We start from the raw sequence: 144,179 nt of genomic DNA, 5'->3' as shown, positions 1-144,179 counted from the left end.
CAGAAGCAGACTTCTAAATGAGCTTTGTGTGCCATATATTATCTTTCCTTTAAGCTACTGTGCCTACCAGTACTTTTCCATGTGCGGTGATCTCATGTAACGCAATGAAAGTATATATGCCATGTATTGAGTGTGGATTGGCAGTCTTCTCCACGCACTGGCTGGGTGACCTCGGAGGGGCTCCTCTATTGAGTATTGGTTGTCTAATAAACGATTGACTTTTCTTCACTGCCAACTCATTGATTATTTGATAAGACGATACGTGGGGGCTATTGGTAGGTATAGCTCCATAGATTATTTTTTGGAATACGTCATAAGGCCAGCACCCTTGTGAGCAATGGTGTACTCATGTTACCTGAGCCGGGTGCATAGGTGTCAAGTGATGTCGGGAATCTTTGACGTTTTTAATGGCGTAATGCTGAAAAGTGCTACTGCTGTGAAGAGGAAAAGTGTCCGGTGGAATCCAAGCCTGGATTCGAGGTGAGAAGAACATGAAAGGAGAGGGGACAGAGTCTGGGTCAATTCAGGGTGACCAGGGGCTCGGTAGACTAATGCCCACCGATGTCAGGTGCTTCAGGTGAGTTGACGTGATGCTTGACTCTGTAGCCACGGGGACCGGGAGATGTTGATGATGACCAAAGTCTGGAGGTGAGCTGTCCCACAAAGGATATTGAGTGTAGGGGGGTCAGCGTTTGGATGGAACACCAACAAGCCTTGGCAACTGCAACCCATGGGGTCAGAGGAAATCAGATTTGGTGCAGACCAGGAAGGTCCTGGGGACTCTCCACACAATGGAGAGTCAGGACATGTCAGGAGCAACTAGAAAAGCCCAGAGAAAGTTAAAGTTATCTTCACAGGGCCCCACATGTCTATGGACCAGGGATCGCAAAGGGACCTCAAGAGGAAACACTAAATACCATCCCACGGAACACTTGTGGAGTATAGGCTGGAAATCTTGTGTGAAAATACTGCTCTGGGTCAGGACTACAAGTAGCCCAAAGCACAGCCTCAAGGGTTGGCAAAAAGCATATCCTGCTGCAAAACTACACAGTTCACAGGGGTTTGGGTTGCACGGTACCCACAAGGCATATGGGCTTCAGAATTGCTGAGATCGCACATCAACCTCAGAGACTTCAGGAACCCACCTCCTGTGTTGCAGAAATCTTCGGAGTGCTCAGGAGCTTCCAAGATACACACTGGTCAGATGCATTTTAGGTGCCTGCCTTGCAGGGGAGTAACTTCTTCACTCCAAGGGAGATTCTTCAGTCGTCCAGCGTCGTGCAGATCATCTAAGTACTTGAGTTCTGTAGCAGAGTTTAGTCCAGGAAAAATCTAAAGTCCTGTAGTCAAGGGTTCCTACTTTATGCCCAAAGAAGGGGTGGGACAAACTCTGGGGACTCACCTATGGCAGGGTCAGGACAGAGGGGTGGCTGCACCCATGTCCTTTGTCCAGTTTCGCACTGGAGCAGGAGCAAATGGCTCCTACAAACAGTTTGAGCTGGACTATGCCCAGGGATACCAAATGTGCCCCCAGGGCAGACATCAAAGCACTCTCAGAGTGCACCCACTCAGGCCCAATACACTAAAGCCTGTCTGGAAGGTGGTTACACCTCCCTGTGGCAGGAAGCCATTGTCAAGCCTTCCTCTGCTTGAGCTTGGCTCAGCAACAGGAGGGCAGACTCGTGTCTGTGGCTGGCAGCATCCATTTTGTTATGCCCAGGTCGAGAAAGCTGGTACCGGGTGTACCTGTGTGTCGCATATGTCCCTTTAGGAGGGTGGAATCTTACCTCCCCCGCCAGTTGCTGGCGGGGAGGTATGATTCCAAGGGGTTTGACACCAAACACAACATGTTTTCATGCAGCCGTTTTAAAGTTAGCATTTACCGTGAGGTTATAATGCACTTAAGAGTATATGGTTGGCTCCATCACAAACAACCCCGGAGAATAGGTTCTGAAGGATGCAGAAGGGCTCTGCTCATGCATGGGCACCCTCTCACATAAAACGCAGCACCCTGCCTTCAGGATTGAGAAGGCCTGCCATAGGGTTTATATGAGTAGTGATATAAGGTAGATATAGTGAACCTATATCTAAGTAAGGGGCGCATGCACCACCTTACACAGACTGCAGTAGCAGATCTGTTGTGTCATTTTGAATGGTTTCTCAGGGGTGGCATAATGGATGTACGTTGTTATACCGCATGCTTTTACAATTCATGCCTTTACGACACAACTTTTACAATGCAAGTCGTTACAACGACTTGCGTTGGGGGGCGCTGGATAGTGAATAGTTTAATTTACTATTCCAACTCTAGTCCCAGTGGATAGTAGGGAAGGTGTTAGATAGTAAATTAAGACTATTCCCTATCCTAGAGCGCCCCCCAGCGCAAGTCGTTGTAATGACTTGCATTGTAATGGTTGCGTCGTAAAGGTACTTTGTTGTAAAAGTTGAATTCTAAATGCTGTTCCCCGGCATAATACATGCTGCAGCCCCTGGGAGGCCTCTGGGGTACCAAGGCCCTGGGTACATAGTATACCATATACTAGGTACTTGTAAGGGTACCCCAGGATCCAATCTGGAGTGTACCTAAAGTACATGCAATCAATTTAGGGAGAAAGCAGATAAACTGGGGTTATGATTAGCAGGTTCCCAGTCAGACTAGTTGAAAACCAGCAAAACACAGGGAAAAAAGTGGGGGTAACCACGTAGTCAGATTCCACCTTCTTACAGTCCCGCCTTCTCTTCTTTGTCCGCTTCCTCCTAGAAGTGCGCAGCCATTTCCTCTACCTGCCGACCACCTTTAATCATTCTGCCATGCTCTACCCCAACGAGCATGGGCCACCTTTCGCTCGGTGGTTGGGGCCGCTCCTCTTTACCACCGTGGTCCCGCTTCCTGATTATGCTGATGTGCGAGTCCCGCTAAGTATCGCAGCTGTGCACTCTCAGCCCTGCTCGGGATTGGGCTTTTTAATCGCAGCTTGTGGGCCTGCCTTCTATTGCCGTGTAGCTGCCTCGATTGCCAGGGGTGGGGGGGGGCACCCATACCTGCTTCGGGTGATCCTTGTGTGAGGTTGCGGCCCTGCAGAGTTCCCTGCCCTGCTCAGGGAAGCGCAGTTGCCGCTGATGCAGACCCTCACTTCTTGCCACATCCTTGGGTATGGGGGTCTGCAATGCCTTAGTCCGCCTTCCTAAATTGTGTCCCCTGGTAATTTGCTGTCACTGCGCCTGCCCAGCTGTCCATGATCCTCACCGCAGCGAGGTCAGATCTCCTGCTGGTGTAGTCCATGATCACAGTGAAGGTCAGGATACCGAGGCGATGGTAAGATACTTTGTGGTCATAAAGGGGCCCGCTGCCACATTTTGACCTCTTGACCCACTCCACCCTCCTTTTTTTGTTGGCAGTTTCAGAGGGCGCACCAAATCCTAGCAAGTCCTTTTCGCGAGCTTTCTTTGTTTTCCTTGGGTGCTCCCACCGCTGTTAGGCGTTCCCTACGGGCCCTTATTAATCTGGCTTTGCCTTACCGGCCCACGCCATAAGGGGATGTACTCCCAATTACAGGATTTTGGCTTCCCGTGAAACACCACTGGTCCTCAATGTTGCTGTGGACCTTGCAATCCTGTGATTTGCTGAATTGGGATTACCAGCGCACTCAGAATGCAGCCCCTTATTGTTTCAATGGGAGAGAAAATCATTTAGTCAGCTGTGAAGATTTCTCAGAATATCAGTCAGTGGCGGGATCTAATTAATTTAATTTATTAGGTTTTTGTTAGAATTAGCATTGAGCCTCTAACATTACCTTGTGAATATACATTTCAATACAAAAATACTGAATACCATAAAAAGTGTTTGAAAGTTATAAATATTGTGCCAAAGATTTCCCAAATATTAGACTTTTGCAAATAACTGGCATGATAAGGAATTAGCTTCATTCTGGGGGACGTGGGAGGGATATTCCTGATGTTTGAGCTCACTTCTATGGGCCATATGTATCAACATTCCCTTTTGCGATTCCTAAATAGCGATTTTTAAGGAATCGCTATTTAGAAATCGCAAAATGGTATGTATATAGAAATTCGCTTTTTTTTTGTGATTTCTTAAAATTCCTTAATGACGATTAGCAAATTGCTAATCGCAATTAAGGAATAATTTCCCATTCATTTCTATGGGCCAGGAGGCCCATAGGAATGAATGTGAAATGATTCTCAATTTGCGATTCGCAATTTGTGAATCGCAAATTGAGAATAATTACAAGGGTGCAGGGGTGTCTCAAAAACACCCTGCTGCACCCCTGAAAATGACATGTGTGTGCATATGGGGCACATACATGCCGTAAGGGCATGTATGAGCGTCACATGGCACCTTTACAAATTGCATAAAGTGCATTTGTAGTAGAAATCGCTAATTACCACCAACTACAAGTTGGTGGTAATTTGCCATTCCTTAAGGGCATTTTGGATTTTTTTTTCTTCATACATTGCATTTAAGGAATCGCAAAATTTGTGATTCCTTAAATGCAATTGCAAAATAAGGAATGGCAAATTTTGCGATTCCTTATTTTGCACCCAAATTCTTCCATACATACCATTTCGCGAGAATGGGTTCCCAAAGTTTGCAAACCCATTTGGCCTTGATACATATGGCCCTATCTGCCAGATTCATGAAAAACATATTCTGCGAATTCTAAATTGCGATTAATACCAATCGCAATTTAGAATTCGCATAATGGGATTCATGTAAATCTGCAATAAAATTTAGCGATTCGCATTTGGCCGCAAAAGCCGATAGCGATTAAATCGTTTGTGCTGGTGGGCAGGCCTGCACCTGTTGCTAATTAGGAAATGTTTTTTTCAAAAAAAAAAAAAAATTCCTTACTGGTTACCACCTGGTTTGGGTTCTCCTTAAATTGCGCGTTGCAAAATGTGATTTTCGGGTTTTTCGCAATTTGCGATTTTTTATGAATTGCGATTGCGATTTCTTTGCGATTTTGCAGTTTTATTCACAGAATCCATGGGTTCTCGCAATTTCAGTATCGCTAATGGGCTTCTTCCAGGATTCTGCGAATTTAATTGGGATATCTCAAAAAAAAATTGCGAATTCGCAATTTTTGGTTTTCCGCTGTCTTGAATTCCTTTTCATCAAATTGCGATTGCAATTGCTTTTTCGCAGCTATTGCGATCGCAACTTGGCTTCATGAATCTAGCAGATACGTCCCCAAAGTTTAATTAGCGAAGATGGATGCTACAAATGTCCATTCTCGGAACACAGCTCATCTGCAGAAAAATATCTGGAGGGTGTGACATGAGCAGCAGTCGATGTCTACTGTTACAACATTTCTATTCTTAAGTTTCCTATGATAGTCATCATAAATGTATGCTGCAGCTCTAAGGAATGCAAAGTGGTAAACGATGCGCTGATGAGAAACACGAGACACGAAGTCTCGACAGAGGGTTTCTTGCATCAACCTATTTCCATTATGCACAAAGAGGGCACGTGTTGGCCTATTTCCTCCACAAAAAAATGCAATTATTGATGTGCACAACTCGGTCTTCCTTTAGTATATTAGGGAGAAGCAAGGCCTCAAAATAAAGGCTAATACATTTTCCACTTATTTTATTGACGCTGCAATTTACTAATATGAAATGTATCGCCTTTTCAACTAAAAACTCTTTTCCAGGTCTCATGCTGATTGCTTGGATGGTGAAAAGGGATTAGTACCTAATTTGAGCTTGTAGTTACAGGCAGAGGGACCTCGCTGGCATCATTTTTGGGGACCACCCCTTACTTTTCCTCAACAAACTATATAGGTAAAACACTTAAGGAGCTATTCACAAAGGTAATTTACACTTTTGAGAAATTTACACATGTAATTTACTCTTACACATTTGAGTAACTGTACTACTTTGGCTATCCACAAATATCGAGAGCAATGTTACTGAAATGTGTACGAGTAAATTACACGTGTAAATTACTTATAAATGTTAGTTACCTTTCAGAATAGACCCTGAAGTCTGTGAATAGCCTCCATAAGGAGGAAAGAAGAAGGAAGAGAAGGATGGCAAAAAGTTTGCCACATGGAAAAAGGAGGCATGAAAAAAGACCATGCATGAATTAGATAAAGGGCAGGGAGCGTCAGGTGGTGGAAAAATGAGGCATAAAGTGGAATCAAGACGGTGCAGCCCGCTTATTATTTTACAAAATAAGCACTGGCCTTAGTTATGTCCTGTGTAGATGACACCTATGATCAGGCATAGTGCAGCTGACAGACAGGCAATCTTTGGAATACTAAGTAAGGGCGAAGGACTCAGGGCCAGACTGGCCATACCGGGCATCTGGCGTTTCCCCGGGAGGCTGGAAGATTCAGGGACGATTTTGCAGTGGTGACCACCATCCCAGTAGAATTAGGGAATATGATTTGCCGTTGCGGCCCGAGCTACCGATTTTGGAGCTGGGGAACATAATGAGGACACAACCTACCCCCATTTACTTATGTCTCCTCTGGTTGATCACTTATTTCTTTTTATACTAAACCTATATTGCTTTATGCCTTTATTTCTGCCTATAAACCATGTATTTCAGTGATCTAAAATATTCTTTTAAACATAAAATTTAGGACAGATGAAAGAGTCTCGTTTAGAAGTGAAAGTTAAAGGAATGAGGCTGTGTCTTCGAGTGCCAACATCAACTCAAGTCTGACAGAGGCGGTGTTGTCTCTTCTTACAGGCCTTTCTTCAATTGAATACTTGTATTCGTTTGGAAGAAAATGAAACTCAGCTTTTTGACATAGAGTAAACTTCAAATGTACTTCACTGGTTTAAAAAAAGAGGTGCCTGCGGAAAAATTGCAGGAGCAAACGGGGCACTTCAATCTTGATAAAAAACGACTCCATTTAATAAACCTTCATCGCTCTAAAAATGATGTAGGCGGTGGCTAGGTTTTAAGGCAATTTAAACGCACTTGAATTCAGAAGAAATTAGCATAGAGTTATGTGATTATGCAGATGTAACAGCTAAATATGTGTATACATTGACTGATATCAATAAATCACTAAATAGTGTCTAAGATATATCAAATGTATGCAAACGTACTTTTCAGAATATCATTAGGATTTCTGAAACTACGGGGCATATTACCAAGCAATAGCGATAATTATCGCTATTGCTTGGTTAGAGACAAAAATTTACCGCTGAGCTGCGGCGATTTTTACCGCAAATAAACCTTGGTATTACCAAGGTTTATCGCAAATGCGATAAAAATCGCCGCAAAGCATGAATATCGCTGAAAAGTCAGCGATATTCATGCATTACCGAGCTAATGCTCTTAGCCATGTTATCCACCTCCCATTGGATAACATGGCTAAGAACTGCTCAGGGCAGGTGTTAGCTTTTGGAGATATTCGCGCTTAGCGCGAATATCTCCAAAAGTTGGTAATAGGAGATAGCGATGTTAGCGTCTGTTTTCAGTCGCTAACATCTTGGCACGCCCACTTTGCATGTCATTAGTGATAAATATCACTGACATGCAAAGTGGGGCCCAAGATGGTCGCTATCTCCTACTAGCTGTCGCTAACTGGTGTTAGCGACAGCTAGGTAATAGGGAGATAATTGTATCTCCGCTTTCTTGGCTTTTAAAGCCAAAAAAGCGGAGATAAACCCCCTGAATAATATGCCCCTACATTTGTAAGGTACTTGTATATGGCAGTCACATACATGAGTAAAACACAGACAATATTTCATGCCCACAGAAATGACAGGTCAGAGAGAGTTCACAGGGGCTCACCTAATGATTTCATTGTTCAACAACTGTGCATCTGGCAAGCAGAGTGTTCCTTCCATGAGATAGTTCTGTTAGCCAAAATGGCTCACTGATATGACTGCAATAATTTTTTAGGGTAACTTTTGACTTCTAACACACCATACAATCTTTTCTGCGGGGAGGATGACCATTTGGGTAGCAAGGTTGCAAATTGCCACTTCATTTATTCTTTGCAAATTGTTTTTATTTAAGCATCACCAGCTTCAAGAACAGGTAAGAGGGCACAGTTTAAACAAGCATTTGCAATGAAATAGGACTCACACTTACGAGAGACCTATTGCATTGAAAATAGGCGGGTAGGGCATGGGGGCGCGAAGGCATGAACAACGAGAGTGCTGGGGGGCGAGAAGGCATGGACTGCGGGGGGGGGGGAGAAAATAGTACTGGAAGTAAAGAGGCCAGTAGCCATGAAAGGATACAAATGACGACATGGCCATCATAGTCAGGGACTAACAGGCCTATAAACCAATGGAAGGCAGCATTTAGCCAATGAAAAAGATGGGTGGGGGAGTGGGCGTGGCTTCTCTCCCATACTCAACTACCCCAGATCAACCCCAGAGCAGTGGGTCAGGACTCGACCTAAAAACTGGGTGCAGAAGATGGGTATGCACCTTGGCAGGAACGTTGGCACTGAGACTCAGGGTCATGAAGACCTTTTGAGCTCATGTTTTACATCTACCTCTGTTTGAAGGGTGTACATCCTGTTCTTTACTTGCTTCCAAAAGTTACAGGACGGTATTTGCAGCAGTAGGTGAAGAGAGATATGCCGCTCCTGAGTGACAGCTATTCGGGTCTGGAACTGCCTTTAATGACACTGAAGGAACACATTTCCCAGGGCTTGATGCCCCATCTGTCTTGGGAAAGACATCTGACAGCAGCCAGTGGGTGAGGTGAAGAAAACGTTGCCTGAAGCGAAGTCAGGAAGCCTCAAAATTACACTACAAAGGACGACATTTGCTGATTTCTTTGACAGAGGCTCTCACTTCCTTCACCTTTGCAGGCTTCTCTAACGAGTAGATTATGCGCTACTGGTAGCTCTCCAGCTATCTTCGAGTAGCTCTCTTGTGTGCATACCAGCCTACTAAATTGGAAGCGTTTGCTTGGCTGAATTAATATATTTATACCAAAATTTAAAAATGCTCATTCGAAACGAAAATGTGTGTATTTTTGGAGCTCATAAGATGATGTTTGGAGAAAATATGGTTCAATTTCAAAATACCTTTAAAAGCAGAATGATAAATCATCTATGTGTGGGGAGACCGAGCAGCGCAGCTACGTTTGCTATGCATTTACCTATGCTAAGGGTTCTAAATAGACAAAGGCTTTTTTAAGTTACTGTTTGAAACGGAGGTGATCATTGCTAGTTCTCTTGTATAGTTTGACCACTAATATAATATTGTCTGATTTAGACACTATTACAAAGCTAATGATATTGGTAACTCAGAATAGTTTCCATTGAACATAAAGGAGCTCATGTTATGGAAAAGGTTAGAGACCCCTAACTTATAGTAATAACGTGAAACAATGATGATTCTAAATTTCACTAATACTGTCCTGTACAAAATAAGATATTTTTGACTTGGTGCACATTTTTTTGATGTAGAAAAGCAAATGGAGATTTGCAATCTCACCTAATGTTGGACTGCTAGTGTGTAAGGCAGAAGTAAGACCTTTAACATAATGGCCAACTTATTAATTCTAAATATTGTGATAGCTCTTCAAATTAAATGCGTTCTTAAAGAAAATATATATACATTATTAATACTATAGAAGTCACCTCTTTTTTCATCGATTCCCCCCACTCCTTCCGAACATCTGGATTGGTTACTATTGTAATTGCTTTTGCCATTAGGTCTTTCAGTCACTAGGCATGACACTTATTTTCTCTGACTGAATAGTAAACATGCTACTAATGCACAGTTCATACTTTCTTTTCTTTTCTTTGATGCAGCAGATTTCTGTTAGATTTTTGATGGGTTATTTTTTATTATTACAATTCATTTTCTGCTGTTAGACAATTAAATATATTTTTGAAATGGTGAATTAGTTTAGTTACATAGGTTGTAAAATAATATATTTAAGTTAGAGTTAATTAAAAATCAGATTTTCAGATTAATTAAAAGGTTGCGACTTCTAAATATAGGGTTAGCTTGACAAGGGATAGATGGGATTATGCACAGAGGGTGGATCCTGAAAACATTTCATTGTTTCTATTTTGTTCATGGAGCAAACTGCATTACAAACAGTGACTCTGTGAGATGCACTGGCCATTCAATGTGGCAGATTGCAAGAACGTATTACGATCACTGTGTGTCAAGCACGGGGTGTTCATAGGGCTCAGAGCGAATCTTTTCCTCTGAGGTAAGCCAGGCCAGTTCACAGATGCTCCTGAGTGGGCCCACAGGATGTCTGGATGTCTGTGCGCATGCACCCCCTGTTCCTGCACGGCATAGACTTCAAAGTCCATGCCGTGCAGGTCTGGACTTTAGCTCTCCCATGGCGCTGCCTTGCTAAGGCTCACATTTGAACCTGAGCATGGCACCGCCATGGGATCACCAAAGGACCTCCTGCCAGACCAGGAGAAAATTCCTAATCTGGCCGGCGGTCGAGTTTGGTGGTGTGGGAGCGATGTGGTGGAGTGGCGGCCCGCTCCCACGCTGTCAAACTCGTAATCAGGCTCTTAAATTTTGGCGGACAGTTTACTTCATCACAACAGTGACAGATATCACATCCACCAAAAAGAAAATGCCATTATTTCCTATTAGATTTAGATTTCAGCAGATGGGATACCCGTCACCTCTGTGATGGAGTAAACCGTCTGCCGAAATCTAAATCATGACCTTAGTCAGGGAAAGTGTAATGTATCTAAAGTGTTTTCTGAAAAATAGATATTAATATTATAAAATGTTGTTGAAGTAATAAAAAGAATCCTTGAAGTATTTTTTTATGGCTCCTAACAAACCACATTTATCATTATAAGGTATTATAATGCAATCCAGTGTTTCCCTATGACAGCTGCCAGATACGCTACAGTGAAAATAGATTTTATATTCATTGGTATGTAACGACATTTGGACTACTCTTACATGGACTATTTTTCCATATGTAATACTTTTATTCCCCTATCGCCATTAAGTCCTACCTAAGGGGTGACTTATTATTACCTAAAATTATGTTTTGTGCATGTTATAAGAGTTTATTTGGAAATGGCAGATGAAAAAAATGCACAACTTGGCTACAATGCTAGGCCTTGGTGTCACTGCAGTGGGTGGCACAATGGGTACTGTAGGCCACTAGAGACATTTCAGTTACACGTCATGGGTACACTTAGTACCCGGTATTACATGTAATTTATATATGCCGATCAGGTTTATCCAATTTCAACATGTTGACAAGGAGAGAACAGGAACTTACTACTGATTAGCAGGAATAAACTACACAGAGTTCAAAGGCCAATAAAATCAGTCAAGGTAACAATCTGGTGGAATATTGCTCAAAAGATGGATAGTTCATAAAAATATCATTATATCAGTCAAATGATTCTAAAAAAGCACACCAAGTGAGAATTTATGTCTTTAAGGATCCCCAACAACTTAAAAAATGTCAACATTATACTTGAAAAAAGAAAATAGATAAACACATAGAACATACATGTTGTTGTTTAGGATGGGTTTGTTTACGTTTTCCCAAACATAAACAATATCATAAACTTTTAAATAATAACATAAGCAACACTGATTATGATTGTCAAGTCTCATTGTTAAAAATGATAAATACACAACACATTGCTCTGTTGTACTTTACCTTGCTTCAGGTAGGTGTTAAATGTCTGATGAATGGATATTTCCATACAAACCACCATTGTGGTTCCTTAAAAACCATATTATTATTATTATTATTATTATTTTTAATTATATTAAGCATTTGGTGGTATTTACCAGTAGCGGTCGGCAGTAGGTGTTTCTATAGGGCGGTGACGTGGGCAGGAGGAGGGGCAGGGTGGGGGGAAATAATGTATGGATTACGGAGTTTTACAGGTAAGTAAACATTTAAATACATAAAACGAATTTCGTTGCGCACACTGCATCACCAAATGTGATGCAGTGCGCGCAACGAAATTCGTTTTATGTATTTAAATGTTTACTTACCTGTAAAACTCCGTAATCCATACATTATTTCCCCCCACCCTGCCCCTCCTCCTGCCCACGTCACCGCCCTATAGAAACACCTACTGCCGACCGCTACTGGTATTTACATTGTTTGTCTTAGCCTGAGCTAAATACTGCTATATATTGTTTACATGTTGTTATTTAAAATATTTACTTGTTGCCACATTCTCCAAAACATATACATTAATAATGAAGCCTGAAAGTGTATTTGCTGGGCAGTAAAGCACTCCTTCATGAACTATTCTGACCTTAACACTGAGAACCTTGCTATCAATCAATCAATCAATCAATCAATCAATCAATCATTTGTAAAGCGCACTACATACCCGCGAGGGTCTTAAGGCACTATCGAGGGTGGGGGGGTAGGGGGGTGAAGGCGCTACTGATCGAACAGCCAGGTTTTGAGTATCCTCCAGAAGGTCAGCAGGTGGTGGGTCTGTCGTAGGCTCAGTGGGAGGGTGTTCCATGTCTTGGCGGTGAGGTGGGAGAAGAATCTCCCACCGGTGGTTGTTCTTTGGATGCGCTGGACGGTGGCGAGTGAGATATTGTCCGTATTGTCACTATGCTGCAAAAAGTGTGCCAGCGCATGGAGAGAGCATAACTATAATATTTATTTTAAGATGTGCTACACTCATTATTAATCTGGATAAAATCATCCTTGTCAGCTGATTTACTTTCTGTACTGCAGTGCACAACATGCAGTTAAATCATGGACTAAATTAAGTTGTGCTACACTTATTGGTAATCTGGATAAAATCTTCCTTGTCAGCTGATTTACTTTCTGTACTGCAATGCACAACATGCAGTTAAATCATGGACTACATTTTAATCACAAAACAATCCAGAATGGGAGAACATTCACATTGTTTTTGTTCTAAATACAACAGGAACATAATTTATTGAATTTGTATCCACCACAATGTGGATAGTTGGACAAATGTAAAACGTAACATATTCCATACTTAGGCCAATGTATGCGTGTGAAAAATTGGGTTGTTGGTTGACTGGGATGGGAGCACAGGTCAAGCAACAGTCACAATCCCTTGCAGGGTGAATCACAAAAGGTTACTAAATTAAGCTGTGCTTAACTCTGGGTAGCTTGGCACAAGAAGCAGTCAGGCTCAACTTAGAGGAAATGCGTTAATATTTATGCAGCACTGTTGGACCTTTTTGCAGGGTTATCCCCAAACTGTTAGCTTCTTCCTCCTATTTTTTTCCTGACCTGTGTTTGTTGGCTATAGGACTCTGGGCACTTTGCCTCTGCTATTCAGTGCTAAAGTGCATATGCTGTGCAAATTGTTATCATGATTGGTCATCCATGATTGGCATATTTGATTTACTAGTAAGCCCCTATTAAAGTGCCCTGAGTGTGCCAGGGCCTGTAAATCAAATGCTACTAGTGGGCCTGCAGCACTATTTGTGCCACCCACATGAGTAGCCCTGAAAAGGTGTCTCAGGATTGCCACTGCAGTGCCTGTGCGCAGTTTATCAACTGCAATGCCAACCTGACAAGTGCACCCACTTACCAGGCCCTAACCTTCTCTTTTTTTACATGTTAGTCAGCCCTAAGGCAGGCCCAAGTTATCCCTGTAGGAAGGGTGCAGTGTATGTGAAAGGTAGGACATGCCCTGATGTGTTTGGCATGTCCTAATACTGAAATACTGCCAATTTTGTTTTTCACTATTGTAAGGCTATCTGTTCCCATAGGATAGAATGGGGAGTTTGCTTATAACATCTTTCTAAGCATTACTGCCCCTGGGGTAGTAAAATAAAGTTTAGTATGCCTAAACGCAGAATTTTAAAATGCATCTTTTAGTGAGGGTGTTTTTTACATTCAGTGTTTGTAAATGGCACTTTTAGAAAATAGGTATTTTCTTGCTTAGCCATCCTGTGTGCCTCTGCTAGGATGCGTATTGACCGTCTGGCTTTGGAGTGACAGGGGCTGGGGATGTGGAGTGGCTCCAGGGAGTCTGAATGAGTGAGCGTTAGGCTGAATCGACCTGGTCTGCATTTGGTGTGGTGGGAGGAGTAGCACCTGCACCTGAATTGGGCTGTGCCCGCCTTCCACAATGATGACTCCACCCCCCTGTGGTGTGTGTGGAGCCAAGGCTCACACTGACAATGGAGGTTGTTGTGCACTTGCAAAGTGCCCCAGAACTGATTTGGACTGGGCTCAGAGTACTGGACCAGGAGAGAATAAAGAGACTTACTGTATAAAAAAGGGGGCTCAGACCCCAGACTTTTAGATCATCCCTGGCATTCAAGAGGACCCTTTGCCAAGGAGATGAGCTGGAGAGACTGAGGAAAAGTACTGCCCCTTTGCTGTGTGCTGTGTGGGGTTGGCCTGCAGTTGCTGTTTCTGCCAAGAAAAGGAGAAAGACTTTGCTGTGTGCTGTGTCCCCTGCTTGAAGGAGATCTCCAAGGGCATGTGGGTGCTGGCCTCCTGTTCTGAAGTCTCAAGGACACAAAGACTTCACCCCCAGCTCCCCTGAATTCTGCTGCTACGAGTCTGACCTGTCAGGAAGTGCCTTTGCCAGTATTGGACCTCTGGAGGTTATTGCTGCTGTTTAAGAGCTGGAAGAGAGAAGGAACTTGAAGAAATATCGCTCTTCTTGCTGCTGTTTTTCTGATGCATCTCCATTGCGTGAGAAGAATTTCCATGCATTGCTGTGCCGCAACCAAAACCAACGCAGCACCTGTCAACGCTGCAAGAATCGATGCATCAAAGGGTCGCTGAGCCACTTGCCGTATCGATTACCGACGCATCCCGATTTTCACGCATCGCACCTGTGTGGCAAGTTTTCCCGACACATCACCTGTGGACCTGAACTGTCATGAAGAATCGACGCATCACTTCCCCCTACAGACCGGATTTGACACATCACTTATCCTTCGTGCAGTAGAACTCTCTCATCGCCTCCCCAACGTCTCAGAAGCTGAAACATCTCTTTGTTTTCAATACTTCTTCACTCTGCGGCTGTTTGGCCTTGTGAATTTTGATGCAAGTACAGGTACTTTGTGAAAAAGTCATCCATCCTTAGTTTTCTATTGACTAGTTCCTGAAATCTTTTGAAAGTCATATTTTTAACTGTGTATGTTGGATTTTTGTCGTTTTGGTCTTGTAAGTTTAGATCAAGATATTTTATTTTTCTAAACTGGTGTGGTGTCCATTTGTGAAGTTTTCACTATATTACTGTGAGTGTTGGTACAAATACTTTACAGATTGCCTTTGGAATAAGCCTGCCTGCTCGTTCCAAGCTACCAAGGGGGTGAGCAGGGGTTATCTAAAGTGTGTATCCCTCGTACCCTGACTAGAAGCAGGGGTCCCTAGATGGACAAAAGTACTTATCTCTGCCAACTAGAGACCCCCATTTCTAACAAGCACAAAAAGGTAATACATTGACAATACAACACAAGAAAAATCACCTAAAAATTTAGATAGAGTAAATTGTAATACATTATTTGACACCAAAATGACAAAAAATCCAATCAGTGGAACCGAAGTCAGGAAATGTAAAGGTTTTTGTAAAAACAAGTGCCTAAAAGATTAAAGCTCCAACCGCAGATCTCTTGTTGTACAAGACTGGGTCAAATTAAAAAAATATGGCCGACCATTATAGTGTATGATTGGAATACAAGAAGTGAATTTGGTCTGGTCAGCGCTTACCTTCGGACTTATACGAATTTCTGAGAAACATGTTCTGAGAAAATAAAGTTCAGTGTGGCAATCCTGCAGGAGGCGTCAGAGGAGGGAGGGTCTTCGTCCCATAGCCTTGGGTCTAAGCTGTGGTGAATATTTCTATGTTTGGACTTAGTCTCTGAAATCAAAAATCTCCAGCGGGATGAAGCAGAGGGCTGTAGCCGGAGATAGTTTCACTAGGCCGGATACCCCTTTCGTGAAGGACCATTAAATAGGATTTGCTGCTGCTGAGAAGAACGTAACGGGAGAAATCATGAAGTCAATGTGACCGGTGGTGTATCTTGGGCGGCTAGGTGAGCAGGTTGGTCCCTGTTACCTCCTGGTTGTCAGAGCAGTTTTTGGCCAATTATTCTTTAAGTCCTCAGTTTTAGAATTTGGCCATCTCAGCACCTTTAGCTCCACAACCAATGGCCCAGGGTTGGTGAAACAGGAGACATAGTTTACATTGAATGCGCTACAAAGCATTCAATTACAATGCAGTCGTTACATCTACCACGTTGTTACAATGCGAACCATTACATCACAAGTCGTTTCACCGACTTGCTGTAGGGGGCGTGCTTGTGTTGAATTTCCAATACAACACCTTCCCTGCTGTTGCACAAACTGGAGTAGGAATAGTAATTTATACTATTCCTAAGTCCAGCACGCCTCCTACAGCAATTCGTTGTAATGACTTGCGATGTAATGGTTCACGTTGTAACAACGCGGCTATTGTAGCGACCGGGTTGTAATAGAATGCATTGTAGCGCATTCGTTGTAAAGAGATATATTCGGTAGAACACCTCTTGGGGGTTCAAGACTCACGCAGGCTAGGTCTAGGTGCGGGTTAACAATGGGGGAGCCTTTTGCCCTGTTACTGAGAACAGGAACCAGCAAACAAGCCCTTGCAGTCACTCTGATAGTCTTGGGTCAAGGTGAAGATTCAGGGCTCAACAGCAGGGCTGTCCTCTGAAGGTTCAAGGCAGGCTCCAGGCAGCAAAGCAGTCCTTCCAGGTACAGCGAGGCAGTCTTGAAGAGTGAACAGCAGATCACAGCAGCAGGCAGTCCTCTGAGAGTCCTTCGACTGGTCCAGGAGCGAACCGAAGAGTGGGTCTGAAGGTTCTATTTTTATACAATAATGCCCATCCTCTGGAAGGTGAGAGAAGCTTCTAGAAGGGTTATTTAAAGTATATGGAATTTCCTGACTCTCCTGCCTTGGCTCCTAGCTGCCAGCAATGACAATGTGGAGGTTATAGGTCTTTTTTGTTAAGGCAGCGCACACCCTATTCAGTTGCTAGTGGGGCTGTGCTCAGCCCCACCCCATCCTGCCAGCATTAAGGCACACCTAATCCATCTACTCAGTGACTGTCTGGGAGGAATTAAAAAAGTCTGTCAGCTACACTGAGTCATGTGACCCAATACAGGCTGCAACCACAAAAGGGCTAAGGGCAGGAAAATGCCAACTTTCTAAAATTGGCAGTTTCCAAATTGTAATTAAAAATCTGATTTTACAATTAAAGCAGAGTTTTCATTAAAAGTTTACAGATACCAAACATGAACTGGCTACCTGGTCTTAATAAAAAGGTAGCACTTATTATATATAATAAGGCAATCCTTTATTATCTCACAGTTTTGAAAAATGAATTTAGGAGTGTTTCACCACCAGGACATGTAAACCTTAAAAATGCATGTTCAACCTTCCAATTACAATAAACCCTGTTCTATGAGGGGCCTAGGGCCTACTTTAGGGGAGACATCTGCAAGAAAAGGGGAGTTTATAGCCTGACTAGGGGTTTTTATTGCTGAAGTCCAATTGGCAGTTTACATCTGCATTCATGCTGATATGGCAGGCCTGGGACATGTTTTAAAGTGCTATGTGAGTTGGTGGCACAAGTGCTGCAGACTGCTGGTAGCATTTAATTTAGATGCCTTAGGTATATATCAATGTACAAGGAACTTATAAGTAAATTAAATCTACCAATCAGGTGAAAGCCAATCAAACTATGTTTAGGGCAGTGAGCACAGGCACTTTAGCACTGGTTAGCAGTGGTAAAGTGCCCAGAGTTCTACGGCCAACAAAAACTAATTTCAGTACAAAAATGGAGGTAAGTTGGCAATAAGTTTGGGGGAAGACCACCCTAAGGCCAAAAGGTCTAACAGTGTGTAATGTCTATAAGTGTAAACAATAGTACCACTTATAATAAGGAAGAAAACAGTTAATCTATTTTTCGGGAATGCCAAACCAAGACTTTCAATGGAATGTATAGAAAGGGAAATCTTTTTATACTCAAAATGTACATTATGTACATCACATTCAACGAGTAAATCTTAAAAAGAGTTAATATCAGGTGATAATTGATACAAAACAAATGCTAAAAGAGAAAGATAACTGTAAGATAAAAATTATTCTTCTGTGTTTAATTTTATGTTTAATATAGTAGTTACACATATATTAAAAACTTCTCTTTAAGGATATGTGTCATACAACATACATACATGTCAGACTGAGGTTAATAATACAAAGTTCTTTATAAATATTTAGTCCTACATATCTCAGAGATATGCCTTCCAAAATTTGATACAAATCAAAGGGGGAACCATCTCTGGTTCCACCAAGCTGCACAGCCCATCTGCAGTATGAATCCAATGAATTAAATTCAACATTATTTTAAACTTGCTTATCTCCATATTTTTCTCCCAATGTTTCTCATCCTTTTTAACTGTAATCTTCAATTCGTTTTATCCATACCATAGCTTCTACGAAGATATTAAACCAAACTCCAAGGCACAGGAAGGTTCCACATGTCATAATGTTTATTCAAAGAAACCAATGCATTTCGGGATATCAGATCCCTTCGTCAGGGGCATCTAAAACATAATACATACAACATGATTTTCAATCCATCATAATTTGTATTATATGTATTGCCAATCACCATACGTTTTAATATTACTCTAAAAATGCTTAGAAAAGTAAACATTACAAACAACTATACATGTTCCCATGACTAGTTATCGGAGAATACCCGATTGTGCTCCCATATCCACTTCCGCATTTAGACTGTTGTTCAGTATGCAGTATCGCCTGTTTTCCTCTTATATATCTTTCCCCTCTATTCAATTAAGCAGTGTTACTTATTTCTGAGGTTAACAGTGACCCTCATTACATTCACGCTCACCGTGACATGTGTTTTTGTCTCATTTCAAAAGTGCAGATTCCATTAAAAAGTGATCCAACAGTTGTGACATGCTCCTATTTTTCATAGCGTGCTGCAGCGCACGTAGTGCATATAAATATAAGCTACATCTTTCAGTCAGAGCCTATTTTCTCGTCTTCACCACCCTTTCTTAATTACCATCAGGTGATTCACTAACGTCTACCACAAACTGAACAGCGGGATAATCCATTGGTGCTATCCTTCTCCTTTGTGTGTACCTAAACAACTACATATCCCAGCATCCATTAAGCTGCATCTCAAACATGTGGTTAACAGAAACTTGCATTCCCGCTAAAGTGCATCATTAGAACCAATAAACACAACAACGGTGTCACCTAATTCTCCAATTCCTGGCATAAATGAATGCAATCTAATCATGTTAAAAAAAACAATAAATCTCCACAGCAGTTTTCAATAGATGTTCCTTGTTTTTTCTTTCTGTCTTATATTTCTTGACTGTCTGTAAACTCCTTATGCCCGTGATATTGTCAGAACAGGGAACGCACATCCTATACCAATCACCATCAGATGCTCTGTTTTTATCTCCAGTTCATTTCATTCTTTCATGTTTTAATGACTTTAAATCATGTTCATCATGCTTGTTACTCGTGGGTGCAATTTCAACAAATTGAGATGAAAAATTAATAAAATGACCTTAGGGGTGTTGAGATGCACACCTTCCTTCTTTCCTATTTTTTGTCCAATCTGAACTGATTTCCCTTTATCTGCGTGCAAACTTGTTTTGCGCTTTGCCTCTTGCGCTGCATTCAAAACAAAACAAAGGGGGAACCATCTCTGGTTCCATCAAGCTGCACAGTTCATCTGCAGTATGAATCCAATGAATTAAATTCAACCTTATTTTAAACTCACTTATCTCCATATTTTTCTCCCAATGTTTCTCATCCGTTTTAACTGTAATCTTCAATTTGTTTTATCCATACCATAGTTCTACGAAGATATTAAACCAAACTCTAAGGCACAGGAAGGTTCCACATGTCATGATGTTTATTCAAAGAACCCAATGCAATTCGGGATATCAGATCCCTTCATCTGGGGCATCTAAAACATAATACATACAACATGATTTTTAATCCATCATTATTTGCTTTATATCTATTGCAATCACCATACGTTTTAATATTACTCCAAAAAAGCGTAGAAAAGTAAACATTGCAAATAACTATACATGTTCCCATGACTAGTTATCGGAGAATACCCAAGTGTGCTCCCATATCCACTTCTGTATTTAGACTGTTGTTCAGTATGCAGTATCGCCTGTTTTCCTCTTATATATCTTTCCCCTCGATTCAATTAAGCAGTGTTACTTATTTCTGAGTGTAACAGTGACCCTAATTACATTCACACTTACCGTGACATGTGCTTTTGTCCCATTTCGAAAGTGCCGATTCCATTAAAAAGTGATCCAACAGTTGTGACATGCTCCTATTTTTCAAAGCGTGCCGCAGCGCGAGTAGTGCGTTTAAATATAAGCCACATCTTTCAGTGAGAGCCTATTTTCTCATCTTCCCCGCGCTTTCTTGATTACCATCAGGTGATTCACTAACGTCAGCCACAAACTGAACAGCGGGCTAATCTGGCGATATCCTTCTCCTTTGTGTGTACCTAAACAACTACATATCCCAGCATTCATTAAGCCGCATCTCAAACGTGTGGTTAACAGAACCTTGCATTCTCGCTAAAGTGCATCACCAGAACCAATAAACACAACAACGGTGTCACCCAATTCTCCAATTCCCAGCATAAATTAATGCAATCTAACCATGTTAAATAAAAACAATAAATCTCCACAGCACTTTTCAATAGATGTTCCTCGCTTTTTCTTTCTGTCTTATGTTTCTTGACTGTCTGTGAACTCCTTATGCCCGTGATATTGTCAGAACAGGGAACGCACATCCTATGCCAATTAGCATCAGATGCTCTGTTTTATCTCCAGTTCGTTTCATTCTTTCATGTTTTAATGACTTTAAACCATGTTCATCATGCTCGTAACTCGTGGGTGCAATCTCAACAAATTGAGACGAAAAATTCATGAAATGACCTCAGGGGTGGTGAGATGCACACCTTCCTTCTTTCTAATTTTTATCCAATTTGAACTGATTCCACGTTATCGGCGTGCAAACTTTTTTTGCGCTTCGCCTCTTGCGCTGCATTCAAAACAAATTAAAAGGGGGGACCATCTCTGGTTCCACGAATCTGCACACCCCATCTGCAGTATGAATCCAATTAATTAAATTCAACCTTATTTAAAACTCGCTTATCTCCATATTTTTCTCCCAATGTTTCTCATCCTTTTTAACTGTAATCTTCAATTCGTTTTATCCATACCATAGCTTCTACGAAGATATTAAACCAAACTCTAAGGCACAGGAAGGTTCCACATGTCATGATGTTTATTCAAAGAACCAAATGCATTTCGGGATATCAGATCCCTTCTTCAGGGGCATCTAAAACATAATACATACAACATGATTTTTAATCCATCATCATTCGCATTATATGTATTGCCAATCACATACGTTTTAATATTACTCCAAAAAAGCGTAGAAAAGTTAACATTGCAAACAACTATACATGTTCCCATGACTAGTTATCGGACAATACCCAATTGTGCTCCCATATCCACTTCCACATTTAGACTGTTTTTCAGTATGCAGTATCGCCTCTTTTCCTCTTATATATCTTTCCCCTTTATTCAATTAAGCAGTGTTACTTATTTCTGAGGTTAACAGTGACCCTCATTACATTCACGCTTACTGTGACTTGTGTTTTTGTCTCATTTCGAAAGTGCTTATTCCATTAAAAAGTGATCCAACAGTTGTGACATGTTCCTATTTTTCAAAGCGTGCCGCAGCGCGAGTAGTGCATTTAAATATAAGCTACACCTTTCAGTGAGAGCCTATTTTCTCGCCTTCTCCGCCCTTTCTTAATTACCATCAGGTGATTCACTAACGTCTGCCACAAACTGAACAGCGGCTAATCCTCTGGCGATATCCTTCTCCTTTGTGTGTACCTAAACAACTACATATCCCAGCATTCATTAAGCCGCATCTCAAATGTGTGGTTAACAGAACCTTGCATTCTCGCTAAAGTGCATCATTAGAACCAATAAACACAACAACGGTGTCACCCAATTCTCCAATTCCCCGCATGATTGAATGCACTCTAATCATGTTAAATAAAAACAATAAATCTCCACAGCAGTTTTCAATAGATGTTCCTTGTTTTTTCTTTCTGTCTTATGTTTCTTGACTGTCTGTGAGCTCCTTATGCTTGTGATATTGTCAGAACAGGGAACGCACATCCTATGCCAATCATCATCAGTTGCTCTGTTTTATCTCCAGTTTGTTTCATTCTTTCATGTTTTAATGACTTTAAACCAAGTTCCACTTTATCGGCGTGCAAACAAGTTTGCACGCCGATAAAGTGGAATCAGTTCAAATTGGACAAAAAATAGGAAAGAACGAAGGTGTGCATCTCACCACCCCTGAGGTCATTTAATTAATTTTTTGCCTCAATTTGTTGAGATTGCACCCACGAGTAATGAGCATGATGATGGATGGATAAACAAATTGAAGATTACAGTTAAAAAGGATGTGAAACATGGGAGAAAAATATGGAGATAAGTGAGTTTAAAATAAGGTTGAATTTATTTCATTGGATTCATACTGCAGATGTGCTGTGCAGCTTGGTGGAACCAGAGATGGTTCCCCCTTTGATTTGTTTTGAATGCAGCGCAAGAGGCGAAGCACAAACCAAGTTTGCACGCCGATAAAGTGGAATCAGTTCAAATTGGACAAAAAATAGGAAAGAACGAAGGTGTGCATCTCACCACCCCTGAGGTCATTTAATTAATTTTTTGCCTCAATTTGTTGAGATTGCACCCACGAGTAATGAGCATGATGATGGATGGATAAACAAATTGAAGATTACAGTTAAAAAGGATGTGAAACATGGGAGAAAAATATGGAGATAAGTGAGTTTAAAATAAGGTTGAATTTATTTCATTGGATTCATACTGCAGATGTGCTGTGCAGCTTGGTGGAACCAGAGATGGTTCCCCCTTTGATTTGTTTTGAATGCAGCGCAAGAGGCGAAGCACAAACCAAGTTTGCACGCCAATAAAGTGGAATCAATTCAAATTGGACAAAAAATAGGAAAGAAGGAAGGTGTGCATCTCACCACCCCTAAGGTCATTTAAAAAATGTTATAACATTTTACTGTATGATGTATTGTTTTTCTTTAATAAAATATTTCATTAACAGACAATAATACTATGGCTAAATCAGAGATAGGATGTATATGGAATAATTTCTTTTTATACTTTGATATAATGTAAACAGACTTTTTAAGTACCGACAATGAAAAAAACGAATATAAATGTTAAACATGTCTCCCACTATATCATAGGAAAGAAATGCAGTATTTTTATGAATTGTGATTTAATAGGATAAAATCTATATTAATATGTTTCCTAAGTTAGTTTTTAGACCTTTTAGTATTTGAATATATTGCAATTTCACATTGCAGTTTCATATTTAACACATTACATATACATATCTGCTAATAGAAATTATATAATTAGCTGTATCTTCATGTAATATAAGGAACTGACAAGATCCATGAACATCATTTCATCATAAACAAACAGACTAAATTATTGTGAATCCAATATTTATATCACATTAAACCATGAATGTGATGAAAAATACACTTTTTAAAGAAATGTATAATACATAAGGTGAAAACAGTTAAGGATGACTGAAAATATTTGTGACAAAGAGATTCCTATGTGTCCGTTCTGCTGAGTAATCAATGACTTCTTCAAGATCATAGTCATTTGTATAATCACTTTTCTGGACCTCAGTTTCCTCTTCACATTCAAGGTTTGATTTGAGACAGTTGTTGTGCAGAACAGCACACACCACTACCATCTTACACACAATATGTGGACTGTAAAGACCACTCCCTTCGTATTGATCCAGACATCTGAAGTGTGATTTAAGCATACCAAATGCCATCTCTATAATTTTCTAAAAAATAATCTAAAAACAATTCTGGCCATTGCTCTGGGGTTGGGAAAATAGTCTCATCAACCTGATCTGAAGGTCATATCCTTGAAGACCTAATGAATACATGTATTACTACAGAAACTTTGTTTAGAACAAAGCATATACATAATATTGTTGAAAATTAATCTCATTCATGCAGCAAACATGAACATGTAAGAATGTAGAAAATTTATAACACACTGAAAGCGAGGGTGGCATCACAAATTACAGTGCTTCAAATCTTTGCAACCAAATTACAAAGCACCTCATGGCAGCCACTGGTAACAGCAATACAAGCTCATTTCTGCCTTCGTTGACATACAGCTAAGAAACTTTCATCTGGTTTTTTAGCTCACCACAAGCACCTCACCGGCACAGATCAGACTTGAATTTGGCCTACGAGAACAGGAAGTTGCCCAAGAGTGGTTCCAACTCAAATACACCTCTTTATTAGGGCAGGATAAAGCTAACACATTAGGAGGGCTATTATGGCAAGAAATTGCGCTAAACATTAATCAGAGCGCAAATAGCTGGTCAGCAAAAATAGCTACTTCAATAAACCAGATAGAAGCAGAACAGCTTTGGAATACTAATCTGCCACACCAGCTATGCATGCGTGTCCTGAATATACAACTAAGACACATCTCCTGGTGGGAAGGTAAAGTAAAATTCAGATTGCGTAAACATGCATGATGACAATTGACACCTATAAGGCTCCAATTGTGCAATCCTACAACAATACTATCCTGTGACACCACTTGAAAATGAAAGTGCTTCAAGCCAGATGTGGAATTTTGCCATCAATAGACGACTTACCAAAATAGCACCAACCAAGGGAGAACAAGGCCTGAAGGCTATGTCATTACCCGCAGGAATACTTTTGCACATATTATGCATCTATCCAGGCTTACTGCCGTAGTGCAGACGGTATCTTCGACATATTTTCAATTCAAATGGCATCAGGATCTGCTGACAAGCAGCACTGTTCGGTTTGAAAGGGTCTTCACTTTAATCAATAGCCTGCTTCACCAAATGTTTTCCTTTTCAGTGGATCTGTTATGGAAACAGAACAACATGGATCTTGCAGAATATGCTCAGTCTGGGTATCAAGATTAAAGCCTTCCTAAAAAGCCCTGACCGTTGGGAAAGTCCCATCATCAAAATTGCCTAATATAGCGATATAGCTGTTTTATACAGTTAGGGGGGTGCAAGGAGTAAATTGAGTGAACAGGCCCACCGAACAAACTGTAGGCAAATTCGCACAATCTAGATAACCACTACTGATTGCCTCGGCTACAAGAAAAGATCACCCAGCCTTCTGTGCTGATAAGTACTCTCTCGCCGCTACATATTTTGCATAGTTTTAGTTGCCAGGATTTATGAGTGGGTCTAAAAAGAAGAGATTGTCTAACCCTTATGCACTGATAAGCCATTATTCCCTTTTATAAATGTTGCCTTGCACCTTCATCCGCAGCAGCTCTGAGTCTCTGGGGGCCAGATGTAGGTGGCCAAATACCAAGCGGTAACGCAGAAACTCGCAGAATTTCTGCGTTACCGAACGGTATTTGGCTGAGAGCAATGTAGGTGAGTTTAAACCTACCTGCAAAATGAGGAATCACAAAATTGCGATTCCTTATTTTGCTCTTGCATTTAAGGAAACGGAAATTGCGATTCCCTAAATGCAATGTAAGTAGCACAAAAAAAAAGTGCACTTCAGCCTTAAGGAATCGCTAATTACCACAAACTTTAAGTTGGTGATAATTAGAGATTTCCTTTAAAAAAGCACTTTTTTGCATTTTTAAAAGTCCAATGTGGCGCACATCCATGCCCTTAGGGCATGTATGTGCACCACATGTGCACACATGCACATTTCTGGGGTGCAACAGGGTGTCCTTTTGACCCACTGGCACCCTTGAATTAGCTCCGGCTATTTGCGATTCTTTAATACCGAATTGCAAAAAGTGAATATCTTCCTATTCATTCCTATGGCCTCCTAGCCTATAGGAATGACTGGCTAGGTATTCCTTATTAACGAATCTCAATTACCGATTCGTTGTTAAGGAATATTTAGGAATCGCTAATATTTTAGCGATTCCTACCTACATTCAATTTAGCGAGTCCTTAATAGCGATTCAGTAATAATCGCTATTAAGGACTCGCTAAATTGAATTTACCTACATCTAGCCCTAAGTCTCATAAAACTTATCTCAAACACCATGACCACTTCAGCTGCCTGTGCTTAGAAACATCAAAAGAGAAAAGTAAGAGAAAGAACATGACAAACAATAGGTGAATGACAGCAGAGAAACAAATTTAAAACGTATCTAATACATAGCATTTGGCAATTTACAATTCAAGTTTGTTCGGAGTAGAAAAGCTCAAAAGGGTATAAGTATTTTAGAATTCGTTTGAGAAAAGCCCTTGTAAAAATATCAGGTGAATTATACATATTGGCTTGTAAAATGCGGTTTATTTTGTGAAGCAATAGAACGATACTTACACATATATTAGGCAGTACAGAAGAAACAAAACTCACTTTAAAGACCACAGAGTCAATCCAGGTGCCTAGATCAGAAAACTACAAAGAGTTTGAAGACATGTATTAGAGTTGAACAAAGTAAACTCTTAAGAATGAATTTGCACTGAATAATTACTGGATGATTGAGGTGCACTGAAATGATTTCTGTGTATTTTAGAAGACAAGAGTAGACCAGTAGGCCTCAATAAATCCAGTGTTCATACACACAAGAAAAGATGGTGGGAAGGGCAGGGGAAGAATGTGAGGCACTGTTTTCATTTCTCTTTTGTGTCAGGTCTGTGAGGGGTGAATGTTATCCTCAGGCATTAAACTTTTAGACGAATATTTCAAGGAGGAGGAGCTGGTTCTTCAGTTGCAAAGGAGGTGGCTTTAGGCCCCACCAATGGAAAGGCATACTGCTGTGATACCACGGATTTTCCTTCTTCATGGCTATGAGGATCTCTATTGTCAGACTCCTCCTGGCATGTGGTGTTCAGCTCAACCACCCTCTTGGTGGTCTCCACATCTTCTGTCTGACTATTTTCAATTATGATTCAGGCACCAAGGTTAGACTGATCTATAGGGAAATCAGGCAGTGCCCAAACGGCTTGTCTGACAGTCAGTGTGGGGTTGGTTTTTTGCTTGTTTGTGGGCCTGTTATATGGGCTTCTGGGTGGGTTTTTACTGTTGACATCCCTGACATCAAATAAAAACATTGCCTGTAACAAGCACAAATACATGAGGCCTTTCATACCTTGCAAAACACTTTCACAGAGTGTCTTTACAAGTTCAAAACTGCCCCAATTTGCAAATGAAGGCCTATTTTTAGCTATCTAGTCCACTAAAGGGTGGGGGGCAACTATATTTTGGTGCCTGATCCTATTTTCTTTCCCAGTCCGACCCTGCTACTCACTCTCCAGTTGGACGCACTTTCCTGTACATGGGATCTCTCCAATTCTCTGCTGATGTGAAGTCCTTTTGCGTTCTTCCTGCTGCTGAGGTCCTTGATATCCTTCAACCTTGATCTTTTGATTCTCCCTTTCAACTCGACTGCCCACGGAAAAGAAAAGTTTTCAAAAGAATAGACTAGGGAGTACATATGATTTCTACTTTATGGACATACATATACATATTTCTCCATTACTATGTATATTCTCTTCTAATTACCTTGTTACATGGTCCACTCCACTGCCAAAAACAAGATTATTAACTTCACATGCGACTTTTAACAGTAGGTGACTAGGGTCAACAAAAGTGCATCTGAAGCACGTAATATTTCCCCCTCAAACATGAACACTTGTCAGTGATATAGATACAGTAATTGCCACCTTACATATGGGATGCTTTGGCTTACTCAAGCAATATTACCCTCCCTCACATTCCCTAATGATGGCAAACAGGAATGTAGACATGATTCAGAAGGCAACAGGTGATGACTACTATGTGCGGCGTGCATGCTTGATGCTTGGAGCCAGATGCTCCCAACTTCACAATGTAAGAACAAGACTGTACAATTATAATTCTATGTGCATTACTATTTCTGAATACAAAGAACTTGTCCATCATACTGTTTTTTTCAGTGTCTGACATAACAGAATTAAACACGATTATAGTTGTAATTTGGATTTGTCAATAGAAAACTGATCAAGAGAATCTGCATTAACTAACGTTTGGCTATTGAGGTGCACAAAGAGAAAGCATTATGCATATAAATACTTCAAGTAGTAGCCTGCAACCATGAATACTATACTAATGTTCTACCAAACTGACAAATGTGCAACCAACAGGACTGATAAGAAATTTGATAAACTCTGAGAGAAATGAGAAGTATATTTCTAAACTTTTTATCTGATATCCTAAATGTACTCTGACACTTCATTTGCAAGGTTTGGTTATATATATGTTCTTTCTCTGAGCACAACTCCTCTGTGGAATCACAACTGCAGGGTGTGAAGGTTGGTGGCAATATATTTCAACTGTTACTGCATTCCAGTGCCAGAACTTGTTCATGCTCGAATAGTAAAATTTGGCATCAAGCATGACACATGAAGCATTCCAGTATGTGACAAGATGAAGTTTATATCAACCTGTTTCCATCATGCATAATAATACATATTGCAATGATTTGGTTCATAAAGGAAATACATATGTTGTGCAAATCGTGATCCTCCTCTACTATGTAAGGGAGAAATAAGGCCTCCAAAAATTAGTTTAGTACTGTTGTACTAAATAGTGTGTCATCCCCTGAAATTAAAAGATTGCCCAGGAACAAACATCATCATTAAATGGAGGGCTTCTCTTTTTCAGCTAGCAAACTGTTATACCTGCTGCTCTGCCAGTGTGACTGGTGGTGGAATGTTGGTGTGTGAGGATGCTGTGGAATGTTGGTGAGTGAGAGAGTCAGTCAGTCAGTTGGAGGACAGGCTGAGCAGCAGGAAGGCTGCTCCTGGTAGGGATCTTCATAATGTCTTACTCAATAAACCTACTTATCTAATCTACCCTGGAACTGGACGTGCTTTCTCTACAACATATTTTGGCAACAATATAAAGAGAAATAAAGAGGAGCATGCGTGTGTACTACTGAAAGAAGAAATACAATTGAAAGAGGAAGTTTAAAGAATACTTAATCAGAGTACTACAGTATCCCCTTTAGCCTCACCAGTTTCCTTTTCTACCGGACAGCCCAAACGCCAGGGCATGCTGGAACTTAATACAAAGATAGCTGCAGTTATTATGCTCAAATGACATCTACATGCATCTCCTGGCTACCGGTGTGTGAGGATGTATGCTGCTAGTTCGTTACCAATGTACTGGCAGTGACAGTGGTTTGGGAAACACTGATCATCAAACATGAGGAAATGCGAGGGACTGTACCTGCTGCACACTTCTGAATATTCGGACTAATGTTGAGGAGAGGATTAGAAGCGGTCATCCACTCAAGTTATGTTTTGTGTGGCACATTCTTAAGTTTTAGTGCTCCCCCGCTGAATTTGTTCGTTCTTTAAATATGGTTTGAATTTGATCACTCACCAGACTTCAACTGTCATTGCTCGTGCTCCTGGTCTCCTTGGTTGCCAGCGCGAGCCCAGACATCGGGACCTCGAGTAATGGCGATGAGCTCCGATGAGGTGCAGCATTTACGTGCCGGGAGTCACCCTGGACAGCGCCCGGCGTACGCATGCTGTCTTCTTGTCTATTGGTTGTGATCTCGGAGGGTCTTGCTCCTCCGAAGTGTGTTGCACTCCCAAGTGCGTTTCTGCCTGAGTGAAGCTCTCCTCAAGCATAGCGTCTGAAGTTATAGAAGTTTCTCAGCTGGTACCAGCTCAGCATGATTATGGAGACATTAACACGGATTATATGGTCATTTGGTATATTTATCGACGTGAAGGAAGATTCTAAAGCAACGTGTCCTTGTGTGGAAAATGTTTGTGCTTGGCTCTTATGTTGACATGAGGGGGCTAAAACGTTTACGCACCTGGTGAAATAAGGGAATGGAAGTCTGGTACGCGACATCCGTCATTGTTTTTTCTCTACTGCTTCACTCTGCTTTGGTTGTGTACTTCATCTGTGCTCAAGTTTGTGGTTTCCTCAGCGTTATACTTTAGTAATCTTCTTGGGTGCTCTGCATGAGCTGACTTTGGGGAAAGTTGGGAAAATGACTGTGTTTTGTTTGGTTAGAAAGGGAGAAGATGAGGGTGAGTGTATTCTGGAGGGTGAGTGTATTCTTATTCTTATTATTCTTATTTGCTAGTATTATGTTATGACATGTTTTGCTAATTACATTCAATGTTTTCCATCCGTCTTTGTATGCATATTTGCAATTAGGGTGTTACGACATGTCGTGTAGAAATGCGTTCCATCTTTTATTTTCATGCATTCACATTAGTACTCACTGTAACATTGTAAACATGCACACAAGCGTTCTAATGTTATTCTGTGTAAAGAAAGGAGATGTCTTATACCTACTGCTCAGCCAGTGTGACTGTGGTGGTGGAATGTTGGTGTGTGAGGATGCTGTGGAATGTTGGTGAGTGAGAGAGTCAGTAGGAGGATGAGCTGAGCAGCAGGAAGGCTGCTCCTAGTGGGGCTCTTCATACCATCTTACTCAATAAACCTACTTATCTAATCTACCCTGGAACTGGATGTGCTTTCTCTACAACACAAACCTGTTTCTGCAACCATCTGCACCGATGGATGGCTCGCAAAACGTATATCTTGGATGAGCGTAGTAGACACAAAGCCCTCACAAAGATCATCAGTATATATGTCACCCTTGAGGTGCTTAGAATGAGAAAAGGCAGCAGCACCCCTCCTGACAGTTAAATGTCTCAATTTGCCTATGACGTGTTAAACCCAGCGCCCAGAGCCCAGAGCTGGTACACTCACACCAGTAGGTTTTCTACTTAGTTCTCTAAAACATATTTTGGTAATGCAGTATTTGTCATTGCAGTTAGGTATTTTCATGACTGGGTGAGGCACTGTTTTTCCGATAAGAGAGGTAAAACATTGGTGATACAACCTTCACATGTTAATTGTTTTTTCCTCTTATTGATACACCAGTGTTCTGACGTTCACTGGTAGTTAAAACATTTTTACACAGTAACTTCACACCTTGGAAAACAATGACAAATTGTATTTTTCCCACTGTTTCTTGCTACTGCAAAAAAATAACTTTTATCAAACCATTTTTCAGGCAAGAAAGTGTGCACACACAGATGTTCATTTATAGTATGGTGGTTGGCTCGTCCTACCACCAGATCAACAGACTCCTTTACATCTGCTAATCTTGGTGGAGGAACACCTGCTGCATCTGAAGACCCCGCCTCCTTGTGGATATCTCTGTGCCCGCAGTTCATCCACCAATGAGGTAAATCCAACATAGGCAGCTCTGAATATTTGGCCCCAGGTGCCGGCTGAGGTCGAGTCCAAAATCCACAGCTAAATGCATTGCGAAAAAAAGGATCTGTTTTCACTGGAAAAATGTGATGTGCCCACGTTGGGTTTTTGGCCATTTCCTGTCGCGGGCAACAGGCCTACCCACACAGGTGAGGTACCATTTGTATTGAGAGACTTGACGGAATGATGGGTGGGTGGAAGTTTGTGACTCCCTGCAGATTCCAGAATGCTCCATCATTTTAATACATAAATATACCACACACAGCTATTCTTTCATACTGTAAAACATGAAAATACAGTAAAAACAAGAGAAACAAAATATTTAAAAAATGATTTTAATTCAGACTACATTTGCTAAAAGACATTTCACATCAAGTTGCGATATCCAGGACATATATCAAATATAAATTGACTTTTAGGGAATAAAACACTTATACGTTCACAACCCTGCCAAATCAGTGTGTTTAGTGACGGAACCCATAGTTATTGCACCTCGTGTCATATTCCATCCCATGTTCAGATTTCTCTTCACTAACACCCCCCACCCTCCAGACCTATGCATGCTCAGATATGCAATAGATACATCATATCTAAGCATTTTGAGGCTCTTGATAAAGCTATGCACTTAAAAAAAAACACATCTCGGTACGTGGCGTTCGGGAAATGATCCTCTCATTGTACGGTCTATTGTGTAAAGTTAAGGGTATTATACTGATTTATGTCCACTGCTTTGAGAGCCTCTAACATAACATCCCATTCCAATGCTATTGGGATTTTACGTAAGCCTCTAAGCTCTTCTCGACACAAGGCAGCGCTCTCTGCACTGCCCCAACGGAGCAGTTCACTATGCAAGGTGTGTTCCGTAGGTGGCTTCCTCAACTTCCAGCTCATAGTGATGGCACGTACCACTAAAATAAGCGCCAAGTCAACAAAACGGTATTGTACCTTATACTTGGGCACATGTGTGTGCAAGCCTAATAAACATTCCTCCATGGTGTTTTGTAACTCGCGGTGTGCGGCCATACAAATAATGTGCCTAACAGTATCCCAAAACCCTCACACTTTTGGACATGCCCATACCATGTGTAGGAGGCCAGCCCCCTCCAATAGGCATCTTGGGCAGTAGTGCTGCGTCTGTGGAAACAATTTGTCTAATTTATGGCGGTAAGATAAGCCCTATGAAGAATCATGGTTTGAATAAATTTTAAATTTTGTATTCCTTGATACCTTTTTGAGGTGTTCTAAAATAACCCCCCATTCTTTATCCAGCCAAGGCTCTTACTATATCCTCTGCCCATGCTGCGCACAGTGGATCTAGACCAACCTCAGTTTGGGAGCGAATCCCTGTGTATAGCCACTTAATAAGATGTATACTTCTGCCCATATAATAAAGCATTTTGACCAGTTCATGTGTGGGGGGTTCTTGTCCCTGCGGGGCCCAGTGATTTTTATATATTGGAACAGTGCGGCATGCAATAAATATAATTGCGCCGGTGCTCCCATTTCATTAACAAAAGTATCGTGGTCTAACAGCGTCCCATCTCCAAAAAGGTCAGCCACCGTTCCGATCCCTACGTCCAGCCACTGTGTTATTCTTCGTTTAGTGATTCTGAGGTAATTGAAATTTTTATGGTCAGGTATGTCCCCTAACGAGTACCCCATCGTCTCCATGTACGAGTTAAAGTGCATGTAACTTCCCTCCGCAACCGAATTTGAAGACGCAAATACATTTGCGTCCAACGTCAATATGTCCTCTATCAGATCCACCATGAATGGATTGATAATTCAGTTCCTAAGTATGCCGTGCCACCGTCTTTACATGGTGCCCTTTCTCGTTTTCCTGGCTCTGCCGAGTTAGGCCCTGATTCCTGCCATTGAACCACTTTCTGTCTCTGTCTCCGACAGCTGCAACGTGGAAATGAAATGCATCCCTGACCTCTGCCTTACTTCCTGCCAAGCGAGCGGTGCCCGGCATGGCCTGGTCTGCCTGCCAAAAACGGTATTTCGCCTTCAAGTTATCAGCGTAGCCGACTGCAGAGTAAAGGGCCAAGCCTTCCTGTCCTCCTCATGTAATTCATTGCTCCCGTTACCCTGGTAGGCCCTGGCTCCGTGCATTTACACCTAGACACGATTTGCACCTAGACACGCATACATTCAGTATAGAATAGCCTCTGCCCGAAAGACCTTTTACTCCAGATTAAACATCCTCCAGACACAAGATATCAGATATGTTTTAGGAACAGGTTGATCTGACATGCCAGACTTATGTCTCTTCTACTAGTGTTAAAAGTCAGACCCTTAGCGTCCTTCAGATGCACGTCAATCACACGTCATATTAGCTGCGCGCGCATTCAGGCCACAGGTTTCAGCTGACTCTGCAAGAATTCTCTAAGCATCCACCCACTTATGACACTTTTCTGTGACGTTTCTAGTTCACGCCTCTGTACACACCCATGTTCACGCCTTTTTGCTACGCACATGTGTTCTTATCATATACATTTCACTTGTCACGCCTACTGTATTCACTGCCATTGTGTCATTTTACTATATATGTCATGTACTGTTAATAAATTGTTGACATCTTTCCTGACATCTTCCCTTGCATATCCAAACCCTTGTATTGATGGAATAGATCTCCATTGACTCGAGTCATTTCTGAATTAAAGCCCTTTAAGACTCAGACACCCCGGACTCTGCCTTTCATTTTATTGAGCTATTCTTTTACTTGAAATTATATGGAAAACTTGTACGGTAAAATATTTACCACAATTCAGCCGTCCGTCAACGGTTCCAGTAATGGGATATTGCCTGCATAAGCAGGGGATGCACATGTATATTGCAGCACTGCTCTCCAGCACTGCCCTATAATGTAGTGTTATATACTACTCAGGACAGTGGTGCTGTGGAGAGGGCCAACCATCTTCTTAAGGATGGGAATCAAACAGTTTTGACATGTGGTGCAAATGTAGAGAAATGTATTCAGAACAAGTTGTGAGCTTATCATAATACTCCTCACAGTGTCACTGGTGGATCATATTTTACTTTATTAAGATGAAGGCAATCTCGCACAGGCTTGTGTCTTAGTTGGGTGAAGCAGAAGTTGTTGTGTGCCTTGGAATAAAAGGCGTATTTGAAAGAAATCGAGTCTAAAGTGAAAGGAAGAAATGCCATGATACCAGCAAGAAAGTGAATGAGTGTGTAATTTGGGTGGAAGAATGAGCGATGTTGAAGGACATGAAGCCTAAGAAATCCAAAGTGGATTTTCACTTTAATGTACCATTTAAGGTATCCAAAGTGGCACGTTCCTCTGTCAGAAGAGATGATGGCCATTTGTGGGCAATAAGGAATTTCATTCTCTTAGATGATTTCCAAAGTGATGTTATAATGAGTAAACTGCATAAACCTGGAGAATTATTGTTACCTCCCATTGATTCTGTTTTTGAAGGGGATGGCATTCAACACTCGCAGCCTATTGTTGAAGTGGTGAGTCTTTGGACAATACTTGTGTTCTGGATTTAGTAAGTTCCGAGTCGAATATCAATGACCTTGAGTCAGGAAATAAAGGTAACAATTTTTTGCGTTGATGTGACTGATTATAAGGGATGTATTACCACCAGATGTGGTAGGATCTCTAGAAAAGCAAGTCACTTGCAAGATTTCTTTAAGTTTTCTTAGTTTCATTTTCCTTTAAATTATAATATTTTGTTGTTCGTTATTATGGAGGCAGACGAGTTGTATTTAACAGTTGTATTTAAAATGTATTTCATTTAACTTGTGTTTCATGGGTGCCTTCATACTTGATGTCATTGAACGTCCCAACTGAAATGTACGAATATTTTCAAAATTCAAAGTAAACCCAAGGCATGCACGCACTATACTACTACTTGGGGAGTGAACAACATTGTCCGAACGGCACTTGCTCTCGGTTTTCGCAGTGCGACCCCATTTTATTGCTTTTAGTTTACACTGGCTGATGCAGTCACTACTCTGTAAGGGCTTGAACTCTTTAGCCTCGCCTCCATATTGGGGGGCATATTATCAAGGAGGTTTATCTCCACTTTTTTGGCTTTAAAAGCCAAGAAAGCGGAGATAAAATTAACATCAGTTAGCGACAGCTAGTAGAAGATAGCAACCATCTTGGGCCCCACTTTGCATGTCAGTGATATTTATCACTAATGACATGCAAAGTGGGCGTGCCAAGATGTTAACGACTGGAAACAGTCACTAACATCGCGATCTCCTATTACCAACTTTTGGAGATATTCGCGCTAAGCGCGAATATCTCCAAAAGCTAACACCTGCCCTGAGCAGTTCTTAGCCATGTTATCCAATGAGAGGTGGATAACATGGCTAAGAGCATTAGCTCAGTAATGCATGAACATCGCTGATTTTTCAGCGATATTCATGCATTGCGGCCGAATTTTATCGCATTTGCGATAAACCTTGGTAATACCAAGGTTTATTTGTGATAAAAATCGCCGCAGCTTAGCGGTAAATTTTTGTCTCTAACCAAGCAATAGCGATAATTATCGCTATTGCTTGGTAATATGCCCCATAGTGCTCTCAGTGCGGCTTCTCCTACACTGTAAATGCACTGAGGTCAGTGGCATTTGCACATCGGGCCCAGTGCTGCCACCCTATACTAGTATCGCAAACCTTCCAGATAACCTAGGGGCATATTATCAAGCAGGGTGTTAAAAATTATCGCCATTTTAGCGGCAGAAAACTGCCGCTAAAGCGGCGATAAGGGGCTTGAAAATATGGCCTTGTGAATTCCAATAGACACCCATGTTCTGGTGTGAACATGGGCTTCTATTGGAATTCTCCAGGGCATATTATCAAGCCCATTATCGCCGTAAAACGGCGATAACTTTAACGTCCTGCTTGATAATATGACCCCTGGTGACCGGCCAGCTGGCCTACACGTTCCGTGCAGACGGAAAGAAGTAGGGGCCATATTATCAAGAAAGGGCGCTACATTATCAGCGCTTTTATCGGCAGGAAACTGCCGCTAAAGTGGCGATAATGGGCTTGATAATGTGCCCTTGTGAATTCCCATAGAAGCCCAGGTTAACACCAGAACCTGGGCTTCTATGGGAATTCACAAGGGCATATTATCAAGCCCATTATCGGCACGTTAGCGGCAGTTTCCTGCCGATAAAAGCGGTGATAATGCAGCGCCCTTTCTTGATAATATGGCCCTAGATTCCCTCTTCCACCTTCTCCAGACGCCAGGCGCACTGTCCTCTGCTGCTCTGTAGCTCTGTATCCAGAACTCCGGCGCTGTCTTACAATCATCAGCTGGGGAAGGACCACTGCCACCCCTGTGACCTGCCCCCTTATCCCCAGTGCTGCACGGGAACACTTGTACATCACGTGGTAATAGATGACTTGATATATTGATTAAAGTAACTTCCGCGTCAAACCTCCACTGAAACAAGGAGTCTAGTCCGACTTTGTACAGGGAATGGTTTCTCTTCAGAAGAGTTGAGGGAGGTAGGAGCCGGCACACGTGTAAATACTGCCGAAGAGTAAGTGAACAAGAAAGGCTTGTGGCGTTTTTCGAAAGGTTTCATTAGCAGATGGCATCAATTTGAAGCTTCTGTGTTTCAAGGTCTGAAGAACTCCCAGACCGTGGCCTGGCAGTAGCCCGAGAGCTGTTGTCATGGAGATAGGCGCATGCTGGAATACTGGCAGGAACAGGGGTTGTTTCTTCTAAATGAGAAACAGAAATAGAAAGTAAAACAAAACTAGCACTAGCAAAGCTAATAGGTCTCGGCCCTGAAACCTACATGGCCAGGCCAACGCTTTTTTATACTTCTATAACCCCAACAAATCTCGATAAAAAAAGATAGAGTGCCAATATGATTTGGCGTGGGAAACATCACTTACAACGCATTTATTACAATGCACTACCTTTACAACGCAACCATTACAACGCAAACCATTACAACGCATTGCGCTGGGGGGCGCTCTAGGATAGGGAATATATTTAATTTACTATCCAACACCTTCCCTACTATCCACGGGGACTGGAGTTGGAATAGTAAATTAAATAAATCACTATCCAGCGCTTAAAAGCACTATGCGTTGTAGTGGTATGCGATGTAAAAACCGCGTTGTAACAGCAGGCGTTGTAATAGCCTGCGTTGTAACAACGCCAATCCGATTTGGCGTACTTCAATATTCGGCGTACTTCAATATTCGGAAGTAATTGAAAGTTGAAAACATAGGTTCTGCACTCTTATCGGGAGAAGAGTTTTATAGTATAGGCTGGCCTTTGTCCTGACAACTAGAACAGAAGTAATTGGGATCGCAAAAGTCTACATAACGCCTTTACTGCATGGAAGGATTTCACATCAGAAGCCGAAGTCCACCAGTATATTAAACAACTACAGGCTGCTGACATAAAAACGCCTTGCCTTATTCCCATCACCCACTTTGTAGTTATAGACTGTTCTGATGAGGATCGTTACATTACATCAGGCTGGAGTAGGAAAGTGTAGGCTCTTATGCCCATTTTAGAATGACATGCTCTTTATTTGCTCTGCATGTACTATGTGTTTGCACAAAGCTGAGTGTCTGCCATATATTGCAGTATTATACCTCTACTGGTGCTTTGTACGCTTTTGTAACCAGCACACATGTCACTTTTTCCTCCTGTAATGCACCGTTTGCTACCTCTTGTATTTTGTTTGCTCACAATTGTCACTTTTGCCTCATGTTACTTAACGTTTGCTTTTGTAATTTGTTCACTTGTAATGTTCTCCTCATGTATCAGTTCTGTTCCTAATGTGAAGCGCTCTGACACCTTCGGGTAAAGTCCCCGCTATATAAAAACGCATAAAATAAATAAAAAAAACAGAGAGATATAACAAAGAACTAGAGACAGAACTTATCTCAGAGAATGCTTCAGTAAAAGGCCCACGCTGCTGGACAAATCAGCCTTAAAATCATCTACTCTCTTACCCAGATGTGGAACCCATCCGCATGTTCCCTGTGTAAATGCCGCATGCAGCACGACACAGATAAATAAGTACAACAATTGATCAACCTTCTATGACCAAAATTCTAAATGCAACCGGAGCAGGACTAGCACCACAATCCTGGCCGTGCCCTTATATCATACCAATTTTTAAGAAGGGATCAAGACAGGACCTGAAGTGTTATCGACCATTCGCTCTACTCTACTCGATTCCTCTGCCAAACTTTTGGGGAGGGCTCTTTTATAGAGACTTGAAGACTGGGCTGACGCAAATGCCATTTTAACAAACACTGATATGGCTTTAGGAAAAGGCTGGGGACAGTTGAGCTTTCGCTCAACTTAAATCTGCTGATGGGAAAATATGCTCAAGCGAAAGAGGGTTCCTTCTAGCTATGCTTTATTGACTTAAGTTGTGCATTTGATTTGGTAAATCATAATAAACCCTGGGCCTGTATGCAACGACTGGGGGCGCCTAGGGAAATTATTTATATCCTCCCATTTTTGTATAGTAACCTAACTTCTAAAGTCTGCTTTAGGACCGAGGGCGAACTGACCGCACCTTTTAATATAGGGAGAGGGGGTCAGCAGGGGTGTGTGCTGGCGCCCTTCCTCTTCTCTGTATATTTAAATCGGGTGGATGAAAAATTTCAGCAAGAAGGAGCAGATACCCCTAGAATTGGAAGGCAGCCAACACCACAGCTTTTGTATGCAGACAAAACAGCAATGTTGGTGCTTACACCCATAAGACTGCAAAAACGTATTAACTCCTTAACAGACTACATGGAAGAGCGAGACTTAAAAATAAATGTAGCGAAAACTTTCACCATGAGTTGTGGTCAAGAAACGGAAAAGGGTAACACCTTTTTGTATCAAGGTGAGCAAAATGCAAAATACAAAAACATTTACCCACCTAGGAAGCCGGTAGTTCTCTTTAAAGGGATCTGGAGGCCTCATAGAGAAGCTGCACATAGAATATTGCAAGAAATGTAAAAGCCTTTTTAGTTTGACTCTAAATTGGGTTTCAAACCTATTAGAGAGCTTATTTTATACAATTCCAAATCAATCTAAGCAGCAGTATATTGAGCAATAGTCTGGGGGATGAAGGACAATGGAAGGGTATAGAACAAGAAAATTAGTTTTTAAGAACACTTCTAGCACTACTCCAATCCACATCAGAATCTATCCTTCATTGCAAACTGGGTGTTAGGTTTGTTTTAGACTAATTAAAAACAAAACCGCTACTATTATGGCAATATCTTTGGTCTAAAGCAGAGACACATTTCACTAGATCCATCATTAAAGATTGTATGGGTCTTGATCAGGCAAATCAGATCCCCTGGCTGAAGCATATAAAGCACATCCTGGGAAGGCTTGGTCAGACAGTTGGGGACTTTTAAGGCCAACTAGAGGATATTAATGGCTATCCCCCAAAAATGTCTCAAAGAGCCCATCCTTACAATTTGCCACAAGTAACTATTTCAATGCCTCTGTGGGAAGATATTTGGCTATGAATGTTCAGTCTAGCTGCAAAAAGTATCTTACGCTAGTCCATAACAATCACCACAGGTTTTTTTTAACCCAATTTCGATTTCTGATCTTTCATCGAATGGTCTCTTTTCCAGGGAATAATGGGTGGGGTCCCCTTAACCAAAAATCCCCATGTGATTATAGATCAGACCAATTGACCCTGCACATTGCACTTTTTTGTACATTTTTGCAGTTATATAGAGGACTAGAGGCCACATGTATCAAGCATCTTTGCGTTCGCAAATGGGCCAGTTGTCAGAATTGTCCCGTTTACATGTATAAAACCCTATTTTGCGATTTGGTTTTTGGAAGGGGCATGTTTAGAGAGTCCCTTCCAAATACCGAATAGTAGCAAAATGTGTGAATGTTTTGTGACTGTGAATGTTATGTTATGTTATGTTAGATTATTTTTGCAAAGCGCACAGCTACACACATAGGGTTTCCCAGCGCCCGTGGTGAAAAGGGTGGAAAGAAGAAATTGATGTTATTGGTTAAACAGCCATGTCTTTAAATTTTGTGAAAGTTTGCGAAGCTTGTTTCATGCGAAGGGATGCAGGAAGAGTGTTCCTCTGAGTAGGGCTGAGAAAGGCAAAGGAGCGGCCTCCCATCCGTGAAAGTCTAACCCTGGGTATCATAAATTTTCCCTGGGTAGTGGAACGCAGTAATCGTGAGGGTTTGTAAGGTTGGGCAAAGGCTTGCAGATATTGGGGAGCAGTGCCAAACTTGATCTTAAATAGAAAGCTCAAAGCTTTGAACTTAACGCGGCTTTCCACTTTCAGCCAGAGACGATCGAGTAGATAGCTGTAGATGGAAGTGGCTTTGGGCATAGTAGTCTAGCTGCAGCATTCTGCACCACCTGCAGCTTCCGTTGAATGCAGGCGCCTGCTCTTAAAAATGAAAAGAAAACATGTCTTTGTTTTTTTTTAAATGCAACCTTTTTTCTTGGAGGAAAATGGGATGCGTTTTATTAAAAATATTGCTTTATTTAAAAGCAATCACGGACATGGTGGTCTGCTGACCCCAGCAAGCCGCCATGCCCATGATTTTAGCAATTCCTAGGGGGTCGCAAATTGTGATCTACCCCACGAATTTCCATATGAAACTCTTGGAGTTTCATACATTTGAAATTGCGATGACCTAATTGTGATTCCCAGAAAATCGCAATTATGTAATCGCTATTACAAACTTTCATACATGTGTCCCCAAATCTTAAACTTTTTTTTTTACTGAAGGAATTTTTTATTATCAGGAGACCATTCAATTTCTGTATGAGCTTGATGATGGTTTAGTCTGCTATAGGGTAGCCATGTTTCTCTCTAAGGTGCTGCGTAATAGGGACACACTAGTTAATATAGAATTCCACATTTCTTAATTTATTAGACTACGGTCCCACATAGAGGATGATTTTTGATTGTGCAATATGTAATATGATCTTATCCTGAATTGTTTTATGTGTGTAGATTTTAGCAGTTTAGTGCTATCATCCTGATTATGGCAGGTTCCATTTATAAAGGGCTGCGGTTCTTTCTTCTTAATATGAATATTTACTGTATATTTTGTAATTCTGTTAAAATATTATTTTCATGGAATTTTTTATGTTTTTATATTTTTATTTTAACATTGTACAACTGTTATGATGCTTTCATGGTTTTAACATGGTGTAAACCGAATAAGGTTTATTGAATTGAATCGATTAACCCTCTAAATGCTTGCCTTGGCTGCTTAATAGAAAGGGCAATTCTAGTTTAAAAACAATGTTAAAATATCTTACACTTCATAACTCATAATTTTACTTTGTCGTGCAGTTTCCACTGATCAGTAGGAATTGCACGTTTGTGTACAACATAAAGTTAGGATGGTGCCAGACTGATTCCTTGGACCAAGCACAGTATGTTGTCCCTTGGACCAGCTAGCTGACAGTGCCACTGTTACCCCCCTCTAAACGTAGACAGGGAGCAAACAATTCTGGTAACTACTGAACATGAAAACCCTTTTCCCCTAGGAGCCGTGGTGACAGACCTAGAACCTTTTGTCCAGTCACTCGTGCTCTCTTTCGCTCAGAGGAATATCATAGAATATACAAAGGGACGTTTTTCAACATTTAGTGAACCAAAGTGATTCTTGTATAGAAAATATGTAATGCAATGATCAATATACAGAAGCAGCGAAAAGTTGTAATCAGTGTAAAGACAGTTAATAAAACAAGTTCGACCATCTTGCTGAGGCAACTCATTTAGGCATTCATCTACAGTATTATAACAGTCTAGTGTACTCCTATGGTCTGCCAAGAAACCCACTTCTGCATGATCTATATCCTTTACCTGGTGGGTAAGAATGTAGGCCTCGTCTTGGTCACAAACTGGACACCCCTCGCAGAGATGTCAGTCAGCTGCTTTGCTGAAGGCTTCAGCATGTAGGGACCCCCTGAAGTCAGCAGAAGTGTCTCCTTGGATTATACTTGGGGAACAAACGGTTATATATAGAAAAAGGCATCCTTGGGCTGAGATTGTGATCAGGCTGCAATTACGTGTATTTCAAAGACAGGTGTCGCCATAAGGACGTATTAACAAACACATTTGTATAACAAACATGAGGGGGTTGTACACAATGCCAATGCAATGTGATAGTGTTCTCACGAAGTTCAGAGTGTCAGCAAGGTTGGAGTTTCCAAGAAACCAAGCTAAGTGTCACAAATAAAAATGTGTTTCAAAAGTCAATGTGACAAAGTGAAGGCAACTTTAGGAAAGAACTGCGTACATGTAAAATGGCTCTATATCCTACCAGGCCGAACTCGGGCACATGACAGCTTATCATCATAGTGAGAGTTTGTAACAAGTTCAAATAAGTAGATGGATTGATTACTTAACAAACAAGCAGTAAATAAACAATATTTAGCTTTAGGTGTTTATCATAGGGCAGCATTTGAAGTGCACATTTTAATAAGCTGGTAATTATTTTAGACCACAATGTCAATGTATGTAAATTGATTTTTTTTAAAGAGACAACTTGTCCTATACTGAGAAATATTTTAAATATTTGTCTAACCTATGTATACAGAACACATTTTAGGCCTTCCTGTAACCATACAATGGGGCAACTGAGAGTAATTTTCTTCCATAAATTCAACAGACTTGACATACATCATTCCCCTCAGTGCTCATATGTTCTGTGAGTATAGTTACCGCTTTAGTCCTGCATTAGAATTTATTGGTTTACATACTATTGTTTGACTGTGTAAACTGCCCATTGTGCATGTGCATTTTAGACTTGGAGAACTCACCAGGTTAGCCCCAAGAGCAAGTAAAAGGTATGGCATCATTTGTTCCTTGCAGCAGGGAGAAACCAGATCAAAAGGGACTCAGTATAAGGCCCAAAGGGTTATACCAGTATATACATGAAAGTCAGGGTACATATACAAGTTTGCATATAATCGGTTGTAAATCTACAATATATCATTCAGGCATATCCGGCTTTAAATATCCTTGTACTTGTCATGGCTTGGAATCTATCGAGTTTTTAACCCTGGCTGACACTGAAGAAGGAAAAATTAATCTAGGCTTGTTTTTATTCTGTATGTATATAGGTTATTGCAGAGGAGTTTGGTTGGACTTCTCCTAATATGGGGTCAAGCTGATTTGCATATGATTAACCTGCCTATAAAGGCACAGAAGGTCACTAAAGAAATGCAATTTTTCAAAATCCAGTGAGCCATATACAAAGCTACATAATTCTTGTCCCTAGAGGAGGTACAGAAATGTGGGGATGCCTTAGGAATACCATGGCGCATGCTGGGTCTGATACATTCTGGAATTCCATGGGCAGCCACATGTTCCCTAAGGTGCCCCTGTACTGCTGTGACAGGTCTCCTCTGGGCTTGTTAGCAAATAAAGCCCTATAACTGTACCATGAGTAACCTCCACGTTCATTATTCTTTAATCTGGCGATGACCGAGCCGTCCCGAACCTCCTATTCAACTGTGTTGGTGAATACTGTTATATTTCATGGTAATCGGCGCTCAAATTTGAACAGAAGAGACTTTCTCCCCAATGATGTCACTCTTTTAAGGCGTTTAAGTATCATACACACAAGCATGTCCCCACTAAAGATACAAGGCAGATTCAAGGCTGTGACGTATGCATCATTCTCCTGGTTGCTATAAGATCGATAATTGGGAGCCACTGCTTTGGCCCAGCATTCATTGTGATGCTGACAGGTGTCTTCAGGGGATTTTCATAACCAGTTGCCTGTCTTTTGGCTCAGTAGCAAGAAGTGCGGACCAGCAGCGGTAATGATTGGCTACTTCAAGGCTTTGATGTTGCTGTTAGCAGATGGAGTGATGCTAAGGACATGTGGCAATTGTAGTACTTGGCCCTTTTTGGCTAAATTTCCCTAAACTTTTTAGTTTCCCCCTAGAACGTTTTTCTGACGTGGTGTTGCCAACTTAGATGCTTTGGACAGTTTGTCACTGCTAAACAGTGTCAAAGTGTAAGTGCTCCCTGTATAAATTATAATGGTAATTGGTTGTCCATGATTAGTATGTTTACCTTACTAGTAAAGTCTCTAGTAAAGTGCACTATGTGTGCCAGGGCTGGTAATACAAATGCTACTAGGGGGCCTGCCGCACTAATTGTGCCACCCACACAAGCAGTCTTAAAAAGGAAACTCAAGCCTGCCATTGCAGTGCCTGCGCACAGTTTGTTTAACTGCCATGTTGTTCTGACAAGTGCACCCACTTGCCAGACCTTACTCTTCCCTTTTTATGCACATCAGACACTCCTACGGTAGGTCCAGGGTACCCCCTGGGCTGGGTGCAGTGCATGTGAAAGGTACGACATGTACCAAGGTGTGTACCATGCCCTGACAGTGAAATAATCTCCATTTCGATTTCACTGTTGAATGGCCATTTTGCCCATAGAATAGAATGGGAAGGTTGTGTAATGTGTTTTCCAGCCTATCTCCCCAAAGGCTTAAGATGGAGAGGTGAAGTTTAGTGTGCCTGAACTCACAATGTAATAACACAACTTTTTATGAAGGTTGGTTTTTGCATGGTGTATTTAGAAGTCAATCTTTTCGAAGTGGCTGGGATTTTGTGCTTTAACATTTCTGTGTGTCTCTGCCTGGTTGTGAATTGACTTGCCTTGTTAATGTGCAACCGTAGTTAAGGTGAGTCTCAGCGACGCTATGCGCGTGTTCTTCGTGCAGCCTGAAACCTTCGTGTGGAGTGCTCGGTAATCGTGCACCCAAAGCTCAATGGAGTCTCAGCGACGCTGTGTGTGTGTGCCCTGTGGCAGCCTGAGATCTTCGTAGCAGTAGCGGCTCAGGCCGGCAGCCCCGGAGCTGCCGGCCTGTATCTCATTGAATAAAATGGAGGAGTGATTATTTTGGGCCAGGAATGTTAATGTCTTGATGTCTCCTTCTAGATGTTCCATAAACCAATCAGGGTCAGTTATTTCTTCTACTACTATACATTCCCAGCATCATGCGGTCTTATGTCATACATACACACTAAAGAAATTTGATTACATCACTTTCCCCTTCACCCCGCACAATTGTATGCCCTGGCTCTCTTTGTTGGCATGCACCATGTCCAAAACCAGCTCCATCATCGACTGAACCAAAATCACTGCCTACCTAGCGGACAAGCTCACCATCTCCGGGAGGCCTCATGACCCGCAGACGGGAACCATTGGATTGGAGACCAAGAAATGAGAAAAAAGGCAACAGGCCTTCTCCATCAAACATCTAGAGCAAAATCCTTTTATCCATCAGGAATGCCCCAACCCTGCTCCAATTTAGGGATGTGCTGAACACTCGCATCTTTGAAGAACACTACAGCATTAGCAGTTCTTAAACCAGCTATCCTCCCTATCACGCTTGACTATCGTTGACATTGTACAGCTCCCTATTGCCTTTTGTCGAGGTTCTTGTTTGATAAATATCAGGTGCATAAATAAGTAAAGAATTTTGACCTCACGATCTAGATTGCTCCTGCGCCTTTAGAACAGAATCTCCCAGAGTAAGTGTCCACCCCTTGAAACAGCAAAGGGGCTGATTATGACTTTGGCGTAAGGGCACCAGGGCTGTCCGGCTGCCTCACCACCAAAGTAATGGTCAGGTTTTTATCAGAGCCTCTAAAAATGGGCAACGCAAAGGGAACGCCAAAACAGGTCCTCCACGGCATGAACTAAAAAGTCCATGCCCTGCAGTAACTGGGTTGCATGCTCACAAGGGGATCACATGTTGTGCCACCCCCTGGATGTATCACCATGCACAGTAGGCACAGGGGGACCTGCAGGGCTCCCTTTGTTTCCTCTCCACCACAGTGTTTATGGAAGACCAACCTCCAAGACACAGCCGGTGGAGAGGAAACTCGTAATATCCTCCCAGGACTGCAGCAGTTCCGCTAAGCATATTACTGCCTCCTGACCACTGCAACGCCTACACAGAATGGCGGTTCCCTGGCGGCTGCGGTGGGACTGTGGTGGTCGAGAGCCCTCATAATTCTGTCTGTCCGCGGACAGCCAGAATCACAATCGGGCCATAGATCGAGATGGGCCAGAAGACAGGGTTCCTCGTCAAAATGAATCAACCTAATAGGGCTCACTGAAAACAGAGCAAGCCAGAACAATTGTGTTAGGTTGTGTTTATGCTGCTTAGACAAAGGAGGCATGTGCTGCCAAGCCAAACGACACATATAATCTTAGGTTCCCAATCTTGCAGCTATTTCCAGGAATTGAATTGCATGTCTTTTTAAATCAACTCAGACATTTTTTCAACCTGTGTTCTGTTGCATGTCACTGTAGCTGTCTGTCTACCATCGTGTGAATTTCCCCTAAAGACCAGAAATGTACGCTTTATTTACATGTTCTCTGTCTTGACATGCACTTCTGTGAAACTCACATGGTTCCATTTTCTAAAACATTTAGGCTTTTGTTTGATAAAGAAAAAAGACATGGCTTAGATTACCACATCAAGAGACGCTGAGTAGGATCAGTGGTGCTAAATCTATTTGTTTGTGTCACTGAGATGTCCTTTCAGCTGAGATTTATAGCTCAATGAGGTATATAAATTACTAGCTGACATCTGAAAGGATGCAATGCTCACTGTAGCTGCCAAGTGTTTTATAACAGTTCCACCTATACCTACCTCTTTGCTGTCGATGTTTGAAGCTGCGTGTGATAAAGGGTTGGGCAGACCTTTGATCTTCAAGCATTTATTGCGGAGCGGGTGTTCCTTCATTAAAATTATCTTCTGTGTAGTTACTGCCACAAAATTCAATATTTTATTTTGCTTTTATATGCTGGGATAACATCAAGTTATTACAGAACATGTTTAAACCTTCTGTACTAAGTCTTTATTACTATGCTCAGTTAGAAAAACAGTGGGGTGCTAATAGTTTTGCTCAAAAGCCCGCTCATTCGCTACGAATGTTCTGGAGATACCAAGTCTGTGCGATCTGATTCCATCGCTTGCCTCCTTCATCCACCACCAGACACCCCTCAAACTTAATCTCACTCTTGGAGGTTCTTTTTCATTCCTGCTTTCTCGCTTCGCCACTGATTTTCCATGTCTCTTCCTCTTTCTTTTCACTTTTTGTATTTTTGTCTCTTTCACTCTGGGCGAAAGTTTGATGAGGAAAAAGAAGTGCCAATCCCCAAAATGTAGTGCTGGTGGGCCCCACTGGCTCAAATTAAGCACTGCAGTTTATTGCCTTCTCTTCTGTTTTACTTAGTTTTGAGAGTCAGTCCTCATCCCGGAGATAACCAACTCAGTCAATTATGTCTTCCAATTTCTTTAACTTTTCATCCGCTACCTACAAACAGTCCTTGGTCCTGCCTATTTTTTCATTCTGTTTATGTACGGTAGCCAGGTTGATAAGGCTTATTTTCTAGGCATGGATTTCTGATTCTGCCAGTAGCAGGAATTGCCAGCTGACTCCAGAGCAGTGTCAAAGCAAGGGGGGGGGGGTGTCCGCCCCAGGCAGAACAAGGTTTGGGGGCGTCGGCCTCCAACCCCCCCCCCCCCACCCCCCCCCCACCCTTTTTCATGCGGCTGCTGGGCGGCAAAAGCAGTGACCGACACAGGTGGCACAAGGGCTAGCTATGCCACTGCTCCTGAGTATGATTCCCATGGTAAAACAGCATGGCCTGTGTTTTCAACCCCCTCGACGTTTCACTAGGGAAAACCTGGAAAAACAATGGGTTAAAAATTTGAAATTACCACAGGAAATGGATGCATTAATGCTGATTCCAGTGGTAAGTTCCAATCAGTAAAAGCCTGTTTCTTTATTCCATACAACTCTATTCTCCATGACTATGGAAGTGCCTTCCCATTGTGTTCTTGTGGTTGGAGTGTATGCCATTTATTGCAGTATTATCCTTGTACCTGTGTTTGGTTCTCTTTTGTAACATGCACACGCCACTTTTCTCTTGTAACACTCTGTTTGCTACCTCTCACATTTTGTTTGCCTATGATACTTGAACAAGTGCCACCATTGCCTACGAAACGTTTGCTCCTGTGCCTGAGTGTCTAGCATATATCGCAGTATATTACCTCTAATTGTACTTTGTTTTCTCTTGTAACCTGCACACTTGTCACTCTTTCCTCCTGTAATGCACTGTTTGCTACCTCATGTATTTTGTTTGCTCACAATTGTCACTTTTACCTCATTTAACTTATTGTTTGCTTTTGTAATTTGTTCACTTGTAATTTTCTGTTCCTATTGTGAAGCGCTCTGACGCCTTCGGGTAAAGTCCGAGCTATATAAAAACGCATAAATAAATAAATTAAATAAAAGTAAGTCTGCATTTGTCAGAGACTGCTTTAGTGCCAAACTCAGAAAACCAAAGTATTGGTAATTTTGGAAACAAACGCCACATGTGAATTCCCTATCCTCTTATAATGTGAGAAATATGTATTTATCAAATGTTTGCTAATCAACTGTATCACACTGTGATCTGTAGAGGTCTTCAATACACTGTTGTGGTGCTTGCCCTGCTGATTGGCTGTTCTGGACAGCTTATGGGCTAGAGAGTGGCCTGCTGTAGTGGATTCTGGATTGAGGCCGCACGCTCACCCTCCTCCTGGCAGCTTCCATGTAGGGAGCTTCAATACATTCTGTTCTTTCCCTGTTGTGATAATTCTGTCATGATAGTGATGTTTAACAGTTATGGTGGACCAGAATATGGGCTGCTGAGGGTCTCTATATGTGTCTAGCCAGTAACTCAGCATAAAGTACATTTTTTTGAGTCTGGTTGAGGGCACATTTAGGGGCCTTTTGACTAATTGCATAAAAGGCCCCGCAATGGGAGCGCCAAAGCCTGTTCCTACAAGGCATGTACTGTGCAGTGCAAGCTATGCAGGAAAGGGGGTGTATGCAGACAGGGGGTGCACCATGTGCCCCCTGCATGCATCCCATGTCTCTGAGGCAACATGGGGCCCTGTACGGCCCCTTTGTCTCCTCACCACCAAACCTTTTATGGTGGGATCACCGCCATGAAAAAAGGGGTAGTCAGGAAACTTGTAATATATCTGGCCGTGCAGCAGAGCACCGCTAAGCATATTGTAGCATCAGACAGCCATGCCACTGATAGGGATCGAGGATCCCTGGTGGTTGTGGCGGTGCTATAGTGGTCCGGCCACCGTAATTGTAATATGGTGGTCAGACAGCCAGTCTGGCAGTTCCCCGATCACCACCGCACTTCCACCGCGAGTTTGGCTGTCCAAACTCGTAATCAGGCCCTAAGTCTTTAAAAAGGAAGTTGACATCTTCCAACAAGGCACGGTTTCAGGCTGTATCCGAAAAGAGTTCTACAAGGCGTTGGGCCTTTGGACAATTTCCCGCTGGAGCTGTTGATTTGGTCGGGAAATGTTTTAAGCAGGACATTTAAATTTCATGCCCAGAGAAGTTCTCTTGTTGGCCGGATACCTTTGCGCCTTCACCCAGTTAAGATTTCTACATTCAAACTAAGTTTCTTTTTCGGAGCTCGAATCCTCCAGTGAGACAAGGTTGGAGGCTGTACCTCTAGATGAGTTCCATGAGTCTGGATACCTACTTACCAGGGTCCAGATGAAAAGGATTTACTACTGCAGAGAAGTTCCAATCAGTAAAAGCCTGTTTCTTTATTCCATACAAGCTGAACCTTGTGTGGATTGGCTTGGGTGGTCGGTTCAGGTCCTCAGGAGGTCTAGAATTCAAAGCATATTCAAAGTCTCAACTTTTCGGAGATGTTAGGAATAGTCCAGTTACATACAACTAAAGTTCCCAGTATCACAGAGACAGCTCTTGGGGGTCAAGACTCAATCTAACAGAAGTGTTCATCAGAGCACAGTCCAGGTCTAGTTGTTAGTAGTCAGCTGAGAACTTCAGAGAAAACGCCTTTTGCAGCTTCTTGTGTCCCTGTAGCTACACATGAGGTCAGACAACTGTCCCTTGGAGTTCACTTCTTTGTCTTCTGACTTCCTCACGGGTCTCAAACACCAGGTGGAGTCTTTCTGTTCTTCCACAGGTTGAGGAGTGTTCTGAGGAGGGTTTGTTGAAGTGCCACATTTATGCTTGGCACTGGCTACCGGTGGGGGTGACTCCTTGATCCTCCCTGACCAAAGGGTAAAAGGTCTCAGGGGCAACTCTACCCACATTTGCAGCAGTTCTTGAACCTCACTCAGGAAATCAAGGAAGGGGAAACCGTTCTTCTATTGTGCACAGACTGTGTGCCCACCCCAAAGGGCAGGATATTGAGCAGATTCCACCTCTGTGGTCCCTCCAGACCGGTACTGGGGTACTTCTCCTTCCACTGTATTTGGTGTCAGCCTGACTAGGGGGGACAAAGGATGGTCCTCTCCAGATATCACTTGACATTTATTTGTACAGGGGAGTCCCCTTTGAAGATAATTACGTTTATTGGTCCTCCCCGACTGGTCTTCCTGCAAAGGTAAGAAAAACACCCCCTACAATCACGCCTTTGTCCCTGCTCTGTAAGCAGTTGTCACACCTCGTTAAGATGAAGCACTTGATGGACAGCTTCTGGGGAGCCAATGAAGAATTAGCTTTCTTGCCCAGACTTGTTTTTATTCCCCTGTGCCTAACTTGCTTTCTTGCCCAGACTTGTTTTTATTCCTCTGTGGCTGTACGTGTTTTCTCACCTAAACTTGTTTTTCCTTCCTGTGCCCAGTTCTCCCGCGACCCCGCCCGTTTTTCCCGCCGCTGCGTCCCTGCGGCCCCGCCCACCTGCAATCCCATTCGCCGCCCGCTCTCGCCTCCCGCCTCCCAGCTGCTGCCCCCTCCCACATCCCCCCATATGGGAGCTGCTAAGTGGCCGCCGCCCAGCACCAGGACCCCTGGACACCACGCACACCACGACGCCCGACACCGCTACGATGCCAGAACCCTCCACGCACTCAACAGCGGACGATCACACACCTGCTTCCTGGCCGCCCCGAAGCGCAACCACTGAGCTTTCACCTGCCGGAACTGCAGCTTCACAAGCATCCTCCCCACCATGCTGCCGACCAGGAAAGAACCCAACCGCCTCAGATGCATCCTTCTCAACACCCGCTCCGCCCGAAAACATGCTGTTGAACCCTGGGACCTACTCGACTCAACCTCCCCAGATGTCGCCTTCCTGACGGAGACCTGGCTGAACCCCGCCTCGGCACCCGACATAGCCATAGCCGTCCCGGAAGGCTACAAGATCACCCGCACCAACAGAGCGGGAGGAGGAATCGCCATTGTCCACAGGAACACTATCAGAGTCTCGACCAACACCGACTACACCCTCAGCACTGCCAAACACCTGCACTTCCAGATCCACACCGACCCCAACACCACCCTTAGAGGAACCCTCATCTACAGACCACCCGGACCCCAACCACAGTTCAGCGACTCCATTGCCGACTTCGTCAGCACACACGCCCTCGCCTCCACGGACTACATCCTCCTCGGGGACCTGAACTTCCGACTCGAAAACAATCACGACACTAACTCCACCATCCTGATTGACAACCTAGCCAACCTCGGACTCAGACATCTCGTCACAACACCCACCCACTCTGCCGGTCACACGCTTGACCCCATCTTCTCCGCAAGCCCCTACACCTCCTTCAACCATACCACCGAACTCCACTAGTTTTCTAATAGGGGGTTCCACAATGTAAATAGCTTTTGGTGACCTGTCACTGTAAGATAATGGTGACATTGAATTTGTACATGTCCCATTTTTAAACACTAAGCAGCTTACTTTGGGGGCCAAAAGGCTTACAAAGGGGTGGCTTAGTATTATATAAAACAAACGGTTTTTTTCCCTGTCAAAATGGTTATTTTTACTTGTCTGACTGCTGGTATAAACTGCAGTAGTCTAGCTAAATTGACAGGCCTGAAACTACGTTTTTCTTGTGAAATGCTACATTGCACAGGTCACTTAACTTCTACGTTATACATGTATTTTCTGCACCATATACGATGGCCTTATAAGCAAGTTATTTAAGCAAATTAGGAGATAGTCAATTTAATATGTTTTAGGGGTCAGAGCACATGATTTGGGGTCTGAACAACAGTGTCCCCGTGCATGAAGTAAAAAAACCTGCCCTGAATGTTGAGCCGTGGTTGTGACCATAGGTCCCTCCAGACCGGTACTGGGGTACTTCTCCTTCCACTGTATTTGGTGTCAGCCTGACTAGGGGGGACAACTGATGGTTTTCTCCAGATATCACTTGACATTTATTTGTACAGGGGAGTCCTCTTTGAAGATATTTACGTTTATTGGCCCTCCCCGACTGGTCTTCCTGCAAAGGTAAGACAAACACCCCCTACAATCACGCCTTTGTCCCTGCTCTGTAAGCATTTGTCACACCTCGTTAAGATGAAGCACTTGATGGACAGCTTCTGGGGAGCCAATGTAAATTAGCTTTCTTGCCCAGACTTGTTTTTATTCCCCTGTGCCTAACTTGCGTTCTTGCCCAGACTTGTTTTTATTCCTCTGTGCCTGTACTTGTTTTCTTGCCTAAACTTGCTTTTCCTTCCTGTGACCAGTTCTCCCGGGGCCCCCGCCCGTTTTTCCCACCGCTGCGTCCCTGCGGCCCCGCCTATCTGCAATCCCATTCGCCGCCCCGCTCCCGCCTCCCAGCTGCTACTCCCTCCCACATCCCCTCATATGGAAGCCGCTAAGCGGCCGCTCAGCGGCCGCGCTGCTGGCGAGGTCCATGCCTGGACCCCGCCTAGCGCCAGGACCCCTGGACACCACGAACGCCACGACGCCCGACACCGCTACGATGCCAGATCCCTCCACGCACTCAACAGCGGACAATCACACACCTGCTTCCTGGCTGCCCCGAAGCGCACCCACGGAGCTTTCACCTGCCGGAACTGCAGCTTCACAAGCATCCGCCCCACCATGCTGCCGACCAGGAAAGAACCCAACCACCTCAGATGCATCCTTCTCAACACCCGCTCCGCCCGAAAACATGCCGTTGAACTCTGGGACCTACTCGACTCAACCTCCCCAGATGTCGCCTTCCTGACGGAGACCTGGCTGAACCCCGCCTCGGCACCCGATATAGCCATAGCCGTCCCGGAAGGCTACAAGATCACCCGCAAGGACCACACCAACAGAGCGGGAGGAGGAATCGCCATTGTCCACAGGAACACTCTCAGAGTCTCGACCAACACCGACTACACCCTCAGCACCGCCGAACACCTGCACTTCCAGATCTACACCGACCCCAACACCAACCTCAGAGGAACCCTCATCTACAGACTGCCCGGACCACAACCACAGTTCAGCGACTCCATCGCCGACTTCGTCAGTACACATGCCCTCGCCTCCACAGACTACATCGTCCTCGGGGACCTGAACTTCCACCTCGAGAACAATGACAACACCAACTCCACCACCCTGATTGACAACCTAGCCAACCTCGGACTCAGACAACTCGTCACAACATCCACCCACTCCGCCGGTCACACGCTTGACCCCATCTTCTCCGCAAGCCCCCACGCCTCCTTCAACCATACCACCGAACTCCACTCATTTTCTAATAGGGGGTTCCACAATTTAAATAGCTTTTGGTGACCTGTCACTGCAAGATAATGGTGACATTGAATTTGTACATGTCCCATTTTTAAACACTATGCAGCCTACTTTGTGGGCCAAAAAGCTTACAAAGGGGTGGCTTAATATTATATAAAACAAACGTTTTTTTCCCTGTCAAAATGGTTATTTTTCCTTGTCTGACTGCTGGTATAAACTGCAGTAGTCTAGCTAAATTGACAGGCAGGAAACTACGTTTTTCTTGTGAAATGCTACATTGCACAGGTCACTTAACTTCTACGCTATACATGTATTTTCTGCACCATATACTATGGCCTTATAAGCAAGTTATTTAAGCAAATTAGGAGATAGTCAATTTAATATGTTTTAGGGGTCAGAGCACATGCATTGGGGTCTGAACAACAGCGTCCCCGTGCATGAAGTAAAAAAACCCTCCCTGAATGTTGAGCCGCGGTGGTGACCATAGGAAGAAGAGGGTGCAGTCACTAAACCAGTCATTGAATATTCTGAAAACATGCCTCAGCAACTACATAGACTTACACAAAGCTATTCAAAATGGCATTCACAGTGCCTACTTGCAAGGACTGCTTATTCGGTGCCCTCTGCAGGACGTGGTAGTGACACTCCATTCCATAGCCATTCAGCCTGTCACCTCTATGATAATGGTGTCTGCTTGTGTTTCACGCTGCATGCAAAAGACAGTGGAGAAAGCTGAAACACAAGTGTTGAACCACTGATGAGGCTTGATACTACTGTACATGAGCAGTTCATCTGTTAAGTTCTGGCTGATCTCGCTCTAAAGAGGGGCAACATTCAGGAAATACAAAGCCGACAAGATAACAAAGTTGTGGTTGTGTCTGTTCCACTAGCAGAATTCAAAGGGTTTTCAACGGATCTTCATATGCTAATCTCTGGATGAGCAACTTTCTCAATAGAATTGTCAAATTACGAAGCCATGAACAATCAAGATCAAGCTGCAGTGTTAAACAAGATGAAAGGGGTTATCTCAATGATGATTTAATAAAGTGTCCAGAAAGCCAAAACAAAAAAAAACTATAGTGTAAGTACCAAAAATAGAGGTGACCTTGCAAATAAGGGCACTTTCACACAAGTTTGTTAGTAGCACTACAGTAGTAAAAGTGACCTATTACAAAATGCTATTCACTAAGCTACCAATGGAGGCCTATGACTCCACCTGTGCTATACAGGTGTAGCGATCTATGACACAGGTGCATAGATCTTCACATATGTAGGAATAAGGTGCTATAGTAAATATGGGAGTGACAGCATTTTATTTTTCAATTAATTACAATTATTACAATACACCACTGATTAAAAACAGAGAGTAATACAAAGGAAACTGAAACCAAAACAGTATTATAGCAGTGACCCAGAGACTGGAGTCAAAAAATCACATTCAGTTTTTTTTAATTTATACTAAAAATCTTCACAAAGCAAGATATGTTTGGACTGTGGAACTTTAACTCCAGCGGACTCCTAGGACTAAGATAGGTTTCTCTAGGGCCAGTGGCGCTGGTCCTCCTATGCTTCTGATGAATGATTGAGGGAATGGACCTGCTGAGGGACCCAATATGGTTCCATTGGACCTTCTGTGGCATGAACACTGACTCCACTGACCCACATCTGCCCTTCAAGAAGCCAGAAGGCACTGGGCCTTAGGTAAAGCTCCTGGGAGGGCCTTTTGGTGGATGGCTGTGTGGGGCTGCGCATGAAGCCCTCGCCAGCAGGAGAAGAGCACCAGGCAGAGGACAGGTCCGGAGCATAGAGCCACACAATTTAGCTCTCTATAAAAAATTCCCCACTAGCGGTCAAAGGCATGAAGAAAATAATCCGGGTGACTTAGGCTGGCCACCAGAAGCAAAACAAGCCAAAGCTGTTGCAAAAATACCCCATGAAGACTGAGAAATGGGTGTGCCATGTCTGGTCCTCAAGGGAGAAAGAGGAATGAAAAACAAAGCATGTGGAGGTCTGCTGTATTGTTCCGAAATACGGGCAGAGTGGGCAAGGAAAATATATTTGGGGTGCAGTAGGATGCACCATGTTTTTAGGGAAAAGTCTCCCTAAATCTCTGGGGGTAATGTATGAATGAACCTAGGCGAGGTTTGTCTGTTTTTCAAAGCTTCCTGGAGCCAGAGCTTTTGTTCTTTTGCTACGGAGTGCGCAGATTCCTTTTTAATGGTCCTGTGACTGCAGTGTTAGTCTTGTAGTAGTAAAAGAAGGAATCTGCACACATGATTTAGAAATCGAGGTACTTTATTGAGGCTAATGCTGAATCATACCATGTGTGTGTTTTTACTATTGTGATGATACCCTGGCAAAGCCAGTAGGCCTGCTTTTTTTTAGAATCACACCCCTTTATACCTTTATATTATGATGTTGCATCTTCAATAGGTGGAGGTATTGTGAATATGGGGTTCACAGTGTGATATGATCCTCTTTGATGTACATATTTGTAATAAATTCATAGTATTGGTTGTTTGTGGGTCATAAAAGAAAAAGCACTGACTGGACATTAATTTATTGACTGTTCTTGTTATGTACCAGTGAATTGTGATTACTAGCCCACATAACCTACCTGCCTTGGACTGCTCTGCTTTACTACCCTGAGAAAAACAAGTGCTGCACTGGTGTACTTAGTTCCCAGTAAAAAGACACATATCCTTTGTAACTAATACCCAATTTCTTACACGCCTCTTTTAAAATGAGTTTTAGAAGCTTCTCTTCCTGTTCTCTAACTCTCGGGAAACTGCAAAGGAGACAAAGATGGTATGTGAAAAAACATGATTGTGTTCATATGTGGCCCAATATCTTCTATATTCTTTATTTGGAAACAGTTGAAATCACATTCTCATGATATTAATTTGATTTGACTTATTCAATGAATTATTTAGATAATTTAGACCTGTAGATTTATCGTATGAGTCACAGATTAGGCTAGAAAGTGTAAATGCACAATAGTCCTTTGTACGAGAGATGAATTGTTGTTTGGGTTTTTAATATGGACTTTAAAGCTGATTATATGGGCCAAATTCCAAATATATCTGTGTGCACTTAGTGGAGTCTGGAAGATTGCACAATTTGAATCTTTTGAGTTCCGATACTGGGAAGAAACGATCTTTCTCTGGCTAATGCTGATGCAATATCTGCCATATAAAGTGAGAATACCAAAGTAGCTGGTAAGCAGCCCTTTTAAGTCCTGGTTCTGCAACAAGGCTGTCAATCGAAGCTAATATTCCCTTTGGTCTTCCACCTTACCATACGCTACAAGCAACACAATCCTCATCTCAATCACACCTCAGGTAGGCATCCAACCTACACTGTTAATTATAGTGCCACAGACATATGAGTAATATAAAAGTTGTATTTAATAAAAATTATGTTATGTTATATAATTATGAAAAACACATCACTTTAAAACCAATATATTGATCTTAAATACGAACAATAAATACTGTTTCACAACTGATCAGATCACATCAATTGAAATCTGATAAAGTGTATTAAATGCAAATCCTAAAACAAATAAGCCAGCATATGCCCTACATCATGTTTAAAATACAATGGAAAAAACTATATATTTTTTATATGGAAATAGAAAAAGAAGAGAGGTAAAAAAACATAAGACAGTACATTTTGTCATCAATTCATCAACTAATCCATGCACATAATCAGTACAGGCATATGATCAGTGCAAAGGTCGTATCTAGCATGCCGGTATGTTCCACAGATTTAGTCTGTTAGATGCATCAACATGTTTCTGTAGTATTGCACTAATATAGACCACCTTTTTCAAGACCACAATTATATGTCTAATTTGTGAACTGTTATCCTTGGCACCCGGCGGGTCTTTTAATCCATCCCCAACCCATGTCTGTTGTACGATTTTGTTGTATACCGCTATTTGGGGTTTGTCTGTATTTCAACGTCAGTATGTCCAATATACTGATTTCTATTTATTATTTAGATATAGTACCCTTCTTTCTGATTACGTTGGGTTTCTTTAGGATGGTAGGCCAATCGTCTTCTTATCTGTTAGTCGCTCAAAAACTGGCCTCCACGTTCTCTAGGTTCGTGTATCACGTGAAGCGTCTTCGCGTCTTGCCGTCCTGTTTGTATTTTCTGCCAGGACCAATTCTGATTCTAATCCGAGAGTCTATGTAAAGTGACTAAATTATGTTCAGCAATGACTGTGAAATGCATTAATCACATAGTACACTCTGAATGACCTTGTCAAATGCAGCTGTGTAATCTACTAATATTATGTGTACAAGGCCTAAACCCTTTATGCCCACCAGGACCTGGGTAATCATGAACATAACATAGGTGCCATGAGCTGTTTTGTACCATTGCCATGTGTGGTCAATCACAGGTAATCAGGATAATCAAGAAATAATTTGATGTCACTAAAACGACAATCGTACACAAATCGATTAAATAAATACTTAGACCTCTTATTATCTCACATATGTGGTTATTAGCCATATAACAGAATGTGTAGGTGCAATATGAAGTGAAATAAGTGCTGGCAAAACAGGGCTCAGGGAAGGGTAAAATATACATAGAAATTTGCATAAAAACAGCGAAGCAACACCCAACGTAACTATCCTAAATCGAGTCAAAGTTAATCCTGGAATCGAGTTTGCAGGTAATCTTGGTTAGGAAATATCATAAAACCACCAATGGTGGATTGTCGACGTTTCGACCTAGGAAACAGTTTGTTGGTTCTCATCAGAATAGTGCCATCTGTCTAAAGCACCTGAAATGAACAAGAGAAGGAGCTCTTAGTCCTATTGGAGACAGGCCATATGTCTCCGTCCACCAAAGTGTATAGTTGGGATATGTGTGTGGTAGAGCAGAAGGATAATCTCACCTTTCTATCTGTACCACTTTGTCATGGGGATAGGGTTTGAATCTGTTTATATCTAATAGGTTCCATGGAGTCTTTGTCCTCCATGTTGGGTTTGTCGAACCAAGCAAATAAAAGGTCTCCCAAGGGGCTGTCAGGAACCTAAAGATAATAACATATAACTGTACAGAGTGAGAGTATTGTAAAGATGTCCAAGGTATAATATTGAAGTCTCTGTGCCGGGACCCCAAGAATGCAACTCAATTGAAATCACCTTTGAATCAGTGCAAAACTCATAACACCTGCATCTGATGGTATATAACAATCAGATCCGTGTGAAACTCATGAGGAGTGGAGCATAAAACTGCCCAGTGTGTAAGTCAGATAGATAGTGCAGTTCATGAAAGCTATAACCCGTCAAATTGTATCCAGTTTAAAGAGCTAAGATCTCCATATATTATGTGCTGATGGTACCTGTGCCCATTTAAGTCAACATGAGGAAAACGCTGACCATAGTAGGATACTGTTTCAGAAGGTTCTGTACTGTGGTTTCCTTCAACAGTATATGACGCAACATATTAGCAGGGTGCACATAAATGATCTGCTCTGGCCATAATCCAATTATATACTGTACATATAGTGGCTGAAATCCACTGTCTCATCCAAATCAAAATTCCCATGCAATTGATCTAATATTGTAGTGAATTATATGCCCATACTAAGTACACCAATACATGTACAGAACTGCTGTAAAAACTTTTTTTCTTAAGCTTAATTTATCATTTTGTGATAAACAAATTGCAATATAATACAAAGGAACTCAGCATTAACTTCATGCCGTAGATCGATCGGTGCACATCACACAACCAGTCTTTCATAGCCTGTCGGTTCGCAAGTGACATCATTATATATACGTTCCGTGTTCCTGCTGCTTTCAAGCAAGAAAAGATCAAGAGCTAACAAGCTGAGTCTCTGTACATCATGTCTCACTCTATCCCAATTCCGGATCTACTTGTTTGTTGTAATGAGCTGGAACCTGCCAACAGTTTATCTATTTGTGTATTAAGTAAAGCGTCGTAATCACTTGAGAGGTCCACCAGATGATCAATCATCTCTACGCAGATTCCTAGAACCTGTTTCACTCTCTACATGCCCTATCGACTTTCCTCAGCTACAGCCCATTCTTTATGTCTGCGCTCCAAACTTGTAGCTTGGGAAGGTCCGAAGAGAATCAATGTATGACTATTCTTCTCTTAGCCAAGAGTACTCCCAAGGGTGCAATCCTTTTCAAGGTAAAGGTATTAGCCCTGGTAAGCACTGTTTAATTGTCATACTTAACTATATACCAGTTGCCCCCTTAAAACTTTTCCACTACCACAGCCCAATACATGTCACAAAGTGTCAAAGTGTCACAAGTTCAGGTCATGTGCAGAAACGTCACATAACTCATATTACACCTCAGATAAACTTCGGGTCATGCAGATAAGATTCTGTGCAGTCTCTGGTTTGTAAGGTAGAGGTGGAGTAAATCATAAAACGGTGCTAGCTTGAACCTGGCATTACTGGCCACGTCATGCACAATAGTGCAGGCCCATGTACACTCACTGCCCATGAGCGGTTCCAATCTATCAGGATCATAGTGGCTGCATGCCCTAAGTGGCCAACTCTATCTGTCTCTTTTCAAAGCAGACTTTGGGTGTAAAATCATACCCCTTCTAGACCCAGCATCAAGTAGTACCTTCAGCATTTACAGCTCCACCGGTTCTACCTGTAAGTCAATTTAGATCTCTCGTACAGTATGGAATAGCTTTGCATCTTATAGAAACTGCCCGGAACCAACTGGAACATCTGTTGTGCCTCATCAAAGGTAAGGAATGTATCGTCCTGGTATAGGTCCCCCAGGATGTGGCGCCCCTCCTGCTTCAGATGGAAGTGTAGCAGCTGCCACATGATCAGTAATTAAGCGTAGGGTGGTTGATGCAGCACCTGTCTGTTGACCATCCAACTTGATCCCGAAACCTGCTGAACTATAAATAGAAAATCTCCTGCCACATGGGCATCACCCATGAGTTGTTCAGGGACTGGTGTCTCCTCCACCACTCTCCATAAAATACTTATTTCTCCCATTCTGGCCTTCCTCGCACCACATGGCTGTGTATTGTAGAAGTCCCACTAAATACTACATTTGGAGATGAGGGAGTCCCGATCCCCCCAAATCCCTGTCCCATTGCAGAGTCCCCCTCTCCTCTCACCAGCCCACGCAAATGAGATTGTGTGACTGTTCAGCTCTAGGAATGTCAACTTGAATATCATACAGGAAGAGTTAGTTAGGACATAGAGGCATTGTGGCAAATGTTTTTTTTTAACAAAAGGATATTGTTGGACTTGGCCCTTTTTGCAGGGTCATCCCAGAACTTTTTGCCTTTCTCCTTTATTGTTTCTGGCCTGTTTTTGTTGGTTTTATGACTCTGGGCACTTTACCACTGCTGATCAGTGCTAAAGTGCATATGCTCTCTGTTTAAATTGTGATTATGGATTAGTGATTCCATGATTGGCATATTTGATTTACTTGTCAGACCCCAGTATAGTGCACTGTGTGTGCCCAGGGCCTGTAAATCAAATGCTGGTGGTGGGCTGCAGCACTCATTGTGCCACCCACAGAAGCAGCCTGTAAAGTGTAACTCTGACCTGCCATTGCAGAGCCTGTGGGCAGTTTGGAACTGCCATGTCGACTTGGCAAGTGCACACACTTGCCAGCCCCTAAACTTTCCCTTTTCTACATGTTAGTCACCCCTACGGTAGGCCCAAGATACCCCTGTGGTGAGGGTGCATTGTATGTTAAAGGTAGGACATGCCCTGATGCGTGTGGCATGTCCTGATAGTGTATTGCTGCAAATTTCATTTTTCACTAATGCAAGACTACCTGTTCCCATAGGACATAATGGAGAGTTTGTTTATAACATCTTATAAACATAACTGGCCCTGAGAACAAGGAAGAAAAAAAAAGTTTAGCATGCCTGAACTCAGAATGTTAAAATGCATCTTTTAATGAGGGTGATATTTACATTCTCTGTTTGAACATACTACTTTTAGAATGGAGGTATTTTCTTGCCTATCCATCCAGTGTGCCTCTGCTAGGTTTGTGTATTTTGGATGACAGGGGCTGGAGAAGGGCAGCGGCTCCAGAAGTCTGATGAGTAAGGGCTGGGCAGAATAGGCCTGGTCTGCATTTGGAGTGGTGGAAGGAGTAGCATCTTCACCTGAATAGGGCCGTTCCTGCCTTCCACAAAGATGGCTCCGCCCCCCTGTGATGTGTCTGGAGCCAGGGCTCACACTGACAATGAAGGTTGTTGTGCACTTGCAAAGCGCCCCACAGAACTGGTTTTGGTGGGTACAGACACTCTCTGCCTTCAGAGAACAAAGGATTTTTGGGTATAAAAAGATGGGCCACACCCCAGACTTTTAGATCACTTCTGGTAATCAAGAGGAGAAGAGTCGGAGAAGCTGGGGAGGAATACTGCCCCTGTGCTGTTTGCTATCTGGGGTTGGCTGGCAATGGCTTCTGGCTGCCATGAAAAAGAGAAAATTAGTTTGCTGTTTGCTTTGTCACCTGCTTGAGGAAAAGATCTCAAAGGGCTTGAAATTGAGCTTGCCTCCTGGTAAGAAGTCTCAGGGACACAAAAAACTTCCCGCAACTTTGCTGGTGCTGCTGGACTCTGCCATCTGTGAATCCTACCCTTGCCTGAGGTGCCTCCTGCAATCAAAAGGCCTCAGAATGGGTTTTGCAGCTGATCTCTGCAAGAATCAGCGCAAAGCATTGCGAAACCATGCAAAGCCTCTCGGAACTGGTGCAGGGCGACATGAAGCCGAGTCGAGTCCTACCGGGTGAAGCGAAGCCTCCCTTCACTGCCCCCAGCACCAACGCATGACGACGCAAAGCCTCGCAAAGTGGTGCAAAACATCGCATGTGGGTGCCAAATCTACAGGAACACCAGGGCCGCAGTAAGAAACTATCGCATCACCTCCCCGCACAGTAAGAAACCAACGCATCACCTCCCCTTCAGTAAGGAACCAACGCATCACCTCCCCTGCGTGGCAGTAAGGAACCGGCGCATCACCTCCCCTTAAGTAAGGAACTGACACATCACCTTCCCTGGGCGTAAGGAACCTATGCATTACCTTCCCTGTGGATGTTTTTGTTTGTGACTGTGACGCATCCAAGGTACTTTGTGTTGAAAGTGTTTCATCCATAGTTTTCTATGAACAGAACTGTTTCTACCTTTTGAAAGTCATATTTTGATTACTGCATTGTGGATTTTATCGTTTTGTCTTGTTTTGGTTTATATAAAGATTGCTTATTTTTCTAAACTGGTATGGCGTCCCTTTGTAGTGTTTTTACTGTGTTACTGTATGTGTTCACAAATGCTTTACACACTTCCTCCGATATAAGCCTGTCTGCTCGTGCCAAGCTACCAAGGGGGTGAGCAGGGGTTATTTTAGAAGTGTATCCCCCTTATCCTGACTAGAAGCAAGGCTCCCTATTTGGTACAAAGGTACCTACCTCTGCCAACTAGAGTCCCCCATTTCTAACAGATATTTTGTCCAAAACTAAAATTAGCAGGGTTTTCCTAAACGTTTTTGAAACCCCTAGTCCTGCAGGACTCTGCACATGTTGTAGTCATATTGGTCTCTGGGGGGTAGATATGAATACCCAGATATTGGAACACCTGTGGTTTCCAGGAAAATTCTACAGCAGGAAGGCTTGCCTGGTCTTAACCAGTGTATCCAGCTATTGGCAATAGCACCATGTTATGCTTGTTAATATAAAGGCATAAAGCAGAGCCAAAGGTGTTGAACACCTATAACAGAAGAGGAACCGAGAATTGTGGGTGCCTCAAGTAAATAAGAGTATCGTCCACATACATCAAAATGATATGTGTAGTGTGCCCCACTCGTATGCCTCAGTCCACTAATTGAGTTTGTACATATTGCCAACTGCTGCATCGTCAAGGTAAAGAGCTGTGGGGACAGGGGGCATCCCTGCCTTGTGCCCCTCACTATGTCTATTTTCTCTGACACTAAGCCTCGATTGTTGATACAAGCCACAGACAAAGTATACAAAAGTCTTATCCACTAGAGGTAAACTTTGCTCCTACGGCCCACTCCGTGCCCACTCCGCGCTCCACTTGGAGAGCTGTGTTTTGGAAAAATGATGGCAATCACCACGAGGTTGAGTTTTTTCTTGTGTGTGGCTCACGAATGGTAAGTTGGCGAGTATGAGCAAGAAAATCAGCGGCTAAGGTGAGGTTTCACAATGTGGGCTGTTGCAACAGGTCACAACCGCTCACGTTGAGAAAGCTGCCATTGCGGTGAGAAAACTGCTGCTTGAGTAGAAAATATACTCAAGTGGCAGAAAGAAGCAGCACCCTCTGGCATGCCACATGGTCACATTAGCATTGGTTTTACAGCAAGGGATAAGCTCCTAGTGCGACAAATCAATTCAAGCAGCGCAATGTGCCACAGCTTAGCTGCTCACGGAACTCGTGGGAGTCTCGCAGAGTTTTTGGTAACTCCGCAGAACTCTGCAGAGTAAAACTCCATGAATTCCTTCCACCTAATGAAATGTGGGCTAAAGTCCATTTGATCAAGCACTGTCCAGACATATTCCCAATTCAGGATTCCAAATGTTTTGTCAGTGTCCAGCGGCACCAAGGAGCCTTTCCTTCGCTCCCCCTGTACAATATGCATGACATGGGATAGTCTACGTAAATTCATGTGGGTTCCGCTACCTGCCACTCTTTGCCCAAATGCCCCAGTTTCTCTAGGTCGACGCTACAAATTAATCACTGGCTTGTATGTGTGCTATTGATCCTTACGTTCTAATTTTTGAGTCCCCTCTGTTAGTGACCTCCACTAATAGAGAGGGCTCATGGAAGAAACGGCGGGGGCAGAGAGAAGATAAAATCTTCTGAAAAGAAAAAAATGGTGAAGCCATGAGAGAACGGCGAAGAATGAATTGAGCACACAAAACTTGCATCCATGCAGCGCAAGAAAAACAAACCATTCAGACCGCACAGTGTAACTGAAGAGATTTAAATCATGGCTGCCACCACAAATAAGAAAGTAAGGAATGATAGCACACATACAGGCTAGGGATTCTTTTGGAGCATTTGATGATTGATTCAAGCCACAGAGGAGGAGAGTTAAAAAAAACAGTCAAAGTCCTGATGTTAACTCAAAATCAAGCACATTTTGAAACGCGTCAACCTAGAGAAGCTGGGGAGTTTGGGCAAAGAGTCACAACCAAGTTTAGGCAATTGTAAAAGGGACCTTGGAGGCCTAACAATGAATGCGTTGTCACAACCCTTAGTATATGCTTGAAATTTGGAGTTCTTTCTTTAAAAAAAAGGAATAGAAATAGAGAACTCCGGCATTTATCAACTATAAGACTGTTATAATAAATAATATGTTTTGTTTGATGTAATAACAAGCAACTATCACTCTATCTTGAGAGTAACAACCTCCTAGGGGTCTCCCAGACAGGATTCCGTCCCGGTCAGGGCACGGACATCGCTCTCCTGGCAGCAGTGGAGAAGGCCAGAAGCATTCTGGACACGGGAGGATCAGTGGCAGTGATCCTCCTAGACCTCAGTGCGGCCTTCGACACTGTGGACCACCCTACCCTTATTCACCGACTGGGAGAAGTCGGAATAAAAGGTTCGGCCCTGAAGTGGCTCGAATCATTCTTATCAGGACGTTCCTTCCAGGTGCGGGAAAATGACAGCCACTCACCTACCATCCCCCTCCGGTGTGGAGTACCGCAGGGCTCATCCTTGAGCCCTACGTTGTTCAACGTATACATGGCCCCACTGGAGAAGAGGGTCAGCTCGTTTGGCGTGTCAATTATCAATTACGCCGACGACACTCAGTTGATCGTAACCCTCTCACACCCCCACCACGCCCCTTCTGACCTCCACAGCTGCCTGTCCGAAGTCCACCGATGGATGAATCTATCCTCGCTGAAACTAAACGGTTCCAAGACCGAGATACTCCTGATGGGCCACAAGGAACCATCTCTGCCATCTCACCTCTGGCCTAGCTGCCTAGGTGACCCCCCCGCTCCCAAGGAAGAGGTCAAGAGCCTCGGGGTATGGATCGAGAAGGATATGAGCTTTAGGACCCAGGCTAATAAGACAGCAGGAACTTGTTTCGGGTTACTCAGAGCCTGCAGGAAGATCTTCCCCCTGCTCCCCGACACCGCAAGAAGGCTTCTCATTCAGGGTCTAATCCTGGCAAGATTAGATTACTGCAACGCCATCTACCTGGGAGCTCCTGAAGCCACCATGAACACACTGCAAAAAGTCCAAAATGCCGCCGCCCGCCTACTCACAGGAACACCAGGAAGATCCTCCGCCAAACCGGCTCTTAAATCCCTCCACTGGCTCCCAGTGAGAGAGAGGGTCATCTTTAAGGCCCTCTGCTTGGCCCACAAAACCCTCAACAACAACGGCCCCCCTCTTCTCAAGGAAATCTTAAATCCCTATAAATCGAAAAGAGATCTTCGATCCAGTACAGAAAATTTCATCTCGGCTCCCAGAGTCAAAAAAGCCAAGACTGGCGGCCGTCGGTTTTCGGTCCACACTGCTAAACATTGGAACCTTCTCCCACGAAGACTCAGGACAGAATCGAACTACCTCCAGTTCAGAAAATCCCTTAAGACCTCCCTTTTCCCCCAAACATAAACACACCAGACGGCAGAAACCCTGGAAGAAGCAGGTCAGCGCTGGGATGCTCTTTGAGTTACTACGCGCTTAACAAAACCATTAAATAAATAATAATAATAATAATAAGTTTGATATATTGTCCTGTCTTTAATGTGGTTTACAATTAATGCTTTTTTCATGAACAGAGGGGCCTAAAATATTGTGAATTATTTAGTAAGGTTGTCTAAAGAATATGAACAGTGTGTATGCATAATGGTTTAAAATACTTAATCTCAAAAAATCAAAAACAAGGTTAAGATAATTAAATGCCTTAATCTCTACGCAAAAATAGACTCGATTAAATACCTATCAACCAAGGCATATTTGGTTTTGCACTAATATAAATTTGGCATTTTCTTGGACCACATACTGGAGCTATTGAGTCTATTTTGTAACAATTATATTTATATAGGTGAATGTGAAGATGGTGAGTTGTTGATTTAGGGCATCCTTGTGACGCTATTAGTAATGGTTGATGTTCCGTACTATTTAGTTGCTCTTGTAACTTTGAGTCTAAGGGGCATGTTTATGAAGATATCATGCAGCGCAGCATGCCACCTTGCTGGCTGCATCGTAGGAAAGGGCAGGAATGTGCCGTGCTTAACAATATACACTGCATCTCTGTCATTTCCCAGTGCTGGCACACAATGTGCTGTCTAGTGCCAATGCAGGCAGCCTTCACCGTAGTGCAGGAAAGGACAACAATCCTGTGAGGCATTTTCCTCTTTCTAGGTGTGCTACAGAATTCAGCACACCTAAAAAGAGAATGTGACAAGGAAATAAATTAAGTTATTTCTTGTGGTTATGCCTCACCTGAGGCAGCATAGTCTTTTGACACATTCCCAGGTCTACCAGTAATGGTAAAACTGGGAATGCCCCAACATCCATGGGTGAGTGCGTGGGAACACCCACACTCCACCCATGGATGCTTCCCTGGAACAGAGTAATGTCACATAGCGGTTTGTGCTGTGTTATTCTGGATTTATCAAGCCCCTCAGAGCCACAGAAGGTGGCCTTGCGTTGCTTGATAGATGACACTTAGGTATTTGGTCACCCTTGCGCCTCCTTGCGTGGTGCAAGGGTGAATCAAAACCTTTATAAATATGGCCCTGAGTGTAGAACTCCTGGATATTTTCTAATGTCCTCTCACTAGACACGGAAGTTCCAGTTAGAAAATGTTGGTTGATGTCTGATGGCTAATTCAGATGTTTCAGGGAAGGGAGCAAGTAACACAAGACTTCTCTCTTCTTGAATGTAACTCTAGCAATACTCATTGAACTCTGGTTGTGTTCTCTGATGTAAGTTGAGATGATTTGGGTATATGTAAGAGTAAACATAAATATTTGATATATTAGTGGTATCATCTAGTCCGTATGAATTATATTCAGGAAATGAGACTGTATTTGGCATTGTGTCCTTTGTTGAGTTGCTTTTCTTCTAATACTGCACCAGAGTACAAGACTCAGGTTTGTGGTGTCAGGTGTGATGCAGCTATTGTGTTAAAGTGAAACACACAAAAGGTGAAGGGATGCTTCTTGTAATAAGTCTAAGCACTGGCAACAACTTGAGCAGCACTCCAACCCATGGTTCTTTTGCTCACCATGGCACCTCAGTTTGGACTCAGCCATATGCAAATCAGTCTTGATCCTGTTCCTCATGGGAACCATTGAGCCCGATCTGGCAAGCCAGGTCCTCCCTGAATCAGAAGTCAAGCCACCTCTGGCCTGTTTCACTCTCATTATGTGCTCATCACCTGGGTACAGCTTGGGTCCTGTGCATAGTGAGTATGGGACCCATGTCTGGGCCTACCCATTCCACTAAGGGTGCTACATAAAACACACAAAAGGTGATGGGAAACTGCTTACAAAAAACCTAATCACCATCTATCGTTCGGGGTGGCACTCCAGCCTACCAATCTTTTGCACTTGTGTAAAACTGCGGGTCTGAGTTAGTGAATCTGATGTACTTTATTAATGTGCTGTGCCATGATTTAATACTTGGGGAATGAGCTTCTGAGTCCATTTGTAAGTCACTCTTTTGCTTTGTGGGATGTGTTACTCTTACTTATGTTGCTTACCCTGTTCCTTGGTTTGTTGCTTGATCAATCAACTTGAATGCCTCCTTTCTTGTGGATCTAGTTATCGGGCAATACAGTGTTGCTGTTTGTTATGTGAATTTATTGCTGTCACTGCTAGTTTTTGGTTGTCTTTTTGCTGTGTGGAGTTAGCTATTCTATTTTTAAATATTGGAAATCATTTTGTTGTTAGTAAAGCTATTGGTTTTACTGTTTAAGTTTGATAAAATTAAAGAGTTATCTTCTTGTAGTAATGCTGTAAGCAGCCTACTTTAAGATGTGGAACATCATTTTTCTGGTTGAATGAGGCTGTCCTCAATTTGTAGTAGTGAGTTTCTGAATGTTTAATGTCTCTTTTTCGACTTTACTGTTCTTTCCTGGTTAATTGCCTGACAGACTTTGTACATTGTTTACCCTGCATATTTTTAGGAGTGTTTCTAGAGGTAATGTCACCTGTCTGAATAGATGCTACCACTGCAACTTTTAAATGGCTTTGATCCAAATTGTTCTGGTTGATGTGAAGGACATTGTGTGCAATGTATTCTCAGATTTAGAGCATATTAAAGGCTTTAAACTCTCAATTAAAAGCTACAGAAAATCTGGTAGGGAGCATAACCTGTCCAACAATTACAAGCAAGAGCAGTCAACATTTACTTTGGTGATGCAGGGGCATATGTATCAACCTATTTTTTTGTCGCAAATGCTGCGAATCGCAAAAAACAGAGTTTGCTACTAAAAAATAGGGAAAAGGTTTGTATGAAAGAAATCGCATCGCAAAATATGAAATCGCATGAATTGCAATGTCTTACGTTGCGAGAACATCCATTCTGCGAATAAAATTGCGATGTCTTATTTTGCGATATTCCAAGTTTGCGAAATTCGCAAACCTGTTATCGCAAAATAAGAAATCGCAATGACATGTATGAAAAATTCGCAAATTGCGAAATCATGAAAATCACAATTTGAAATCGCAATTACCTCCAAGTGGATTCAGGTGGTAACCAGGTGGAAGGTATAAAAAGCAACCCACAATGCAACAGAATCTTCCACAATGGCAGGACTATATGTGATAGCCCGGAGGCTGCGTATCCGTGCCCTTGCACAGAGGAGACTGAGACAGGAGAGAATATTCAGACTACGCATCACGCTGTTCCAGCAGACTGAGGAGGACATCCATGAGAAAAGCAGGCTACACCCACACACCATCTTGGACCTCATAGATGAGCTGAACCCCTATTTGGAGCACCCAACAGCCAGGACACAAGCAATATCCACCCATGTGCAGGTATTATGCTCACTGCACCGTCTGGCCTCAAGGAGTTTCCAAGGAGTCATAGCAGAGGTTGGTGGGTTGTCCTAGAGTACTCTTTCACGCTTTTTTCATGCCTTTTTGGATGCAATGCTGAACAGGCTGGGACATCACATTTACTTTCCAAGCACCCAACAAGCATTACAAGAAAACAAATTAGACTTTTATCAAATTGCACGTTTCCCCCAGCAGCTACAGAATATGTCTTCAGGAACCGGAAAAGCTATAATTCCCTGAATATCCAGATTGTGTGCATTGCAAAATACATCATCAATGACATTGTGGCAAAGTACCCTGGCAGCACACATGACTCTTTCATCTTCAGACAGTGGGATACATGGACGTCTGAGTGCTGGACAGTTTGGAGAGGGATACCTGCTAGGTAAAATAATATCAAACATCCATCCATCACTCATTTTAAAGGGGAACTTTCCCTTACTTTTCATTTCCATCCATGCAGGTGACAGTGCCTACGCCGTGCGAGACTTCATCCTAACACCATATCTTAATCCAGCAAATGCCAGTGAGTGGAGGTACAAAACAGGGCACACGGTCAACGCGCAGCGTCATAGAAGGGACATTTGGCATTTTGAAAAGCTGTTTCAGGTGCATACATAAAAGTGGAGGGGCACTGACTTTGAAGTGAGTGACTCAGACACATCATATGATGATTGCACAACTCCCCCTGGCAGGGCAGCAGCTGGACGCCAGAGATGATCTCAGATCACACAGAATTACTTTTAGGTAAGAAATGAATGTAGTGTAACAAAATATCTGTGTCACAGGTGCTGTGTTTATTCACAATTTACACACCTTTTTGATATTAGAACCCATAACATGTTACAACACAGTCATGGCACTGTTAAGTAAAGTAATTACAAAATGATAGTTTGGTTGCTTCACCAATTTATACAGTAGTGTACTAAAGCGCTTCACTTCCTACGGTGGCGGCTGGGTGCAGGGCGGTGTTCAGATTTTGTGCTCTCCATTCCATGGCTACTGGCAGTACCATGTCTGGCACTGCGACGCTGAGTGAGTGGCAATGTAGGAGTGTTACTGCTCCTGCTGGAGGTCTCCTCGCTTTCTCCAGAGACATTAGGTTGCTGGTCCAAAAGTTGGCTGTTTGCAAAAGTTCCACAGCATTAGTGACTTGCTCTAGGCCTCTAGCAATATCTTGGCTGCAATGAGTCATCTGCATCTGCATGGTAATGCTGAGACATGTGAGGTTGGATGTTGCTGTGCAGAGGCCGTTTACAGCCTTCGTGTAGCTGTGCGTACGTGCATGGGCATGTTGTGCAGCCCTGTTTCTTGCACTTTCGGTGTAGAACACAATTTTTCTATTGCACCTGCCATCACAAAGTATGGGCGAATTTTGTGAATCAGCAGTCAGCGAATTTGTGCGAAATCGCAAAGAAAACAGCAAATTTGTGGATTTCCCAGTGAAATCGCAGATTTTTTTGCGATTTGCACCATACTTAACTGGAGTACTTTCTACTGGCTAATCAGTAAGTGCTACCTCCTTGGGTAAAGGTATAGTGCTTTTCCTGCACTACAGCTGTGTAGGGCCAGAAGAGTTGCCTCCAGTGACCATGTGTGTGTAACTTTGCCATCGCACCGGGCGCGGGGTCCATCGAGGGAGCTGTCCATCATAGTGTGTAATGAGCGGGAAGACGGTGCATACCGTTAGTGTGTGGGGGGGAACGGGGGGATTCTTTGCGAGGTCACATGCCTCTTGTGTGTATAAAAGGTCCCTCGAGTGAGCTGTCCATCATAGTGGGTAAAGGGCGGGAAGACGGTGCACACCACTCGTGTTGGTGGGGGGGTTAAACGGGGCGGCTTCTTTGCGTATTCACATGCCTCTTGTGTGTATAAAAGGTCAGGCACAGATCAGAGCAGCAGATGAGGAAAAAGAAGCTACTGGTTACAGGAACTGTACGGGGATTGCACTCGTGAAAGTCAAGGATGCAAAGGCCACCATCAAAGCATCATAGCTAATTTTCGACTGTAGATATGCGGAGAAAGCACACCTGCCCAGCCTCGACAAAACGCACATTTGTTTTGGGTTGATTAACTTTGCCATCGCGCCGAAGGGCGCCGGGGTCCCTCGAGTGAGCTGTCCATGATAGTGGGTAAAGGGCGGGAAGACGGTGCACACCGCTAGTGTGTGTCGGGGGGAAAGGGGGGGCTTCTTTGCGAGTGCACATGCCTCTTGTGTGTATAAAAGGCCAGGCACTGATCAGAACAGCAGATGGAAGAAAGAAGCTCCTGGTCACAGGGACTGCACGGGGATTGCGCCAGTGAAAATCAAGAATGCAAAGGCCTCCATCAAGCATCATAGCTAAATTTCGACTGTAGATATGGGGAGAAAGCACACCTGCCCAGCCTCGACAAAGCGCACGATTTTTGGGGGCTGATTAAGGAGTTACTGAATTTGACCTTCAACTCGGGCACCTGCTTTATCTATATCTGTAAGTTCTTCCTGTTCACGTTTAATTTTTGTGACAGGAGCCTCGTTGTCTACTTGTAACTATTCTCTGACCCTGCTTCGAGGGTCAGAGCAGGGTCAGAGAATAGTTGCAAGTAGGCAACGAGGCGCCTCTTTGGAAGCACTTACAGGGTTACAGCAGGTGCCCAAGTTAAAGTTAATTTCTTTGTAACCATTTTGTAGATGGTTACTGTTAGAACCGGCTGTCTCTAGTTGGCAGAGGTATACACTTCTGACAAATAGGGACACACCTTTTCTAGTCAGGGCAAGGGGATCACACCCTTTGATAACCCCTGTTCACCCCCTTGGTAGCTTGGCAGAGCAGACAGGCTTATCTCAGAGGCTGTGTGTTAAGCATTTATGACCACATACAGTAATAAAGTGAATACACTACAAATGGACACGACACAGTAGTATTATAAAAATAAGGATTTTTATATAAGGTTTAGCACAAGACCAAATAACGACAAAAATATACCACAATCTTAATAAATACTCTTGGAAGGGAAAAATAATAGTTCAAGTGTGCATTGCAAAATACATCATCAATGACATTGTGGCAAAGTACCCTGGCAGCACACATGACTCTTTCATCTTCAGACAGTGGGATACATGGACGTCTGAGTGCTGGACAGTTTGGAGAGGGATACCTGCTAGGTAAAATAATATCAAACATCCATCCATCACTCATTTTAAAGGGGAACTTTCCCTTACTTTTCATTTCCATCCATGCAGGTGACAGTGCCTACGCCGTGCGAGACTTCATCCTAACACCATATCTTAATCCAGCAAATGCCAGTGAGTGGAGGTACAAAACAGGGCACACGGTCAACGCGCAGCGTCATAGAAGGGACATTTGGCATTTTGAAAAGCTGTTTCAGGTGCATACATAAAAGTGGAGGGGCACTGACTTTGAAGTGAGTGACTCAGACACATCATATGATGATTGCACAACTCCCCCTGGCAGGGCAGCAGCTGGACGCCAGAGATGATCTCAGATCACACAGAATTACTTTTAGGTAAGAAATGAATGTAGTGTAACAAAATATCTGTGTCACAGGTGCTGTGTTTATTCACAATTTACACACCTTTTTGATATTAGAACCCATAACATGTTACAACACAGTCATGGCACTGTTAAGTAAAGTAATTACAAAACGATAGTTTGGTTGCTTCACCAATTTATACAGTAGTGTACTAAAGCGCTTCACTTCCTACGGTGGCGGCTGGGTGCAGGGCGGTGTTCAGATTTTGTGCTCTCCATTCCATGGCTACTGGCAGTACCATGTCTGGCACTGCGACGCTGAGTGAGTGGCAATGTAGGAGTGTTACTGCTCCTGCTGGAGGTCTCCTCGCTTTCTCCAGAGACATTAGGTTGCTGGTCCAAAAGTTGGCTGTTTGCAAAAGTTCCACAGCATTAGTGACTTGCTCTAGGCCTCTAGCAATATCTTGGCTGCAATGAGTCATCTGCATCTGCATGGTAATGCTGAGACATGTGAGGTTGGATGTTGCTGTGCAGAGGCCGTTTACAGCCTTCGTGTAGCTGTGCGTACGTGCATGGGCATGTTGTGCAGCCCTGTTTCTTGCACTTTCGGTGTAGAACACAATTTTTCTATTGCACCTGCCATCACAAAGTATGGGCGAATTTTGTGAATCAGCAGTCAGCGAATTTGTGCGAAATCGCAAAGAAAACAGCAAATTTGTGGATTTCCCAGTGAAATCGCAGATTTTTTTGCGATTTGCACCATACTTAACTGGAGTACTTTCTACTGGCTAATCAGTAAGTGCTACCTCCTTGGGTAAAGGTATAGTGCTTTTCCTGCACTACAGCTGTGTAGGGCCAGAAGAGTTGCCTCCAGTGACCATGTGTGTGTAACTTTGCCATCGCACCGGGCGCGGGGTCCATCGAGGGAGCTGTCCATCATAGTGTGTAATGAGCGGGAAGACGGTGCATACCGTTAGTGTGTGGGGGGGAACGGGGGGATTCTTTGCGAGGTCACATGCCTCTTGTGTGTATAAAAGGTCCCTCGAGTGAGCTGTCCATCATAGTGGGTAAAGGGCGGGAAGACGGTGCACACCACTCGTGTTGGTGGGGGGGTTAAACGGGGCGGCTTCTTTGCGTATTCACATGCCTCTTGTGTGTATAAAAGGTCAGGCACAGATCAGAGCAGCAGATGAGGAAAAAGAAGCTACTGGTTACAGGAACTGTACGGGGATTGCACTCGTGAAAGTCAAGGATGCAAAGGCCACCATCAAAGCATCATAGCTAATTTTCGACTGTAGATATGCGGAGAAAGCACACCTGCCCAGCCTCGACAAAACGCACATTTGTTTTGGGTTGATTAACTTTGCCATCGCGCCGAAGGGCGCCGGGGTCCCTCGAGTGAGCTGTCCATGATAGTGGGTAAAGGGCGGGAAGACGGTGCACACCGCTAGTGTGTGTCGGGGGGAAAGGGGGGGCTTCTTTGCGAGTGCACATGCCTCTTGTGTGTATAAAAGGCCAGGCACTGATCAGAACAGCAGATGGAAGAAAGAAGCTCCTGGTCACAGGGACTGCACGGGGATTGCGCCAGTGAAAATCAAGAATGCAAAGGCCTCCATCAAGCATCATAGCTAAATTTCGACTGTAGATATGGGGAGAAAGCACACCTGCCCAGCCTCGACAAAGCGCACGATTTTTGGGGGCTGATTAAGGAGTTACTGAATTTGACCTTCAACTCGGGCACCTGCTTTATCTATATCTGTAAGTTCTTCCTGTTCACGTTTAATTTTTGTGACAGGAGCCTCGTTGTCTACTTGTAACTATTCTCTGACCCTGCTTCGAGGGTCAGAGCAGGGTCAGAGAATAGTTGCAAGTAGGCAACGAGGCGCCTCTCTGGAAGCACTTACAGGGTTACAGCAGGTGCCCAAGTTAAAGTTAATTTCTTTGTAACCATTTTGTAGATGGTTACTGTTAGAACCGGCTGTCTCTAGTTGGCAGAGGTATACACTTCTGACAAATAGGGACACACCTTTTCTAGTCAGGGCAAGGGGATCACACCCTTTGATAACCCCTGTTCACCCCCTTGGTAGCTTGGCAGAGCAGACAGGCTTATCTCAGAGGCTGTGTGTTAAGCATTTATGACCACATACAGTAATAAAGTGAATACACTACAAATGGACACGACACAGTAGTATTATAAAAATAAGGATTTTTATATAAGGTTTAGCACAAGACCAAATAACGACAAAAATATACCACAATCTTAATAAATACTCTTGGAAGGGAAAAATAATAGTTCAAGTGTAGTTTCTTTTTAGCACAAAGTCGTTAGTATCAAAAGCAATCCTTCTTCTTTAAAACACAGTTCTTGGCAACGATGTAACCCACATGGGAGTCACACGACGTAGAGGCAAAGTTAATCCAAAGGTTCGGCGTCGACCGCGAGGAGCGCTACGTCGAGCCGGAGTCGAGCAGACCCCCACAACACAGTACCTTGGAAAAGCGAAGCACACGATGATCAGCGGCGTCGAGATGTCCGGCATCGCGTCTTCGGCGTCGATCCGGCCTCGGAGTCGGGGCGACCTGCAGCGGCGTCGACAGATGTCAGGCAGGAGCAGCGCTCATGAGGAGAAGCAGGATACGGCGTCGTCGTCGATGTCGATGTTGACGTTGCAAGAGTGAGCAGCGCTCACGGCGTCGAGAGGGCACAAAGCAGTGCAGACACAAGGTCACTACTCACTGGCGTTGCTGCTGGCGTCGATCGGGCCCGGCGTCGAGGAAGCGGGACACTGGAGCCGTTACTCACGATGTCGAGCTGGATTCGGCGACGTCCGTTGGCGTCAAGATTGCTGGTTTCTTTCAGAGGTGCTGGATTCTCAAGTTCCAGCAAAAAGCACTTTTAGCAAATGATGAAGTCCTTTAGCCCTGTGACTTCAACAGGAGACTGGCACTCTTCCAGTCCTTGTAGATTTTCTTAGCAAAGTTTGAGAGTACACACACAGTTCCTCTCTCCTGGTTCCTTGGCAAAAATAAAGAAGCAAATGCAGGATTCCCCCACAACAGCACACTGGCAGAAGGGGTAGGCAAGTCCTTGGATTAGCAGGCTTCTTGTCCTTGGTTTCAGGGTTCCTTGTCAGAAGTGATCTAAATTCTTGGTTCAGGGGTCCTTCTCTTATACCCCTTTTTGGCTTTGATCCCTTTGTCCATGCAGGGGAATGTCCCAACATCCTGGGTCTGTTGTGGGTGTAGCCAGGCAGAGGCACCTGGCCTATTCACTGAGCAGGGCTGGGTCCTCAGACGCCCAGCAGGAGGTGGAGCCAGCATTGTCACTGGCAGGAGCAGAGCTATCGGCCTCCTGGTAGGAGGTGGGGCCAGGATCGTCCATGGCAGGCAAAGAGCCATCAGTCGCCTGGCAGAAGGTGGAGACAGCATTGTATCAGGCAGGGCAGGCTATCAGTAACTACTCTTCCCCTACTCTCAATGCAAATGTCCCACTCATCCCACACTGACTCAGCAGATCTCTGGAGCCACCCAGCTCCTGTCACACACACACCAAACCAGCAGAAACCAGAAATAGACAAGAAAATAGCCACTTTCTAAAAGTGCTATTTTCAAACCCAGAGTCCAAAAACCATCCACACAAATGGATGCGTTATTAAACACCGAGTTCAGGGATACCAAACTCGACATTGCACCATGCTCCCCGAGCCAACTAGGATTATAGCATTAATAATCCTGGCAGCCCATTCTAACTAATGGAGAGCAGGTTACCTTACAACAGTGAAAAACGAATATGGCTGTAATTCACTATTAGGACATGCCAACTTGGTCAGGCTTGTTCTACCTTATACTTACAATGCACCCTGCCCATGGGCCTACCATAGGGGTGACTAACATGAAGTTAAGGGAAGGTTTTAGGGACTGGCAAGTAGGTGTACTTGCGCAGTCAGCGTGACAGTACTAGACTGCACGTAGGTCTAGCAATGGCAGACCTGTAGACATACTTTTACTAGGCCGCTCTTGTGGGTGGCACAACACGTGCAGCAAGCCCACGAGCAGCATTTGTATTTACAAGCCCTGGCACTCCTGGTGCACTAGACTAGGGACTGACAGTAAACCAAATAAGCCAAACATGGAATTCAATCAATACATCAATTTAACACAGGGAGCACTTGCACTGTGGCACTGATCAGCAGTGGCACAGTGCCCAAAGCGATATACCAGCAAAAACATTGTAAACAGAGGAGGCAAACAGAAAAAAATGGAGGAGAGACTCAAGCCAATGATGTCAGGTGTAACAGTTGCAAAGAAATTAGCTTTAACTTGGGCACCTGCTGTAACCCTGTAAGTGCTTCCTGAACAAAATTAGTCATGCTCGCGGATTCACTGATTTTGCCGCGATTTCGTGAGATTTGCGGATCACGAAATTGTGGAAAATCCGCAAATTCCACGAGTGGAACAAATTTTTGGCCCATACTTAGCTATCGCCATCATCCCCTCACCCATGTTACGCTGATTTCTGTTCAAATTGGACAGCTGCCTGTTTATTGACCGCAGTGCCTTGTGCTGCAGGCGCTGCACTTGAAGCATGTCCTGCTCCAGTCCTGCAAATACAGTGGGCGCCTCTACATTTACACTACTACTCCTGGACAAGGACCTTTGTGCTCCATATGTGCGTGATCTTTGTTGCAGTTGCTGTTGTCCTAGGCTCTCACCAGGTTCCTGAGTGTCTTGACAACTGTCTCTTGCATCCCCAGTGTTGTCCATGTCATCCTTCAAAAGAGGCAGTGGGGGCACATGTCTACACTTCCTGTAAACTATTGGTGTTGTCACACATTCCTCACTGCTTTCCCGTTCATTGCCAGAATCCACATGAATATGGGAGTCCTCTCCCTCAGCAATGTCCCCTGGTGCCCTTGATTGTGCTGTGAATGTAAGAGGGACATATGAGTTTGTGTATTGTCATGCATCTTAGAACAAATAACGTTTCAATTTTGAAGTTCTATCAATCCTGACACTCTCATTTTGCCTACAATGCAATCCACAATCTAAGCATGTGTATCATTGCTCTCATTTACAAACTATCCTTCATCATACTACAACTCCCATGATGCATCTGCATGTGTATAGTAAGGAGTGTACCTGAAGTCAAACATGTTACTTAATGTCCCTCTATCTACACTGTGTGCATGCAACACCTAGCTGATTCTATCTTTTTGCCATGCATCTTACCTTGAGAACTGGAAGCAGGGTCGGAGCTGTCAATCACAGCCACTCCACTAACACTCTCAGGCAGGAGAGTGACCTCCACAAGCTCCTCATGTGGTGTTGGTTGTTCAGCAGTTGAAGTCCCACCACCAGTCTTCTGTGCCTCCTTCAACCTGGCTGCCACCCTCTCTTTGGACCTCTGGCGCATGTCGCACCATCTTTTTCTTAATTCCTCTAAGGTACGTGTGGTGACTCCAACAGCATTAACCTTTTGTTGAATTTGAAGCCAGATCTTCCTCTTTCTTGACTCTGGAACCTTCAAGGCTTTCTTCCCAAAAAGCAGTTCATTGCTGCAAACCATTTCCTCAATTAAAACCTCCTACTCCTTTTCTGAAAATGTGTGCATCCTTTTTCTTTTTTCTGCCTCCATTCCCTCCTGTGGCCTCTGTGACTCCATTTTAGAGCTAGCAGTTCTGTGCAGCCTCCAGACACACTCCTAACTGCCACTGGGTGTGGCTCAGGCAAGCAGGTGCAGGTAATCACTCCCTCTTCCTGGTTGTGATGTCATCAAGCTGCACCTGCTTTGCAGATTCTCGGATTTGCAATTTCTTAAATTGCAAATTTTGCAATTAGGGAATCGCAAACCGTGATTCTGCGATTTTTTAGCGACATTTAGGAAATTGATTAATTACATACATCCCGTTTTGCGAATCTGCAACTGCGAATCGCAAATGTTCGCAATTTCAGATTCGCAAAACGGAATGGTAAATCTGCCCCTAGGTGATTTTTACAAATTCCAAAATGTTAGATTTTGATTTGTGTGTAGCCACTTATTAACAGCAAAAGCAAATGTGGCTGACTTGAGGGCCTGTCAGTATTTTTAGCTTTCTGTCTATTGTGTTCAATTTGATATTGAGATTTGTGATGCACACAGTGGTGGCTGGTGACATTTGAAAGTGGTGAGGCATAAAAGTTTGGGATGAGTGACATGTGGCGAGCGAATGTAGCGAGCGAACCCGGTCGCTATGATGTGGGTTGGGGGGTCCCCATTCTGAGAAAATTTTGAAAAAAGAGTGGTCAAAATGGTGCATTTTCAAGCAAATTTGAGAAAGCAAGTAGGTTAATAAGGCAATTGTGAAAGTGTAGTTATGACATAAATAAAGAGATTTCATATGTCAACACAAGCGGCCTTTTACTTTCAAGGTGCACCTCCATATCCCGACACAACCCCGGCTCTCACTCACATTATAATTGATTTTTAAACTACGTCCACCCACTGCCACAGGCTAAAAGACACCAGACGAAAGGCTTGATCTGAATTGATGTTTGATTAAAGAGTACTGAAAACTTAGGAGTTGGAGTCTGAGGGGTGAAGGCATAGGGAACTTGTCTTAAAAAGAAACCCCTCCGGCATGACATTTCCATAGATGGCCTCAAACTTTGGCACGCAATTGTATATCCAGCTGGCAGCCTTAAGGTGACTGGGCGTTCGTGAGGTAGGACAATTCGAAATGCAAACACTAAACTCCTTAAATTAGATTCACCTGCGCCAAAGAACAATGCAAAATACTAACCCAGATTGGAGAATAACTTAAGAAAGAAAACAAGGATGTCATAACGGATGTCAGAAATGGCACTTTGTGAGACGCTTTCTACATACACTTTGGAAACCTCACCACATGTTCGTTGAACACTATTAACAATTGTGAGCACGTATTTAGTCACTTAGACAGTCACAATTAGACCAATTTGTACGCCCATTCTCAATTTTTCTCCCTTATAATCAGACAGGTACAGATATGCAAATAATTGCTGACATTTTGTGGCATAAACAGATATGGCAAAATCAAATGTACACAAGCAGGCATGCCACACACAAATACATATACATGCATCTGCATTTCACAGCTGATATGCACATGCACAGAAACACAATCACGGTCCACACAATGTTAGGTTACAATACACTCACATTTCCTGTCTACTGAAATGGCATTTGAGCCCAAAGCTGCCGCTGTAAATATGCTGGACTCACAAGGAGCGGCAAGGATACTGCTAGCACAAGGTCTGTCATGGATAGTTGGAAGTAAAATCTCACAAAAACATACTTTCTAGCTATCAAGCATACTCAATCACATTTATAACTTCACACACAGATGCACACACAGCTCAAAAACATTCATAACACAACTGCAACGCTTTTCTCTCGCTTACACAGTACTCAGATCTTTATGGCGATTGAATGATGATCATACGCAGAAGGCTGCTCGCCTTGCCACAGCAGCATGAGGTACAGGTCACAGGTGTGGTCTGACTCTGTCTGGCTCTAGTTTGCCGAGAGGGGGGAGAGGGAGAGACAGGCTGGTTGAAGAGCTCAGCAACTACAGAAATGGGCAATCACACTTGGCTTGACAATCCATTACAGTAATTGGTCATGCTCTGTGGGCCGGGCCGGACTGGGAACCGAAACCGGCCCTGGCAAACTACTCAGCCGCCCCCCCCCCCTGGGGGGGAGGGGAGTACAGCCTAGCAGTTTGCGATGGACGGTTTTAGCCGATTGTTACAGGGGGTTGACAATACTGACCCTTGGTAACAGAAATGGCCCTCCAGGGGCCCAAAACCGGCACCCACCCTAGCGGCCCACTGGGGAAAGGCCCAGTGCCACTATGGCCAGTCCGGCCCTGACCACCCCCTCAGTGCCATGTGCAAAAAATCGGCACCAGCAATAGCATTGCTCAGTCTATCCAGACGCTGTTTCCTTGCTGTTACACAGCTTGATAGCTGTTTCAGGATTGGCTTGAGTGGGTGACTCACCGGTCATTCGGAGACTGGGGGTCCCTGGTTTCAGCAAACCCACTCATTAATGTGCAGCAGACAGAAGCCTCTAGTGCTGATGTCCAGCTGGCCAAAGAAAGGCAGCCGTCCAACTCAACTTGCACACTTTGTGCCCTAGGTGACCGGTGCTGCTACCCATGTGTGCGTATCACATTTGAAGACTGTGTGTATATTACTAAAGCAATCCTAGCAAACAGGGGGGAAGGGTAATTGCAAAAAGTCTATTCTTTTTAATACATTTTCATGATATCCCTGTCCTAGGAATTATTATTTCTGATCAGGGGGTCCTTGTTGTTCACATTATATCACATTTGAATACCCATCTCCACGCCCTTCAGAGCCATCATCATGCCCGCGACTGAAGGCTAGCTTGTGGTCACGCTAATTGGATTGAAATTGTTATAAGTGAGCAATTACTGTCTGTCTGTCAATATATTCCCATGATGGGGGGCAAAATATCAGAGATCAACACCTCAATGCCCTCAGGCACGAACTGCTTTTGGATAAAGGTGCCTAGAGATTCCAGCAAATGCACCTGTAGCTCCAACCCTTGAGACTGTCAAGTGAGGGCAGAAGGGTGCTATTAACAAGGTTAGAATGCTATCCAGTAAGCTAGTTGAGGTTGACTGAGAATTTGGCTGTATGTCTATTGATGTTATCTCTGAAGTATTATTAATTAAATGAACTTCAACTACTTCTATCTGATTAACGTCAGAATCATCCAACTGGAAGGTTTCGATCTATAATAAACCTTTCTGTCTGCAATCTTCCTGCTCCTTAATCAGTGCTGGTACCTTGTTACACAATTAGCCCTGACTTGAAAAAGCGAGTTCTATACTAAAAAAAACACAGAAGGACTCTTGCAATTATGGTAAATTAGTGCCACTGTCTTGAGTTCATTCGGAAATAGGAACTGATTTGAGATTAATTTGCTTTAGGGAGCTCCATAAGAAATATTCTATAATATATCGCCCGGTCTGCACAGGGGCAATGGTTCTTTTTGCGACTACACCTTTAGGAGTATGATTGTGTGATTTAACATCAGAAACTCCCAGGGTAAGTTTGAAGTGCTTGTTCAGTCTCGCCTCATTTGTGGCATGTGAGCTATTCATATTCCTTAGCATGAAGACTGCTTTAGTGGTTTAGAAGTCAACTTCTAGTCAGAATTAAATAGGCTGTAGAAGCTGTAGTGCTGCAGAAACTTTGGGATAAACGCCTCCTGTGTGGTGTACTATTTGGTGCATCATTTGTTGAAACATGGGTAGCGTGCATCGCTGACTGATTTTAAAATCAAGTACTAGTGGCAGTTTCTCAGCAGATTTAGTTATAGTTACAATAGTAGATTCTAGTACACTTTCCACGTACTTGCCAGACAACTCCGATCCTCACAACTCACCCTTGCCTCCGTCCCCAGGATCCACAAGACCAGAACTGGAGGAAGGTCATTCTCCTACCTCGCCGCCAAGACTTGGGACACCTTGCTCCTTCACTTCAGGCTATCAGCGTCACTGACCCAATTCAAGAAGGACCTCAAGACCTAGATCTTTGAATGATCCTCCACCCAGTTCGACCATAAGCCCCCTCCCCCAACGCCTTGAGAACCTCACTGGTGAGTAGCCGTGCTATGCAAATCCCTGATTGATTGAAAAATGGCCAGTAGTAGTGTTCCTCTGCCGAGTAAGTACATCACACTAATTTGCTGAGTGCTCCATGCACTTCTGTGATCAGGTTTGGACATTACACACAAGGGGAGGAGCACTAGACGGTGCTGGAAAATGGGGAGGAGGTTTGCGAGGTGCAAAGTGGGGTTAGGTTAGTGGTGGCTGTGGAAGGGTCTAGGGAGGAATATGCACCCACCCACAAAAAAGTAAGACTATTGCTATTCACAAGCTGTACTTCCAAAGTTACTACAGCAAAAAAGGACCAAAAACAGTTGCACATATACTCCAGTTCAGAGCGAGCTGGTGTAAATCCGACATTACTCATGGTCACACACAGGTACATCAACACTCTCCCTCAGAAAATAATGGAGGTAGGTTATTCCAATTAAACCCCACAGGAAATAATGTTAAAACAAATACATTTATTTAAACTTTATAGTTTATCTAAAAATGCATTTTCATGTAAAAAAATATCATTTAAAGTACAAATAAATATTATTTTACTAAAACTATGTTAGTAATCTTTTTCGATTAAAAATATGTACTTGTTTTAATCAAATGATTACATTTCAATGAATTCAAAACATTATAATACCTCAATGCATACCAAATAAATATAGAAATATTACATTTCGGTTGGGTGTTATTTTTTTAATAACTCCTTAAAAATGTTTTTTGTAACTTCATGTACCTACATTAATGAAAAGTTTAATTTAATGATTAGTTAATAGGGCTGTAGCATTTCTGTAAGAAATAATTTACACATAGAATGCATTTAAATAATTAACATTAACATTCAACTTACAAATCTGCAAAATATTTTTTTTTAACTTTAATGAACTTTTCGAAATTTCCTGATACCTTACGTTCTGGAGAGCTCTCCCCCAATAGTGGAGGTCTCCACCAAGTGTGCTGAACGAAAAATAAAGTGATAAAGCCAGTACTAGTAGTACTTTTATAGTCATGTATGATTTATTTTACTGATTCTATCCCCATGGGGGGGGGGGCATCTAAATCTATACTTTTGAGTAGCTGTACACTTGAAAATGGTAAATAGCAGAAAATAGTAAAGTTACTCAAAAGCGTAAGTTTACCTAAGTAAATAGCCTACATGGCGTTTTGGAGAATGTTCCCTGCCATTTTTTAGCTCAAGCGTTAGATAAGATCTTTTGATTTTACTAAAATTATACATATAATGTACTTATAGAGGCTTGTTCTCAATTTTTTGGTTGTGGTGTCATTATTCACCAGCTACAGCACACGGCATCAGTAAATGGGTCAGCCCACTTCAGCCATTGGATAACTTCACTCAGTGTGCCACCATTCTGCTCTACAAAGAGGATATCTGCGCAAAAATTAGTTGACGTAAGTGCCAAGGCAAGGTGTGCATTTTTTAACCATAGATTTGTTTTTAACTAATATTTTTTTTATATTGTCATGGGTCCAACAGTTCAATAAAGTTTTACAAAAACCATGACAAAACAAGCATTGATAAAGCCAAAGGGCTGGCAGTCAATGCCATACCTATTGGCTTTGCCAGTGCTTGTCTTATGTTATTCTCCATGTTGCCATGATGTGACAAAGGTTAGGAAGTAACACAAAATTTAAAACCAGACAAGTAATAAGAACAACATGGATACACAAGAAAAGATCAGGTACCTGGAGACTGTGGAAGACCAGTTAGTGGCTGCTGGGGACGAATTACCAGGTCAGTAGAGAAGACAGCCCAATCAGAATAGTGAAAGGACTGCATGCAGGTCAATTTATGCAAGAGTATACTGAAAGCAAATAGTCTCACAACTACTTGGTTGTATGGTTGCTGTACCGTATTTACATTCCCTTTACTATTGTCTTGTTTTCCCTGACTTTCCTTTGCATTTGTTTCTGGTTAATGGCATCGCCTATGAAGAAGGCTCCTACAGGGCCGGCATTAGGCATGTGCAAGCTGTGCACCTGCACAGGGCCACCAAACCCCAGGGGCCACCACACCAATATATATCCATAATATAATAATCCTCTGAGGATGGATACATATTTGCGTGGCGGCCCCTGGCAGGGATTTGGCGGCCTCCGGCTCTGTTCCACTTCCAAACACCCTGACCCTCTCCCTCTTCACTGGCTTCCCGCTCCGCCCCGCCGGGACCCCCTCTTCTTGGACCCCCTACCTACGCTCCCTGCCCAGGGCCACCATGAGCCTAGAGCCGCCCCTGGCTCCTACGCCTGTTTTGGGCCTTTTAATACTGAACTTAATCAGAAGTCACTCAGACAGAGAGTATCTCTAGTGCTCTGGAACTCGGGACGGTTTGGGGTACTTCCTGGGTTTGCTCCCAGTGGTACCTGTCAGAGCATCAGGGGAGCCATATATTGATTGGGCTCGCTAAGTATTACTATATATAAGTATTACTACATATAAAAACTTATTGTCATACTTCAACTGTATGTGACTAGCATTATATTCAGAATTGTTGCCCTCTGGCATGTAGTTTACAACTACTGTTCCACACTCTATACTCCTTAAGAGATTGACAGAGAGATAGAATGAGAGAGAGAGAGAGACAGAGACAGAGAGAGAGAGAGCGCGAGAGAGAGAGAGAGAGAGAGAGAGAGCGAGAGGGAGGGAGGGAGGGAGAAAGAACGGTGCAGTCCTGAACTCCACCAGAGGAACCTCCAACCTCCAGTTTCTCTTCTACTGCCTATCCCCATTTCCCCTTCATGAGAACCTGTAGGTTTGAGTTCAATCAAGGCACCGCTTGCAACTGTACTGTGGGGAGGAGTGTGAATTAGCATTGTCCCACTCTTTTAAACTTCCCATACGATCTTCTTGGGTCGTGTCTATGCGCATTGGTTCATGAACTGAAATGGTGGATACAAAGAAATGGGAAATGTATCCCACCAGGCTCAAGTAGTGATCCTAATTTTTCAATATACAACATTCAAGGTTAATAACGCTTTTATCCTTTCCTTTTTTCTCATTCAAGATTTAATAATACTTTTATCTTTACCTTTTCTTTTGAAACCTCTTGGGTCCTGTTTACCTATTCTTTTGTTTTGCTGCAAGGTGAATGAAAGAGCTGTGTGCTCATACCATTTACAAGTGTTTTATAAGTGCCATTAAAACGCAGGCAATTTCATTTTCTTCTCTGTTGGATGAAATGTTCAAGTTTGTGTTATTAGGCAAGCGATAGTCAGTTTATGAGGCAATACATTTACCTGCCCACCGAATATCTCAGTGCTTATGAGCTGCTGCAAAACAGCCTCTCAAAACTACTTAACGAGTATCTGCAAATTTACAACTTGAAATCTTTGATGTGGAAACCCTTCACTTTCCTTTTTTCACGTGTACAATGTTGTCTCAAAATGTATTCCTCATCACTTTGAAACATTTGTGGTTTATGCAACACTTGAACATTTTTACACTGTTTCCTAGACCATTTTAAGGAGTGACTTAACATCGCTATTTAATTTGAAACTGATCTTTCATGAGATCAATGTAATTAATCCCCTATTCTTGACATTTTTGTACTGTAGTAGGAGTTGGAATTTATCTTAATTGACTGAACACATAGGGCCATATGTAGGTAATCCCTATTTGCCGATTCTAAAATACCGAATTTTACCGATTTGGTACTTCAGAATCGGTAAATAGATTCTTGCAGATGCATCAACATAGCCTTTTGCTATTCCTAAATAGCGATTTTTAAGGAATCGCTATTTAGGAATAGCAATAGCCTATGCATGTAGGAATCACTATTAAAATAGCGATTCCTAAACATTCCTTAATTGCTACTCGCAAATTGCTAGTCGCAATTAAGGAATGCTGTCCCATTATTTCCTATGGGCCTACAGGCCCACAGGAATGTATTGGTGATTGCGTGAGCAATTTGCGAGTACCAGTAGGTACTCGCAAATTGCTCATGCAATTTCAAGGGTGCAAGGGTGTCAAAATGACACCCTGTTGCACTCCTGAAATAGATCTATGCACATATGTTGCACACACACATGCCCTAAAGGCATGTGTGTGCGCAACATGAAACTTTGAAAAATGCACAAAAGTGCTTTTTTCAAAGTTTTTGCAAATTACCATGAAGTCCAACTTCATGGTAATTTGCTCCCCCTATTAGCGAATTCGCTATTTATTGGACTTTCATGCATTGCATTTAAGGCATCTCAATTTGGGATTCCTTAAATGCAATCGCAATTTAAGGAATCTGAATTTAGAGATTCCTTAAATTGCGATTTTTGCATTTGGGATGATGCATCCCAAATGCAAAAATACCGGGAGCAAAGGGGCAGATTCTGAGAATCTGGCCATTTGATCCCGGTATTTACTTTGATGCATATGCCTGTATGTATATAAAAATTCGGTACATTTTACAGAATCAGTAATATTCAGTATTACCGATTCGGTATTTACTGATTCGGTAATTCCCATTCATTCCAATGGGCCTTGAGGCCCATAGGAATGAATGGGAAGCCATTCACTATTACCAATTCAGTAAATACTGAATCGGTAATGGGGGGAACATATTCAAGGGTGGCAGGGTGTCACATTGACACCCTGTTGGACCTCTGAATCGAGCATGTGTGCACATGTGGCACACATACATGCCCTAAGGGCATGTATGTCTGCCACATTGCACTTTTCAAAAAGCACAAATGTGCTTTTTGAATGGTTTTCGATATTTACCACCAACTTGTAGTTGGTGGTAAATAACGAATCCTCAAATCACAAATGCACTCTCTTGAGTGCTCCCTACATTGAGGATTCAGTAATTTACCGATTCGGTATCTTAAGTATTCTGTAACTTACCGATTCCTTAAATTACCAAATCAGTAAATTACCGGATCCTTATTTATACCCACCTACATTGGAAAAAGCTAAATACCGGTCGGTAACTGCAAATGTACAGATTTTCGGCAGTTACCGATCGGTATTTGGATACCTACATGTGGCCCATAATTTTTTATTAAATTACGTTTATTGGGTTCTGCATTAAAGCAAATATAGACAGTGAATAGTGACGCATTAATGCAGCATGCTAGGTGAGGAACCACATTGTTTCTCCTCGGGATGAGGAGCATCATAAAGGACCTTGAATGCAGCACCCTTGCCAAATGTTTAGTTTATTCATGTGACATAATCTGAAAAAGCCCTCAAAGTACATATATAAAATCTACCAATAATAGTGGAGGCTAAAAACTAGGGAGAGAAGGGGAATGGTTGCGGAGCAAGGGCAGGCGGGTCCGCGTGACGAAGGACCATCTGGGTTTATTCAGGTGAGTGACCACCAAGGAGGAAGAGGCACAGTAGGGAGTTTGGGGGCATCAGGTCCTTGTGTGGCATCATATGGAGGATGTTGGAGGAGACCTCGGGTGGAGAGAGGAGGGGAGGAAACATCAGGAGTGGCATTGATGTAAAAAGCATGGGAGGAATTCTCATAATAAAGGCTCTCAGGTGGTGGGGGGGGGTCAGTTAACGCCAGTGGAGTTCACGAAGGAAGGTTGTCTTTAACTGTTAGTTGTAGGAAGGGCTAAGGAGAGTGCTCTACTCGGAAGAGACAGGGCGACTACGGAGGTTGTGATCCTCCTCATACCGCAGCCTCCTCTTCCGCCCTCTCCCATTTTTGCATTGCTCCATGCCATGCCTCCACTGGAGGCGCCGACATGGCACTCCACTGGAGGTTAAGCACCCTTTTGGCCAATAAAGGGCCATGCCAACAAAGCACGCTGTACCTTTTGGTGTTTTACTATCTTAAATATATATTGACGGATCACATAATTTTTTCGGATCCCACATAAAAGTACTTAAGGTGCACTGACCTGGTTACCTCCTTGTTTTACAAGGTACCCCTTTGGTTATTTTTTCAGGTCTGACTAGAGACAATTTAAGTTGATTTGCAAAAGCTCATACTGTCTATACAAAGAGACTGCACAAGGTCAGCCCGCTGAGCCATACCTTTTTGTTAGCATCAGTCACATATTGCTCAGTCCATATTTGTCAGCAATTAGTTGATTGTAAGGATCATTCATGAAGTATCTAGTTGTTCCTCTTTAAAAGAGTAGTTTTAGGAGCTGGCATAGAGAGAGGTTTCTTTTTCTATTTCCCCATCACACACAAGAGTCCCTAAAGTGGGAGAATGGCAAGTCCCAGCAACTCTGCAAAAGTGGGAGCTCTGCAAGCTCTGGTCATGGCTTTGGTGGCTTATAGTAACACAGAACCTACATGGTACCCCAGCTTGACCCTCCTGAAGAAGTAGATCAAGGCAACTTACAACATCTCTTCTTTACATCCAAGGAAGGAACACAAAAAGGTCTCTGACACAGATGTAAGTAATTGGTGAAAGACACAGACATTAAAATAATAATTGACTTGTACCAGATTTTTAAGCCACTGTGCTCTCAGTGAAAATAAATAGTGTAACTGTGTATGCAAAGTTACCTAACAAAACTAGAAGCAAGGGGGGGCTGGCCTCTGAAAGGCTCTCTCCACTCTACTTTGCTTGGAAGCACTGTGAAAGATAGGCTGAGGGAGTTGAGCTGGGGATGGTCAAATTGGAAGTCATTGATCGCTGTGTGGCAGCAGACACCCATAAGAACAAACAGATAAGCATGCATACAGGCAGAAATATATACAGACCAACAGACATATTGGCAGCCAAGCACACACAGTCACAAATCGTCAAGCACTCATGCATACACATACTGATCAACATACCGAAACTCATGGAGTATCGAACAACATATCCATCTTTACATGGAGAAGCAGTAGAGAAAACATGTGCAGACATCCAAGCACACACAGCCCCGCATACATTAAGTCACCACAGTAAAGAGAATAATACGCATATAGGCACACAAGCACACAAAGGCACCATTGTTAATGGCATTTAGTCGACTAATTGCCAACTGTGAGGGATGTGGTTAACTATAGATATGGATTAAATGTGTTAGGTAATAACTTTCGCCAAGGTCATACCTAGGTGTGTCATATTGGACATTCACAGGAAATATTAGGGTTGAAAAGAGTAATGTTGCGGTTTCAGAATGCAGCCAATAGGGAGGAAATTATTTATTGTTACATAGGGCGATGTGGTTAGGGTTATCAGCAAAAATTAGGGTCTGAATTAGGAGCATCTGTCTTCAGTGGATTAGGTGATTTTATTCATGACATGCATACATCATTTTTTTGTTGCCATATCCAGGGGAGGGGGTGATTGGTTGGTGGTCGGAGGATTGGAATATGGTAAGCCCTTATTTTAGGGATTCTTAGAGAACCCTTTTGTGATTTTGGTTGAAAAGGAGAGAAATCTCCTTTTCATGTCTCTAGAGATAGGCACCATAGAATTGGAGAAGACTTGATGTTTGGTTAAGGAAAACATCTTTTTGCCAGTTTTGTGAATGATGTTTCTGCCACTTGTTGCACTTTACACCACCATGGAAAACTTGAGTATTGAGGAGTAGCATACGGAGGTGTTTCTTATTTGGGGAACAGTCAGAAACATTTTTTTAAATATTATATATATTCACTGAAAAAACTAAGGGGTACAGAAATGTTATAGTTATAGTCAGATTTCACTCATACAAAATTAGTGAAATTCAGCAGTTATTGTTAACTGAGCTATCTATAACTTAGGCCACCCGCAATGCACTGCTTATGACCTCACATATTACATCACTCATGATATGGTCAGTGACATTTTCATTTATTTTATTTATTTACTGAAATGTATACAGCGCATGGCTGCCCCAGCAACGGGGCGTCCCAGTGCTACCCAAGTTAACACGGTTGAAGAAGAGCAGAGAGAGACAGAACATTATCCCGGGATGAGACATGTCTTTATAGCTTTGCGGAACTCCAAGTGGTTTTGGAGTCCTTGGATTGTAGGGGGGAGAGAGATCCAGAGCTTAGCCGCCAACACCTTGAAGGACCAACCACCTGTTCTGAACCTACGAACACGGGGAATACAGACCAATCTTAGATATGATGAATGGAGCGGTCGGCTCGGAGTGTATGGCACTAACAAATTAGCTAGGACAGAGGGAGCTTGATAAGAAGGAATTTTATGGGCTATACACAGAGCTTTAAACTGAATTCTTCTCTCTACTGGCAGCCAATGGAGTTTAGATAATGACCTGGACACTGAGCATAATTTAGGAAGTGCCACCAGGATCCGGGTTGCAGCGTTTTCAATTCTCTGGAGTCGCAAAGTGCATGATTTACTGGCCCCTAGGTATAAAGAGTTCCCATAGTCCAGCCTAGCCAAAATCGTGGCCTGAAGAATGATCTGACGAACAGAAGGCTCAAAAACCCTAAAATAGGCTTCAAACCTCGCAAGACCCCAAAGCAGGTGCCTGCAACTGACTTAGATCGAATATCGAAGGACAGACTTGTATCAATCCAAATGCCCAATTTCTGGACCGCCTCCCTAGGAGTAGGTGCATGTTTGAGATTCTCCGGCCACCACTGTTCTGACCAAATGTCACTGTCTTTCCCAAGCAGAAGTATTTCCGACTTGCTAGCGTTTAATTGCAAACAGTTTGCTGTCAACCAGTCAGCAATTGCCATCAGATCATCCTTGAATTTGACGAGGTTTAATTTGTGATTCTTGGAAAAGGCGATGACAAGTTGGGTGTCATCGGCGTACAACACCAATGACAACCCTCTACCCCTGGCTACCAGTGCCAGAGGCTGATCATAAATATTGAAGAGCAAAGGGCTCAAAATGGAGTCCTGCAGCACCCCATGTCTAACAGCATGCTCCTTGGAGTGGAAGGGTGGCATAGTGACCTGGAAGGTCCTGTCCTCTAAAAAAGATTGAAACCATGTTAGGGCCGAACTCCCAATCCCAATCTCCCGAAGGCTACGCAGTAAGATCTCATGTGACACCGTATCAAATGCGGTACTTAAATCGAAAAGAATCAAGGCCGCCAAATTCCCCTCATCAAGACTGTCGCAGATTTCTTCGGTCACTGCCATTAAAGCAGTTTCCGTACTATGGCGGGACCTGTAACCGTTTTGTGAGGCATCCAGTAAAGCATTACACTCTACAAACTCTGTGAGAATGGTATTACCGTGTGATTTTGAACTTTAGCTAAAAAGGGTAGTTGGGAGATGGTGGTGGTTATTACCCGGTTCGTAAGAATCCAAGATGGTTTATTCAAAAGAGGGATAACTTTGGCATGTTTCCAGCCTATAGGAAGGGATGCTGAAGACAGCAATAGATTGATCAGTTCCTGGGCTACTGGGAGAATAACATTAAGAAATTGACTTAACTGAGCTGGTCTTAGCGGGTCGACAGAAGAACCGGATTTAATCTTCCAATGTAAAGCTTCAGTCTCAGTAAGAGATAGTGGGGGAAGAAGACACAGTGAGTTCATTTTCCTGGGAGTGCCACAGACATCACTATTAACAGAGGAGGTGAAATTACCATAGATATTTTTCACTTTCTGTATAAAATATCTGGCTAATACATCACATTGAGTATTGGAGGTGATAGGAGAGTCAAGATTCAGATAAGAGCCTTTCATGACCTTGAGCAGGGAGAAAATATTTTTGGCTCATTCTTGCTCTTCAAAATTTTACCGGCAATATACTCTGCTCTGGTTCTCCAAATTAAGTTATGATAAGATTTGATTGCCTTCCGATAATCGTTTTTAGCCTCCAAGTCAAAGGCACGTCTCCAAATCCGCTCTAACTGTTTACAGTTTGTTTTTGCCTTGCTTAGAGATTCGTTAAACCAGGGATTTGATTTCTCTCTTTTTAAGGTAAGCAGAGCGTAGCAGGAATACAGCTGTCCAGGGTATCAGCCAGCCAATCATGGAAAAGCGCCGCAGCGGACTCTATATCTGCTGGAATCTGGGGTTTGTGGGCATCTCAAATGACATTACTGATGAGAGTTTATGATTGTTAAACATATATACTAAGGTACTACAAAACTTAAAGTAGTATACTAGGTGTACTAATAAAGAGTGATACTACTTTTAACCCCTTTGGTGCTCATGACGAGCTCAGCTCGTCATAAGGCACAGTTCTCGTGTGCTCATGACGAGCTGAGCTCGTCATGACCACACCCGTTTCTATTGTGGTCCAGCACAGGGGAAGAATATCTCGAGCAGCCAAGGTGTTAATATATATCATATGAGTGCCTGTATGTATCCTTGTGCATAAGGGTATGTGAGTGGGTGTATAAATGTGTAGGTGGTTGTTTAAGTAGCTGTGTGGTGAGTTAGATGCTGCGTTAGTGGCTTTATTGGCGAGTAAGTGGGTGTCTGAATGGCTGTATCTGTAACTGACTGGATGTGTAAGTGGCTGTACGGGTGAGGAAGTGGCTGTTTGAGTAGGTGTTTCTTTACTTGACTTTGTTTATCAGTGATTGGATTGGACAGTGAGTGCCTGTGTGAATGGCTGTATAGGTGAGTACAGTAATGTGTGAGTGCTTGTATGGATATGTGAATGGGTATGTAAGTGATTGTGTGAGTGAGTGTATGAGGGCTTCTATGGGTGAGTGAGTGGCTGTGTTGAGATGCTGATTCAGTGAGTGAGTGGGTGTGTGACTTTGTAGGTAAATAAGAGGGTGTGAGAGTAGCTGTATGGGTGAGTGTGTGGTTTGTGGCTGGCTGTATGGGTGAGTTACTGCTTGTATGAGTAGCTGTATGCGTGAGTGAATGGTTGTGTAAGTGAGTGTGCAAGAGAGTGACTGGGTGTGTGAGTGGCTCTATGGAAGAGTGTGTGGGTGTGTGAGTACTTGTATAAGTCTGTGAATGGGTAGGTCAGTGGTTCTACGTGTATGTGAGTGGGCATACAAGAAGTCAAATGGGCTGTGAGTAGGTGTGTGAATGGTTTTGCGGATGGTGTGACCAATTATGTCATTTGAGATATCATCAGTGATGCCATCAGTGATGTCACTGACCATGTCATGACTCATTTAATATGTGAGGTCATAAGCTGTGCATTCTGGGGCGTAAGCTATAGTTAGCTCAGGTAACTATAACTGAGGAATTTCACTGTTTTTCTACAAGGGAAAACTTAGCCTAACTATACGATCCCTGTAACCTTTGTTTTTTTCAGTGAATTTCTAGGTTAAAAAAAAATTCTATTTGCTAACTATAACGTTCCTGTAACCTTTGTTTTTTTCAATGAATTTCTAACGTTTTTTAAAAGCGAATTACTAACTATAACGTCCTTGTAACCTTTATTTTTTTCAGTGAATTTCTATGGTTTTTTAACTACTAATGGCATTTGTTAAGTGGTGGAGAAAGGTGGCTGGGCCTCCGACCAGCTCTCAGGAATCCCGCTGTGTGGGGCTTACTAGAGGTAACAAGAAGGGTAGTTGGCCCACTAGGACGTCCTTGGGGTCAACTGTTCTCCAGTTACCTTCACTAAGTTCCACACAGCAGGATTGATGAGAGGTTGTCAGAGACCACGCCCCCTTTCTCCAACCTGTGAAAAAACGCCTACTGGCACACTACTAGGAGAGGGATGAAGTCCCCTTGGCTCCAGAGGGTCCTTGGGGGGCCAACTGCCCCTCCTGTTAACTGTTTTCCCCCCAGAGTTTTATATAGCGCAAACTTAACCCGAAGGTCTCGGGTATCAGAGTGCTTTACATGAGCACCAGTTGCATTACACAAGGAGACATTCATTATTTTTGTTAGGCATGGGAGGTTAAGTGATTTGCCCAGAATCACAGGATGTTGGGCGTCGTTGCCAATACTTGATCTCGGTTTTCCAGATTTGAGAGCGACCGCCCTAGCCATTAGGTAAATTCCACACTGGGGGTTTGCTGAGAGGTGGTCAGTGGACACCCTCCCTTTCTCCAGCAGTTTGCAATCATGACTCCTGGCTCACTACCAGTTGGGGGATGAAGTCCCATTGGCTCTTGAGGGTCCTTTGGAGCCAGCTACCCCTCCTGTCACCTCCATTAAGACCCACACAGCTGGCTTGCTGAGAGGTTGTCAGAGGCCACACCCCCTTGTTCCACCATTCTGCAAAAGCGCCTCCTGGCACACTACTGGTTGGGGTAAGTAGTCCGCTTTAGTCCTGAGACCCTCAGGAGTAAAGTGGAATCCATTCCCCAACCAGAAATGCACCAGGAGGCACATTTGCAGAGTGGTGGAGAAAGAGTGTGTGGCCTTCACGTCCTCTCAGCAATCCTGCTGTCTGGGACTTACTGGAGGTACCAAGAGGTTTTGTTGGCCCCAAAGACCCTCAGCATCCAAGGGGATCTTATTCCCCAACCCCCACTGGCCCAGGAGGCACATTTGCAGATTGGTGGTGAAGGGGGCGTGTAGCCCACGTCGACATGTCAGAGTTTTTTTTAATTAAATATTTTTTATGAAAGTGGACTACGTAGCCCCCTTTCCCTGGGTCAATTTTGACTCTTGGGACCCCATCTCTCTGGCCAGTCTTTTATGAAATGGGAAGAGGGGGCCATGCAGCATTCCTCCCCAGGAAGGTTACAGCCCCGGTAACCCTATCCCCTGGTGCTCGGTCATTTCCTTTTTTTCTCTTTTTTTTAAATGAAGAAAGGGGAGGCTGCGTGGCACTCCTTGAGCTCATTAGCAGTCCTTCAGCTACTCTCTTCCTTTATGCACACACTCTTAAATTGAGAGGCAGAAGCTAAAAAGTTAGAAGGGGTAGTCACTAATGTGGATGTATCATGCAGAAGTCAAACCTAGACAACCTTCCTCATAGACTTCCTACTTGCTCTGCTTACGCGCCAGTATGTACTACATTCACTGACACCTACTTACTTACCAGTGCATTTCATTACTCCAGGTATGATGTCCCTCTGCACAGTGCCCAGCTCCCTTTAAACCATTGGATTCAGTGGGCCAGGAATTTTTGTGCTACATGGTATTGTTCCTAGTAGCAAACTGTTCGAAGTAAAGAACAGGGATATTGGGTGCATGGTTGTCATATGACCTTTTTATGATTCTTTTCACAGATAAAGTTGTGCTGAGATCTAAGCTGACTTTTGTTTTGAAAGTTTCTTTGGATTGTCATGTTTCTTTGGACTATTGGCCAAATTACTAGTACGGTGGTCCTTGGACCTCCATACCCATGGATGGCAGTCCATTTGGCGCAATTGTTTCGGGCCTCCCACCCGATTACAATGGTGGTGGTGGGACTGCCACAAGACCGTTAGGATCACGCGGCAGCAGCGGTGAGGAAAGCAAGTGGGAATCACCGGTACAGCTGAGCAGATTATGACTGTATAGGCATTTATATAGCGCACTACTTACCCGGAGGGTCCCAAGGCGCTTCGACCGCTGCGAAACCCTTCCTGGTTTCCCTGAGAGATGGTCCCTTAATGGGTATCTCCAGGGTGAGACCAGGCATCCCCGGCGGTCTGGTGGGGCCGTTAGTGAAGATGAGGCAAGCTAATGCCCAGAGTTGCCGAGTGTGATCGCTGATCAGAGTGGGCACCGAGGCGAGAGAATTATCGAGTCCGCTGACCCTGGTCCAGAAACCTGCCGCGCCGGGATTCGAACCCTGGTCCCGGGCCGTCCTCTGCTCTCGGGTCTGCCGCCTCTAACCAGTGAGCCACACTACTTCACTTCACTTCACCTGTCTTTCCACCAATTTTCCATGGTGTGGACGCCGCCATGAAATGCATGATCGAAAGACATGTAAAGAACCCACCCAACAGGGCACCTGAGCAAATTTGCACATGGAGATGTGTGCAGGGGTGACATGATGTGCCCCTCCAACAGTGTGTGGTTGTGGGTGCACTGTGTGGCATGTATGACATGGTGCATGCCACACAGTCCACCCGATGTGCACAAGGCACTGTACTGCAGGCTCTGTCTATAGGCCGCAACATGCCACTGCAATAACACCTCCGCCACCACACCACCGGCCATGTATTACTGTTGTAATCCGGTGGGTGGGAATGACAACAGCTTGGCCGTCTTCCTCAGTCTGCCATGGCGGAGGTCCAGTGGGATGAGTGCAATCAGTCCCTTAGTCCTTCCAGCAGTCTGTCTACAATAGACCAAAGACATTTTTACTCTCTTGATCTTGAAGGAGCTTTATCTATTCATGTGTCACACAATGCATCATTCAGAAAGGTGTAGTCTTTGTTTGTTATGTTTGGCTTGCCTAGTCGAGAATCTCAGCATTCCTCAGCAACCTTGACTCATTGTCTGGTCCTGTTCAGAAGTAGTCTTCAAGAGGCATGGCAGCTTCTTGGACATTTCTGAAAGAGGCTTCCATGAAAGACTTTGGCATGGCTGCTACCTGGGATTCCCCTCAGACATTTATGTAACATTATCATGTGTTGGTGGGTAGAGGAATTTCTTCTGCTTTTGGCGAAAGCAAGCTGCTCATCATGATGTGTGAATTTAGTTAATGACTATGTATATCTGCATTTTATTTTGGCTCTATTTCCTCTTGCTTAGGTTCTGCCTCACCCAGTCAGGACTGGGGCAAGGTAGATGAACATGAAGACAATGCCTCATTTACTTACTGGTAAACTTCATTATTCCAGGTTCAGCCCTCCCTCATCACAGCTCTGTAGTCCCTCCCTCCTTCCCTTGTGGGTGTTATATGGCATTTGCTTGGTACTTACCCTGTATGGGCCGGGATGCCCGCCACCCTTTCCACCACCAATCCCCATGGGAGGAGACAGACACAGTTTTGAACTTTTGGAAGGCGGGGGGCCTCACGACCCCCCCGGCCGTATTTATTAAAATATGAAACAAAAAAATGTAAAACTTTAAATTAAAACGTTTCATGTATCAAGTACAAATTCAACTTCAATTACATTTTGATGAAGACAGGTATTCAGGCTAACCTTAACAAATCTCTAATACAAAGATTTCCTAGCCGAGTTTGAATTTTTTGTAAAACCCAACATTAAGGGCCAACGGCAAGGTCTTAACCGGTGTCAGATCCCTATCACCAACTTCCCGCCCTCACGTGTGAGTGGCGCATGCGCAGAGGACTTTACCCTCGCAGCCAACTGTAACTTCCCTTGTCGTGGGGGCCCCCTTTCACTCGACGCCATCTTAAGGTCGTCCGAGTTCCCGTGCGAGGTATCCGTAAGAAAGGACAGCGTGGACTCCCCCCCTTTCCCCGCACTCTCTTCCGCCGGAGCGGATATCCGGCCCCCGGGAAATTCTGGGGAGGGGCATATAGCCGTCTCCCCCTGGGAGGGGCCTATGGCCGTCTCCCCCTGGGCGATCCATCCGTAGTGGGTGCCGCCCCCCGTGGGAGGGGCCAATGGCCTCCTCCCCCGGGCGCTCCCATCCATAATGGGTGGCGCCCCCCCTAGGGACCTTGAAATCAGTGCTCACGATCATGACCTTACCGCCCGACCGAAGACTAAATAAATACGACAATTAGTTACCTACTATGGGAAAGAAAAAAATATGCTTACTCTTGTAACAGCTTCATAAATCAACTGATTTCAACATTACTACAAAGGAAAAAGGTCCTAAAGCACCGCACAATCTTTATTGCATCCATTACTTCACATTTCTACAAAGGAAAAAAGGCCTATAAGCAAGTATTCAATTACGTGCATACTTTTGTCATCACTTCATGATGAAAGCAACGATTCCAATAAATGTTTTATTACCATCAAATAGCAACACACGACTTTATTCATTTCAAAATATTTTGCAACAGGGGCTGGTGGGTGGGTCAAAAAACTGCAGCTTGTTCCCTTGAGGGCTCACGAGCGACGAGTGGTGCAGCCTTCAGAGCGCAGGAACAAGAGGACGCTTCCTTGGATTCCCGCGCCTTTTATGTAGTGGCGGGAGGGGGGGAGCACGCCCATCGGTACACGGACTTCCGGGCGGGTGTTTAGGACAACCCTTTTTGGGCGGTAGGGGTGTGCTCCGGCCACACCGCTTTGGGCATACCGGCCGGGACACGCCCCACGCCCGCAATGGTTTCCCGGGGGATCGGGGCACTCATCCATACGTTCGGGGTGACCGAGTGGTCTCCCCTTTCCATATGGGCCGGGATGCCCGCCACCCCTTCCACCACCAATCCGCATGGGAGGAGACAGACACAGTTTTGAACTTTTGGAAGGCGGGGGGGCCTCACGACCCCCCGGACGTATTTATTAAAATATGAAACAAAATTTAAAGCTTTAAATTAAAACGTTTCATGTATCAAGTACAAATTCAACTTCAATTACATTTTGATGAAGACAGGTATTCAGGCTAACCTTAACAAATCTCTAATACAAAGATTTCCTAGCCGAGTCTAACATCATGGCAAATGCATCACATTCGAATTTGTACAACCTAACATTAAGGGCCAACGGCAAGGTCTTAACTGGTGTCAGATCCCTATCACCAACTTTCCGCCCTCACGTGTGAGTGGCGCATACGCAGGCGCCAACGGAACCCCGAAACCCCAAATGAGCACGCAGAAGTCCTGCAATGCCCGTGCACAGTCCCGAGTGCCCGCTGGGCCGAGAAAGAGGAAATCATCAAGATAATGCATCACATGTTGGTGCCCTGTGGCCTTTGTGAACACCCACCCCAGAAATGAGCTAAACATTTCAAAATATGCACACGAAATCGAACAACCCATTGGCATGCACATATCCATGTAGTATTTACCCTGAAACGTAAAACCCAACAAGCGCTGATCTTGAGGATGCACCGGAAGCAGCCTAAATGCAGATTCAATGTCTGATTTTGCTAACAATGCGCCGGGACCCAGGCGATTCAACAGCACCACTGCGTTATCGAAAGATGCATACTTTACACTGCAAACCTCAGGGTCGATCGCCTCATTGACAGAAGCCCCCTTTGGTGCTGACAAATTGTGAATGAGCCGGTACTCCCCCGGGTCCCTTTTTGGCACCTCCCCTAATGGGGAGCAAACAAAATCACCCGTTGGTGGGTCACAAAAAGGTCCTGCCACTCGCCCCAAGCTAACCTCCTTGGCGATCTTTTTGGCGGCAACTGTCGGGTTGTGCTGAACGGACAATTGGTTCTTACAAGAAGTGGACCCATGAAAATTGCCCGCCGGGATCCTGAAGCCATATGAGAAGTCATCTCGCAGAATCCCGGCGGACGCATGATCAGGGTATCTGTTCAGCCAAGGGGTCAAAGCCAAGATATCTACGGGCGAAGATGTGTGCTTCTGGGGCACCGTATCAATCCTGCTTGGTACCCCCTTTGCCTCCTGTGCCATTGGCCCTGGATCGGCAGCTAGTTTCAGGGTGTGAGGTGTTACCACAGCCAGAGCACGCATGCCGGAACCTACATGTTCCCTGCGGCCTGTTACACGTTCCCTTGTTGAAACCCCAACACACCCCTCGCATACTTACGTTCCCGCCCGACCTAGGCTGAGACTCCCTCCCGTAGCTCGGACGAAAGGGCTGTGACTGCCTCTGTGGAAATGCCTTGGAGCCATTCGTGCTCGACCCCGAACCACCCGCTCATCCTGGCAAGAGCTGCGCATGCCATGATACCGTATCCAGACAATCCCAGGTCAAAGCCTCGTTGAACTCTTTCGCTTTTCTAAAAGCCACATCATATCTTTTCCACTCCTCACCTCCATACTTCTCATGGAAGTTTGTGATCCTGCTCTGATAACAAGCTAAGTCACTCAACAGTTCTGGTGTACGTTCGGCGATAATCGCCACAAAGAAAGAAAAGGCCCTGATCCAGTTCATCATTGACTCCTCGACTCTGAATTCCGCCATCTTTGCACACCATACACTGGGGTGCCATAAATCCTTCTGGGTCTTTGCATATTCTAGCTCTCGATGATCAGTCAACAATGAAAACATATTAATATACTTGTTGGCCCACACCATCTCTTTAGTAACCATGGGAACATGTTGCGCCAAGCTTTCCCGCCTTGAGGGTACCGCGCCCTCCCCCATCATCGGTAATGATCTCTTACCGGCTTCCGCCGCACTTCCAGACGTGACCGTCGCTTTATCTTGGTTGTCTGCGGGACCACCTTCGCCACCTCCCGGGAAATAGAAGGCGCCTTCGCTGCCCCGGATTCCCTTGTCTGCCGTAACTGTTCAATAATTAGCCTAGCTTCTTCGGCCGGGTCTCCCACAGCCGTGGATCCCCCCGTTCCCTTTTTCAACCATGGAAGCACAGCCGCTAACTGAAGCGCTAACTCCGGAGGCATCTGATCGTTCTCCAGCGGTGTGATGACCACCGGGATAGGCAACTCCCCGTCCGGTACGGGTACCGGGCTGGCCGCTGGCGCTACTGGGATTGGTGGTACCTCCACCGGGACTGGGGCCTGGCTAGGACCCGCTTTCACCCTCCTCTTTTTTCCCTTATCCCCTGGGGTAACATTTGGCAAAGCATGCCCTATGACTCTCTTAGGTCACCCTGAGGGGGCAGCTTGAGCCTCCACCTCTTTTCTGAGGGCCGCCAAGCCGCGATCCAGCCGGTCTACTTTACCGAATTTTCGGTCCATCGCCGCAACCTGGTTCACCAATGTACGCAGCATTCGTTCCATTTCGGAGCTCTTTCCAGGCTTCTTGCCAGGCATATCCGCGTTCAACGTTAGTTCAGCCTGTCCTTCGGAAGTGACTCGAACTCCAGCTACGCCTTGATGACTGAAACAGAAAAACAAAGATTACAAGTTCAAAAAACTGCAGCTTGTTCCCTTGAGGGCTCACGAGCGACGAGTGGTGCAGCCTTCAGAGCGCAGGAACAAGAGGACGCTTCCTTGGATTCTCGCGCCTTTTATCTAGCGGCGGGAGGGCGGGGCCATGCCCCCAGCACGCCCATCGGTACACGGACTTCCGGGCGGGTGTTTAGGACAACCCTTTTTGGGTGGTAGGGGCATGCTCCGGCCACGCCGCTTTGGGCATACCGGATGGGACACGCCCCCCTCCCGCAATGGTTTCCCGGGGGATCGGGGCACCCATCCATACGTTCGGGGTGACCGAGTGGTATCCCCTTTCCATTTATACCCAACAGGAAGGGGAAGTCGGACATGTTGTTTGTAGTTTTTGCTTAGTAATCCTCTCTCGTAGATCAGAATCTCATCCAGTGAGGTCTGGGACGAGGGAGACGAACATGGAAGTAACAATGCTTATTAGGGCTCACGTTTAAAACCTAGGAAAGATCAACTATAGATCAGCTATTTTGGTCTCCAATATAACACCTATCTGTTCTCATCACCGGTTCATTCCTAGCTCGTTATTGTGCTTCATTATTTGTGCTTGGTCTCTTTGCTCTTTTCTGCTGTCGTTTTCTGCCTCACAGAAAGAACATGGGGACCTTCCTATACTCATCTAATATAGAAATATAGCCTGCACTGCTGCCATGATCGCCCAGACTGCACGAAGACGTCATGCAGCACAGTGGTCATAGTTTTCCAGCCATGTAACCTATTGAGATGGCACTCATACACTTCAGAGCCCAAAGGTTCATCATCAACCTCAAACAGAAAAAGAGGTGAAAGAACAAAGAAACTAACGAATAGTCAGGCAAACACATTCATCTATAACAGTCCCAAACTGTAAAAACTGGCAGAATTGCCCTTGTACATCAAAAAGCACCCAAAGAATCAAGGATTTAACCAAAGTCCTTTCATGGCACTGTTCTAGGGCGTGGCCCAACCATATGTGTCCAGCTCAGAATCTCAGAAATGTTCCAGCAGCAAGGGAATACATTTAGAGTGATAGGTGCAGCACTTAATGCACACCTGGCACAAGGACGAACAAAAGGAAGGGCTGCCATCATCTGTATTAACTCGGAAAAGGATCCAGCACCCTCACTCCCATCTCTGTGTATCTGTATTAGAAGTCTGCTGTAGCTTAGCGTTGCAATAAAACTCTCTCCTGAAGAGACAGAGTCAACGTTGATGAAAATAGTGCTGCGAATTAAAAAAATTAAGGTAGGCGTAGGCATTATACCCACACTTGAAAAGAACTGATCACTATAATTAATTCCTTCCTTAGTCCGTGAAAGCAACAGCAAGGCGACAAGAAAAGAACCTTTACCAGAATTAGTGATAGACAGTGGAATCATCAATTATAGAACACTCCGAGCAACAGTGACCACCTATGGCTAGTATGCAATAGCTCGATTTAGGAAGAGAGAATTAATTGAAGTCTGTCTATCTATCTATCTATCTATCTATCTATCTATCTATCTATCTATCTATCTATCTATCTATCTATCTATCTATCTATCTATCTACAGTTAGTGGATTGTAGGTTTGTGACAACAGTCCCAGCTGCACAAATGTTAATTTGCCCTTTTCAGATTATAGCACTGTTGGCAATTGGACAAAATATCGAATCAACAATATCCCATTACAAAAATCCCTTGTCTAAAATATTGTGATAACATTAACAGCATTGATATTAATATGGTTGCCAAAAATATAGTTTTAGATGCTGTTTAAAATATAGTTTTATTAATATCGATGCAGTATATTTCGTTGGTGGTAATATCATATTCTAGTGGTAAATAGTGTGTTGTATATATATATTTTTTTAACTCTTTTTTTTGGTACTTATATGATGATGAAATAAACATGGAGAAAGCATATCTGTGCAACATTCTGTTATACAATTCTGCAATCTATTCACTTTACATTAAATTTTACTCATGAAAGACATGATATCTGTTATTTCACAGTTTCAATATTGCAGTCCTCGGCAAACCTGCCAGGGTTTTGTATATTTTTTATGTGGTATATTTGCATTATTTATTTGAATGTTTTATAATGTTTAAATATGTTATATTTATAAAAATATTTCATTTGTAATTTAAAATGTTTTACTGCTGTTTTGATATTTAGACATTTGTTTTAGTAGTGCAATGCTGGGTTTATCGGTGGGTAAGGCTGGGTCAATTTTTAAAAAATATGTATAAATATTTAGTGTGTAATTTAAAATGTTTTAACATTGCTTTTGAGGTTTGGAAATATTCTTTTAGCAGTGGGATGTTGAGTTTATAGGGGATAAGGGTGGGGAGATTTTTAAATATTATTTGTTAACGTGTTTTGTTATAAGTTGCATATTGTTTTAGTGTGTACATTGTTTTACTAATTCTCATTTTTAAAACAATTTTCAGAACAATAATTAATGTGTAGAAATATATTTGTAAAAAATGAGAATACATTTATTAAATAATAAAGTTAAGCGACGATATGTAATTAACAAAATAGATAATAAATGTATTTAATTTTACGTTTGAATATAAAGTCATGCTTTTGTTACCAATAAAAAAACATTTTATTTTCAAAAATTGTATAACATTTTTAGGAATGTGAAAATTAAAAAAAATATTGTTAAATAATTCAAAATTAATAAAAACACATTTATTTTAATGTTGAAGTATTTTTTTCAAAAACTTATGAGTGCCAGAAAATAGTTTAACAATATTTGGGAAATAGTTTTATACATTTGTCCATAAAAATTATTTTGATTTCATATTCATATTTTTAATGGTAGCTTTAAATAGCATGTTGATATGTGAAAGTTTCGTAAAAATTGATAAATGATTTAGTTGGATAATGTGTAGTAAAAAATTAAATATTATGTATTTGTAAAAAATAATATTGTTGTTAATGACGTTTATTTTGATTTGGAATTTTTTAATTTGCATTTTTTTTTGTTTCCCAAGTTTGTTTACTTTGCAGTGGTAATAGTGAGTGTAACCCCTTTAGTATTTAACATCTTCTTTAAGTTGGTTTGCAGTGGAGCAGGAATAGTAAATGTCACCCCTTTAGTGTCCAACACCTTCCCTGAGTTGGTTTGCAGTGCAGTGGGGATAGTGAATATTACCTCTAAAGTGTCCAACACCTTCCCTGAGTTGATTTATACTGGAGTGGGAATAGTGAATGTCACCACTTTAGCGTCCAACAACTTCACCGAGTTGGTTTGTAGTGGAGTGGGAATTGTGAATATTACCCCGTTAGTGTCCAACACCTTCCCTGATTTGGTTTGCAGTGGAATGGGCATAGTAAATGTCACGCCTTCAGTGTCCAACACCTTCCCCGAGTTGGTTTGTAGTGAAGTGGGAATAGTAAATGTTACCACTTTAGTGTACACCACCTTCCCCGAGTTGGTTTGTATTGGAATAGGATTAGTGAAGGCCACCCCTTTAGCGTCCAACACCGTATCTGAGTTTGTTTTTAGTAGCGTGCGAATAGTAAATGTCACCCAATTAGTGTACGGCACCTTCCCCGAGTAGGTTTGTAGTAGAGTGGGAATCATTAATGTCACCCCTTTAGTGTCCAAACTCTTCCCTGAGTTTGTTTGTAGTGGAGTGGGAATAGTAAATGTCCCCCCTTTAGTGTCCAACATCTTCCCTGAGTTGGTTTTTAGTGGAATGGGAAAAGTAAATGTCACTCCTTTAGTATCCAACACCTTCCCCGAGGTCAATCAGGGATTTGTGAAGCAGGCTACTCACCCGTGAGGGTCTCAAGGTGCTGGGGTGATTGTGGAGCTCTGTCTCATCCAAAGAGCCAGGTCTTGAGGCTCTTCCTGAATGCTTGCATAGTGGGAGATCGTCTGATGCTGAGTGGGAGTTTGTTCTAGGTCTTTGCGCTATGTAGGAGTAGGCTCTTCCTCCCGTTCAGGCTCTGCAGATGCGAGGGGTTTCGGAAAAGGGCGATGCCAGCGGGGCAGAGGCTTCTCTTGGGTGTGTAGGAGACCCTTTTGTTGAGGTATTGGGGTCCAGTGTTGTGGAGGAATTTGCAGGCATTATTGAGTAGCTTGAAGGTCAACCTCTTCTCGACTGGTAGCCAGTAGAGGTCACGTAGGTGCTGGGTGATGTGGTCTTGTCGTGGGATGCTGAGGACGCATCTGGCAGCAGTGCTCTAGATGGTCTTGAGTTTGCGGACTAGGTATTTGAGATCCGGTGTATATGGCATTTCCGTAGTCCAATCTGCTGTTATGAGTGTGTGGATGGCAGCCTTTCTGGATTCAGGGAAGATCCATCTGAAGGTCTTGTGGAGGATGCGGAGGGTGTTGAAGCATGTGGAAGAGACAGTGTTGATCTTTTGGGTCATGGTAAGGGAAGAGTCAAGTATGATGCAGAGGTTGCGGGCGTGTTGGGGGCATTTGACCACCCCAGCGGGGACCCGATGATGAAGCATGTCACCAACTAGTGGTGAGCGAGGGTCCTTCTTTACAAGGAAAGAATTCCACTCTTTCCCTGATTGGCTTCACTGGGCTTATTTTGTCCCCAGTTACCGCCACCCCCAAAAAAATCCTTTTTGGGTTTCACTTGTTTGGGTTAATGGGACTTTGGCAATAACCACTCATCGAAGGTGGTTTTTTTGTTAATGGTTTTTTTGTATGTTTGTTAATTCTTTTTCACACTTAGTCACTCCTTAGTTGTTTATAAAATATATATATATATATATATATATATATATATATATATATATATATATTGTCAAATACCTTCTCCGAGTTTCTTTGTATTGTAATGGAAATATAAAGTTTTATTTGTGTACTATTATTCTATATATGTCAAAAAAGTAAAATAAAATCCCACACATGTATTTTGTAAATTTTATTTTTTCATGAAAAACATTTATTACATAATTCTAGTAGTTTTTTTTAAGCCCTTCACTTCTAGGCCTCCCCTCCAAGCCTTTATTTGGTTATTTCCGTTAGTTCACTATTAGGCCCCCATTATTTCTTGTCCACATAAGATATTCACCCTAAATTTGCGTCCTTTTTTTCCAAAATCCTGGGTATTCCAACATCACCCAGGGTTTGTGGATTTCACTGGAGGGAACAAAGAAATTAGCCAAAATATAACTAAATTAATTTTTTGGGGGCGGGGGGGATGGGAAAAAAATGCTGCAGAAGAAAGGGCCTGATTCTGATGCAGTTAGGAAAGCATTCCCACCTAGGGCTTGATTCTGATGGGGTTAGGAAGGCTTCCTAATGGCATTTGCTCCTTTCAAATCGGATCTGCAACATGTCTTACAGACCGATGGCCCAATTATGATGCGGTTAGGAACATATGCTCCCATTGAAGTCAATGGGAGTCCAACCAAATCGTATCGGGAAGCATCCAGGTGCATCGTACTCCGTCGGTCGGAATCCCCCGATCCGAGTGGGGCGGAAACCATTTCCAAACCGATTCGGTCGGGAAACTTTCCAACCCGCATCAGAATCCGGCCCTTAGTGTCTGTTTTTTTCCCCTGAAAATGGTATCAACAAAGGGATTGTAAAGCTAAAACACCATCTTCCCAGCTTTGTGGACCTTTTGTCTGAAAACCAACATTTTCTTCACAGTTTTGCCATTAAACTGGAACATAGCCTATTTTTCCTATTGGTTGTGCTTTCATCCTCCTTCCAATTAGTGGTAGAAATAGGCATGGAACTACTAATGAATCCCGGGAAATCTATACATTTCTGAAAAGTAGGGAACGCTGGGTGGTAAGAAATTTGCACCAGTATAGTGATACCAGACACTAAAATGGAGTAAGTGAAGCAAAAAGGCAAAAAGTTTGGGGTAAGACTGCCCCAAAACTGACAGGTCTAACAGTATTGGTGCTTCTACAATGTGTGAAATCTCTGACTGAAAAATGGACATTACTTCTGGGTTTTCTGTCACTAAAAACAATTGCAGTTGCAAAGGACCTGTGGTCTTGGAGATTATGCATTTGAAAACTCATAAATGTGGGATTAGAAGACATATGTTGAGGGTTAATCAAGGTTCCCAGAGCTTGTTAGATCCGGTGACTGCCCTGGAGGAAATTAGCATGCACTTGGCACATTGCCTCCCAGCTAGAAGGCATTAGCCAAACATTCCTAATGTGCAAGATTAGTTTGTTATCCTTAGGCCAGTCTCTCGTGACAGTGTACATGATGGCGCTGGCTTTACCGATCAAAAGGTCCTAATTATCATAATTTCCAAGGTAAAGAGAGATCATGTTTCCCAACTTGGCTTCTTCCTAACCATCCATACAAAGCCACTTGCGCATATCTTTTGACATCCTCTGAGTCTCGCGGGCAGAATGCCAGCCAGCATCTGTCTTTGTCATTTAATCCCTTTTTAATGTACAGAGCTGCACGAAAGTATGCTCGGTGGAATTGTGTAATCATGCGGTGTTGGCACAAGAGGACCGGATTTTTTAACAGTAAATATATGCTTTTCACGGAGCTTGTGGGAGTCCTCGTCTTAGAAAGAGATTTGATTTCAAACCTTGTCACTATTTACCAAACATACACAGACATGTAGAAAGTATAAGGCTCAGCTGCCTGTTGAGAGCAAGGATGACGCTTGCTTGCTGTACAGCCCTCGGCGCTCGAAGGCAAGCCACAAAGTTCAGAGCAAAATTAATCGGAACAGCTGGTTCTTCAGGAAAGTTCATTGAAAGCTAATAGCAAGATCCGGGCCTTTCACCGGAGACGTGATCCCATGAGCCCCCTCGCGAGACGGACCCCCACTTACAGGAAATGTAAGAACCTGGGAAATGAAATAAAAGTACTCAACTACCAATCACGTCTGCCGGAGCCCCATACTGCATTAAATGAGCCATGCATGCCCAAAAATGCCATGCCTGGATAAGAAGCTGTCTTACTTACTGTACTATGCTGCACTTTGAGCACCCTGCCTAACACGTGCTCCTTAAATACAAGGCTTGCATTAAGAGGTTGACGTGCTCTGTTTGTCCCACTTTAACTTTTGCTTGGTGGGCCAATATGTGGGAACTACAGGATTTTTTAAACTAAAAAATTCATTTGACCTTTGGGAGATAATTTTAAGCCCTCTGTTTAACGCACACTGCAATCTGGGCCGCAGGGGGCCCTGATTAAACATCAGCTCTAGTGTGTGAGGTGTGTTTTTCGGAGGTCACTGCTTTCATGCATAACTACCATGTGGTGGACGAATGTCACGGCTGTAAAAGTGCCTGTCAGCTGAAGGTTTGTACATATCGCTATGTGCAGCATAAGTGCCTCGAAAACACAGCCCTAATATGTTGCACAAAGCAGCAAAGTGGCTAAAGAAGAGGCTAGTGTGACGTTGGCAAAGGCAATGGTTTTTGCACTTCGGTGGTCTGATCCATGATGTCATGTGAGGCGATCAACTGCAAGTAAATGCACCAGACAGGCACATCTGTGCATCTAGTTCCCCATAATCTGTGTACATCTCGGTCCATACAGCAATCCATAGCTGGCACAATGAGTCTTTTCAGCCCTCATATGCATCTTGAAGGAACTGAAAACGCTTCCTTTCATTGAACTACTCACCCCTCATCATTATAAAACACACTTCCTTCTAAGCTTTGGACAAAGAGTGATGTTTTGAGTTTTGAATGCCCTTAACTCATTCCCACAAACTGCTTAACTGTAAAAAAAAAAAAAATGATTAGTGGGGGTCTGGATTTTCGATCACTCAGCGGCAGATGAGCCAATTGTTTTATAGCAGCAGCTCAGGCCTCTTCACCTCTGGGGGCTTCTTCTCCCCCTACACTCCAGATGCAGGTCAGCCTTTGCTGTCTCACCTCCTCCCCTGGGTCAAGACATTCCCCAGATCCTATCGCTTTCAAATCCAGACAGTTTATCCACAGCCAGGCAGAGACACACAGAAATGTTGGAGCACAAAAACTCAGCCACTTCTAAAAGAGTGGCTTCTGAGCACACACTGCAAAAATCACCTTCATAAAAAGATGTGTTATTACATTGTGAGTTCAGGCATACTAAACGTCACCTTTCCATCCTAAGCCTTTGGGAAGATAGGCTGGAAAACATATTACACAGCCTTCCCATTCTATCCTATGGGCAAGATGGCCTTTCAACAGTGAAAAACGAAAATGGAGATTATTTCACTGTCAGGACATGGCACACACCTTAGTACATGTCCTACCTTTCACATGCACGGCACCCTGCCCAGGGGGTACCCTGGACCTACCATAGGGGTGTCTGATGTGCATAGAAAGGGAAGGGTATGGTCTGGCAAGTGAGCGCACTTGACAGAACAACATGGCAGTTTAACAAACTGCATGCTGGTCCTGCAATGGCAGGCCAGAGTTCCCTTTTTAAGGCTACTTGTGTGGGTGGAACAAATAGTGCTGCATGCCCACCAGTGGCAGTTGCATTACCAGCCCTGGCACACATAGTACACTTTACTAGGGACTTTACTTAGTAAGGCAAACACACCAATCATGGCCAACCAATTACTATTATTCTATACAGGGAACACTTACACTTTGACACTGTTTAGCAGTGGCAAGGTGCCCAAAGCATCTAAGTTTGCAACACTATGTCAGAAAAAGGTCTAGGGGGAAAGCGAAAAGTTTAGGGACTTTAGCCCAAAAGGGCCAAGTCCTACAGTAAATAATGCAAGAGTTGAGTATGACCAATAAAGGCTCAGGGACTGCCTGTGGAAGGAGGAAGAGGGCCAGTAAAAGTTATTTTTAATATTTTAAGTAAATGCTGCTCTTTCTGCCTGACTACTTTTACCGAAAACCCTGCCAGGACTTAAAGTGTCCTCTCAGGCTTCCCCCAAGTATGTCCAGTAGGGCAACCACAAATCTCTTTTTCCTCCTTAATCTTTGTGGGTATTGGGTGCTAATGCATTGTCTGTATAAACACAGTGAAATTTGAAATATGAGTGTGCCGAGTGTGAAAACATCTGTTCGCAAAGTCAAGATTCTTACCTCTCTTTTGTTGGTTATATTTGCCCTTTTCAACTTCCTGTGGTGTCACCAATGAAAATGATGTGATACTGCCCCCACGCAGTGTTGTGCTTTTTCGCGAGCATTATATTTGTTTTTTTAATGCCATGACTAGAATATCAGCAAGAGCTTCTTGTCGCCCCAGCACCAGTGAGCTGAGTGATGCTGACAGCTGAAATGCAGCATTTATCCTTGTCCCCTGGAGTGAGGGCAAGTTATACATCTGCCAACATAGGGGAGTGAGCCTGACAATCAAACTGAAAATGAGGTAGGGACTGACAGCTTCATTCAGAATAAGAGTGTAGAGAAGTGCCCCTTGGAGCAGCAGAACTGGAAGCATTGCATGTCAGAGCAGAGCAATCTGCAGAGTGCACGGTTACCTGACCGGAAGTAAAGTCCTTTTCCTAATGCAGCAAGCCTAGTGTGCAGTTGTGTATGCAGGTCTGGGGAGATTACACACGTGCACCTGTGCCCCTGAAAAGAATTACACTTGGACAATTCATGACATGAAATGTAATATGTTCAGGATTTTAAGATTCATGCTATCTTCGCAATTGTTATCACCTCGCCCCCACCAGAGTCATTTGGCATCGCACAAGCTGCTGTAGACCAGACTTGGGTAATGAAACTCACAGAGGTGTCTGATTATCAGCTGCCTGTGCCCTAAGGGTTCACTCCAAACCTGAGACACTTGGAGACAGGAAGAGGAAACACATACAACAGACTTCTCTCAGGCTTACAGGAACGCTCAAGTATTGCCTCTCCTTTCTGTCTTTGCTCCTCATCTTCTTCTGTTTTATACACTTCACCAGGCAGTTGTGCAGATTGCAGATTGGATGCATTGTATGCCTACCCTGCCATCGATTACAAATGCAGATAATATCGTCAACAGATGTCTAATAATTCCTCCTATGGGTTTTATGACTTATCAGAGTTGTATGAGCACCTGGATTTTGTTCGGTTTCCCAAGGTTTTCCTTGTCTGCCTCTATTGGCGACAGGTTTAGGGATAAGTATGTTGATGGCTATGCATTACTGACTTACAGAGTGGTCATTCATGCATGATTTAGAACTATCATGGTATCAATAAGTTCCCTCAAATACACAGTTGTGACTGTATCAGAGACTTAATCATCTGAGCATGCACACTGTTAGAATTATGCTGAATGTTATAATTTAGAAGATAGGAGAGGGGTAGGGCATTCCCCATGGCGCTCTGCATGGACCTTCACCAGGGAGTCTTGCTGCACCTCTGGTGCTGGCATAGCTCATGATTGGCATGCCCGTCAATGACCGCACCCTCGGCATCGATCACAGGGAGAGGGAACCAACCTGCATGGTCGCGACTCCAGGGCTGCCACCAGGGATCCACATCCATCCAAGGGACAGATTGAGAGGCCCACCAGTATACAGTGTCAACAAATGTATATCTTCTTGCATGCTGGCTGTACAGGGTAAGTGAGTGTCCATCAGGTCATGCAGTTTCAATGGACATAGATGATCCTTTTCGTCAGGCAGAGCTCTTGCAGAATGCAACTTATGGCTCCTGGAGACCTGGTTCTCGATTGCCTGCTAACTTGCCCGAGATCCTTGTTGGCCTCATTCACTGAGTGATCACATAAGGCTGGATGCCTTCAGTTATCCTGCAGTATCAGGGCTTCAACACTGAAACCAAACTCCCGGAGTCAATGTAGGCACCCATATGGCCAGGCCTCAGCCCCAACAAACGTATCAGCCACTGTCAAAAATAAATCTATCAACAATCTCACAAGAATACAGTTTAGTTTCCTGTGGCACACATTTGGCCTAGTGGGAGAAGGTATAGCCACTCTCAAATGTCATGGAAAAAAAACAATGTCTGTCTTTAATAACAACTTCTGATACCCTATCTGACGCCACTAATGTACTTTTGTTAATACATTTCTTGCTCTCCCTGCATTTCCAAAGGCTGGTAACACGAGCACAAAATTAAAGACTCATGATCAAAGGTCACTCTCTGTTCCTCTACCCGTAGTCACTTGCCACCTGTAGGATTCACGCAGCCCTTCACAAACTCTTACACCTAACACAGACAGTGACATTTGGACACCTCCCAGCATTTTCACCAACCGTTGTGAGACACCCTTCTCAGATCTCCAAATGTCAATCTGACACTACAATGCAATGCTCGGTGTATAAACAATGGGTTATCACGATCCATCTTTACTAAGAATACTCTAAATAGAAGTAATAGAGTCTCAGGCTTCCAGCTACAACATGCAAGCCCCAAGAGAGTTTCCATAATGTACCCATCAACTACAATATCCAAAAGTACATGAAATAGATTAGAAATGCCTCCATGAGGTTACAACCATATGACAGGGGCCATTAGCAAATGCAGGAAAGTATCAAGACTCATCATATTTTCTTTACATAAACCCAGAAGCTGGTAGTCTATGTTTCAGACAAAATTCTTCCTGAAATAAAGATACAGAAAATCCAAAGTGGCCACCCACACAATTGCTGAAAATCCACATTTAATGTTCATACCAGAATCACAGGATGTTGAGCATCCTTGCCGAGATTTGAACCCGGTTCCCCAGCTTCAAGGTTAACTGCTCTAGCTGTAAGGCTACATCCTCTCTCCAAAGATATTCTTAGATTGGAAACAACTCTAGCTCCCTTCTCTGAGACTGCATTACCACCAGTTCCTGTCTCTGTGACTGTATTACCATCATCTATAAAATAACCACAACAAACATACAAGTCAAGAGGGGGAGGTGTTGATTTAGCCTTTGTTACTTAACTAACCTGTACACATATCGCAAATGTGATATATGCAGATATGATCAGACTACACTTTCAGCTCAATAAGGCTGACTAACCCTATATATAGTGGTCCTGGACCTGAATTTAAGATAGACTCAAACAAACTTGTAATCATAAATTCCTTCGCTCATGATATTTAAATATAAACATTAGAATAGGTAATGCAACAACCAAGAGCAAACCGTTTTGGAAATCAAGAGGATTTTAGTTTCCACAGTCTTTAAACAGTAAATTGTAAATTCATTTACTTATAGACACATGTGGTACATAGGGGAGGTTACTCCTGAGAGCGTGCAGGAAAGCGGTGATCAAGTGATGACAGAAGTGAGTAGGGAAAGGCAAAGGTGGGTGTTTTAAAATAAACTGGTCATCCGATCTCAGTAACTTTTCAACTTGGCCACATTTAGTATTCGAACATTATTTTTCATTTTTCAAGGACAATACAATGCAAACTCAAGTGTTTCACGTTTTCACAGTGGGGGAAGTCGTGGTCCAAGTGTAGTATTGAGGGGTGTCGACGTTTCGGCCTGACTTACTGCTCTTGGGTAAGTGGGAACCTCAGCTTGCTGGTCTTCCTCAGAACTGGAGGGCAACCTGGTACCGGGGTTGAGTCTGGTTCATGTGCCTAGGTAAAAATAGTAGTGTGTCAAGGTTGTGCACAGGTTAAAAATTCTCAAAACTGTGCTGGTTCTCCACATTAAGGGGTGTAATTCAGGTCCAGGACCACTGTCTTTCATAACGAATTGTACCCAGGTCCATGACCATTTTGGGTAACCCCATTTTTTATAATGGGTAAACCTATATATAGGCCAACCAACCACAGCAGCACTGACAGGCCTTCATCCCTAATTGACTGTTCTGAAATATAAGCTTGGAGGAGTTTGAGAAAAACGCATAACACTACTAAAATCAATCAATCTGACTCAGTAGAATCTCTTGCTTACAAACATATACAAAAACCTATAGCCAACTCTGCATATACTACCAACTGCCAAAGCCAGAAAACACAAGATGAGCATCAAAGCAACCAAAAAGGGATTCTGTGGCATGCCAGCAGAAAATAAACATGTCAGCAACAACCTGGAAGGAAAATGGGGCAATTTACAGACAACATAGGATCAATCAATCAATCAATCATTTAGAGAGCGCGCTACTCACCCGTGAGGGTCTGAAGGCGCTGGAGGGGTGGGGGGCACTGCTACTGCTCGAAGAGCCAGGTCTTGAGGTGCTTCCTGAAGCCGAGATGGTCCTGGGTCAGTCGTAGGTAGGTGGGGAGGGAGTTCCAGGTCTTCGCTGCCAGGTAGGAGAATGATCTTCCTCCGGAGGTGGTTCTGCGAATTCGTGGGACGATGGCGAGGGCGAGGCTGGTGGAGCCAAGCTGGCAAGTGGGGGTGTAGAACAAGACTTGGCTGTTGAGGTAGTCGGGCCCATGTTGTGGAGCGCTTTGTGTGCGTGGGTGAGCAGTCTGAACATGATCCTTTTGTTGACGGGGAGCCAGTGGAGGTTTCTTAGGTGGGTGGATATGTGGCTGTGGCGAGGGATGTTGAGGAGGAGACGTGCGGAGGCGTTTTGTATGCGCTGGAGCCGAGTCTGAAGTTTGGCTGTGGTTCCTGCGTACAGGGTGTTCCCGTAGTCCAGTCGGCTGGTGATGAGGGCCTGGGTGACTGTTCTTCTGGTTTCAGTGGGGATCCATCGGAAGATCTTTCGGGGCATTCGCGGGGTGTTGAAGCATGAGGATGAGACGGTGTTGACTTGTTTGGCCATCGTAAGGGAGGAGTCCAGGATGAAACCCAGGTTGCGTGCGTGGTTCGTCGGTGTTGGTGCGGTTCCCAGCGCCGAGGGCCACCATGAGTCCTCCCAGGCAGATGGGGATTGTCTGAGGATGAGGACCTCCGTCTTGTCTGAGTTGAGCTTGAGACGGCTGTGCTTCATCCAGTCTGCTACCTTTTTCATTCCTTCCTGGAAGTTGGTTTTGGCGGTGACTGGGTCCTTTGTGAGGGAGAGTATCGGCTGGGTGTCGTTGGCGTAGGAGATGGTGCTGATGTTGTTTTTTCGTGCGATGTTGGTGAGGGGGCTCCTGTAGATATTGAAGAATGTTGGACTGAGTGAAGATCCTTGGGGTACGCCGCAGATGATCTCGGTGGCCGCGGACCGGAATGGAGGGAGGCTGATTCTTTGGGTTCTGTCGGAGAGGAACGAGGCGATCCATTCCAAGGCCTTTCCTTGGATTCCAGTGTTGCTGAGACGGTGTATTAGGGTGCGGTGGCATACAGTGTCAAAGGCTGTGGAGAGGTCCAGAAGGATGAGGGCGGCTGTTACCTCGTTGTCTATCAGGGTTCTGATGTCGTCGATGGCTGTGATGAGGGCGGTCTCGGTGCTGTGGTTGGCTCGGAATCCGGACTTGGAAGGGTCGAGTGAGTTGTTGTCCTCGAGGAAAGCATTCAGCTGTTTGTTGACGGTCTTCTCGATGACTTTAGCCGGGAAGGGGAGAAGAGAGATGGGACGGAAGCTCTCGAGGTCCTTGGGGTCTGCTGTGGGTTTCTTCAGGAGGGCGTTGATCTCTGCGTGTTTCCAGCTCTCAGGGAAGATTGCTGACATGAAGGAGCTGTTTATGACATTCCGCAGGTGGGGTGCAATGGTGGTGCTGGCTTTGTTGAAGATGTGATGGGGGCAGGGTCGGAAGGGGAGCCGGAGTGGATGGTGCTCATGACGTGGATGGTGTCTTCACTGCTGATGGGGGTCCAGGAGTTGATAATGATGCTGGGGGTTGCTGGTTTGGTTACCAGAAGTGGAGTTTTGGGTCTAAAGCTGTTGTGTATGTCTGTGATTTTGCGGTGGAAGAACGTGGCGAGGGAGTTGCAGAGGTCTTGCGAAGGGGTGATGTCGTTGTTGAAGATAACAGAAGAAACTCAGATGGAGTATACACCAACACAGCAGCAGCTCTGGCCCAAGTGTTCAAGGAAATGGAAACCTTAGCCACTGATGGTCACAGTGTGTACAACAGGTTTAGAGTGGCCTAGCCCCACTGCTACCCCTGTGGACCTGTCCATGACTATCTCTAAGCTCTGGGTTCTAAGTAAAATAAGCTTGATAATATTGCATAGTAAGTAAAACAAATCACAATGGAAGAAGTCAGCCAAGTCAAAGACAAAGAAAATACATGGCCAGAAGTAGCAGGGCATACAAGCAGTGTTTCTGTGTACGGTACTCTTGTATTTCTTTTCCTGAAGATAATGTGTGCTCTCACAAAAATATTTAAGAAAAATGTGTTTGCAGGCTTAAATAATAGGATTGCTTCTGGTGGTCAGTGGTGCTAGGTCACCAATGACATGGCTTGCATCAAAGTAATCTCCTAACAGATGCTCCAAATTTACAATCACCACTTGCAACATGGCCACATTTAATTTGAGATACAGTTTCCTGCCGGATCTTGCATCCTGCAAGTTTTCATACTCTTGTACATGGCCAGACGTTGCTCAGCAATGACCTTCTACTGTCTCCCTGGATCTCCAGGCTGCCCATATAGACCCCATGAATGGCTCTGGGTATATTTAATTTTTGGTCTGGAGGTACTTTGGTGTCGGAATTTTAAGGATTAGAGTGGCATTTCTGGTTCAGGGCAAACAACGGTAAGCTCTGGATTGTGGCCTGATGGCAATTCTGAAAACCACCCACTAAAGTTCTTAAGCTGGCATTGACTAGAAAAAACCCATTAACAAAGTTAGAACACACTTAATGTTGCACTCTTGATGAACTGCCTGATAGTTCCCAGTTGTGAACTTTCCCAAAGATTTCTCAAACTATAGCCTCCTGATACCCTGTTACCCAAACTGCAATTAGAAATAAATACCAGTCTACTGACATCTATTTGTCTCTGTGTTTCCTCCTTCCCTGTTTGAACTTTCTCTGCCTGACACAAATGCTGTCAGAGGCTTTCAGGAATCTGTTGCTTGACTAAATCAATTTAAAGCAATTTGTGTGTTTCTTGTAATGGATTTATTTTCGATCCCACTCAGTTCAAGTCTACATTTTAGCTGCTATTTTAGATACCTGCTTCGCATTTCTTCTGCTAAGTGGTTGCGCTTGTTGAGATGATTAGAGGTTGGTCCTTATTGTGTTCATCTTCGTGCTGAGAATGATCCCTGAGGGGCCCCTGGTTGGCTTTTTAAAGTGACATGAAAAGTACCCTTGAGGTATGCGCACAAAACAGCAAGTAGGAGACAAATCAGAATGTAAGTATTAATTTTTAATGTGCATTAATCACTTTGGTTTCATAACATTCTACTAACACCATGATTAGTAGTGAATCCTATTTATGTTCTGCGATAGAAGAGAATAAATATTCCAGTCTCTTATGAATCATTAAGAGAAAGAAGCAGAGCTTTTAACCCACTAGGACTTGAAGTGTTTCTTGTCGGTCTGGGTTTCCTGCCAGGAAATGCTCATATTCATTTGTAACGATTCCCTCAGGAAATGGCTTCAGTTTGCCCCAGGAGTGTCTAAGTAGTTTAGGTGAGATATTATGAAATATGGGACAGACTTTATTGATTTCACCCAGACTCCACATATCCAGAGAGAAAAAGCAACATTGTTAAATTGTATTTCCAACTAAGTGTAACAAAATATAAAACTAAAGGATAAGAAGTGACGCCCCCTCCTTTGCTTTCTTTAACATAGTTTTGACCTTAAGTTTCCCGTGCTAAATCCTTGAGATTTCTATATTTTCAGATTTAAAATTGAATTTTTAGTTGCAAGTAGCAACATTTATTTTGAAAGGCCATGAATTGTTGATTACCTCTTCTCCTGAATGCTTTAACTGTGCTTTCTATTAATATGTTTACAGCTGATTAGTTTTAATTTTGTTCAAATGTATTGACCTCAGGTTACATTCCCTTCTACTTGTGGTGGAAGTATAAAATAAGGTATGCTCTTCTATGTATTATAAGAGTAGTGCAAGTCACTGAGGATTTCTGTGAACACGGACAATCAAGATCAAAGATTTCTTTTTTGGTCGAAGCCTACAGACAGTGCAGCTGTCTGGATTGCTAACGACTTTTTGTGGGCAGTCTGAAAGCTTCCCTGGGAATGCATTCCACCCATTATTGACCATTGGCTTTGTGGCTTGTAACTACATTTGCTTGTGTTCTATTTGCTGACTTTATGTGTTATAGGCTGTCCAAATTGAGTTTGTCTGTCCAGTGGAGCATTGCTTATTTACTCTCTCCTTCTGAGTACTCGTTTTCTGTAAACAGAGCTTAAAATCTCTTTATTTTGTCACATTTGTAATCTACTCCAATCTACCCCATTCTGCTCTACTCCACTCCACTCTACCCCACTCAACTACAATCTACCCCACTCCATTCCAAATTACCCCACTCCACTACAGTCTACCAAACTCCACTCAAATGTACCCCACTCCACTCTACCCCATTCTACCCCACTCCACTCCAGTCTATGCCATGCCACTCAAATCTAACCCGATCTAGTCTACTCCACTCCAATCTACCCCACTCCACTCTACCCTCTCTACCTCACTCCATTCTATTCCACAACAATCTACCCCACTCCACTCCATTGTACCCCACTCCACTCTAACCCAATCTACCCTACTCAACTCCAGTTGAACCCACTCCACACCAATCTACCCCACTCCACTCCAGTACTCCAGTACTCTGAATCTAACCCATTCCAGTTTACCCCAATCCACTTCACTCCACCAGAGTCTAGCCCACTTTGCTCTGATCTACCACACTGTAATCTACCCCACTGCACTCCATTCTAACCCAATCTACCGACTCCACCCCAGTCTACTCCACTCCTATCTTCCACACTCCAATCTACCTTACTCTAATCTTCCCAACTAAATTCCAATCTTGACTCCAATCTACCCCACTCCACTCCAATGTATACCACTCCAATATACCACAATCGACTCCAATCCACCCCACTCCACTTCAATCTGCCCTAATGCAATCAACCCAATCTACTCTATCCAAAACCCTTTAATGCTTTACTGTTCCAGAATTCAGTTATTGAGTGGTCCCAGTTACTTATTACTGTGCTAATTTTGTTGGGCCTGATTTTGAGGAGGGTGGTGACAATTATTGCAAGATCAAGGGTGCTGGAGCAGAACCTCTGAGGTAAATTTTGGGGTGATCTAGAATATTGGGGTGCATTAGAATATTGGGGTTTGGGATGATGTTAAATAATACTCATACACCTGTTTTGACAAACTCGATGTGCGGACACGTGTGTGAAGTAGGACAGCTAAGTAAAGGATGTGGAAGTGGATGAATTTGTCAACATAAACTGGGGCCAAGATGTATAAAGCCTTGTAGATGAGTAGGTGAAGGCGAGTAGGTAAAAATAGGATACATTGCTAAATCAGGAGCTAGTGGACGTCCCTCAGGTGCTTGGTTATTTGTGCTTGAGGAGCATGATTGAGTGTGAGTCTGGCTGATGCATTTTGTACCACTTGGATATAGTTGTTGAGTTTGGCTGTGATGCGTAAGTAGAGGAAGTTGCAATAGTTCAGTCTGCTGCTGATGAGAGCTTGGGTCACCATTCTGCAGGTGTCAAGTGGAAGGCATTTGAGTATTTTGCTGACCATTCCATGGGTTTAGAAGAAAGTCAGTGCTACACTGTTGACTTGGTGGGCCATGGAGATCTGGTTGCCAAACATGATGCCAAGGTTCCTGACAGTGTTAGTGGAGAGTGGAAGGGGGCAGACCCAGGTCAGTGGGTCTTCAAGATGTGGATCAGAGTGAGGTGTCTTTGATGAACAGTACCACTTCAGCTTTGTTGCTTTTGGGTTTTAGGCAGTTGCTGCTCATCCAGTTGGCCACAGCAGACATGTACTTCGTAAAGTACGTATTTTGGGAGAGGATTGTTTTTTGGTCATCTGGATTAGAGATGATGCTTAAGTTATGGTAGCAGAAAATGGATGCGAGGGGGATCATGTAGACATTGAACAGGGTGGGGCACAAGAAGAATACCTGGGGTGCACCTAAGATCAGTTTGGTAGCATCCAACAGATAAGATGGTAGTCTGGCATTTTGTGTTCATTTGGTGAGGAAGGACCATATCCATTGTATAGCAGGGGCTTGGTTTCTTAATTTGTGGAGTTGTTGGATGAGGATGGGGTGTGAGTCTTTGTTAAAGGCCGTCGAGAGGTCCAAAAGAATGAGGGCTGCTGTGTCTCCCTTGTAATGATGACGTCAGTGGCAGTTACGAGGGCCATCTCTGGGCTGTTAGTGTCTCTAAAGCCAGAATATGAAGGGACTAGGAGGTACCCATACAAGCCACCACTGGCTCTCCTATGTGCCAGGGCGGAAATCTTTAGAGCACCAGCATTTTTACCTTGGAGATATCATCAGTATACAACAATTAGTAAACATGCCACAGCAAAATGCTCTCCCTTTTGGGCAACTTTCATGCAGCACTGCGCTACTCAATGTTTAGTAAATCTGGGCCGAAATATGCGCGCGCGTGTGTGCATGTGTGTACTGCAGATGGAGGGGTGGTTTGTGGTGTGTGTGTGTGTGTACTGCAGATGGAGGAGGGGTTTGTGGTGTGTGTGTGTGTGTACTGCAGATGGAGGGGTGGGTGGTGGTGTGTGTTCATGTGTGTACTGCAGATGGAGGGACGGTTTGTGGTGTGTGTGTGTGTGTACGGCAGATGGAGGGGTGGTTTGTGGTGTGTGTGCATGTGTGTACTGCAGATGGAGGGGTGGTTTGTGGTGTGTGTGTGTGTACTGCAGATGGAGGGGTGGGTGGTGGTGTGTGCCACTGCCACTTGCCAGTGCTGTATTATTAGGCATGCTAGGTCAAAACCTTTTTGCTACACATGAGCCAAGATCAATGCTTTTGCCAATGATTGTTGCTTCAGTATTTATTTCACACACTTCTCTTTTAAACTGAATGATTTTTTTTTTACTCGTAGATCAGTAATAATATTGAAATGTGTAGCCAGCTAAACCTCCGGTTTACGCATACGACAACTAACGTACCAGCCTCATGCTGGAACGGAGCATGGTGTGAAAGAATTTTGAAAAGGCGGCCAAGTGCGCGGAGCACAGAGACACTGCAAATGTGTATACAAACGAGCCTGTGTTTGAAAGTGTCTAATTGAAAACACTGTGGCCTCACAGCTGCTTGTCGCAGCTTACAGAGGACTCTTGAAAAGGCTAGAATCCTTTGTGGAATCCGAGCCCTGAGTAGAGCAGAGGAACTTGCTGACCCGCGTCATTCTTTTTTTCTTTCAAAGCGGCATACAGCGGCCCAGTAAAGTTAGGGTAGAGTCTGTTTTCCAACAGTGAAGAAAAGATACAGGTTAATGTATTTTTAACACATTCTGTGACATTTAAAAGGTGCTGCGGGGCTGGCGATTCATGCACTTTTCATAAGCTCAGTTGTCAGCGTTTTTGCAGAAGCAAGGAAGGGAAATATTAATTAAAATGCCAAGTTTGCAGATGGTGCGTTTTTAAGAAGGGGGGAATCATATTTCCAACTAAAGCGAGATTTCCCCTTGATTCAAAAGATTCACTTTAGGAGCATTTATATATTTAAAAAAAAAAAGAATTGGAAACCATGCAGACCTTTCTGATTTAAGGACTTCATGTTGACGATCAGATACAAATCGTGAGTTTATCACTTTAATTACACATATATCCTGAATAATCTGTGAATGTTTGAGTCAAATTCTAAGTACTTTTCAAATAAGCAAAGAAGCAAGTCTGAAATGGTCCATTGCTGTGACCCGATTGGTGTACAGAATGGTTTGTTCAGATGTGCAATGGAAACAGAGATGGGAAGTGTGGTGGGTATCGCTCAAAATGAAGGGGGCAATTAAAGGGTTGTTAACTTGCGTGGGTCATCATGGGACGCAAATAGACTGAAGATGAGTAACATGGGCTTTACATGTCTAATTATATTTCTTTTCCCACGAGAGGAAGCAAACGGACAGTAACCTTCTTGGCTACCTGAGCTCCCACAAAGCCAAAACGATCGAACAGCACCAAATGTCATTGCAATTAAGAAATAAGCAAGTTGAACTTCATAAACGACCTTAGTAATAAAAAGGGGAATGTAATGATCACAATGGTTTCAAGGTGGGGCGACTTGGATCTAGGGACCTGGACGCATTGAAAAAACACAAAGAAATCACTTAAAAACTAACACCAACTTAAAAACTGTTAGGGGCGGTTCATCAGGGCAAAGCACCCTCTGATACCAACCAGCATTTGGGTGAGATCAGATGTAGGTTATTGTCTCACCTTGGTCAAGAGTAAAAGAGATCTGAATTCTTAAAAATCCCCCAGGACCTGGGCAACCCACAGGATCTGAAGAGCATAGCAGAGGCCTTTGAAAATCTATGTGAAGGCACATTAGAATTCTTTAGCTCACAAATCATGATGGTTTGCGAATCAATCAGTATCCAAGAAATTTTTCAATTTTCAAGGTATTGCAGCTGTGACGCCGTAATTGCCTACCATTCTTCACACAAAGGATCCCGAATTCGATGCTAGAGAAATAGGTGGGCCTGATGGCACCATGGTGCGCTCCCAGAATGAAATCCTTCTAGCGTTTCAACGGTATTACACGGCGGTGTATGGCGCCCCAACCTCACCCCCACAATCCGTAGTGGACCATTTCCTTGATCCACTACTGTTACCCGCGATCACAAACGCTGATAAGCTCGCGTTGGATTCAACGATAGTGTCAACGGATGTCACCTACGCAATACGCGCCTTATCTCGTAATAAGGCACCAGGCCTCGACAGACTTCCACTGCACAGCATTCTCCTCTCTCCTGGTCCTGCAGCTAACTTTTGCGACGGCCCTCGAACTAGGGAAATTACCCCAATCCCTAAGGGAATCTGTCATTGTGACATTTCTGAAGCCGCATCGGGACCCGCAACTACTGGCGTCGTATCGTCCCATTACGCTCTTATCCGCCGACTGTAAAATCCTAGGGAAAATACTAGCCGATCGATATATTCAAATAATACGTCCCCTGGTCCACCCAGATCAATGTGGGTTCGTCCCCGGTAGGAACACCTCCCAAAACATTCACCGCATCTTCCTCGTGCAAGATCAGGTGAAAGACATATACCCATGATCTGCCTGTCTCATCCTAGGCCGCGAGAAGGCTTTTGACACTCTCACCTGGCAATACCTATTTTCTGTCTTGCGCCGAATTAACATGGGCCCCGTTCTCTTAGCGTACACGCAGCTCTTATATACCGGTCTTACCACACGGGTCCGGATAGAGAGACACATCTCCGCGGCCTTTGAGGTACAGAAGGGTACGAGGCAAGGCTGCCCCCTCTAGCCCATCCTCTTCGCCCTCGCGGTCGAACCGCTGGCCATTAGATTACAGTACAAAAGGGGGTGGTGATGGACATTAGATTACGCCAGGAGGTCATGAAGTGGGGCATCCCACTCGCGGATGTCACACACAGCATTTCCATGTACGCTGATGACCTCTTAATTTATGTACAGGACATCTCGGAAGACCTCACTCGACATATGGTTGGGGGCACAGAGAGTGTCCTTGACTATGGAGGCCCCCGATACCTCGGGATCCGTCTTTACCACTCTCCTGACGACATCTTTGAGGGCAACCATTGCAGGGCACTGGCTGGCATCCGGTCGGCGGTCGGCTTTTGGACCAAACTCCCGCTCGCCCCAATTGGCCGAGTGGCTTTAGCTAAAATGATCATGCTCCCCCAGCTCCTGTATCACTTTACGAACCTGCCGGTGATCCCACCCAAAACCTTCTTTCGCGACCTCAACTCCCTCCTTGGCACGCTCATCTGGGGATCAGGCAGGCGTAGAATAGCGCTGAGGACACTGCAGCTAACTACCACCCAAGGGGGCCTAGGGGCCCCGTCCTTTGAGTCTTACTTCCTGGCGGCACAACTTCAATGGCTGTCCTACTGGACAGGGGATCGGTACATGAATGAAACACAGACCCCGACAGGTAGGATCCCCGTGCCGGAGCTTAACCGTCTCCTTCTTCCTGGCACCAAACCACAACGTACATAACCCTTACAAGAGACGGTGGCGCGCCAGTGTATGCTCCGGGTACACCGCATGTAGCCTGATACACCCCCATACTCCCCATTACTCCCGCTAGTCGGCTGGCCCAGGCTCAAGACATACTTTCCGACCAACATGCTAACGGCATGGACGGCATGCGAGATCACGGACATGGAGTCCTTCTTCGAAGATGGGCAGCTTAAATGATTCCAATGCCTTGTGAACGAGTACGGTCTCCCCCAGGGTCAGTTCCTGCGGTATCTCCAACTCCTCGAAGGCTTCCGCCCCATCACAATCTCCAACTTGGAGAACCAAACACACACCGGTCATACACGCTATCCTGCGCATGGGGGTGGGACGACACTTGATCACCTGGCTATACAAGGCACTACGTGAACTGACATACACACCCCTGACGGACCTGCGGGCCACATGGGAAGACGAAATTGGCCGTCCACTGCACGAGTCGGAATGGATCAAAGCCCTTGAGGCCCCAAAAAAGACATCTAGGATTACCCGCTTTAAAAACAGACAATTCAACATACTCCAGAGGGCGTATTTGACGCCAGCACGCCTGCACAAATTCTATCCCGATACTCAATTTCTCTGCCCCAGATCCCACTCCCCGGACGCAGACTTTCATCACATGTTCTGGAGCTGCCCTGCTCTCCGATCCTTATGGCAGGCTGTCCATGATACTCTAAGAGACCTCACAGGAATCACGACCCTGGCCACATGGGAAGCTAGCGCGCTTGGCATATTCAGAATACAGAAACATCTTAAAGCGCATAAGCGTTTCATCTCCCTAGCATTACTACTAACAAAAAGGAGTATAGCCATGCACTGGCGGTCCCCCACAGGCCCCCTTCTGGCGCCATGGGTGGGTGCGGTATGTAAGTGGGCAGCGGCAGAGGAAGATGCGCTGCGGGAAGAAGAGGTTAAAGGAATCCGAAAACACCCCATTTCCATGGAGTGGGCCATGCTACTACATCATTTTAAACAGACGACATGCGAGAGGGACCCTGACGCTCACCCGTCCAATCCCACTACCCCTCACTCCCCAACGCAGACATGATTACAGACACTGCACCCCCGCCGACGGCACGATTGTCCTGCCAACAATTGCCTCCTATATCCTGTCATTTTAGTCCATTACACCCCACCGCTGGCCCTCCGCAGTCCCCTCTCTAACGACACTAGTATGCTACTGCACAATCCACCAAATCCTATATCACCCAACCCGTATAGTCCTTCCACTGCCCGCACTACGCGCCTACATGTTCCCTTCCCTAGTTTGCACCCCAACCTTTCTCTATACTACTAGTACATGAACCATACAGACCCGTTCCACGTCCACTGCTATTCTCTTTTAGACTTACATGAATGATGGTACATTTTATGGCTTATGTATCTGACGATGTGATCTGTACTGTTGAATGACAAAATGCCAATAAAAACAAGTTTAAAAAAAAACTGGGGGAAAATTGCTAGCATGAACGATAATGAATTGATGAAAGGCTGTGCAGATTGGTATACAGTCAAAATATTGAGTTTTTTTATCGATTTGCATTAATATCTATTAAGAAATATAGAATGGACACAATATCGACTGGACAGAATATAGACTACAAAAATATTGAATAGGACAGCATTAATATCGAATTAAAAAATATAGAATGGACATAACATCAAATGGACAGAATATAGACTACAAAAATATAGAATGGACAGAATATAGACTACAAAAATATAGAATAGACAGAATATAGACTACAAAAATATCGAATTTGAGGTAAGTAAGTTAATATCAATTTTTAAAGTGTTTTTTTATCTTAGTATATGTTTGAAAAGTGTATATTTATTTTAATATTTATATTAATTAATTATTTTTATGGTATTTAATTTTTGCGTAATATAATTCTGTAGCGGGTTGTGGGTATATAGGGGAATAGGGTGGGAAGTAGTTTAATTATAATTTATTAAATATGTTAATTTATTTATTGGTATTTATTTTGAATTAATTGTTAATTAATTATTAATTGGTAATTAATTAAAATATAATTGGTAATTGTTTTTAATTAATTAATTGATAATTATGTTAATTTTAGTAATTTATTTTCTGTAGCGGGTTGTGGGTTTATAGGGAAATAGGGTGGGAAGTAATTTAATTATAATTAATTTAATATGTTAACTTATTTATTGGTATTTATTTTGAATTAATTATTAATTGGTAATTAATTAAATATAATTGGTAATTAATTTGAATTAATAGATTAATTGATAAATATGTTAATTTTAGTAATTAATTTTCTGTAGCGGGTTGTGGGTTCATAGGGGAATAGGGTGGAAAGTTATTTCATTTAAAAAAATTAAATATGTTAATTTATTTATTTGTATTTATTGTGAAATAATTTTTAATTAATTATTCATTGGTAATTAATTAAAATATAATGGGTAATTAATTTGAATTAATTTAATAATTGATAATTATGTACATTTTATTAATCTAGCTTCTGTAGTGGGTTGTGGGTTTATAGGGGAATAGGGTGGGGAGTAATTCAATTGTAAGTAATTCTATTTTTAAATTATTTTCTTTATTTTATCAAATTTTGAATTATTTTCTAATTGTTAATTAATTCATTGTTAATTGGTAAATAATTTGTATTAGTAGGTAATTATTTTTATTAATTAATTTTTATTTGCATTTTTATTGATTAATTAATATAATATATAAAAGTATTAAATATTTTAATTAATTTGTAATTGGTATTATTATTTATTTTCTTTATATTTATATATGAAGTATTTACTTTCCCAATCAATCATAGGTGTAGGGACTAGGGATTTACGGGTCTGTCTCATTCCCCAGGGAAAGTACAAGATTTATCAAAGGAGAAACAGACACTTGTAACACTAAGCCATTGGTTTAGTAAATTTTAGAGTAACCTCATAAACCCTATGCAAATTGGAATATAGCGGTATATGTGGTTCATCCGCCCCGCATATGGGTTAACGGCCGTTATCATCGGTTACTCTAAATGAGTGATTTAGCCAGCCTCAACCGGAGGCACCTCTGGCATATAGTGCAGTGTCCAGAGAGAGCTTCCGGGGGCAGAGTCAGCACTAGACGAATGTGCAGATGCATGCGGCTCTGAGTCCCGAGGGCCCCCCGACGCAAGCAAGTACTCCTGGTTATAAGAAACCAGAGGAGTCAATACCCTGCAAATAATACAGGTTATTTAAGCATTACAACACAAAAAGGTGTGAGTAAATTTAAATATTGTTTGTCCTTTGTTAGTCCTGACGAATGCTCTATAGACCCCTATGGGCCGACAGAGCAGAAACATGTCGACGTTTATGTAATAAGTGTTTTTTTCCCACTACTATGATCCAGTAACCCGATCAATTCAGTAGTACCAACTATTTTTAACCAATTGGTAACCACTCCACTTAATAAACCTACTGGGGGTGAGTTTCCAGTTTTCTTAAACTATTTTTTCCCTAATTCCCCCTTTTTTTGACACACCACTTTTTTCTCTCTGGACACTGCACTATATGCCAGAGGTGCCTCCGGTTGAGGCTGGCTAAATCACTCATTTAGAGTAACCGATGATAACGGCCGTTAACCCATATGCGGGGCGGATGAACCACATATACCGCTATATTCCAATTTGCATAGGGTTTATGAGGTTACTCTAAAATTTACTAAACCAATGGCTTAGTGTTACAAGTGTCTGTTTCTCCTTTGATAAATCTTGTATTTACTTTCCCTACTGTTGCACTCACTGGAGTGGGAATAGTAATTTTTACCCTCCTGCTATCCAATGCTTTCCCTACTGTTGCACTCACTGGAGTGGGAATAGTAATTTTTACCCCTACGCTATCCAAGGCTTTCCCTACTGTTGCACTCTCTGGAGTTGGAATAGTAATTTTTATCCCTACGCTATCCAGCGCTTTCCCTACTGTTGCACTCTCTGGAGTGGGAATAGTAATTTTTACCCCTACGCTATCCAAAGCTTTCCCTACTGTTGCACTCTCTGGAGTGGGAATAGTAATTTTTACCCCTAGGCTATCCAACGCTTTCCCTTCTGTTGCACTCTCTGGAGTGAGAATAGTAATTTTTACACCTGCGCTATCCAATGCTTTCCCTACTGTTGCAGTTACTGGAGTGGTAATAGTAAATTTTACCCTTTCCGCTATCCTACGGTCAAAATATTGTATTTTTTTTATTAATATTACGTTTATATATATATATGTATTAACAAATCAATTTGTATGTTTTTTTTACTTACATTAATTATTTATTATTTTAAGGTTATTTAAGTATTTTAAGTATGTTTAGGTTCATTATATTTATTATTTCATTAATTTTTAGTTAATTTGAAGCATTTTAAAAAATTCGATATTTTGACTAACTATAATTTTTACATCGATTTTTTTGATTCGATATTTTTGTACTTACCTGTTTGGAGATAGGAGGTCAACATTTTGGCATTCTATATTTTTTCCTCGATATTTTGGTAGGTCGCTATTTTGGCATTCTATAGTATATCAGTGATCCGTGCAGATCTAAGCATTGTGTTAACCGACAGTTCTGACTCAGATGTTTATCCCGGAGATTTACATACCGAGCTGCGAATGTTCTCCTCCTTGGTCCCAAATAATGCAACAGCTATGGAAACATTACAATTCATTTATGAAAACAAACTGAATGCTGCAGTTCCAAATCTTGCAGTGGTTTTACGCATTGCGTTGACAATCTCAGTTACAGTGGCCTCAGGGGAAAGTACTTTTTCAAAACTGAAATTGATTAGAAATTGTTTGAGGACATCAATGACTCAAGAGAGACTGAATCATTTGGCCCTGTTGTCAATTGAACATGACGTTGCTAGATCTCTGGATTACGGACAGCTTATCAGGGAATTTGAAGCACAGAAGGCTCGCAAAGTTGACTTCCTCTCATAAAGAAGTGCGCAAGATGTTTTCCATGGTTTTAATCAGACTCGCTATGTTGCTACTCACTAAGTATACAGAAATGAAAAAAACAGGTGCCAAAATAACGAAAGAAGGAAAATGGAAAAGTGGAAACAATATAGAAGAGATAGCAAACAATAAAAGACAAAAAGGTACAAAAGTAAAAGAAAAAGTTAAAAAACATAACATGAAAAACAAACAAAAAAAGAAACAAGCTGGGTATTGCTGCTAACTCCACGTGGTGCCCGGTGGAACCAGCGAAAGCTGGCAAAACGCAGCAGCAAACTTTGGCAATTGTGTCATGAGCACGAGGCGGCTATGCAGATTTCCGCAACGGATGTGGCCATACGCTATGCGCAAGACACCATATTCGATATGGCATCGATATTAATGTTTCCGGGCAAAGAGCCACTGATTCTTTCTGTGTGGGGTGCTGGGGGTCCGGGGCCCCTGGCACTGCAGCCGTCTGTGCCAGTCCCTCACGTCGTGTGTCACAATACCCTCCTCCTCCTAAATTTTATCTTTCTGAGATGAATTCGGAAGGGTAGGAGCAGCTGCAGGTACTGGTCATCTAACGCCTTTTCTGGAAGTTTTATTAAAACACCTTCCTGTGCTCCGGGGGGCTCCGACCCGCCCGGACCCCCTCTTCCGGGGCCCCCTACCTACGCTCCCTGCCCAGGGCCTCCATGAGTCTAGAGCCGCCCCTGGTGGAACACTTTAACTTGCAGGCCCTGGGTGCCCCTGGTACCACTTAATAGGGACTTATAAGTAAGTAAAGTTATACCAATTGGGTATAAGCCAGTCAAACATATACATTCAAGTGTCAGAGCACTGACACTGAGTTTTGATTAGCAGGTCTCAGTGCACTCTGAAAGTAAAAAAAAATGGCAGCATCAGTCCAAACCTTGGGGGTGATCATACAAAAAGACACATTTTACATGCAGTATTTCCCTGCTCAAATGATCAATACCAGATATATTGGTAACTCCTAAGATAAGGGGTTTACAGTTAATTTGTACAATATTTTCCAAAGGACAGGGGACCTAAGGAATTCTGCATGGAAATACTGTGTACTGCTTTTTAAATATTGTACTAACCAAGGGCCTGTCAATCAGGAAAATTTCAAATTAATCAATACATTTATGAAGAGTGCTATGAAGTGATTCCATTATTATGAAGTCTAAAGTGTTAATAGGAATGATTACTTGTGGAAATATTTTTCTTGATGTAGTTAATCATTACCCTAATGCAATTTGCAGATAGAACTATTTCTTTGCTGAATAATAAATCAATGCAATCTCTCTTTCTCTGAAATGTATGTCATTTTTCTACTAATTTTTGTGTTGGATTGACAGTTTATAGACAATAGTTTGTTTCAGAAATGGATTGGATTGTGATAATGCAACCAATATGGCCGTGCCGCTTTAGCAGCTGCATTATTGTTAGAGGGTATCTGACTCAGAATATAGTTGAGGGGGCTGGCTCTATTGTGAGAGAGTAGGCAGTGTGAACAAAGCTGATTAGAACATCTACATATTGCACAATTGGTACTATAATCACAACTTCTCTTTCATTCCTAACTGAATACATGTCTTTGTGAAAAGAGAGAGACCATAAAGATTGAAACAAAAATCTGCCCACCCATTGTGTTGCCACTAAAATGCAGGATCATAAGCCTGATGTGCCGAGTGCATTACCTCCTAGACAAAAGTGGGTAGAACCCTCAGATACATAAGGTCCCCTGTCCTTTGGAAAATATTGTACAAATTAACTGTAAACCCCTTATCTTAGGAGTTACCAATATATCTGGTATTGATCATTTGAGCAGGGAAATTCAGCATGTAAAATGTGTCTTTTTGTATGATCACCCCCAAGGTTTGGACTGATGCTGCCATTTTTTTTTACTTTCAGAGTGCACTGAGACCTGCTAATCAAAACTCAGTGTCAGTGCTCTGACACTTGATTGTATATGTTTGACTGGCTTATACCCAATTGGTATAACTTTACTTACTTATAAGTCCCTATTAAGTGGTACCAGGGGCACCCAGGGCCTGCAAGTTAAAGTGTTCCACCAGGGGCGGCTCTAGACTCATGGAGGCCCTGGGCAGGGAGCGTAGGTAGGGGGCCCCGGAAGAGGGGGTCCGGGCGGGTCGGAGCCCCCCGCAGCACAGAAAGGTGTTTTAATAAAACTACCAGAACAGACGTTAGATGACCAGTACCTGCAGCTGCTCCTACCCTTCCCAATTCGTCTCAGAAAGATAAAATTTAGGAGGAGGAGGGTATTGTGACACACGGCGTGAGGGACTGGCACCGACGGCTGCAGTGCCAGGGGCCCCGGACCCACAGCCCCCCACAGAGAAAGTATCAGTGGCTCTTTGCCCGGAAACATTAATATCGATGCCATATCGAATATGGTGTCTTGCGCATAGCGTATGGCCACATCCGTTGCGGAAATCTGCATAGCCGCCTCGTGCTCATGACACAATTGCCAAAGTTTGCTGCTGCGTTTTGCCAGCTTTCGCTGGTTCCACCAGGCACCACGTGGAGTTAGCAGCAATACCCAGCTTGTTTTTTTTTTTGTTTGTTTTTCATGTTATGTTTTTTAACTTTTTCTTTTACTTTTGTACCTTTTTGTCTTTTATTGTTTGCTATCTCTTCTATATTGTTTCCACTTTTCCATTTTCCTTCTTTCGTTATTTTGGCACCTGTTTTTTTCATTTCTGTATACTTAGTGAGTAGCAACATAGCGAGTCTGATTAAAACCATGGAAAACATCTTGCGCACTTCTTTATGAGAGGAAGTCAACTTTGCGAGCCTTCTGTGCTTCAAATTCCCTGATAAGCTGTCCGTAATCCAGAGATCTAGCAACGTCATGTTCAATTGACAACAGGGCCAAATGATTCAGTCTCTCTTGAGTCATTGATATCCTCAAACAATTTCTAATCAATTTCAGTTTTGAAAAAGTACTTTCCCCTGAGGCCACTGTAACTGAGATTGTCAACGCAATGCGTAAAGCCACTGCAAGATTTGGAACTGCAGCGTTCAGTTTGTTTTCATAAATGAATTGTAATGTTTCCATAGCTGTTGCATTATTTGGGACCAAGGAGGAGAACATTCGCAGCTCGGTATGTAAATCTCCGGGATAAACATCTGAGTCAGAACTGTCGGTTAACACAATGCTTAGATCTGCACGGATCACTGATATACTATAGAATGCCAAAATAGCGACCTACCAAAATATCGAGGAAAAAATATAGAATGCCAAAATGTTGACCTCCTATCTCCAAACAGGTAATAACAAAAATATCGAATCAAAAAAATTAATGTAAAAATTATAGTTAGTCAAAATATCGAATTTTTTAAAATGCTTTAAATTAACTAAAAATTAATGAAATAATAAATATAATGAACCTAAACATACTTAAAATACTTAAATAACCTTAAAATAATAAATAATTAATGTAAGTAAAAAAAAAACATACAAATTGATTTGTTAATACATATATATATATAAACGTAATATTAATAAAAAAAATACAATATTTTGACCGTAGGATAGCGGAAAGGGTAAAATTTACTATTACCACTCCAGTAACTGCAACAGTAGGGAAAGCGTTGGATAGCGCAGGGGTAAAAATTACTATTCTCACTCCAGAGAGTGCAACAGTAGGGAAAGCTTTGGATAGCGTAGGGGTAAAAATTACTATTCCCGCTCCAGAGAGTGCAACAGTAGGGAAAGCGCTGGATAGCGTAGGGATAAAAATTACTATTCCAACTCCAGAGAGTGCAACAGTAGGGAAAGCGTTGGATAGCGTAGGGGTAAAAATTACTATTCCCACTCCAGTGAGTGCAACAGTAGGGAAAGCATTGGATAGCAGGAGGGTAAAAATTACTATTCCCACTACAGTGAGTGCAACAGTAGGGAAAGTAAATACTTCATATATAAATATAAAGAAAATAAATAATAATACCAATTACAAATTAATTAAAATATTTAATACTTTTATATATTATATTAATTAATCAAAACAATGAATTAATTAACAATTAGAAAATAATTCAAAATTTGATAAAATAAAGAAAATAATTTAAAAATAGAATCACTTACAATTAAATTACTCCCCACCCTATTCCCCTATAAACCCACAACCCACTACAGAAGCTCGATTAATAAAATTAACATAATTATCAATTATTAAATTAATTCAAATTAATTACCCATTATATTTTAATTAATTACCAATGAATAATTAATTAAACATTATTTCACAATAAATTCAAATAAATAAATTAACATATTTAATTTTTTAAATGAAATAACTTTCCACCCTATTCCCCTATAAACCCACAACCCGCTACATAAAATTAATTACTAAAATTAACATATTTATCAATTAATCTATTAATTCAAATTAATTACAAATTATATTTAATTAATTACCAATTAATAATTAATTCAAAATAAATACCAATAAATAAGTTAACATATTAAATTAATTATAATTAAATTACTTCCCACCCTATTCCCCTATAAACCCACAACCCGCTACAGAAAATAAATTACTAAAATTAACATAATTATCAATTAATCAATTAATTAAAAATAATTACCAATTATATTTTAATTAATTACCAATTAATAATTAATTAACAATTAATTCAAAATAAATACCAATAAATAAATTAACATATTTAATAAATTATAATTAAACTACTTCCCACCCTATTCCCCTATATACCCACAACCCGCTACAGAATTATATTACGCAAAAATTAAATACCATAAAAATGATTAATTAATATAAATAATAAAATAAATATACACTTTTCAAACATATACTAAGATAAAAAACACTTTAAAAATTGATATTAACTTACTTACCTCAAATTCGATATTTTTGTAGTCTATATTCTGTCTATTCTATATTTTTGTAGTCTATATTCTGTCCATTCTATATTTTTGTAGTCTATATTCTGTCCATTTGATATTATGTCCATTCTATATTTTTTAATTCGATATTAATGCTGTCCTATTCAATATTTTTGTAGTCTATATTCTGTCCAGTCGATATTCTGTCCATTCTATATTTCTTAATAGATATTAATGCAAATCGATAAAAAAACTCAATATTTTGACTGTATACCAATCTGCACAGCTTTTCATCAATTCATTATCGGTCATGCTAGCAATTTTCCCCCAGTTTTTTTTTTTAAACTTGTTTTTATTGGCATTTTGTCATTGAACAGTACAGATCACATCGTCAGATACATAAGCCATAAAATGTACCATCATTCATGTAAGTCTAAAAGAGAATAGAAGTCGGACGTGGAACGGGTCTGTATGGTTCATGTACTAGTAGTATAGAGAAAGGTTGGGGTGCAAACTAGGGAAGGGAACATGTAGGCGCGTAGTGCGGGCAGTGGAAGGACGATACGGGTTGGGTGATATAGGATTTGGTGGATTGTGCAGTAGCATACTAGTGTCGTTAGAGAGGGGACTGCGGAGGGCCAGCGGTGGGGTCTAATGGACTAAAATGACAGGATATAGGAGGCAATTGTTGGCAGGACAATCGGGCCGTCGGCGGGGGTGCAGGGTCTGTAATCATGTCTGCGTTGGGGAGTGAGGGGTAGTGGGATTGGACGGGTGAGCGTCTGGGTCCCTCTCGCATGTCGTCTGTTTAAAATGATGTAGTAGCATGGCCCACTCCATGGAAATGGGGTGTTTTCGGATTCCTTTAACCTCTTCTTCCCGCAGCGCATCTTCCTCTGCCGCTGCCCACTTACATACCGCACCCACCCATGGCGCCAGAAGAGGGCCTGTGGGGGACCGCCAGTGCATGGCTATACTCCTTTTTGTTAGTAGTAATGCTAGGGAGATGAAACGCTTATGCGCTTTAAGATGTTTCTGTATTCTGAATATGCCAAGCGCGCTAGCTTCCCATGTGGCCAGGGTCGTGATTCCTGTGAGGTCTCTTAGAGTATCATGGACAGCCTGCCATAAGGATCGGAGATCAAGGCAGCTCCAGAACATGTGATGAAAGTCTGCGTCCGGGGAGTGGGATCTGGGGCAGAGAAATTGAGTATCGGGATAGAATTTGTGCAGGCGTGCTGGCGTCAAATACGCCCTCTGGAGTATGTTAAATTGTCTGTTTTTAAAGCGGGTAATCCTAGATGTCTTTTTTGGGGCCTCAAGGGCTTTGATCCATTCCGACTCGTGCAGTGGACGGCCAATTTCGTCTTCCCCTGTGGCCCGCAGGGCCGTCAGGGGTGTGTATGTCAGTTCACGTAGTGCCTTGTATAGCCAGGTGATCAAGTGTCGTCCCACCTCCATGCGCAGGATAGCGTGTATGACCGGGTGTGTGTTTGGTTCTCCAAGTTGGAGATTGTGATGGGGCGGAAGCCTTCGAGGAGTTGGAGATACCGCAGGAACTGACCCTGGGGGAGACCGTACTCGTTCACAAGGCATTGGAATTATTTAAGCTGCCCATCTTCGAAGAAGGACTCCATGTCCGTGATCTCGCATGCCGTCCATGCCGTTAGCATGTTGGTCGGAAAGTATGTCTTGAGCCTGGGCCAGCCGACTAGCGGGAGTAATGGGGAGTATGGGGGTGTATCAGGCTACATGCGGTGTACCCGGAGCATACACTGGCGCGCCACCGTCTCTTGTAAGGGTTATGTACGTTGTGGTTTGGTGCCAGGAAGAAGGAGATGGGTGAGCTCCGGCACGGGGATCCTACCTGTCGGGGTCTGTGTTTCATTCATGTACCGATCCGCTGTCCGGTAAGACAGCCATTGAAGTTGTGCCACCAGGAAGTAAGACTCAAAGGACGGGGCCCCTAGGCCCCCTTGGGTGGTAGTTAGCTGCAGTGTCCTCAGCGCTATTCTACGCCTGCCTGATCCCCAGATGAGCGTGCCAAGGAGGGAGTTGAGGTCGTGAAAGAAGGTTTTGGGTGGGATCACCGGCAGGTTCGTAAAGTGATACAGGAGCCGGGGGAGCACGATCATTTTAGCTAAAGCCACTCGGCCAATTGGGGCGAGCGGGAGTTTGGTCCAAAAGCCGACCGCCGACCGGATGCCAGCCAGTGCCCTGCAATGGTTGCCCTCAAAGATGTTGTCAGGAGAGTGGTAAAGACAAATCCTGAGGTATCGGGGGCCTCCATAGTCAAGGACACTCTCTGTGCCCCCAACCATATGTCGAGTGAGGTCTTCCGAGATGTCCCGTACATAAATTAAGAGGTCATCAGCGTACATGGAAATGCTGTGTGTGACATCCGCGAGTGGGATGCCCCACTTCATGACCTCCTGGCGTAATCTAATGTCCATCACCACCCCCTTTTGTACTGTAATCTAATGGCCAGCGGTTCGACCGCGAGGGCGAAGAGGAGGGGCGAGAAAGGGCAGCCTTGCCTCGTACCCTTCTGTACCTCAAAGGCCGCGGAGATGTGTCTCTCTATCCGGACCCGTGTGGTAAGACCGGTATATAAGAGCTGCGTGTACGCTAAGAGAACGGGGCACATGTTAAGTCGGCGCAAGACAGAAAATAGGTATTGCCAGGTGAGGGTGTCAAAAGCCTTCTCGAGGCCTAGGATGAGACAGGCAGATCATGGGTATATGTCTTTCACCTGATCTTGCACGAGGAAGATGCGGCGAATGTTTTGGGAGGTGTTCCTACCGGGGACGAACCCACATTGATCTGGGTGGACCAGGGGACGTATTATTTGAATATATCTATCGGCTAGTATTTTCCCTAGGATTTTACAGTCGGCGGATAAGAGCGCAATGGGACGATATGACGCCAGTAGTTGCGGGTCCCGATGCGGCTTCAGAAAGGTCACAATGACAGATTCCCTTAGGGATTGGGGTAACTTCCCTAGTTCGAGGGCCGTCGCAAAAGTTAGCTGCGGGACCAGGAGAGAGGAGAATGCTGTGTAGTACTCCAGTGGAAGTCTGTCGAGGCCTGGTGCCTTATTACGAGATAAGGCGCGTATTGCGTAGGTGACATCCGTGGACACTATCGTTGAATCCAACGTGAGCTTATCAGCGTTCGTGATCGCGGGTAACGGTAGTGGATCAAGGAAATGGTCCACTACGGATTGTGGGGGTGAGGTCAGGGCGCCATACACCACCGTGTAATACCGTTGAAACGCTAGAAGGATTTCATTCTGGGAGCGCACCATGGTGCCATCAGGATTGACTATTTCGGTAATTGGTTTGATGTCGGTGTCTTGCCGCGCCAACCAGGCGAGCATCGTGCCCGTTTTTTCTCTATCTTTATGTACCCGGGAGGCATAAGCCCTGAAATTGTATTTTCGAAGGTCGGTGCAAGCCGCCTGGTAGGTTGTTTTGGCTTTGGCCGTTAGTGCTGCACGCTCCTCAGAAAGGTCGTCTCGCTTAGTGACTGCGGCGAGGTGCTGCTCCGTCTTGATGAGTGCCCATTCTAGTGTCTGTCGAACCCCGGTTATTTGCTTGATACATTCTCCGCGGGCCACCACTTTGAATGCATCCCATTCTACCAGCACAGATGAAGCCGTGCCTGCATTGAGGGTGAAGAAATTCTGTATGCTTTGCGTGTGCTCATGCTTAAAAACCTGGTCGGTCAGAAATTCCCGGGGCAGTCGCCAGGTGGGGACTGGTTGTCCGGGGGCGCCAGTTGAGTCTCAGGATATGGGCGTCATGGTCCAAAACGACCCTGCCCATATAATCTGTGGATGTGACCTTTGGAAGAATCGGCGCGGAGCAGAGGAACCTGTCCAGGCGCACCCGTAAGTTATGGGGGATGGAGTGGAAGGAATACAGGCGGTTATGTGGATGAAGGTGTCGCAATGCATCTGTAAGAGCCCAGTGCGAGGTCCAGGCTCAGAACTTCTCCGCCTGTTTGAGAGCCGGGGAGCGCGGGGGCAGGGGTGTGAGCGGTCTAGGGTGATGTTGAGTGTGCAATTCTAATCCCCTCCCAGGAGCCAGGGAACAGCAGTAAACTGGGCCAAGATTCCCGTGAGGTGGTTCCAAAATTTGTCCTGTTCCAGGTTGGGGGCGTAGATGCTGCCCAGAAGGACCGCTTGGCGATCGAGGAGTCCCTCTAGTAGGGCGTACCTGCCTTCCTTGTCCACCACCCGTCTGAGTTTCCGGAAGGGAGTCCCTGGCCTAACCCAGATCAGGGCGCCCCGTGCATACGCTGAGTAAGCCGTGGCGCAGATCGTGCCACGCCTGTAGCCTACCTACTTCAGTGCCAATGAGGTGGGTTTCCTGTAAGAATGCGATTCTGGTAGCCTGGGGTTTTATGTATGAATATACGGAGTATCGCTTACGTGGCGTGTGAAAGCCCCTGACATTGAGTGTAAGGACATTAATGTCCGACCGTGGCGCCGCCATCATCTAACATTCGCACTACCGGGGGAAAACACCCATGTGACCCGTCAAAGTGTAGTTGAATACAGTGTGTGTATGCTGACTCACGCCATGCCATGAAGGGGTTGGGACAGTAGCAAACTAGGGATGAAACTGGTGAAACTGGGGGCGGGAAACAGTCCCAATACGTAGGACATGTCACCGGCGGTGACTTATCCAAACAAATTCCCTGCTAGGGAACAAGTACAACAAGAAACTGCAGGGTGGCAGTATGGGTGCGCGCGAGACTGTGCGCGGATCGGGCCTTTCAAGGATCAGTGTATGTCGCGCTTGAGCCAATACTTCACATTGAGAGCGTAGGAGCAATGCTAAGGGAGGTCAGTGTGAGCCGGGTGCCCACAGGAATGGCAATGAGGTACATTCTCTTCGAGGGGGCCCCCAACTGTCCATCCAGGATAGCGTCCGCTGTTTGTGGGGTGACCAGGGGGGAGTGGAGCCACCGCCGGCCAGTGTATTGTCGCTGTCGTGCTCCCCCTCCGACGTGAATATGTGTGGCGGACGATCAATGTCTTGCGTGGGGGGTAACGCCTGTAAATTAATCACCGCCTGTAGGGCCTCTCGGCGTTCCTGTACTATTTGTGTCATGTCTGGGGACTCCGGAGGGGAGGACCTTGATCTTCCAGGGGCGCCATGGTGGGGTCGCTTCGGGCCGCGTTTTCTGGATCGCAGCGGCCTGGGGCCGGAGTTGGAGTTGCGCTGGGTCTCTGCTCTGGACATTAATGGGCAGTGCTGGACCGCCAAGTCGTGTGCGTCCTCAGCGGTGGCAAAGAAACTGGCGGTGCCCTTGTGTAAGACCTTGAGGCGAGCCGGGTACAGCAGGGAGTACTGGACATTGTTCGTGCGGAGTCGTCTCTTTACATCGAGAAAGGAGGATCGCTGTTGCTGGATAGCTCGTGCATAATCCGGGAAAATCATGATTTGGTTGTTCTCCACTTGTATGGAACCTGCCGCTCAAGCCGCTCGGAGCACTGCGTCCCAATCCCGGAAGTGTAGAAACTTTGCGAGCATCGGTCTCGGGGGAAATCCTGGCCTTGGTTCCGATATGGAACCCTATGTGCGCGTTCTATGGAAGAACGCAGTGCGGTCCGTGGCTGGGGTAAAAGACTTGATCCACGTTTCCATGTAGTCCAAAGGGTTCGGGCCCTCAATTCCCTACGGTAAACCCAGCACGCAGATGTTACAGCGCCGCGACCGTCCTTCTAAATCATCTGAGCGCTCCTCCAAGGTCGCCATGCGGTGTAAGACCTCCTACAGCGTGGGCTGCAGGTCGGCCAGTGCCTTCTCCCCATCCTTTACCTTATCCGCGAGTTTCCGGTGGTCGTCGTGGATCAGGCCAATGTCGGTGGTCAGGGTGCCCAGTCGCTCCTCCATGGACAGCCGGGACAGTTCGATGGTTGCCAACACCTGGTCTTGTTTGGCTGAGAGGGTCGGGTCAGCTTGCGGCTTGTTAGTTTGCAACCACGCTCGCGTGTGAGGCATATTTTCTGGAGCAGTTTTAGGTACCGAGGTGGTCTGCGTACCCCTTGGCTTCCCCATGGTGTTGGTCTCAGGGGTAGTCACTTTACGGCAAATGCAGAGAGGAGCGCAATGCTCCACGGATGTCTTGCTTGGGCAGGTGAGGGCAGGGAGTGGATCAGTGCACAGTAGGGGAACCCAGGTCGTAAAGTGCAAGCGCACTGTCCAGGAAGAGTTCGCCGGGACCCGCAGGCGCTGGGGGGAGATATGAAATGGAAGCTGGGGTCCTGAGATGAGACGTTGCTGATGTGGCGGTCGGGGGTCTCCCAAGCCCCACGATCCAGCGGCCAGGGCAGGCCAGGGTACGAGGCCGAGGGAGTCGTTGATGCGTCACGTTAAGGTCAGGCAGCCATGGTGGCAAAAATGAGGGTGGCTGTCCAATGGGCCGACCCCACTGGGCCGCTTCTGGAGGTAGGGCGGGCGTTGAGCTCACCTGTAGATAGCAAGCGCACAGGCGTCCTCTGGGGGTCACCGCGCTGGAATCTCACTCGCAGTCGCGACCAGGCGCCATCATTCACTGATTGTGAAGGCATCCCCAAGAAAATATCGGCAGCTCAGTCCCTGATGGAGGGTCCCAGGCCTCAGCGTCCACTGGTACACACCTCGCCTTGATGAGGAACTGCTGCGTAGCACCCCGCTGCCGATGCTCCACGCCGGAAGCCGGCCGTACGACGATGACAGGGTCACGTCTATTCGAGGCTCAGCCTGTGTAGCATGGGGCCGGCCCCCTCAGCATGGACAGATCCGGTGTGTGAGAGCTCTGTGGCAGCTAGCTCTCACCGGCCCCACCGCCGTGCAGGGAAGATGGTCAGGAGGCTGGAGGTTCCCGACGGGCGCGAAAGGTAGCCGGCTCCAAGTCACGGAGCCACAGGCGCCATCTTTGGACCTGGTGCACGCCTCCGGTAAATAAATCTCCTTTCCCCATAGCCCTGAGTCAGGGTGCACGGGACTGCAGGACTGTTTTAGCCGCCGGGGATGTTCCAGCCACCGATGCCGATTTGGATGTCTCACGGCAACCCACGGAACCGGGTAAGATGCCGGCCCGATCGCGGAGCCTCAGCGGGACACAAGCGCCATTGTGGCTTGCGTAGCCATGCCCCCGCAATTTTCCCCCAGTTGTGAAGGAATCCAAAGATGTTTCATCTGAGTGAATCTTTCAGTCATGGACATAATTGCTTGATCCATCGAGACGTTGAAGAACTCAATGCAATATTTCTCTTTAGGTTCTACGACTCCCTCATCACGACTCTCGTATTGAAATTGTCTCCTAATCGCTCTTCTTCGCAAATTTGTAGATGCAGGAAAACTTATCTCATCTTCAGTTCTTCCGCCAACTCCTTAGCTGAAACTTGTGCAGATTTGAAACCACTCTCCTTGATGTTTTCAGAAACTGGACAGTCTTTTCAAGGCATTTCAATGCAATGTCAAGTTGCATATCCTTACTTTGCATGATTTTGCTAATGAGATTTATTTGCTGCAAAACGGCATACCAAATCACCAGCGACACTAGAAATGCATAACTCCTTAATTGCTTAGCCAACCCGACTGCCTCAGTTTTGGCCTTTGGGTCATTCGCTTCCTCTGATACTTCAACCACGGCTTCATAAACGGCGGCCGCTTGGAAACGGACAGCCTTGACGCTGTCAATACGGCATTCCCATCGAGTTTCAGATATGGGCTTTACTGTCAGATCTTCAACGTGCTTGTTGAGTATTTGCCATCTCTGTGTTGAGGCAGAAAACAGTATGTAAATTTGATGCAAGATTCCAAAAAGAGTCAAAGCGTGAGTGGATGATTTCGCCATATCACTAAGTACTAAATTCAAGTTATGGCAACCGCATGGAACATAGAATGCTCTTGGACTCATGTTAGGTAAATGTTTCTGAACACCACTTCTGCAGCCTCTCATATTTGCCCCATATCATGCCCTTGAACTCTGCAATTTTGAAACGGCAATTGCAATTCCTGCAGTTTTTGCAAACATGCTTCTGTGAGACCAGCACCTGTGCTGCTTTCATCAGGCAAGTAAATAATGAAAAATTCACTTATTTCGACCCGCATCGTTTCCACGTTCACAATTCAAAGGACCATCGTCATTTGCTCCTGATGACTTGCATCAGGTGTGCAATCCAAAATGACAGAAAAATATTTACTCTTTTGTATTTTTGCAATAATGTTGTCCAACACTGAATCTCCCATAAGATGAATTATTTCATTTTGAATATTCTTGCCCAAGTAATGGTCATGGATTTCAGCGCATTTAATTCTACGCACATGCTCATGCATATATGGGTCATATTTGGCTAGCAGCTCAACAAGACCTAGAAAATTGCCATTGATGTGTTTGAACAAAGTATCAGTTTTACCACGAAAAGCCAAACTTTGTTCTGCTAGAAAATGAACAATAGAGCTGATCCTTTCCAAGACCTTGCCCCAACGATCACTTTCCACTTGCAGTTACTTCTGCTGTTCTTTATCTATTGTCTGTCCTTGTTTTAACCTTCTTTCTAATTCAACCCAGGCCCTGATGGCGCGCATGTGTTTTGGAGAGGATTCATGATCAGACAGACAACTGTGCAGGTGTGCCCAGTCGTCATTTCCATCATTAGTAAATGTTATCTCTGCGTCAGAAAACAATTTACAGTAAAAACAGAATACTGCATTTTTTTTATAATAGACAAGCCAGCGCCTATCTATAATTTCACCATTCCTTCATTTCCGTGAGAACATGGAAACAGAAAAACGACTTTTACTTTTTGAGTGCTCATCACTTAGATACTTTGTTTTAGAATCTGGGTCTCTAGAGGGACCCCTTTCAACAAGACAAACATCCTGCACATCAGTAAGAGAGTTCGCCACAAAGCAGGATCCCTCCAATCACATAAATCATATTCAGAACACAGGTCTGTAACATAGTCTTGCTCTTTGGCTTCCTTTTCAGTGCCAGCATCATCCGTCTGTAAACTCCGAACCTCCTTCAGAATACCATATGTTGAGGGACCAATGAATGATGTTTCAGTTTCTCTGTCTGAGGGTATTTTGTGATAATCCTCACCCTGAGTTGGTAATTGCTGCATGTTTGCATCAATTTCAGAGCCACCTTGTTCATTTTCATTGGTCTGCTCGTGAGTATCATTCTGCTCATGGATATCATAATTTTTTTGTTCTTGTTTATGGTCGTCAGCGCCTGTTTTACCTAGTGCATCAGCAGTACTCTGGCCGAAGGATTCTCCATCTGTAGCTTTCCCTTGGGTGATAAAGTTCAGCATTGCTCGTTCCTGTGACGCTATGAAAGCCTGCTGAGCTGTCTTTCTCTTGCGAATAACCAGATTTGTGTACTCGAATTCTCTTCAATTTGCTTGCAATAGGTACGCGAATGTCGTGTGCCTCCTATCCCACCAGCTATTAACTATGACTATTGCGCTAACACCAGCACCTTATAAAAACTATAGATAAACTTGTAATTCGACTCGCCCGCCGGGAGAGGAAAAGGTTACAGTTGCTTTTGCGCAAGAGTAACGGGGAATGAAAGGATGGTGGTGGCCGTGGCTTATATACGCCTGTACCAGCGGGTCAGCTGTGGGTAGGGAAAAAAGAAGCCAATCAGGAACCAGGAGGAATGCAGGCGCGGAAGCCAGTGAAGAGAGGGGGGGGGGACAGGGTGTTTGGAAGTGGAACAGAGCCGGAGGCCGCCAAATCCCTACCAGGGGCCGCCACGCAAATATGTATCCA

Source organism: Lissotriton vulgaris, chromosome 4_1 (genome assembly GCF_964263255.1).
Source record: "Lissotriton vulgaris chromosome 4_1, aLisVul1.2, whole genome shotgun sequence".
Lineage (NCBI taxonomy): Eukaryota > Metazoa > Chordata > Amphibia > Caudata > Salamandridae > Lissotriton > Lissotriton vulgaris.
Note: the sequence above shows the minus strand (reverse complement) of the source record.